The sequence below is a fragment of the Pristiophorus japonicus genome, chromosome 15, assembly GCF_044704955.1.
Source record: "Pristiophorus japonicus isolate sPriJap1 chromosome 15, sPriJap1.hap1, whole genome shotgun sequence".
In the NCBI taxonomy this organism is placed as follows: domain Eukaryota; kingdom Metazoa; phylum Chordata; class Chondrichthyes; family Pristiophoridae; genus Pristiophorus; species Pristiophorus japonicus.
Window position 1 is genome coordinate 76,199,328 of NC_091991.1, and position 144,179 is coordinate 76,343,506.

The window sequence follows — 144,179 nt, forward strand, 5'->3', positions numbered from 1 at the left end:
GATGGGTAGAAGCTGTCCCAACTAAAAGAGCCACAGCCAATCACACTCCAAAGGTCTTGTGTAAGGATTACATTCCCCGATGGAGAGTCCCGAGTAGCATTGACTCAGATCAGGGAACACACTTTACAGATGCTGTCTGCCAAGAAGTCTATAGGTTACTGAACATTACGTGGGATTTACACTGTCCTTATCATCCACAATCATCAGGACAAGTAGAGCGAATGAATCGAACTTTGAAACAAAGGCTTGCCAAATATCACCAAGAAGGAACACCATGGCCCCAGGCACTACCAATAGTGCTATGTAGCATTAGGGCAACCCCGAACAGAACTACAGGTCTAAGCCCATTTGAAATTATAACAGGAAGACCCATGTCGCTGCCAGGAACTATTGATTAATGGAAAGCTGATGTTCACTTAATGAGTGACACTTTGATACTGTCAGAACCTAACCAATGCTATTAGTTCTGTTTCCCGACAAGTATCGGCAGCTTGGGGTAATCCACTCGAAGGAGGACACAACATCATCCCGGGAGTCTGTGTCTATGTGAAAAAGTTGCATAAAGAACCTTTGGGTGCCAAGTGGGAGGGACCTTACCAAGTGTTATTGACCACCCAGGCAGCTGTTAAAGTCCAAGGAAAGAAAGCCTGGATCCACGCCTCACACGTTAAATGAGCATCCGTAACTGAAGCTGAAATCTGATCAGGACAATTACTTTTTGCCAAAATGTATAAATTTACTGTATTACTGACTGTAGGTATTCTGGGCATATACCTACTTCTTACCAGCCGACCCTCTGCACCAAAGGGAAATACAAGGGTAGCAAGGGAATTACATGTAAATACCTTTTTATATATGTCATACATTTATGCCAAACAAGGTAACATTTCAGTTGTTGGGTGGTGTGCGCATATTCCTATTCACACAAAGGGAGGGATTCACTTGAGGCCAGTTCCCTTAATATCTCGGAAATGGCTGAGTGGATAATTAATCAAAACAAAACAGGCAATGCGTTTCAGGATACGGAAAACTGGGCACGTAAATGGAAGTCAGCAGGTTACAATCTGACTACCTTTGAAGGGGGATACCAACCGTGCTACAATAATTCCAAACGGCCCCCATTTTTTGTTATCACTAATACAACGGGAATAGGAAGACCGGGGGAATCGGTCTGTCTGATTAGAAACATCAAAGGAGGCCAAAATATGGGGTATAGTAACTGGTTCCGGAATTATAATGTAATCAAGTCACGGAACCGTCCAAATTGGGAGGTCCAAGCTCCGATGTGGAAGTTTTTAACACAACGGGGATTCTGAATAAAACAGATGGCAAAGCCTGGACAGGCCCCGGAGTGTTGCTGACAAAGAAACAGTTAACATTCATTGCCTATAATGGCACCTATTGGGTGTATGGCCACAAGGCCTACCCTTGGCTGCCCCAGAATTGAACAGGATCCTGCTATTTAGCCTATATTGTGCCATATATGTATCATATAAAGTCACCGTCGGAACATTTACACCGTCCTAAGAGAGCTATCACAGAAACAGAGAGATTCTTTGCCATTCTGATCCCCAGGTATGGGACCGCCAGACTGGCAAGGGAATCCATTAACATGGCATCCGTTGTGGAACGGGTAGCCAATGATACCTCAGAGACCCTAGTTAAAATCAATGCAGAAATGGTAGCAATCCGCACAGTAGCCCTACAGAATAGACTGGCCCTTGACTACATCCTGGCTGAGAAGGGACGTACTTGCGCCCTACTCGGAACTAAGTGTTGCACGTGTATCCCAGATAGCTCCAAAGAAATTACCCACTTAGCGGAGCATATTCAAAAGGAGGTAGAAAAACTTAAGCAACCCCCATCATTCACTTTCTGGAGCGGAGCCACTGAATGGCTAGGTTCAATAGGAACTTCATTGGTGGAAGGTTTAATTCTATTCATTGTAATTATTTTATTTTTATATTGTTTGTTTATGTTGATTAAATGTGTTGCAACCAAGCGACTGTAGCTGCTGTCCTGCAGGTGAGACACCTTGCAGGTCCCAGCAGACCGTCTGTACGTGGCACAGGGGTATGTTATGCTTAAGGGAAGGTTGTTTACTGGTTGAATTAAGATATTGATTTGGATTAAATTGGAATAAGGTTAATTAACCTACTAAAACCAGACTTCCATTGTGGCCATGATGGAATTCGGGTTGGTGTAAATTTATGTGGAAGCTACTAGTCCGGACATGTGGCGAAACACATCAACAAATTTTAGAAGGAAACTCTATTAACATGTATGAAATTATTTTGTAGATAGCTGATGTTTTATGATTCAGTTTGTGAAAGAATCAAAGGGGGGATTGATAGAGAATTCAAACAGGCTGCATTCAGACAGGCTGTGAGAATTCACAGACTCCAAGTCAAAGCTGCTACGTGAGTGGGAGCATGGTGCATTAAATCATCAATCAACTTGACATTTTAGAACCTTTGGTAGCGAGCCAATTAAAGGTTAACAGAATATCAATTGAGCCAATAAGGTCAAAGAAGGCGCGTTCTTTTCTGTAAACTGATCAGGTATAAGAACAGCCATTTTGGCCATGCACTCTCAGAAGGACAAAGACCTGGCTTAAAGCCAAGAGTTTGTTGCAGCTGCCAGAATAAAAGTACAACCGGAGTTCGCATTTCATTGAAAATTAAGAGATCTAACAAGTTGATTTTGTCTCCAAGCATGGCCCAGACAAATTCAGAGCCCTGATGTAGTTTGACAGAATATGGGATGTTTGGTATGCCAAACACATGTCAAGCTCAGCAAACTTAGAATGCTAATCCAGTCAGCTAGGAACACTAAACTAGATATTAGCTATCACTGTTGATGCTGTAAAAGCTCCTTGTGGCTTTACATTTCCTGCAAACACAAATTGTTGCCCATAAACTTCTGCTATCTCATTTTCGGCCTACCTCAATTAACCTTGTGGCCTTCTCTCCCTGATTATCATTCTCTGACTCCCTTGGCAAGCCTTTCATCACTCACTCGTTCAACAGGCTCTGCCAACTTCTGCATTTGTGCTTCATTTTCTGTCACTGCTGGTTCTTGTATCCTTTCTATACACTGCTGCATTCCGTACAATCCCTCTCAGTTTGGACACCCACGTTTAAAGAAAGTACAGGGTGTGAAATTCCTCAGCGCCCCGATTGAGGGCAGTAACCTGCTTAGGGCGGGATTTCCAGCGTCCGATGTGGAGGTCTTACCCCGGCTGCGAAATTGTCCTTACCTCCCCTTAGAGGAAGTGGAGTGCAATCTCGTGTGCTCCACTTCCTGACGGGGTGGGTCCAACGGCACAACTGGGGCGTGATCAGCAGCACTACGCGGATGCTCCATGTAGTGCTGACGCGTTTCAATGTCCCTCCCCTTTGCTTAAAGGGGAAGACTGCTGTGCACTCAGCATAGTCTTTGATGGCCTCCACTGGGCCACCAGGGCAGCGTGGGACCGGGCCTGCGGCCTGGCACCCAAAATGGAGTGCACCATGGCGGCCCGGACCACACAACAGAGGAAGTCATTGGGCCGACCTGTGAGCCGGCCAAAAATGTAAGATTGTGGCGCGGGGCGCTCGCGATCTCCCCTTTAACTTCCGCACCGGGAGCGGATGTCGGCCCGATTTGCGATCCACGAGGCTGGAGCCCACACTGCTCTTGCCAGCCTCACATGGCGCAGGGCAATATCCACCGTGGGGCGTAAAGTGGTCTCCACGCGGCGATGTCATCGCTGGTAGCCCGGGGTGCGGTACCCCCACTAACTCCCGCACAATAGGAGGTACTGACCACCTCCCTGGGCAAAAATTCTCCCGGAGGCGCTAATGGGGGTTGCAAAAGGGTCAAATTCGACCCCATTTCTAGCTGTTATGTGTTTGATTTTGCAGCACTGTAGTGTACTACACCCTTGTCAACACTGTAAAATATTGCACCCTTAGCAACTTCTGCTCTGTCGAGTATTACACCCAGAGTAACTCCAAGTGGAGCTGATTTTGGATTTGCTATGAAATTGAACAACACTTCACTCAATAGCACGCTTACATTTAGGTCATTTAAAAAAAAATCAAGCCTTAAGAAGCCAGAGTTCAAGGCACAGAGTCTCTTTATTTAGATGGTTAACTTCCAATGGCGGCTTGACTTCAGTCACCTGTATAAACAGATAAGCTGAAGAAAAGAGTTTTTATCTGTTAAACTGTCAGCGTGGTGTCATATAATGTGAGACAAGAGAACTCGATTGCATCATCTGGGATAAGAATGATTAAAATTATGTTTGCTTCCTTGTGTGGACAAGGCTTAAGAGCCTCTTTTAATAAGGGAGCAGTATTCCACAATTGCTGATCGTACAGCTGTGGTCGTACACGTCTGAAGTATTGGGGCCCACCCTTGTAGCTGTGGGACCATTATTTTTTTTTAAACTGAATTCAATAGTATCTTTCCACCTGCTGCGAGATCCTCACCCAGAAGCATCGCTTTTGTTTGTTCTCACACTATAACTTACACAACAAACACAGATCCTCAAACAGCCCAAAATTAGCCTGCTTGTACAGGATCTGCATTTGTTTGGGCTATGGAGCTGGCACGCAACTGGTCGTTAGTGACTTTCCCTCAGGACCCTTTTTGATGCTGCTCCAGTTCGAGAACTGAGAAGAGATTTGCCAACTTCAAAGGATAAGTGCATCTGTAATACTTTTAAGTCTGCGTTTATCCAAAAGCAGAAGTGTCATCCTTGGCAGGAAGCGTTGAGGCAGGTCAAGCATGCTCTGCGTCGAGGCACCTTGCGGGAAAGGTTTCACAAACGTGCTCTGTAACTGTGAATTTAATCACAGGCTTTCTGTCTGGCACGGTGCTTTAAATTTCATTAAGTACACATCTGTTCAAATGAATTTCAGTGTATCTATTACACGCTTTACTCAATCGACATTGCTTATGTTGAAGTCTCTCAAGCAACTGAAATGATCTTAAGATTTTTGATTTGTTTTATTAATACAAATTAATATAATCCTTTTGTTAGTAAAAACAAATAGGATATAAATTTGAATTAAGCACAAAATAAAAACAAGTGGAGGAAGAGCATCTGGGAGGACACTGAGCACCTCGAGTCTCATCGCCGAGAGCATGCAGAAAACAAGCGCAGGCTGCAGAAGGAGCGTGCGGCAAACCAGACTCCCCACCCACCCTTTCCTTCAACCACTTTCTGTCCCACCTGTGACAGAGACTGTAATTCCCATATTGGACTGTTCAATCACCTGAGAACTCACTTTTCAAGTGGAAGCAAGTCTTCCTCGATTTCGAGGGACTGCCGATGAAGATTAGCCTTGAAGGGTGTGCAGCGCAGATCCAGCAGGATGATAACCAAGGCTAAAGAGTTAAATTATGAGCATAGATGGCATAGACTAGGCTTGTATTCTCTCAATATTAAGGGGTGATCTAATTGAGGTGTTCAAAATAATGAAAGGATTTGATAGGGTAGATAGAGAAACTATTTCCTCTGGTGGGGGAGTAAGAGGGCATAACCTTAAAATTAAAGTTAGGCTGTTGAGAGGTGATATCAGAAAGTATTTCTTCACATAAAGGGTAGTGGAAATCTGGAACTCTCGCCCTCAAAACGATGTTGAGGCTAGATCAGTTGAAAATGTCAAAACTGAGATAGATTGTTGTTAGGCAAGGGTATTAAAGGAATTGGAGCAAAGGGGTAAATGGAGTTGAGGTACCGATGAGGCATGATCTCATTGAATGGTGGAACTGGCTCGAAGGGCTGAATGGTCTACTCCAGTTCTTATTCCTCTGTGTAGAGCTGGAAAATTCCCGAAGGTTAGCGCCCCGGTCCCACCCCTGAGGGGAAGTAGAGCGCGAGACTTTGCACCCCACTTCCTCTCGGGGGACGGTATGCCCAATTTAGCTGCCGGGGCGGGACTTTTGCGCCTGGCACAGGAAGTCCCGCCTCGCAGCTGTTACCGCGGTACGCAATTTCACTCCCAATAGTTTGACTGTGAAAGTAACATTAGAGATAAAACCAATAAGTCATCAACTTTCAATGGCCTTGTTATAACAGTATGTGTTTATCAAGCTACCTTGCAATATTCACACTCTGTAATGCCTCCAAACCCCTTCCTCAATGATATCATCAATATAGTTTAAAATGAAATATAATTCAAAACTGTACAGAATGCAGAACAAAATATGAATTATAATTCTCTTTTTATTAAATTATATCCTTAGTAACCCAACTTTTTAGTTTAAACATTTTCAGTCAAACTACATATAAATTGTACGATGTTTCAAACATTTTTCTTTTGTAGCATATTAAACATTTTTGTTGGTTAAGATTTCCTACCACAGGAATGAGATTAACATTACATGAAGCTATAAAATTGCTCAAACCGGCAAAACTAAAAACCTAAACAGCTTAAATATTAATTGTCCAGGAATGTTAATTTTTTTGTGATCCCGTTATTTTTCTCATGAATGCATGTTTCACTTAAAGAATGGTACACAATTTAAGATTTGTACAGCAAGTACCTTGCACTCATTTGCTTTTCCTAAGTAAATTGTTTAAGTAAAACAAAAATGAAAGATAAATTGTGACAGGAAAATATTTAGTATTACTTTATAATGTTGAAAATCACATCGCTTTTATCCATACATTTATTGGTGTCCTGGCCAATATTTATCCCGCAATCAATATCACTAAAACAGATTATCTGGTCATTAACACGTTGCTGTCTGTGGGAGCTTGCTGTGCACAAATTCGCTGCCACGTTTCCTACATTACAACAGTGACTATACTTCAAAGGTACTTAATTGTCTGTAAAGTGCTTTGGGAAGTGCTGAGGTTGTAAAAGGCATTTATTTCTTTATGTGTCAAAGGACAGTTTTCACTGTCTGAGTTAAACTATGGGATAGAAGTAATTTTAGATCTTAAGGGCTACATAGTTCATTCCGATGGGAACTTCCGCTCTAGCGCTCCAAGAGAGAGGCGGTGCGCTAAATCAAGTGCTACCACTTTCCTTCGAGCGCTAAAGGGAAGAAGAGGAGCGGCAGTGGCAGAGCACAGCACTGTGTTCCATACGGCGCTGCCAGTTGTACAGGCTCCTTCCCTCGCTTAAAGGGAAGGGCAAATGCTTCATTCGTTGAAGCCTAAGGCTGTGTCTGTTGGGGAATAGCACCTGCGATACGTGCATTAGCAGCCTCAAGCACTCTAACAGAGTGCACGACTGAGTCATTGCGTAAGGCACAAAAAGAGCAAAATCCAACATACTGAGGGCAGAATTAAATGTTGGCCTACCTGACCGCTACTGCCTTTAATTAGCGCTCTCCGAGTGGCTGGCTGATGTGACAACTCCTCCTGCAGCTGCCAATGAAACTGCAGGGGGCGGAAGCGAATTTTACGTCTGGGGTGGTAACAGGGCGCTGTGCACCGGATGATGTCACGATCTCCGGCTCGCGGGAGATCGAAGCGGCAAGTTTTAGCACCAGTGCTAACCCGCCATGGAAGTTCGCGGGCGTTGGTGGTTTCGCCACGCCCGGTTGGTAAGCCCTTAGCGTCCTGATATCCCCCCCGCTGGCGGCGCTAACGGGAGGCGCAAAGGAAGCCAATTTCTCCCCTAAGATTTTTTTTTTCACTTGCAACTTGTAGTCAGTTTTTGTTAGTTTGTTGAAGTCAGTGATTGTTGCTGGGGTAGCCTCCGTAGATGGCAGCAGCATTCTGGGACCTTGGCCAAGAGGCCATGTTTTCATGTCCAAGTCTATGTGGTCAGTGTTGACTGTCTATTTGACAATGGAGAGCTAAGCCCAATTTTTTCCTTGCCCAGCATCCACACGCAAACACTTTTCACCAATGGCCACCCAGTAGCACTAAGGTGTAGGGATTCTGGCTGAGGCGAACAGTAAGGTGAGGTGAGGTGGCCGACAATCACAAACTCAGGATTCAAACTCCAAACTTTTTGGTCTGGAAAATTTACTTGTGCACCTATGTGATGTGTTTCAAGGTTTTTTTTAATTACAAAAAGGGCATTCAAGTTGTGCTCAAGTGCAGCTTGCAAACTGAGTTTCATTGGATGAATAAATAAAGAATTACAATACTTAACATAAAAATTACAGTTATAAAGACAGCCAAGGTTAATTCACAATGGCTAAAGGTATACAAAATATAGATTATCTCTCTACCTGTGTACAGGAATTAAAAGTTGAATTTCTCATACTTGTGTTTAAAACCCCTCCCTATCTCGGTATCCTCCTTTAGCCCGACAACCCCTCCGAGCTCTCTGTTTCTCTGACTCCAACCTCTTATGCACTCCACCCTGCTTCTCCCCACCCTTGGCAGCTGTGCGTTCAGGAATTTGGGCCTCACACTTTCGAATTCCCTCCCTCATTGAGGGAGGCAGCCATGCTAGTTATACATGCTCGTCCGGAAGAGGAGATCATAAGCTGAATGGCCTTCATTTCCTACTTGTGTATCCCAGAAGGCTGCGAGAGTTGCGTCGGGCGATGGGCAGCAAGCCCCTCTTGTCCACAGCACAGTTATTTGGGTATGTCTGAGGAGCTCAGTCTTCGACACATAGATTTCACCAGGAAGGCAGTCTTGGTACTGTGCCATCTCTTACAAATAGACCTCCAAACCTCAGCTGTGACTGGGGAGACTCTGCCCAAGGTAATGAAAGTCACCACTGCCTTACACTTCTCTGCCTTGTGCTCCTTCCAAACTGCCTCTGGTGACATCTGACCAGTGTACAATTAACTGCTGCATATTTCCGGTCACTGATGTACTGTTTGCCGAGGCAAAGGACTATGTCACTTTTCCTATGACTAACAGCAAGAGCAGGCTCTTCATTATTTTTTGTCTGGCTGTCTTGACAAGATCTTAGGGGCTCTTTGGTGCCCATGTGGCCAGAGGGCCTCCTATTAAGCAATGCACTGGTATTTATGAATAGGAAAGGCTTCCATTCAATCAATGTTGAGGTTTTATGTGACTACATCATACATGTGCATGCCAGGTATCCTGTCATGTTGCATTTATTCTACACCAGTCAACGGTCCCATCATTATTTCAATGCAATTCACCACTAGATGGATGTCCAGGGATAACTTCTCAATCCAATGACATTAGCGCAGAACATAAGAGATGCAGCAAAATGAAGATATAATCAGGTACTTTTCTCCAGAATGATAAAAATAGAGAATACAATAGGCATGCTGAAACTAAGATTCTGATGTCTGACTAGGTCCGAGGGATGTTTTCCTGTACAGCCCCAAAAAGGACACCAAAATGGTGGTGGTGTTCTATATGCTGCACATTACCACCATTTTGGAGTCATTTTCAGGACTGTATCAAGAGAGGAGTCACCATGCAGCAGATAAGAGGTTATGAAGAGAAAGATCAGGAAGGCTCAGAAGAAGACAGAGAAAATGAGGTTGAATGTAAAGAGTTGCTGGGGCAAAAATTCACCCCCACCAGAAACGGATCGCATCTACTGTTTTTCCTGTGTTTTCACCGCTGCGATGGATGCAGTGGCGAAATTCAGCTCTTTATCTTCTTTTTTCGAGCGGGCGAAAGTTAGTCATAATGGGGGCAGAAGTGGGGGTGGGCAGAGCCGCTGTTACTCATCAGTGTAGCGCTGATGACATCATAATGCTGGTGCGTCACCATGTCTTGCCCCTTTACTGAAAGGGGAGAGCTGCTGCGAGCTCTGCGATTATTTTAGTTCGGTCCACTGGGCCATCAGGGAGGATGTTGGCTGGGCCAGCGGCCTTGCACCTAAGAGGGGGTGCCAGGCTGCCTGTTGGCGGCCCGGCCGAACCCGGGGGCATAATTGTCAGGCCGGCTTGGCAGTCGCCGACAAAAAAAATAAGATGGCGGCCGCGGCAATGCACCGTCCCCTTGAAGGGCTGCCGTACCGCCATTTTGCACACAGAAAAAACTGTCGGGGGCACAGCATGGTGACCACAAGATTTCCTTTGGTGAATTCTGCTTGCGGGCGGGAGATTGGCGGCGCGCGCTTTGACGACGCACTTAGGAGGGTACGGTAGCAATGGGGCCGGAAGTGGGGACCGCCAGAAAAACCACCGAGGAGAATTTTGCGAGCGGCGGCCATTCGACAAAAAAAAGCCGGCCATTCGACACTACCGTGTGGTCACCACTTTCCGGTGGTAAGAGGCCTTAGCGGGAGGCTGAATTTTGGTCCCACTAGCTCCAATACAGCAGCATCACAGATGATAAATCCAACATTTTATTGGAGATCCAGTTCAATTATACCTGGAAGACCTCCTCGCACAAGCATTCCAGTATCATGTGCTCATTGAACTGCCGTACCAAACCCAAAATACATCCTGACCCTCTACTACTCCTCATCACTATGCAGACACATCCATTCATGATGTAAAAATGTGGCCCAGGATAAATTAACAGTACACAAGTCAAAATCCAAGATGTTGTCCTTATGACAGAAGGAAATGGGACGGCTGGCCACGAGATGTCCCCAAGAAAAGTCTGGGATGTTGGTGTCTATGTTGTACAAGCTCGATGAAGCTGATGGTATTTACATGTCCGTCATTGTTCGTATGTTCGTATATGTATCCCCTTTTGAAGGGTCATAAGATGGCCTGAAGCTGCAAGTGTCATACCTGCTGCTGTGGTGGCTACCTTGGTATTTCTGCTTTCTGACTCTGCGTGGGCTATTTGGGTCAGGTGACTGGATGGGATGGATGAAGAGTTGCTCTTGGAGACAGATACCGCAGCTGTGCCTATTCCTGCCATGTCTCTGCTGATGGGCACTCCTTCAGCATGTCCTCTGAAAAGTGTGGGAGCAGACCACTGCTGTAGTGAGGTTCTTGAATCCCCACCTCAGGGACCTGCTCAGCTAATTCCTCCACATGGTGAATTCAGACAGAATAATCAAGGACAGCGGGAGCCAAGGTCTCTAGCATCAGCTGTGATGTTCCTGAGACAACCCACAGATGTACTTGGGGGCCTCCAGTAAAACAGTCACAGGTGGGGGTAGTGGACCCTTTCATACTATCCATCACACCTTGCAGAATGCTTGCACGCTGTTACACAACTCAATGGATAGATGGTGTCCAGAAAACAGCATCCTTTTGTATGCAAATCCTGGATTGCACCAATCTCAGAATCTGTCGACAGAGAGCCAACTCTTTCCTGCTTCTCTGCTGCCATCAGCTACTTGCTGCTCCTCACACGTGCTGTCTGCTTCTCTCTTCCCGCTCTACCACCTGATTTTGTTACTTTCCTGTTCAAACAATTTCATGATTTTGCTTGCTTCAGCTGTTTGTGCAGTAAATAATTGAAGTGACCATTGTGGTCTCCCATAGTTCGGGAACGTCATCACCATTGTTAGAGGAATAATATATAAACTTTCCAGAAAATCGTTAATAAATGACTGAAGATGCTAATCAAATATTTTAAAAGTTATACATCAGCGCAGGTTTTAATATACCTTTTACACTGTGATATTATTTGTTTTTTCTGAAAATACATTCCACTTCAGGTCTCCAACGCTTGAACTACACTCACTGGAAACGCATGTCGGAAAACTATGCACTCCACGTCCTTTATTTTCCTTCCAGTAATTTTAGTAGAATTAAAATCATGGTCTGGAGCACGCAATTGCCCGATATGCACTCGCAGCGAGTGCAACAGTGCTATTTTTTAAATTGTTTGTTAATGTTGGCAGCAGTTCACACTGAACTCTATTGGATCTTTTTCAATTAACAAGTGTTTCTCAATTAACAATTGGCTTTCATTCTAACTGAGATGAAAGATTGAAAAGGGTGGCTTTAGTACATTGCATGACAACAGCATCAAGGAGAAGGTGAGCTGGAAGCTTCAAAGCTATCATGAATTGTAGATGGGGTTGAACAAAGAAGACAGCTAAAAGCAGTTATGTTGAAGTAATAAGTTGCTGTGAACAACTGAAAATTACTTCTCTTGACTGTAGTGAAGGATTGCAAGTGTTGTAATTGGGGGGGGAAATTACATAAATGAGTAAAAGAATGAATAACTGATCCATAGAATTTTAGAACGAATTGAGTTTGATTCGAGACCAATACTAACTGCAATCCAAGTGATGAAAAGGAATCGTCTTGCATTATTTTAATACTTTCACTCTTGAGGTGTGTTTTATCCCTGAGATAATTGAACAACATTGAGAACTAAAGAATGTACGCAAGATAAAGCATGCTGGAGATTGTAGCGTTGAATTTATTACTGGTTAATTTGTCACCTATTCACAGGATGACTAATGTTTCAAGGCTCTGTGTAATTTAATACTTAGGGCTGCACTGGTCATTTATCCATGCTAATGTCTTGCCAATTAAATTTGTGTACTCTCATAAAACAAGAGCCTTTGTGGCTTGATACTTCAATGGTGTAGACATCAAATCAAATGATGTCTCCAGCAACAAAAATGTTCACTTCTAGCTCAAGAAAGGTCAAGGGAGGACTGAATTAATTTTTTTCCCACACTAAGGGCTCAATTTTCCCGAAGCCCGTTTTCTGGCGTATTGCCAGAGTTACACCAGTTTTTCTCGGCCAGAAATGCGCCCGAAATAATTTGGCAAAGTTTCCCCGATGTATCATTTGAATTTGGCGCCACGCAGTGTGTCCAATCACCTTGGGAGGTGGAGCCTGCTGTCTGCGCCGAAAAACGATGCCGTACCTTCTGCGCATGCGCGGGGGGGAAAAAGTTACATTTCTTACGTCGCTGCAATGGACGCGCATGCGCGGTACAGCTCCAAGTTGGCAATCGGCCATTTTTAAAGAGCCAGTTGTGTGTATGAGAAAATTGAGTGCTGTGTGAGAGCATTGGAAAAATTGCAGCTGCAGCAGTATAAGATGCAATGAGGTGCAAGGACCAAGAATTTCTTACAGGATGAAGTGGAGGCACTAATTAGTGTGATTGAGAACGGGTGGCAGGAACTGGACACCAGCAGAGGTCACATAAAAGTTCCACCCAAAGAAATGAAGAAACGCTGGAACCAAGTTGCAGAAGATTACTGCGCAGTGGTGACCACCATGAGATCTGGAGGCCAGTGTAAAAAGAAATGGCAGGACCTTGGTCAAGTAGTTAGTGTAAGGAATATTTTAATTTATTCAATGGAATTGCAATTGTAAATGTGACCAGCTGTATATGTCCCATCCTGCAGAAAGACACCTTGTTTAAAAAGTTCGGTTTTCATCTTTGCAGAGGAAGGTGGCACATAATAAAAAGGGAAAGAGCTAGAACAGGAGGAGGCCCAGCAAATCTGCACCCACTGACACTCTTGGAAGAGAGAGTCGCTGCCTTGATGGGTCCTGCCTGGAAAAAAGCCATCAGTATTGCACAAGCTGGGCCCACGCTCGAGGGAGAGGGTAAGTCCTGCAAATTCATCGTGGTTCTTCAAATCAGTCTGCTGCCTGGCCTGTTATGTGTGAGCCTACTCATGCCATCCATACTGCTCCCTCCTCTGCTGCTAACCATTTGACTGTTCTGTTATATTTTGCAGAACTTGAGGCTAACCCTGACAATGCAGAAGAAGATTCAGACATGGACGAGCCTGAAGAGGAGAATATCTTCCAATCCAATCCTCCAGACCAAGAACATGGGGGTGAGGGGGAGGGGGAGGGGGAGGGGATGGAGCTGGATAAAGCTCCCACTGTTCTACTGACTTTGGAGGGGATGCCGCTCATTGAGGTGACAGCCCCTTCCGTGACTAGTGGTTTGAGTGCAGGAGGGACAGTCCATGGTTTCACACCTTCCGAGGTTGCAGGTCCCAGTGGTGGGGTGCAACAAGGCACACCCAGGGCCCCACCTTCCAAGGTTGCGGGTCCCAGTGGTGAGGCCCAGTGGGGAGGAGGGGAAGGAGAGCTCGATCGCACTTTCCTGAGGTGCAGGATGTAACAGATGTGGTTCGGATTATGTAATTGAGTGCGGAGAGCATTGGCCTCTCCTGGACGCCATCTGTGGGGTGAGTGATGAGGTAGCGGGACTGTTGGGAGAAGTAACAGCAATGACATGAGAAATGGGAACGATATCTGGGACCATCAGTGAGGGAATAGTGGCCATGAGGGAGGGAATGTCAGAGGTAGTGGAAACCACGTCACTGACCATGAGGGAGGGAATGTTGCAGGTAGTGCAGACAGTTTTGGTCAACATGAGGGAGGGAATGTTGCAGGTCATTGAGACACTGTCAGGGCGCCTGAGGGACGGCATGTTGGAGTTAGCTGCTGCAATAAGGGAACATGCCCAGACCCCGCGCCCATTGACAGAATCGAGACAGCTATGAACACCTGCCTTGCTATACCCGAGGTGGGTAACGCTTCCTGCCCAGCACCCTACGGGCTCTGATGTTCCTGATGCGATGATGTCGAATCAGTTGTCTCCTATGTAGCACCATGATGCAGAAGGCTTGTACAAGGTATGGCATTGTCAGTATTGCCCCCATACTTAAATTTAACCTCTGAAAGAAGCTCAAAACGACAGGAAAGCAGGCAGGACAGGTTTGCAATTCTCTCTCTCCCCAGAGTCTGTATGGATGGACTACACCCAGGTCTTGTGACTTCTCCTCTCTTCCCCGCCTGCCCCCCCTTAAATAATTGTAGTCTTGTGACTTCTCCCCTTCTCTCTCCCCCCCCCCCGCCCCCCTCCCCCCCGCCCCCCGCCCCCCTCACCCCCAACACACAAACACTCATTGCAGATTTCAGAAGGCTTCCAATCAGCACCTCACTCCCCGGGCTCGAAGCCTTCTGATCGGCACCTATGTTGACAGGTAAAAAAAGGTGAACTTTATTATTAAGTTTGACAGTGTTCTTTACTCCCTCCAAAATCTTCGATTTAAAAACAATGGCATCTTTCAGCGCCGATTTCCCAAAGTGCGCTGGTTTTCTGAAGTGCCCAGAAGGTTTTTCGGGAGTGGTCAGATACACCGACCTAAGAGGTAAAAATGTTGGCCAAACTGCGGAAAGTTATAAAAACCGGCACAGACATGAGGGAACCAATGACGTTAAAAAAAACTGGCCTAGAAAAATCGTAACTAAGTCAATTACACCAGCACAGATTGCAGGGGGAAACTTGGAAAAAATAAATAGTCCCAAAAAATGGTGCAGATGACCCAGGAAAATTGAACCCTAAGGGTTATTTCTTCTTCTGAGGCAGTCCCCCGGAGTCAAGGATGACTTGCTTCCATGCTAAAATGAGTTCTCAGGTGACTGATGAGACCAATGCGGGATCTACTGTCTCTGTCACAGGTGGGGCAGGTGGTGGTTGAAGGGACGGGTGAATATTAGAATCTGGAATGCAAGTGTATGCTGAAACCAAGGCATTCCAATATTTGAGAAATTTTGATAAACATCGGTGGAATAAAAGTATTAAAGGGTGCAGGGAAATGGGATTATAGCAGATAGCTCCAATGTGGAGCTAATATCAGCACAGGCACAATTGGTCTAATAGCTTCCTACTGTGTTGAAGTTTCTCTGATTCTACAGAACAGATGTTAAAAATATCAAATTTAAAACAAAATAATATTTGTGATGACTGCTGTGTATTTTAGACCTGCAATTAAAGGCTGAATAACTTTTCCCATATTTGCATTTATTTTGTACAATAGAATAGATTAAAATCAAATGTTTGAACCATGATGTTAGCTTTTTTAAACTAAACTTTCCTTAGACTCGGTGAACAAAGTCAGTGATACCACATCAGAGGCAAAGCTATTTTCTATCCATTATACTGCAGTACTACAATCTAGCTAACCATGAAAAAATGCTTCCAAAGTAATTTTCTCTTTCTTTGGTTAATATTTTAAAACAATGTATAGCAGGGGTCCTACCATCACACAGTCAGATCATGTGGCATGGGGCTGATTGAAAGTTCCAGTTTCACACTCTGATCTGTACTGAATTTGGCTTCTACAGATACCCTGGCCAAGGGTAAAGAAAACTTGAAACTTGGCAGGAATTACTTCTGTTCATGATCTAGCTACCCCTGGTAGAACAATGCATGAGATAACAGGGTCACCCTCACTATAATGGTCCCCGTGTTTGAATGACTAGCTGAACCATGCAGTAGCCACTTCAGCAAGGAGCAGCAGAGCTGTTGTTGCCCACAGAACTGTAACTTGGTATGAATGACTACATTCAGGGGACGAGGAGTATGGGAGGAGGAAAACAGGATCAGACAGCTTTTAGGTTCAAGATGGAGTTCACTGTTCTGGACAGCAAAATAAAAACAAGTTAAATTGGACTTACATGAATGTAACCGTATTGTGCTACCTTATTTGGTTACTTCTTAATTTATATTGTGTATTGGTAGTGAAACAATGGGCAATTTATTTCAGTGGACGAATCTGAGGTTAGGATGCACATACTGTACTTAAAATAATGGCTGAAGTCTATCCTTGCCTAATGGGAGGACTTTCTTCTTTCATCTATAAACGGCTCCTAATAAGTGCAGGCCTTCAACACAAAATCTTCTCTAATTCGGCAGTCTAATACAACAATCCCATCAACATACTGGTGTGAGAAATGGGGGGGAAATTGACATGGCTACAGGAGTGCTCTTGGAGTTTGGGCTTAAGGGAAATTGTTGCAGTGAATTATAATTTATTTATGCTTTGCTTTATGTAGTTGAAAACAACTTATTTTCAGGGTAATGGGGAAAAAGCCAGGGTGTGGGACTAAATTGAACAGCTCTTGCAAAGAGCTGGCACAGGCACAATGGCCAAAATGGCCTCCCCCTGTGCCATGAGATTCTATGGGGCCGAAATTGCCCCTTTTTTGCACCCCATTAGCGCCCTGAGATTTTGGGGGTGATATGCCAGTAGCGCCGTGCCCCGCAGGTGGTGCCCAGGGCCGGCGCGCAACAGGCGGTGACATCATCACCGTGTGCGCCGACCCCTTTGCGCCCCACGCAGACCCCTTTGCGGCCCGTGGGAGAAATTGCCCCACAGGCCACGAGGCCGGCTTGGGCTGATGTCACCGCCACCTTCGCGGGGCGCTGAATTCTGCCCGAGGCCTCCCTAAAGTCACTGCAACTTATAATTGCAGCAACATAACAAATCTCTATACAATAAAAATGAATATTGATACATTGGATACTGACAGGCAACAATGTCGTTTTCTGAGCGATGTTTCCCAGAGAAAAATTACGACATTTGTAGCTGCTGAATCCCTGATTGACTGCGCTGGGAATGCCGGGGCCAATGCGGCAAACTATCGGCCTGCTTTTCTCCCAACTAGCTGAAAGTGACATTTCGCAGAGAGGACTGTTGCACCTTTTGTGTAAATCCCTCATTTGAGGCAGAAAAATTATCAATGCAAAGTACCTGGTGGAGCCACTTTGCCCATTTTCTGCCCCAGGGATACTCTAATGAGCGTTCATTTTATTACATGTGACACAAAGAAAGACTGGTCAGCCATTTTGTTAAATACAGTCTTGGTGCCTTGAATATCTTCGTCAGTTAGTTTTTGTGCAGTAATCAATTCCTAACCATTTTTTTTTCATATTTATCATTCCATTGGTTTGTGGTTTGGGCCTTGTTTTAGCATTGAAAACAAAGTTTAAGAGATTGCAAGATCTGTAGCTTGTTGGCAGCTGCATGTAAATTACTGCAACCACAATTCAGAAGATTGCTAATTTCACTGTTATTTTCTTCTTGATTTGAAGAAGGGAGGGAAGGATTTTGAGAGAGAAGAGAGGGAGGTCTACTTAAGCCTAATACAGACGTCCTTAGCCAACCACCCATGACTACAGACTAGGTGCAGCTAATTAGAAGGGGATCATTTTAACCTAACTCCCCACCACCCCCTCCCCCTCCCCGAACCCCCGGGTGCCTTGAGTTTGAAGTCAGTGGAAAGTAAAATCATATGTGGTGCAAAACAGGCAGTCGATCCGATCCCATCAGTTTCCCACCCGTTGGGTTAGGTTAAAATGATCCCTGATCATAGAATCATAGAATGGTTGCAGCACAGAAGGAGGTCATTCGGCCCGTCGAGCCCGTACCGGCTCCTTGGAAGAGCACTTCAGCTAGTCCCACTCCCCCACCCTTTCCCCGTAGCCCTGCAATTTTTGTTCCTTCAGGTACTTATCCAATTTCTTTTTGAAAGCCATGAATAAGTCTGCCTCCACCACCCTCTCAGGCAGTGCATTCCAGATTCTAACCACTTGTGTAAAAAATGTTTTTTCTTATGGGGCCTTTGGTTTTTTTGCCAATCACCTTGAATCTGTGTCCTCTGGTTACCGACCTTTCTGCCAATGGGAACAGTTTCTCTCTATCTACTCTGTCGAGACCCTCTCATGATTTTCAATACCTTTATCAAACCTCCTCTCAATCTGCTCTGCTTTAAGGAGAACAACCCCAGCTTCTCTAGTCTATCCATGTGACTGCCCTGGAATCATCCTCGGAAATCTTTGCTGCACCCTCTCTCAGGCCTTTATATCTTTCCTAAAGGGCATTGCCCAGAACTGGACAAAAAACTCCAGCTGAGGCTGAACCAGTGTTTTATAAAGGATCATCTTAACTTCCTTGCTTTGGTACTCTATGCCTCTATTTATGAAGCCCAGGATCCCATATGTTTTTATTAACCGCTTTCTCAACCTGCCCTGCCACCTTCAAAGATTTTTGCTCATATACCCTCAGGTCTCTCTGGTCCTTATACCCCTTTAGTTTATATTGCCTCTCCTCATTCTTCCTACTAAAATGTATCACTTGGTACTTTTCTGCATTAAATTTCATCTGCCAAGTGTCCGTCCATTCCACCAGCCTGTCTATGTCTTCTTGAAGTCTATCACTATCCTCCTCACTGTTCACTATACTTCCAAGTTTTGTGTCATCTGCAAATTTTGAAACTGTGCCCTGTACACCTAAGTCCATTAATATATATCAAGAAAAGCAGTGGTCCTAGTACCGACTCCTGGGGAACACCTTCCTCCAGTCCGAAAAACAACCGTTCACCACTACTCTCTGTTTCCTGTCACTGAGCCAATTTCGGATCCATGCTGCCACTGTCCCTTTTATTCCATGGGCTTCAACTTTGGCAAGCCTATTATGTGGTATTTTATCAAACGCATTTTGGAAGTCCATGTACACCACATCAACCACATTGCTCTCACCAACCCTCTCTGTTACCTCATCAAAAAACTTGACCCAATCCTGCCCTTTTTTGAGCCACATCTCCGTTATCGCCACAACATCCTTTTCCCATGCTGCCATGCCTAAGGGGCCCATCCCTCCCTTAAAGGGAAGGACTCACGCTGCAGGCTCTGCAAATTAAAAAGGGGTCTACCTGGGCCACCATGGAGCGGGGGAACTGCGCGATCAGCCCAGCTGAGCGATCGCAGCCAGGACCCCGCAAAGAAAACGGAGCAGCACCGCGAACAACAAGTTTATTTTTTTCATATCCGTCGGCCACCTCGCCTTTAACTAGCACACTGGTAACAGCCTGGTCCATGCCTCTTGCAGCTGTCGGTGTTTTTGGCCGCGCTGTTGCAGGGGGCCAGGGTGCTAATGGGGCGATGCGCGTTACGATGATGTCACGATCTCGGGGCGCAGGAAATCAGGGTGCAAAGCCATAGCGCCACCAGTAAACTCCTGCCCAATATGGCGGGGGTCGTTGCCAGTGTCGCGCTCGGTTGGTAATTCATTTGCGCACGTTAGCACCAATGGGAGATGCAAATGTATTGAATCGCTAGCCCTCGGCATCTTAAAAGTCGGACCTACCTTTATCTCCAGCCGCTTCTCTTGTTCTCTTCAAGTCTTTTTTCACACGCTTATTTATAGTTATATTAATTAGTTTATCCAGTTAAGTTAGAGAGAATAAAACGTTAACACTCACCCACCAATCACCTACCTGCAGTCCTGTGATGTCACTCCTTGATTTGTATCTGCCTCCTCAGATGCTGCCTCCTTCCAGGTTTGATGAAATCAAAGCCAGGGAGGCAGTCATGGAATCATATCGTTTACTCAAGCCAGAGCTCCAGACACATTCCACAAGAGGGGCAGCTCTGCCTCTTAGAACCTTCAAGAAGTAGGTGACAAATGTATTTTTTGCCAGGGAAAACTCCCACATTCCCATGGCAAGCAGCCCGCCAACAGCACCGAGAGCATTGTATTTTTTCTAAGTATTAGGTATCACCAAAGTGCAGGGCATTAATGATGGCACATGTGTGACCATATGGGCCTCTTACTATCCTCAAATCTATACTCTTCATGAACAAGAAGAGGTTCATTAATGTGCAGCTGGTCTATAACAATATGTGTAAAATTCTATATGTGAATGCCTGCTACCCCCGTAGTAGCCATGGCACCTTTGTTTTGGTCCAATCTACTGTGGCACCATTATATGAATAGGAGACTGGAAAGGTGCCCCCAGGGACCAAGGATGTCCTCTTCAGTTCTAACTTTGACCAACTGGCAATAACCATGAACAATATCTGAACAACGTTATAACAAGGCATACATGGCTACTAAACCCATGCTGGAACAGGACATGTTAAAACCAAGGATCAGATACTTAGATGGGGATGTGTTTTCCATGGCCCTGTAGTCTGGTGCATATTGCACAACTTCACCTTACAGAGAGACATTACCATAGAGGAGGCCACTCACAACTGTAATATAGAGCTTCCCCTAGTGGACTACTGCGCCATCTAGTGGACTACTGTTGTAATGCAACTACTCATGTAAATACAATAAAAGGATCATGTGGCAAGGTCACATGACACGTTCCTGTAGAGCCATCTTGTGTATGCGTGTGTTTTTGATGTCATAAAGAACATATCACAGCAACCATCAGCAGAGCTGAACACTGAGACCAAAGCCAAAGACTTGCCTGCTGAACTCTATTTGCAGATGGAAATAGTCTTAAGGTACACTCTATCTAATCAAAGAGACCTTCATTTGAGTGTCTGTCCACCTAATACACAAACTGTCCTGGCACATACACAATAGAATGGACAATCGACCATCCCCCTTGATTGCTCCCTGCCCAACCAATCCATTCCTCTCTTGCTATCTTATTCTGTCCCATTCCAAGTGCACTTTCAGAAGAGAGTTAAAATAAAATAAACTCATTTTGTTAGCCCTATTATAATGCTCTTTGTGTAAGTTTGTGTGTTTTTCTGTTACCTAAGTTAGTGCTCCATCTAAGTGATTCCCTGGTGGGAGGAACGAATGTGGTGCTTGGTTGTTGGATGCCAGTGTAAGCGTCTCTGGCTGGAGATGATCTACTATCTCCTTCTGTTGGGTCATGAGATGGCCCTGGAACAGCTGTCACCAAATCTACTGCTGCAATGGCAGTCTGCTCACTGCACGTAACCTGGCACATTGAGAGTCGCATGAGTGGTGGGGCTGGGTGAAATGGATACCACTCTAAGAGGCAGCTCGATTGCCTGTGCCAGCTCCTGCCATTGCCCCTGATGATCTCTGATCTGTATGGGAGTAGACTGGTGGACATCAGTGAGGCTATTAAAGCATTGCTCTTTGATCCTTTAGCACAGTGGGTCTGGACAAGGAAGGCTGTTGTATTTGAGTCCAAGGTATTTACAGCCCAGTCAGATACATCAATAATACTGCCCCAAGTGTTAGGAGCTCTGTCAGTGGGAGGCCACCACAGATAGTCCTGGGATGGAGCGGCCGTGTTCTGCTGGTCTGCAGTTCAGTTAGACAATCGCGCATCAAATGTGGCCAGTGGATTTTTCCGCAGTTTCTAGTGTGCCTCATGTGTTCTCAAATGGCTGCATGAAATGCTGCTGCTTATGTATCAACTTTGTTTGTAGGCAGGCTCCATAAAGTCCTGATGCCTGGGCTCAGCAGTTGAAGAAAGACTCCAGTTGGCCCTCTAATCAACAAACTTCTGCTTTTCCACCTGATCCTTCTCAATTATGCTCTGTGATTTATTGCTCCGCCCTGCAACTCAATACTTAAACCTATTGGAGTGGAAATACCTGGGCTGATGCTTGCCACACTTGAGTGAGTGATGAAGGGAGATGAAATGTGCTTGGGCCATGTTGAATAGTGGCTTCTCTTTTGTCCTCCTCAGGTACAACCCTAGGAACAGAGACATATATGTTAGAATGCTGACACTAAGATGCCCCTGTCCAAAGGAGGTTATATGGCAAGATATCGTGAGTTGTGCTGCTGTGGGGCAGTGTATGCCTGTGTGGCAGTGGATGAGTAGGGAAGAATAAAAAGCATTGTATGATACTGGTATTGAGTGAATCCTCTGAGCTCATCCTCAACTATTCTGGCCCATAATTTGGGCAGCTAACTTCTTTCACTAAATCAACGCATGATAGTTGGAGAGTCTCCTTGGGTCTAGATTTTCTCCCATCTATTCTATCCAACCTTTTTTCCGTAAGCTGATACAAAAATGTACATTTTGTTTGAAATTTGGAACAGCATCACCCAAAGTGACGAACCTACATGCCACCTTATGTGAGCCCGTGAACATGCAAGTACTCTCTGTTGGCATCCTCCTTTGTGGTCTCAAATGGATGATTAATGTGTGACATTCGAAACATATTTAAGTGCTCGCAACAAAGTTTGTACTGTGACATTTTGGGCATGCATGTACATGTGTGAAAGGTTGGCTAAGAGCCTTGCATGCTGTTTCAGTGAAACTGCACCAAATTGATTTTAAACTCTTTGAGCTACGTATCCTACGGCTAAATACTTCGAGTAGATAGATTACAGGCATACTTTCCTAGGTCACCTTCCTCTTCTGATTCCCACCCCGCCCCCACCCTGCGCCCTCAGCTTCTTCCACAATCTGTGATAATGGGAGACTGCATTCATTCCCTTGGACACCTCTGCTCAGGCAGTACGGACATTGCTTCTGATGGGAGGATGGCTCTCTGCTCCAAAGAGGGAAATTCTCCTTTGCTGTACTTCTTGAAGTAACAATTTGAGGGCATCATCCTCAAATGTATCAGTCCTGCTCCTGTTCCTTCTGGCCTTCATTCTGTCACAACACCAAAACCTGGAATCAGATCTTGAGTGCAGCCAGCCTGTAAATGTGAGTAGCAGCCATTTGCTTTAAGGATTGCTGGCTGACTGGATATCCTGCCCATGCATGCAATGTGCTTCCTGCCCTTGGACCAATGTGTGTAGGGAGGATACCTCCATTATAATGAGCTGGACTCACTAAATATCAGGAGATCTGCTTCCCGGGTAAAATGTATAATGGCGCATGTGGTTCAATCCAGTCTTACTGTAGCTGGTCTCCAGTTGTCTTGGTTAATCCTTGCCACTGGACCAAGACCTAGCTCTATCAAGCCCGTGTGGTGGCTGGTGTGCAACGGCCACCACACGTTAAAAAGTCCACACACAGGCATCTTCCACCCTTCAATATGTAGTTCGGGGCCTGGGATTTTAGGTCCTTCATCGAAACACCTGTGAACTTTTTGACGTGGAAGCAAGTCATCCTCGACTCGAGAGACTGCCTATGAAGCATGACTGATGCTGCACCAGGACTAGATAATTGGCTCCTTTATTTTTTTCTTTGGCCCAATAGTGGTAGCCCCATTCAAAAGTATGTGTATGTGTAATGTAACCAACTTCATAGAAATGCTACTCCGTTCAAGAGCAAATTAGTTTTACCATTAAATTCCATGCAGATGTGAAGCTGGACTTTCCTTCTGTGGGAACGGTTAACATTTGTTTAAGATCGTTGACCATCTTGGGGATATAAACATTCCCTAGCTGTGGAACTCCTCAGCATCACAGTGTGTGATAAACAGCGTGTTGCTGCACAGAAATACTTTTCATTGAGATTATTGATACTATTCTTTCATTGCATTCCGTGCCAGAAGGAAATAAAAATACTTTGCGCGTGCAATTGTGTGTAGCGGTCCGAATGGAAACTATAGCCCTTCGTAGGGGGACGGGTGTGTCCCAACTTAACATAGGGTTTCACACATCATCTTTCAAAAATGCACTTAATGAGCAAATGGACTGATTTTGCTTCAGCGGTGAATAAGCAAAGATGGAGAGGTCACCATCTCAGACGTGCTCTCATTATTTCATCCCAGCAGTGGTCCTGGGATTAACAGTTTAAATAAAGGAGTGAGCTGTGTTCAATATAGCTCCTCTTTTCTGCCATTCACACGAAAACAAGATTAGTCGTCATGATGTCATTGGGAGAAAAGCAGCAGGGGGATAGTTCAAATCTCGCTATTCATGGCTGACTTCATTCTTTTTTAAAAAAAATAGTGCACCAGGAATCTAAAGCATTTTCCCTTGGCTAACATTTACTTGCATGGGAAGGCAGAATGCATATGATGGCTTGTTGTCTATGAAGAAATGAGGCTCATTCACATGATATCCTTAGAAAGAAAGCAGCAACCAATTAAGTCTTTAACAAAGTGCTGACTTTCCCAGGTAACAAGGCAACCTGTCTTTAACTACTTTGTAAAATTGCAAACTGCCTTTTAACTCTTTGAGTACTGAACGGCTTTTATACCACAGCTATCCTTTCTGTTGCCTCGTGTATTCAAAAATAATTTTTGTGTTTGCATTCCTCCTGTTGAATGTTCCAGTTACTTTACCAATAGTTTATTTCAATATGTGTTGATTTAAAAGAAGTCTCTATCGGGAAATGAGAAAACACAATGGCAAGCAAGTCCCACCTGAAGGTCTGCAGCACATGTGTATTTTATCTGTTCGTGATTACACTGTATTTCACTCCCACCAAAACCCAGGAGGGCACACTTTGCTGAAGTTGTGTCTGTGTTAGTGAGCATAAAGTCAGTGGACATAATATTTCTGTGGGATTTTAGTGTTTAGGCATCTCAGCAAATCTAACTGTAATCACCCAGTTTTGTAACTCTACAATTTATACCACATATCTCTTGTAGTGAGTCGCATCACTTACTTCTGACTGAGCTCTCCAATGCATTAATGTTGACCTCTGAGTAATTTGTTATTTTTTGCTATCAAGCTATTTTTTTTTCTTTGTCAATTTACTTCCATCCTCTCCTGAAGGCAGTGAACTAGCCTGAACTACAGCTCCACTGGTGTGTGCAACTCTCCCAAACTCTTTTACAGGTGACAGTTTTTCAGGTATGAATTTAAGGGCATTCCCAGCAGGAAGCTTCAACTCTGGCAGCACATATCAGCAAATCCGGGCATGCTTCCCTTGTTTCTCTGATGTGTGCCCCTGACAGATGAGTCCCTGGACGGGAAACATACATTCATGAAATAGTCCTTTAGCATGCAGTTATACTGGCGCTGTTGTGTCATTTGGAAGCGATTTCTGCCAGGGTTTTCAATCTCTTGCTTTGGCACTTGCCAAGTATAACTCCATTTGAGGGTCAAGCCAGGTTTAAAAAGTGCTTGGTGACACGTTGGACCTGCTGTGCACTTTATAAATTGATGCAGATGTTTTTCTTGATGTTTTGAGACTGAACTCTCTTGACTGCGCTCTCAAAACATTGCGTTACTATCTGGGAGTGGAGCACAGGGCACACCCATAACTTTGTATGTACAGCATCCTCATTTGGCGATGGGATTTGCACAATGGGCAGCCTGAAGTGAAGAGTGGCATTGCTAACTGCACATGCTCTCTACAGCGACTGGTTTCATATCGGTAATGTAGTACATTATAACACAAATTAACAACAAGTGCAGAGAGCATCAGAGCCAAGTACCATCTTTCCTTTTTCTGTCTGGCAATTCCTGTATTGTTAAATCCATAGGATTATTGTATTGGGAACAACTAACTTGTTTCTTTCCCTCATTCCCCTCTCCCCACCCTATTTGGAGGTGAATTTAAATTATCTCCACTGCAACTACAGCATGGACCAGGGATTGAACAAGGATCTTGCTGATCTGTGCGGGCCAATGCTGCAGCTGGTGATGGATTTACCCACTATGCCATTAGGGAGTCCAAGCTGTTCTTGGGTGCTGAGTGTACCAAAGTTGAGAGTTGGGGAGAAAAGGAAACCACTTTACAGTTCATCTTGTAAAGACGTATCTTATAGCACCACAGCCACTGATTGTTCCCAGACTAAGGGAGCTCAGATCACCTAGATAATACTAGATAATTAGCATTGGTGAAATAACATTCTTAAGATTTTAATCCTGATGCAGAGATGCAGCCCTCAAATAGTTCACATTGTCTGTTCATCTCTGCATTTTAAGCTAACTTCCAAAGAATCTGAACAAGAACTTCAACAGGCATAGCCATTTCTAAATTCCAATGTAAGTTACCTCTCAATAAGCATTTTGTCATGGGTACAGTGTACTGCTGTGCACCACTGCAGTCATTTTCCCCAGGCAGCAAGTTCCCACTGTCCAATGGGATGCTTTTGTGAGGTGCCAACCAGAAGTGAGGCACCTCACAAGAAAGGAGAAAAATAGCCAGCAATTCATCTCTACACATTTTCTCATGGCTGGTTCAAAGTCTCATTGGCAGGAGCTTGGGAAGTGATTGCCTGTTGATGCGGTTGGTTGGGAGGGGAGTGAGAACATAATAGTAAGGGAGCAAACGATCTTCAAAATGAGAAATTAAAAATGTTAAAAGAAACAAATTTGAATCCGAGGCAACAATTGGGGCAATACCCTTTGGCACCCTTGGACTCGAGAGTAGGCAAAGATTCAGCCAGTTACCACAAGAGGTGATAATGGGATTGGGTTGCTTCCCATGAAAAATAGTTTGTGGACACTCTGGGACATTCAGATCACCAATAAGGCCGGATTGCGGCCGCCATGTGGCGGAGTCAAGCGGCCGGCGACTTCCGGTCGAATGGCCACCAGCGGAATTTAGCTAGGCCTTTCTTCCAGTGGTGTAGACGTACGCCCCGATCGCCAGACTTCCGCTGCGGCACTGTGGTTGCGGCCGTGATGACGCAATCACAGTGTGTACTGCTGCCGCTTCGCCCCACCACCAAAATTCAGTATAAAAATACATACCTGCTTATTGACGGTGCCCCCGACAGCTTTTTGTGTCGGAGTACTTTGCTGGGCTGCTCGAGACCACCAGAGGAGGAGAAAGGAGTTTTGGAGGAATTGGGATTTTTGTGCTGGAAAAGTTCATGCCGTTCTAAAAACTTGTTGGGAGTTCCAAAAACTGTAGTGGACTTATGAGAAGTTTTGGCGACCTGTAAAGTTTTGTTTTTTACTCACCATGATTACTAGTGGCCTGGGGGCCTCATTCTGTAGTCCACAGAGGCCTCCTAGTGAAGGTTGAGCCTAAAGATGCAATGGGCTCAATGTGAGCAGGGGGTCGCTTTGTTCACATTGTGAGAGGCAGGGCGGCACATAGGAGAAGGCGGCGCCAACTTCAACGGGTCCAGAGGCAGCGGGCAAGGGAGGCAGCAGCCATGGCTGCCCAACATGGAGCAGGGCCTGCAGATGGCTGCAGACCTCAATGCAGAGAGGTTGGCCTGGAGGGAGCTGGCGTGAAGAGGGCTGATCCCCCGTACCAGATAGTGGGCGATGAGGTGGATGCTTGCCAGCTTCAGCCTGCAGAGACTGAGGAAGATCAAGAGCATGAAGAAGAAGGCAATCAGCCAGCTGCCATCGGAGGGGCCCAGCACAGACCTGGGAGAAGGGTGTACTGGCATCAGTTTCCATTCCTGGAGCTAAGCGATGAGCAATGTCTGCAAAGACTCCAATTTAGGAAGGACATCGTGAGGGAGCTGTGCAATCTCCTGTGGGCAGATCTGCAGCCTCAGACAAGGCAGAGCACAGCTCTCTGTGTGGAAACAAAAATCATCATAGCACTGCACTTCTACGCAACTGGCTCTTTCCAATCCGCAACTGCAGTCATTTTTAATATTTCACAGTTTGCTGTCCATTGCTCTACCTGGCAAGTGACCGTTGCTCTCTATAAGAGAAGAATCCAATACATATCGTTCCCGATGACCAGGGAGAAGCAGTTGGAGCGGCAGGCCGGATTTGTCCGCATTGCAGGGTTCCCCAGGGTGCAGGGGGCCATCGACTGCACACATGTTGGACACATGCAGAGATATTCATGAACAGAAAGGGATTCCACTCCCTGAATGTCCAGCTGCTGTGCAACCACCAGCGCAGGATCCTGGCAGTTGATGCCCGGTATCCAGGCAGCAGCCATGATTCCTTCATCATGCGCCAGAGCAGTGTGCCCGCGATCTTCTTGGGCCCAAATCAGGTTTGTGGGTAGCTGCTTGGGGACAAGGGATATCCCCTGTCCACTTGGCTGCTGACTCCCCTTCGCAACCTCAGGACTGCTGGCGAGCATTCCTACAACAAGGCTCATTCTGCCACCAGGTGCATCATTGCGCACTGCATTGGGATCCTCAAACAGAGGTTCCGTTGCCTGGACCGCTCTGGTGGAGCAGTGCAGTACTCGCCTGAACGGGTCTCCATCTTTGTAGTCGTCTGCTGCATGCTTCACAACCTGGCGATCATGAGGGGCCAGCCGCTGGAGGTTGATCCAGCAGTACCACCTCAGGAGGAGGAGGAGGCACAGCAGGAGGAGGAGGAAGAGGAGGAGGCACAGCAGGAGGAGGAGGAGGCACAGGAGAAGGAGGAGGAGGAGGCACAGGAGGCATCGTCGCCATCCCAACCCTGCAAGGGAACTGCAGCCCCGTCTAATTGCTGCTCGTTTCAGATAATTTAAAGCCCACATCACCATTCAGCTTCACATTTCCATGGCCATCCCAATGAGTCCCTTTATACATCATTGCCCACCGTCAAATGATATACCTGCCCAGATATAGGAACACAAAATAAAGATTTATTACATCATAAAAAACAGTCCAAAAAAACACACAAAACATCAATTCTCACCCTTGTGCCTTTCCTTATAACCCCTCTTTTGCGTGTCTATCCTACTACTACACTGCAGTGTCTCCCCTGTGGCTGCCTCATGAGTCTGGGAAGGCTGCTGTGTTTCCTGTGTGGAAGCTACAGATGTATTTCTAGGATGCCCTTGACCAGCTCTTGGCCTGGAAGGGCCGGCTGGAGACTGGTCAGCACCCTCCTGGGAGGGTTCAGTTGGCCTTGGAATGTCGTGATCTTGAGAGAGCACATCATCTGAGGAGCCTGCGTCACTCTCCGGGGGTGGCACATTACCACCACCACCAAGCTGAGGAAGGTCAGGTTGGTGCTGTGGTGCCACACCGGAAGGTTCCTCGTGGCCCGTGGTGGACCCAGCTGCGAAGGCAACACTGCAGTATCAGGTGGCATCCAGCTGAGACTGCATGAGAGCAGCCAGGGTCTCAAAGCCAACGGAGAAGACAGCAGTAAGACGCTCTGTGGCCTGTTGCTCAGAGTGCATAACAGCATTCTGAGCTTCCAGGTCCGCGGCCACCCTCCAAAGCAGCACTGATGCGCTCGTTCTTTTGCACCTGTGCTGCAATGGCAGCTGCCACATCACCTGCAGGTTGTGACATCACAGCTGGATCCGCACGGTCACTCTGGGAGGCCACCATCGTCTGCACACTGGCAATGATGGGCCCCATGGAGTGCGCAGAGCTGTCGACTTTGTGGGAGGCCGACTCTTCCACACTCCTCACCACTTCCGACAGCCTGTCCGGCACTCTTGCCACTGCTCCCAACATCTGGGAATGCCTGGCCTTCTTTCGTAAGCCCCAACATCGATGGACTCCTCTGGGTCCCCCTCAGCAGAACTCCGGTGCAGACTCGCCCCCCCAGAGAGATGGCACCGGAGGTTCCCTCTGCCCTTCACCATGCTGCAGCCTGCTGGGCCCCGGTGCAACATCCAGTGCAGACCCCTCTGCTGTATCGACTAAATCCAACCGCGTACTCCCAGTATCTGAGCTGGCGCGTGTGAGTGGAGGCAGTGACGTGGTGTTGCCAACAGTGACCCCCTTGTCTTCTGCCTCATCGGAGTTGTGACCCATGGGTGGAGGGGCTCCAGCATGTCATGTAGGCTCGAGGCCCCAATGTCCTGTAGGGTGTCAGGATCTCCATGGCTTTCTGGCCCCTCAAGGCAGCCAACCAGGCCCCGCCTCCCACTCGCCATCTCCTCCCTGATCTCGGCTTTCACTGCTGTCCAAGTTGTCGTCGGTCATTTCCCTCCCACTCACACCAGCGGCAGGACCCGCTCTCTGGCTGTCAATGAACCTCTCATCTGCAAGCATAAATGGCACAACGGATGTTGTGAGGGGGAGATAGGGGATTGACGCATGGAGGCTGCAACTAGCACACTTTCAGAAGGAAAGGCACAGTAAGGACTTTCAGGAAGAAATAGCATTAAAGGAGTTCTGATGAAGGGTCATCGACCTGGAATGTTAACTCTGTTTTTCGCTCCACAGATGCTGCCTGACCCGCTGAGATTTCCAGCATTTTCTGTTTTTATCATTAAAGGAGGGCCTCACTTACCCATGCTGCCCGCAGAGGGATCGGCATCGCCAGTACCGGTGACCACAGGGATTGCAGCATGTCTGCCCACTAGCGCCACTACCCTCTCCTCTAAGGGTGTGAGAAATTGACGCTGGGGCTCGTCACCACCAGTCCTCCTCTGTTCCAAGCGGTTGTGTGTAACCTTGGCCTGCAAAACAAAGAATGGTTGCTGAGTAGCAGTGTGATGAGGCCTCAGAAATGAGTACACAAGTGTGTGTCCCTGACATGCAGCCGTAATTGTGACATGAAAGGGACCCTCATGGTGACAACACACACATATCTAGACAGACCTCAACAGTCAAATGCTGCTTCAGTGGCTACATAGTGAAGGTGGGAAATAAGAGAAGGATGAAGGAGAGGCTCGCAGATGGAAGGTCAGCAGTTGATGGAACAAGTACTCACTTTCATCAGCTGGATGATGCCGTTCAGCCTTTTTCTGCATTGGGTGATGGTAAGGTCATGGATGGAGGTCCATGAGACCTCCACAGCTATCTCCCTCTAGGTATTAGTAAAAAACCTCCCGAGTAGGTCTGCCTGCATCGGGGTACAGCACTCACCTCCTTCCCTCCACAGCCTGTATGAGTGTCTCCAATTCTCTGTCAGAAAAACGGGTTGCTCTCCTTGCGACACCTCCAGCAGGTTGGGCAGCCATGTCCTCCAGTTAAACGCCTTCCCTCCTCAGGGCCTAGCTGCAAACCCTGGCCTTTAAGAAGGCCAGGGAGCAACTGACGTGTTAAGAGCTGATCAAGACAAGGTGAATTTCTCCGTGGAAACACTGCTCCAATCTACTCTGGTGCAAAGTCCCGATTCCCACCGGCCAATTCCGCTGACCGTCATTTTTTTTTAAAATCAGTAAATTCAGGTCGGATTCCCCACTCAAAGATTGCGGCAGTAATGGAGCCCAAAAGGCGATAGGTGCGCCCCGTTTCGGGCGGACCTGAATTTCGGCCACTCTGTATTTAGGCTTGCCTCATAAAATTGGGCCATTGGGGAGGTATTGGAGGTTTGCTGCTGCCTATGGAACTGCACCCCAGCAGATTCAGTCGGCATATTCAGGCGAGGAGGAAATTTGGAAGGGCGAAAAAAAATCGCAAAACAACTTGCATTTTTAAAGCATTCCTCGAAATATTTATAGCATGTTGGAAAATAATCGGTGTACAGGTGGGGAAAAGGGCTTTTGCATTAAATTTACACAACTTAAATTATTTTTTATAGTAATGTATAATGCAACATTTCCCTTCATCTCCCATGTTTGCTAATTTATGATATGGCGGAGGCAGAAGCTTGATTTATGGGTTGGAATGTGAGCATGTAGAGCAAGACACCATCAATGTGAATGTTACAAAAGAATAGGAAAACCCAGGCGCACCGAGTCAGATACGACTCGAAACCTATTTTGGCTTTGCCTCAAATTCTTCATTTTTGGAAGTATGAAATCAGGTGGCCAGGTTGCCATTTGCCTCTTTTCAGCAGAACCTCCCCTTATCAGTGGAATTCCGAAGGAAATCAGACTTCGATTATATGAGTGAAACCTGCTGGGAAATGAAAGAGTTGCCTTATATTGCAGCCGTTAAATAATAAATAAAATACACTTCCTGACAGCATTCACTTCATACTCTTTGATTTGACAATATGCAGAAAAACAAGTCTGTGATGAAACTTTACAAAAGGAAAAGACATTGACGGAGTTAAATGTTTTATTTAAACACTGAGCTCCGTTTATGGCACTTGTTCTCTCCTTTTTATATATTAGCTTGACAGATTAGTTAAACATTGCTTTATGTGGAATCTAAATTGAAGTTGTGTGATACCGATAGGTTGTTGTGTGGTACGGGTCAGATTATCACAGAGACTCGTTAGCTTCATTTCAACAGAGTAATCATAGTGTCAATCAAATGGAAAACCAAGGTCCTAATTTTATAGTACTAGCACAATTAAGGTTTTCACCTGCCAAAAATGAAAAAAGGTTTTAATGGTCTCCCACTTAAAGTGTGTATTAGGCCCATCTGATATCACAACAAAATCAATTTAGCAACATAGGAAAAGGCCAAGGACCATCTAGTTTTCCTTCTACCATCCTGGTAGTCACATGATACAACAACAACCAAGCTGTTGACTAATCCTGTCAATCAATCTCTATCAATTAGTCTACAGCAGACCCAGATATGAGACAAGGAAATCCCCAGTGATGGAGAGCTTTGGTCTTTAAGATATGATAGGGTGGATGTACAGAAGATGGTGTCACTTGTGGGTCATAAATAGAAGATAGTCACTAATAAATCCAATAGGGAATTCAGAAGAAACTTCTTTAGCCAAAGAGTGATAGGAATGTGGAACTTGCTACCACAAGGAATAGTTGAGGCAAAGAGAAGAGGTGCATTTAAGGGGAAGTGAGATAAGCACATGAGGGAGAAAGGAATAGAAGGGTCTGCTGATGGGGTGGGAGAATGCTCGCCATGGAGATTGGACCAATTGGATTGAATGACCTGTTACTGTACTGTACATTCTATGGTCTCAACTTTCCCCAGTGATTTGCGCCATTTTTTGGAGTAGGCTTCTTTTTTTGGCATATTAAGTCAAGTTTTTGGCGTATTTATTTTTTTCAAACTTTCCCCCTGCGATCTACACCGGCGTAACTGACTTAGTTACGATTTTTCTAGGCCAGTTTTTTTGGACGTCAGGTCTGCGCCGGTCTTTTCAATTGTTCACAGTTTGGCCAACATTTTTTTCTCTTAGGTCGGCGTATCTGGCCACTCCCGAAAAACCTTCTGGTGAGTTAAGAAACTAGCGCACATTCACAAATCTGTGCTGAAAAACACCATTGTTTTTAAATCGAAGGTTTTCGAGGGAGTCATGAACACTGTCAAAATCAATAATACAGATCAACTTTTTTTTTAACCTGTCAACATAGAAGTGTAAATTTGTTGGATTTCACAAGTTTTCTCATTTTTTTACTCACTCACATGCCACCAGCGAACATCTTGAAGAAGGTCTGGAGGGTTGTAGGTTTGGCCGGTAGAATCGGCCTTGTAAGTGGCTAAGGGTTCGGTTACAAAACAAGCCGTGAGGAGCGGGGAGGGGAAGAGAGGAGAGGAGGGAGAGATAGCCGATCTTATGGCTTGTAGCCCGGGGAGGGGGAGGGAGAGAGAGGGAGACGATCTTATGGCTTGTAGCCCAGAGAGGGGGAGGGAGAGAGGTGGGGAAGGCGGGTGGTATAGAAGAGACCCTGAGGGCTCAGCAACAACTATTCCACATGAACATGTTTACTGTTTGGAGCTGTTCCGTAATGTTGTGTTGTGTTAATGGAACATAGTTCAGTTTTAATGTAAAATATATTTTATTCCAAAGTTTACAATAACTTAACTTTAATAAAATTATTCTTGTATCAAACTTCACTTTAAGATCACTCTTTAAGATCACTTATAAACTTGTAAATTTACATAACTTACAAAAAACTTTTAATTTGAGAACAGTTACAACAGTAACAATAATAATAACAACAACAACAGCAGCAAAGAAAGGCTGCAAACACCTCTCCTCCCCCTTATTCTAAGACCGCCCACTGCGCTTAGTCTTGAACTCTCCATCACCCCTGCCCGCAGGCAGTGGCGCAATGTTTCTGGGCTTGGTACCAAGCTTATTCCTTCTACCATCTCAGGTACTGCGCACCTCTTGAGGGTGGGGGGCGTCAGTGTCAGGCAACAAGTTGGAGGGCCTGGCTTTGGGCTCTTCAGAGGCTGGTGTGGGGATTGGAGTGGGAGTGGCAGTTGATTCTGTCAATGGGCGCGGGGTCTGGGCGTGTTCCCTTATTGCAGCAGCTAACTCCAACATGCCATCCCTCATGCGCCCTGACAGTGTTTCAGCGGCCTGCAACATTCCCTCCCTCATGGTCACTATTCTCTCACTGATGGTCCCGGATATCGTTCCCATTTCTCGTGTCATTGCTGTTACTTCTCCGGACAGTCCTGCTACCTCATCACTCACCCCACTGAAGGTGTCCAGGAGTGATCGGGTAAGGTCAATGCTCTCCGCACTCAATGACATCATCTGAACCACATCTGTTAGATCCTGCATCTCAGGAGAGTGCGATGGAGCTCTCCTTCCCCTCCTCACCCTAGGTGTGGTTCGCACCCCAACATTGGGACCCGCAGTCTGGGACGGTGGGGCCCTGTGTGTTTCTTGCTACACCACACCACTGGGACCCGCAACCACAGAAGGTGGGAAACCATGGAATGTTCCACCAACACTCAAACTACTAGTCACAGAAGGGGCTGGCACCTCCATGAGCAGCACCTCCTCCATATTCAGTACAACAGTGGGAGCTTCATCCAGCTCCATCCCCTCCCCCTCCCCCCCTCCTCCCCATGTTCTTGATCTGGAGGGTGGGATTGGAAAATGTTCTCCTCTTCAGGTTCATCCTCATCTGAATCTTCCTCTGCATTGTCAGGGTTGTCCTCAAGTTCTGCAAAATATAACAGAACAGTCAAATGGATAGCAGCAGAGAAGGGGGCAGGATGGGTGGCATGAGTTGGCTCACACATCACAAGCAGCAGGCTGATTTGAAGGACCACGTTACCCTCTCCCTCGACTGTGGGCCTGGCTTGTGCAGTACTGATTGCCTTTTTCCAGGCAGGACCCATCAAAGCAGCGACGCTCTCTTCCAAGGGTGTCAGTGGGTGCCGATTTGCTGGCCTCCTCCTGTTCGAGTTCTTTTCCTTTTGTGTGTGTCATTTTCCTCTGCAAAGATGAAAATGCAACTTTTTAGAGAGCTCATCACATTTACAATTGCATTGAATAAATGAAAATATTACTTGCACTATCTACTTGACCAAGATCCTGCCATTTCTTTTTACACTGGCTTCCAGATCTCGTGGTGTTCACCAGTAATCTTCTGCAACTTGGTTCCAGCGTTTCTTCATTTCTTTGGGTGGAACTTTTATGTGACCTCTGCTGGTGTCCAGCTCCTGCCACCTGTTCTCAGTCACGGTAACTAGTGCCTCCACTTCTTCCTGTAAGAAATTCTTGGTCCTTGCTCCACGTTGTATCTTGTATTGTTCCAGCTGCGATTTTTCCAACGCGCTCACTCAGCACTCCTTCTCACACACACAACTGGCTCTTTAAAAATGGCCGATTGCCAAATCCGAGCTGTACTGAGCATGCGCGTGCGTCAATTGGAACGCAGTCAAAAAAGTAACTTTTTTTTCCGCGCATGTGCAGAAGGTACGGCATTGTTTTTAGTGCAGATAGCAGGCTCCACACACCCCCCCCGCCCCCCCCCCCCCCCCCGAGGTGACTGGACATGCTGCGCAGCGCCAAATTCGAATTATAGATCGGGGAAACTTTGGCAAAATATTTCTGCCGCATTTCTGACCTAGAAAACCTGCCGTAATTCTGGCAGTACGCCAGAAAACAGGCTTGGGGAAAATTGAGCCCAAGGTAACTATAGTTCCAAAGTCACCTGTTCCTTCCGAGCATTCCACACTTACCATATGTCATCTTTCAAATTACTCATATATTGTTTCCCAAAATATTTGTGCCATTGTTTAAATATAGTCAGGAAATTGTGAAATAGCTGTGGGACGATGCCAAAAACATAGTTCCTTTCGTTACATAAGAAAGAGCCTTTTCCCCTACAACTAACTGCAGGAGGTTTGGTGGCAGAGAAGCTTCTGCTTGGGAACTTAACAACAAGAGCGACAATTTGCATTTGTATAGCACCTTTAAAGTAGTTAAATGCCCCAAAGTGCTTCACGGGAGCATTATCAAACAAAATTTGACACCAAGCCATATGGCGAGATATTAGGATAGGTGTCCAACAGCTTGGTCAAAGATGTAGGTTTTAAGGCGTGTCATAAAGGAGGAGAAAGAGGTAGAGAGGCAGGGAGATTTAGGGAGGGAATTCCAGAGCTTAGGGCCCAAGCAGTTGAAGGCACGGCCAAAGGTGGAGCAATTACAATTGGGGATGCGCAAGAGGCCAGAATTGGAGTGCAGAGATGTCGGAGGATTGTCGGACTGGAGGAGGCTACAGGGATAGGGAGGGGTGAGACCATGGAGGGATTGGAAACCAGGATGAGAATTTTGAAATCTAGGCTTTGCCAGATGGAGAGGTAATGTAGGTCAGCGAGCACATAGGTGATGGGTGAACGGGACTTGGTGCAAGTTAGGACACAGGCAGCAGTGTTTTAGAAGAGCTCAAGTTTACAGAGGGTGGAAGGTGGGAGGCCAGCCTAGAAAATTAAGACTAAATACAAATGAGTAAGGACAGTTCAGTAAGATCTGAGTAGGCTGTAATATCCCGATATCAATTGTTGATTTGTTAAAGGAAATTTGTGTTTGACTAATTTAATAGAATTGTTTTAAAGACATTGAATGACTGGATAAAAGGGATTTCAATCAATGTAGTGTATATGAATTTTTAGAAGACATTTGATAAGATGTCTCAAGAGACTTAATAGAAATATTCAGGCATATAGTATAAGGAAATGTAGAACATTAGTTGACAAGACAGTAAACAAAGAGTTAGGGAAATGCTTGTTGTATTGTAGAAGGGCTGGAAGTGCTGTACCTCAGGGGTCAGTACTGGGAGCACATTTGTTCTTGGTTTCTTTAGATGTTTTGGACTTGGGCATAGGGAACATAATCTCAGTTTGTTGATGTCAAAAAACTAGGGGGTTTACCAAACAACGCAGAGGACTGTAAAAGATTTCCTGAACAGACAGAAAGATGACACATGCAATTTAATGTGGATGATGTTATGTATGCAACACCTTGTAACCAGCATTCTACCGCCACCAGAGGGCGCATCTGTTGGAGTCCCAAGGGATCCCAGCATCCCTTGGGAGCACTGCATTTAAGCAGGCCTCCCATGCTGTGCCAGCACTTTGGAGTTAGTATAAAGAGACTGTCACACTTACTCAAGTCTACAGCACTCAGTTACATTGCTTTATTTGAGACTTAACATAACTGTGAGGTGATGTGTTTAGGGAGGAAAAGCAAGGAATGGGGCTGTGCACTCAATGGAAAGATGCTGATGGGTGTAAATGCACAAAGAGATCTAGGGCCCATTAAAGAAAGGACTTTAAAGCTGTCGACAGCATACAGTGTAGATTGATCAGGATGCTCTGCAGAAACTATAGTTATTGAGCAGGGATTTGAGCTGCTGGGAATACATTTGTTGGAGCAGAGAAGGCTAAAGGGTGATTCAGTAGACGCTTCTAAAATTATGAGGGGTTTTATTGAATGAATGGGCCAAGACTATTTCCTCTGGTTGGGGTGTAAGTGATAAGGGGTCCTCAATTTAAAACTGTCACTGAGAGTGATGCAGAAGTCAGGAAAAATGTCATTGCACAGTTGATTGCCGGAACATGGATTGTTTTGCCACAGGGAGAGGTTCAAGCAGGGATCATTGCCAATTGTTCTGGCCAATATTTATCCCTCAATCAACATAACAAAAACAGATTATCTGGTCATTATCACATGTCTGTTTGTGGGAGCTTGCTGTGCGCAAATTGGCTGCCACGTTTCCTACATTACAACAGTGACTACTCTCCAAAAGTACTTCATTGGCTGTAAAGTGCTTTTAGATGCCAAGTGGTCGTGAAAGCCGCTATATGAATGCAAGTCTTTATTGCAAAGGAAAATTGGCTAAATATTTGCAGCAGAGGAAGATTTAGAGCTCTGGGAAAGGAGCGGAGCATTTTAGAATGCTCTAAGAAAGGTCCAGCGCAGACACGATGGGCCAATTGGCCTTTTTCTGTGCTGTTAACTTCTATTGTAACAGTGTACTACTTCAGAAAAGTCAATTATTTCAAAACGCCTGAATTTACCACTGGCCAGTACAGCTAAATACTGATTGTCCACTGAGTCACTTTTCCAGCCAGACTGCTTACAATGCTGCTCACCCACTCTTCCAACAATCCCAGCCATTTGTTTTGCTGGCAGTGAGAATTACATCCATTACTTTGATTCGCAATTGGTATTTTCAGATTTTAATCACGCCACCTTTGGCCGTGCCTTCAGTTGCCTATAAAAGAAATACTTGCATTTATATAGCGCCCTGCCCATTCAACCAAGATTTCATATAGTACCCTGTGCTGTTATATTTTATACTTTTCATAGACTGTTAGGATCATCACCCTATCCTCAAAAATAACACACCTCTGACCCCTCCTTACAAATCTCCACCTCATCTCTAATCTCCCTTTCCTCTCAAGTCCTCAAGAACCTGTTGTCGCCTCTCAAATCCATGCTCATCTTTCCTGCAACTCCATGTTTGAATCTCTCCAATCAGGTTTCCACCCTTGCCACAGCACTGAGACGGTGCTAATCATAAGTCACAAATGACACTGTCCACTGTGCATTATTCCTCCTCATCTTCCTCGACCTCACTGCAGCATTTGACATGGTTGACCATGTTATGTCTGTAATGCACTTATGAATGACTCCACGAGGCAATGTGTTGTAGTCAAACTGCAGTGACTTTGGTTCTTTATTCGTAACTCCAGAATGAGGCACAAGCATGGTGGGCAGCCTTTTATACTTGGCCCTGCACACCTATGCAGGTGACCCTCAGGTCTCCCACCGCAATGCTCTCTGGTGGACAGCCTCTGCCACAGGGGCAGGAAACTCCGGTCTCCACCAGTTGCACCCTCTAGTGGTGCCAGCATAGTATATACACAGTGCAAACCTTATTGATAGTATATCAGGTAACAATTCTCCATCTAATGCAACTATACAGTGACTACACAGAGAGTATAACTATAGGCTGCATATATAACAGACCACAAGAACTCACGGGGCACTCGGCTTTCTTTACGACAGTATGAAAAGTGAGGATTTCCTCTCTTTCTCTAATGTTTTTGCTTTGTACTCCCCTCCTAAAGACACAGGCCCTTGTTGGGTATGGTTCCTCAGCCCCGGCACTGTTCTGCTAATGCACTGAAATGGCCATTCTTCATGCGTGAACCTAAATGATGAATGTTAGCAGGCTAATTGATCATGGAGGAGGCAGTGTTGAACCGCACTGTTGATGTCTGCCCTTGCTGATAATAGGCTCCCGAGGTATAGAAAATGGTCCACGTTGTCCAGGGCCAGACCAGCTCCGTTGGGCTGGCCACATTGTTCGCATGACTGACACAAGACTCCCAAAGCAAGCGCTCTACTCGGAACTCCTACATGGCTAGCGAGCCCCAGGTGGGCAGAGGAAATGTTTCAAGGACACCCTCAAAGCCTCCTTGATAAAATGCAACATCCCCACCGACACCTGGGAGTCCCTGGCCAAAAACCGTCCTAAGTGCAGGAAGGGCATCCGGGAGGGCGCTGAGCACCTCGAGTCTCGTCGCCAAGAGCATGCTGAAAGCAAGTGCAGGCAACGGAAGGAGCATGCGGCAAACCAGTCTTCCCACCCACCCTTTCCTTCAACAACTGTCTGTCCCACCTGTGACAGAGACTGTAATTCCTGTAATGGACTGTTCAGTCACCTAAGAACTCACTTTTAGAGTGGAAGCAAGTCTTCCTTGATTTCGAGGGACTGCTTATGATATGATGATGATGATGGAGGGCGTCATGGGTAAGTCCAATCCTACCTTCACCTCATATCCAGGCACACAAATTACAAGGGGCATCATTAAACAATGATCAGTAGCAGGAACTCTGGCTAATTGTCCCCCTTCCTAACCTGGGGCATTGCGCCCTGTTATAATGCTGAGATCAGTTAACTCAGCACAGCTATTGAAGTTGGTCTGTGTGGTGTGGTGCTACACTGGATGGTTCCGACTTCACTAGGCTATCAGTTAGAGCTCCCGGGACTGTCTGTTAAATACACTAAACAAAAGGCTGAGAACTGAGGAGATATTTTCATCGTGATTGGCATATTTAAAATGAATGCGTAAGATAAATGTTCATCGCATGTAAACGTTACATTCGCACTTGTAGATGAAAGGTACATGGCGGCCGATTTAGCAGGTAAGTTCCCATTGCAGCCAATCACTGATTTTGCCTTAGACATGACGCCATAAAGTGTGACACTTTCATGTATGCGCTGGATACAAAACCAGAGGGTTTGCTTGTGCACTCCATCAATATCTGCAGTCCTTAGCTTGACCAGTCCATTCTTGTCTCTCAACTCCAAGCAATCGGTTTGTTATTTTGGTTTGGATTCAGCCAGATCTTATCTATTTGCAACGGCTGACATAAAGGCTTTCCACCTGGCAATTAGTTACCAACTGACTGCAGACTCTTCCCCTGGGTCAGGAGACAAGCCTCAATTATTATTACATTTAAATAAGTATCATCATCATCATCATAATCATAGGCAGTCCCTCAGAATCAAGGAAGACTTGCTTCCACTCTAAAAATGAGTGCTTAGGTGACTGAACAGTCCAAAATGAGAATTACAGTCCCTGTCACAGGTGGGACAGATAGTCGTTGAGGGAAGGGGTGGGTGGGACAGGTTTGCAGCATGCTCTTTCCGCTGCCTGTGCTTGATTTCTGCATGCTCTCGGCGATGAGACTCGAGGTGCTCAGCGTCCTCCCGGATACACTTCCTCCACTTAGGGCAGTCTTTGGCCAGGGACTCCCAGGTGTCGGTAGGGATTTTGCACTTTATCAGGGAGGCTTTGAGGATATCCTTGTAACGTTTACAGTGAAGGAGTTCCGAGTAGAGCGCTTGCTCTCCACAGTAGCATTAACGCTGACTGACCGAATTCATGTATTCAGTCGTTATTTATGTAAATTTTCCCTCCCACGCCTCCTTCCCCAGCTCATAATGCCAACACAGTGTTTTTGTGCAAAAATGTGAATCAATTTGGTTTTCTAAGGGTCATGCGTCTTCATATGCAAAACCAGTAATGTAGCTGAGCAACTTACTGTACATGTAACGTGTCCCTTTTTTATATTGTTGCTAACAGCAATTAGGGGACGAAATTCGAGGAGAGACAGGACTTGCTGCACCTGGCGCGGATGTCCCGCCCTGCCCGCGAAATTGCGGTTAACGCCTCTCACAGGAAGTGGAGTGCAATGTCGCGCGCTCCACTTCCCTTTGGGGCGGGTTCAGGAGGCCCATGCGCCTTCTCCGCATAACACTGATGCGTTTCAACGCCCCTCTCCTTCTGCAGGCCATTTGAAGGCCTCCTCTGGGCCACCAGGGCTAAGGGTTGCCGTGGCCACAGCCCGGCACTGAGACAGAGTGCCGGGCTGCACGATTGTGGGCCGGATCCCGCGAAACGAGCAGCGAACGGCCTGACTGGTAAGGGGGGAAAAAAGAGAAATGGTGGCACCCGGTGCACCTCCCATTGTAGGTTGGCCCGGCGATGGGTGACCAGCCAGCTCTATGACCTAACAGGGCCTCACAGGGCGCTGGACAATTGATGTCATCGCTGGAAGTGCAGTGGCCCAGGGAGCTACCAGAGGGTGCGCGGCACTACCGTGTTCGCACCTCCAGTAACTCCCATGCAGTTTCACGGATGCCAGTAGCGTGCCCCCCCTCCCCTCCCCCCAACCCTGGGCAAAAACAGTTTTGTGACCCATTAGCGCCCCCAGAGGTGCTAACGGGAGGTGCAGACCAGGGCATCCAGGTCAGCCCCTGGATGTTATGAAGAGAGCAGCCCAGATTGCACAGTTAGTAAAGACCTTGTAGTCCGGAGCTATACCTACCTCAGTCTACCCAGCTATCCTCTGTGCTGATTTACAGATCTCAGTCTGGGACGTGATGTTTATTAACTGGGCTCTGTGGGTCGCACTCTGTTGGTAGCACTCTTGGCTCTCAGTGAGAAGGTTGTGGGTTCAAGCCCCACACCAGGACTTACACACATATTCTAAGCTTGCCATTCAGGTGACATTAAGCTCACTGTCCCTTCTGCCTGTTCTGGTGGCAGATGTACAAGTGGATGTTAAAGAAGAGCAGGGAGCTGTTTCAGTCTCCTGTCCAACATTCCTCCAACACCACGGAAAGTAAATTAACTGATCATTCAGTTAATTTGCTGTTTGTGGGGCCTGTATGTGCTTGAATTGGCTGCTGTGTTTGCCTCCGTAATAACAGTGAGTGCAATTCAAAAGTAATGAATTGGCTGTGAAGCACTTTGTGATATCCTGAGGACATGATAAAACACTATATAAATAGCTGGGGAAGAGAAAAATAAACAAGCCAGGCTTCTGCTCCTAATTACTGTCCAGTAAATTTTGCTAAATAGCACACATGCTCGGGCATGAGGTAAGGACACCATCAGGCTTGGCAGTGTTGCCCATGTGTGAATAGCATGCTGCAATGTATGGCTAGTAATTCCACAAGGAGTTGTTTTTGCCACATGGGCGCAATGAAGGATAAAAGTGGAAACCCCCAGCAGTGCAGAACTATAATAATACACATACACAAACACGGGTATAGATACAGTGCCAAAACAGGTATGTGGACCACTCATGGGTACATCACAGTGAGGACCAAATGAGTTGTCAAGAATTGTTGTAGCTTGGTGCCTGCTGCTGTTGACCGAGATAGCACTCTGGAAAATGCTGAGGTTCAGTAAGGAGGGATAGGAGGACAGTGACATCCTGGGGACATCAGTGATAGAACCGCTAATGCCAGGAGGGGGAATAAGGGGCCGGCCACCAATTGCAAATGCCTTCATTTGAATACTAGAGTCAGAATGGTCAATATTCTTTACAAATTGCGTAAACCAAATCAAGATTCCTTGCAGTGCGCATTCCCGAGAACATTCCAGATTACACAAAACTTCAGTTATTCAAGCACTTTCGGGACATCCAAAAGCCAATTGAATGCTGTGATTGTGAGACAGTAGCTTTTCCTTCAGAATTGATGAACTAAGGTAGGCCAACTGGGCACTTGTCGATCCCCCTTTTTTGCACTGTACATGTATCTTTACCACTATCTTCCTTCATATGTCAGCTGTGGCTCAGTGGGCAGCACACTTGCCTCTCAGTCAGAAGGTTGTGGGTTCAAGTCCTGCTCCAGTGACTTGAGTACAAAAATCTAGGCTGACACTCCAATACAGTGCTGAGGGAGATGTTAAACCAAGGCCCTGTCTGCCCTCTCAGGTGGATGTAAAAGATCACTTGGCACTATTCAATGAAGAGAAGGGGAGTTATCCCTGATGCCCTGTCTGATATTTATCCCCCAATCAACATCAACACACAAACAGATTATCTGGTCATTATCACATTGCTGTTTGTGGGAGCTTTCTGTGTGCAAATTGGCTATTGCAACAGTGACTACACTCCAAAAAGTACTTCATTGGCTGCAAAATGTTTTGGGACATCCAGTGGTCGTAAAAGATGCTATATAAATGCAAGTCTTTTTCTTTCCTTCCTTGTGAGCACCATGAAAGGGCAGTCAAAGAAAAGGTGAGGTCGATTAAGGACCAAAAAAGAGATGATCGTGTGAGGGCAGAGGGCATGGATGAAGTACTACATGAGTACTATGCATCTGTTTTCACTAGAGAAAAAATTCTACCAATGCAGCAGTAGTGATATTGGACAGGATAAAAATAGATAATGATGGGGTACTTAAAAGGTTGGCAGCACTCAAAGTAGAAAAGTCACCCAGTCCGGATGGGAGGCATCTTCAGTTACTGAGTAAGATTGGAAATTGCAGAGGCTCTGGCCACAATCTTCCGATTCTCCTTGGATATGGGAGTTGTGGCAAGAGATTGAAAGATTGCAAATAAGAACATAAGTAATAGGAGCAGGAGTAGGCCATACGGCCCCTCGAGCCTGCTCCACCAGTGAATAAGGTCATGGCTGATCTGATCTTGGCCACTTTCCTGCCTGTTCCCCATAATCCATAAAATGTTACGCCCCTGTTCAAAAAGGCAACAGGGATAAGCCCGACGCTTGTAAGCCAGCCTAACGTCAGTGGTGAGGATACTATTAGAGATAATAATCTAGGACAAAATAAATTGGCACTTGGAAAAGTCAACACAGATTTGTTAAAGGCAAATGGTGTTTGATTAACTTGATTGTGTTTTTTGATGAAGTAACAAAGAGGGGTGATGCGGGTAGTGCGGTTGATGATGTGTATGTCGACTTTGAAAAGGCGTTTGATAAAGTACCACACAATAGACTTGTTAGAAAAATTAAAGCCCATGGGATTAAAGAGACAGTGGCAGCATGCATGCAAAATAGTCTAAGGGCAATCGAGCAGAGAGTGTTGGTGAACGATTGCTTTTCAGACTGGAGGGAAGTAGACAGTGCTGTTCCACTGGGGTTGGTATTAGGATCACTGCTCTTTTTGATATATATTAATGACCTGGACTTAGGTATACAGAGCATAATTTCAAAGTTTGCAGATGACACGAAACTCGGAAATGTAGTAAACAATGAGGAGACTTCAAGAGGGCATAAACTGGTGAAATGGGCAGACAAGTGGCAGTGAAATGTAATACAGAGAAGTGTAAAGTGATACATTTTGGTAGGAAGAATGAGGAGAGGCAATATAGACTAAATGGCACAATTTTAAAGGGGGTGCAGGAACAGGAGACCTGGGGGTGTATGTACACAAGTCTTTGAAGGTGGCGGGACAAGTTGAGAAGGCTGTTAAAAACGCACACGGGATCCTTGGTTTTATTAATAGAGGCATAGAGTACAAAAGCAAATGAGCTATCCGAAACCTTTATAAAACATTGGTTGGGCCTCAGCTAGAGTGCTGTGTTCAATTCTGGGCACCGCACTTTATGAAGGTTGCCAAGGCCTTGGAGAGGGTGCAGTAGAGATTTACTAGAATTGTACCAGGGATGAAGGACTTCAGTTATGTGGAGAGAATGGAGACACTGGGGTTGTTTTCCCTAAAGCAGGGAAGGTTAAGAGGAGATTTGATAGAGGCGTTCGAAATCATGAAGGATTTTGATCGAGTAAATAAGGAGTAACTGTTTCCAGTGGCAGAAGGGTCGGTAACCAGAGGACACAGATTTAAGGTGATTGGCAAAAGAACCAGAGACGACATGAGGAAACATTTATTTACACAGCGAGTTGTTGTAATTTGGAATGCGCTGCCTGAGGGGGTGGTGGAAGCAGATTCAATAGTAACTTTCAAAAGGGAGTTGGATAAATACTTGAAGGGGGAAAAAATTACAGGGCTATGTGGAAAGAGCAGTAAAGTGGGGCTAATTGGATAGCTCTACCAAAGAGCAGGCACAGGTACGATGTGCTGAATGAGCTCCTTCTGTGCTGCATCATCCTATGATTCTCCGAAATTAGCAGTGAAGTTGAATGTTTTTATTACTGTAATAGTACTTGCAGTCAATATGCTTCCAGTGAGCCATGCAATGCTGTCCCCTTGGGGCCTCATGAATTGGGATGGAATGACAAACCTTGTGAATTACTCCTTCGGTGAATGTCTGATGGAAGGATTAAGTATACTGGCTGGCTGCAAGCTTTCCAAATCAGTTTCTTAGAACTGTGGGAACCCATGACTCCATGTGCCACCGACCCAGAGGACCTATGTCTATGGCAGCAATACTATATGCACTTATCGTAGAATTGTAGAGTAATAGAATAGTGTAGCATGTCTGCTTGTGCCTAGATGAGTTCAAGGCAATCTACTGTCACTTCAGGAGAAGCATGTCCTGGTTTAAGCATAGCTTAGAATTAGCGCCCGCTGCCTACTCTTGGGATTTTCCACACTTGCCACTTTTGAAGGACAAATAACATTGGCCATTGACCAATACAGGTTGGACCTCTGTGGTCCGGCACCCTTGGAACCCGACCGGTGCCGGAAGAGAGAATTTTCCGAACCACAGGATGTCATGCTTTTCCTAGGCTTACCGGTACCTGTAGACAGCGCCCGGGTTCCAAAACGCCTCCGCCGCGCTCCGACTCAGGCTGCGAAACTCGGGCCTCGCTCTCTCGCTCTCTCTCTCTCTCTCTGTATAGAAATCTCCCAGCGACATTTATTAATTAACGCGCTGGTTTGGTGCTTTTTTTTTATAAACCCTCCTCTCTCTCAGGCCCAGCTTCAGCACCTCAGTTAGTTGCCTGCGTTCACTTTCCTTGCCTGGCCGGGTTACCTCACTGAACACTGAGAGCCAGGAAGTGCGGGAAACCGGGACTAATGCCGAACCACGGATGTTTCCAGACCAGAGAGTCCCGGCCCAGAGAGGTCCAACCTGTATAAGCATAGACTACTGATCTTTCATAAGAATCTGGGATCCTTCCCTTATGGTCATTTTAAATTCAATCTCTGATAAAAGAAAAGGCAACCGTGACTTGATTTTAGGCTCCACTATAGCAATCTGAGAATTCATGAAAGCCTCTCTTACATTTGCTTTGGCCTCCATTGCTGGGGTTTGTAATGCAGATCCTACCTGTGCCGTCTAGTGCTGCCTGCTCGGCTGCAGTGCAGTTCACTTGGGGTCAGGAAAAAAGCCACCCTGAATCAAAGGGCCTCAAATTGCTAATGTAATCATTTCAATGGCATCATTTAAAGTTGGCATCGCTTCAGTTATTGTGATGTCGTCTGGAGAGAGTGTTCAAATAGATGCAGCAAATACCGTAACGCAAAGCAAGAAGGATTATATTACAATCCCTCAACCTCAAAGGAAATTTATTTTGCCAAACTCGAGTGGCTTCCACTGTCCATCAGAGAAGACAGGAACATTGTCATTATAACATACAGATGTTCCTTAACTGAAATAAATATTGTGGTTAGTGAGATCAAATTGTGCTTATCACAGCAAAAGCACTGTAGCATTTCAGTCAGTTAAAACAAAAAATAAAGCTGTATATATCTTTAGGCTGTATTTACGCGCCAAGTATTGACTCGATGCAAAGCAGTTTCTGCTTTACTCTGGAGCTTGGTTGAGCCTGACTCCAGATTTACAGTCTAACTGTAGACTTGGGGCAAACTGAAGCTGACAATAAGTTGTAGCGTAAATGAAGCCTTATAGTAATTATTCAACTCAAAGATTGCCACACAATTGTCGCAGAATCATTGAATCATAGAATGGTTACAGTACGGAAGAAGGCCATTGGGCCCGTCGAGCCTGTGCCAACTCTCAGCTAGTCCCACTACCCGCCCTTTCCCCGTAGCCCTGCAAATTCTTTTCCTTCAGATACTGATCCAAATCCCTTTTGAAAGATAAAACTGAGCCTGCCTCCACCACCCTTTCACGCAGTGCATTCCAGATCCTAATCACTCGCTGCGTAAAAATGTTTTTCCTCATGTTGCCTTTGGTTCTTTTGCCAATCACCTTAAATCTGTGTCCTCTGGTTCTTGACACTTCCGCCAATGGGAACAGTTTCTCTCTATCTACTCTGTCTAGATCCCTCATGATTTTGAACACCTCTATCAAATTGCCTCTCGAACTTCTCTGCTCCAAGAAGAACAACCCCAGCTTCTCCAGTCTATCAATGTAACTGAAGTCCTTCATTCCTGGAATTATTCTCGTAAATCTTTTATGCATCTTCTCTAAGGCCTTCACATCCTTGCTAAAGTGTAGTGCCCAGAATTGGACACAGTACTCCAGTTGGGGCCGAACCACGTTCATCATAATTTCCACACTCTTATACTCTACACCTCTATTTATGAAGCCCAGGATCCCGTAAGCTTTTTTAACTACTTTCTCACTCTGCCCTGCTACCTTTAACGATTTATGCACACAAATCTCCAGGTCTCTCTGTTCATACATCCTCTTTCGGATTGTACCATTTAGTTTATATGTCCTCTCCTCATTCTTTCTACCAAAATGCATTACTTCACATTTTTCTGCGTTAAATTTCATTTGCCACGTATCCGCCCATTTCACCAGCCTGTCTATGTCTTCTTGAAGTCTCTCACTATCCTACTCACTGTTCACTATACTTCCAAGTTTTGTGTCATCTGCAAACTTTGGAATTGTGACCTGCACTCCCAAGTCCAAACCATTAATATATATCAAGAAAAGCAGTGGTCCTAGTACCGATCCCTGGGGAACACCACTGTAAACCATCCTCCAGTCCGAAAAATAACCATTCAGTCTACCCTCTGTTTTCTGTCACTTAGCCAATTTTGTATCCATGCTGCCACTGTCCCTTTTGTTCCATGGGCTTCAACTTTGCTGGCAAGCCTATTATGTGGCACTTTATCAAACGCCTTTTGTAAGTCCATATACACCATGTCAATGTCATTGTCCTCATTAACCCTCTCTATTACCTCATTAAAAAATTCAATCAGTTAGTTAGACATGATTTGCCTTTAACAAATCCGTGCTGGCTTTCCTTAATTAATCCACACTTGTCCAAGTGACTGTTAACTTTGTCCCTGATTATCTAAAACCTTTCCTGCTACTGAGGTTAAACTGACTGGCCTGTAGTTGCTGGGTTTATCCTTACACCCTTTATTGAACAAGGGTGTAACATTTGCCAATCTCCAGTCCTCTGACGCCACCCCCGTACTGAAGGAGGATTGGAAGATTATGGCCAGTACCTCCGCGATTTCCTCCATAACCTCCCTCAGCATCCTAGGATGCAACCCATCCGGTCCTGGTGACTTAGCTACTTTAAGAACAACCTGCCTTTCTACTACCTCCCCTTTATCAATTTTGATCTCATCCAGTATCTCCACGACCTTTTATTTCACCATGACTTTGGCAACATCTCCTTCCTTGGTAAGACAGATGCATAAAACTCATTTAGTGCCTCAGCCATGCCCTCTACCTCCATGAGTTGGTCTCCTTTTTGGTCCCTAATCAGCCCCATCTCTCTTAGAAACATAGAAACATAGAAAATAGGTGCAGGAGTAGGCCATTCGGCTCTTCGAGCCTGCACCGCCATTCAATGAGTTCATGGCTGAATATGCAACTTCAGTACCCCCTTCCTGCTTTCTCGCCATACCCCTTGATCCCCCTAGTAGTAAGGACTACATCTAACTCCTTTTTGAATATATTTAGTGAATTGGCCTCAACAACTTTCTGTGGTAGAGAATTCCACAGGTTCACCACTCTCTGGGTGAAGAAGTTTCTCCTCATCTCGGTCCTAAATGGCTTACCCCTTATACTTAGACTGTGACCCCTGGTTCTGGACTTCCCCAACATTGGGAACACTCTTCCTGCATCTAACCTGTCTAAACCCATCAGAATTTTAAAAGTTTCTATGAGATCCCCTCTCATTCTTCTGAACTCCAGTGAATACAAGCCCAGTTGATCCAGTCTTTCTTGATATGTCAGTTCCGCCAACCCGGGAATCAGTCTGGTGAACCTTCGCTGCACTCCCTCAATAGCAAGAATGTCCTTCTTCAAGTTAGGAGACCAAAACTGTACACAATACTCCAGGTGTGGCCTCACCAAGGCCCTGTACAACTGTAGTAACACCTCCCTGCCCCTGTACTCAAATCCCCTCACTATGAAGGCCAACATGCCATTTTCTTTCTTAACCGCCTGCTGTACCTGCATGCCAACCTTCAATGACTGGTGTACCATGACACCCAGGTCTCGTTGCACCTCCCCTTTTCCTAATCTGTCACCATTCAGATAATAGTCTGTCTCTCTGTTTTTACCACCAAAGTGGATAACCTCACATTTATCCACATTATACTTCATCTGTCATGCATTTGCCCACTCACCTAACCTATCCAAGTCACTCTGCAGCCTCATAGCATCCTCCTCACAGCTCACACTGCCACCCAACTTAGTGTCATCCGCAAATTTGGAGATACTACATTTAATCCCCTCGTCTAAATCATTAATGTACAATGTAAACAGCTGGGGCCCCAGCACAGAAACTTGCGGTACCCCACTAGTCACTGCCTGCCATTCTGAAAAGTACCCATTTACTCCTACTCTTTGCTTACTGTCTGACAACCAGTTCTCAATCCACGTCAGCACACTACCCTCAATCCCATGTGCTTTAACTTTGCACATTAATCTCTTGTGTGGGACCTTGTTGAAAGCCTTCTGAAAGTCCAAATACACCACATCCTCAAAAAATTCCAGAAGATTTGTCAAGCATGATTTCCCTTTCACAAATCCATGCTGACTTGGACCTATCATGTCACCTCTTTCCAAATGCGCTGCTATGATATCCTTAATAATTGAATCCATCATTTTACCCACTACTGATGTCAGGCTGACTGGTCTATAATTCCCTGTTTTCTCTCTCCCTCCTTTTTTAAAAAGTGGGGTTACATTGGCTCCCTCCACTCCATAGGAACTGATCCAGATTCTATGGAATGTTGGAAAATGCCTGTCAATGCATCCGCTATTTCCAAGGCCACCTCCTTAAGTACTCTGGGATCAGACCATCAGGCCCTGGGGATTTATCGGCCTCTTCTTACTACCTTTTTATTATTTATATGCCTATAGAAAACTTTTGAAATCTGTTTTATATTAGCTGCCAATCTATTTGCATACTCTCTCTTTGTCCCTCTTATTTTCTTTTTCACTTCCCCTCTGAACTTTCTATATTCAGCCTGCTTCCCATATGTATTCTCAACCTGAAATCTGTCATACGCGCTCTTTTTCTGCTTCATCTTACTCTGTATCTCGTTCGTCATCCAGGGAGCTCTGGCTTTAGTTGTCCTACCTATCCAAATCTTGGGAATATACCTCGACTGTACCCGAACTACTTCCTCTTTAAAGGCAGCCCGTTGTTGAATTACAGTTTTGCCTGCCAATCTTTGATTCCAATTTACCCGGGCTAGATCCCTTCTCAACCCACTGAAATTGGCCTTCTTCCAATTAAATATTTTTACTCTAGATTGCTGCCTGTCCTTTTCCGTAGTTAATCTAAACATTATGATCATTTTTTACTAAATGTTCCCCGACTGACACTTGCTCCACTTGACCCATCTCATTCCTCAGTAATACCTCCTTGTTGGGCCGGAAATGTAGTGATCAAGAAAGTTCTCCTGAATACACTTCAGAAATTCTTCCCCATTTCTGCCCTTTACATTATTACTATCCCAGTCTATATTCGGACCATTGAAATCCCCATTATTACTACTCTATAGTTCTTGCAGCTCTCTGTAATTTCCCATATCTTTCCCACTAGTTGGTGGCCTATAGAATACACCGAGTAGTGGAATGGTACTCTATTATTTCTTAACTCGAAACAAATAGATTCTGTCATTGACCCCTCCATGCTCTCTCTCCAGTGCTGTAACATTCTCCTTAACCAATACTGCGACACCACATCCTTTCTTTCATTCCCTATCTTTCCTGAATACTTTATATCCAGGAATATTTAAAACCCAATCTTGCCCTTTTTTGAGTCAGGCCTCTGTTACCACAACATCATATTCCCATGTGGCTATTTGCAACTACAGCTCCCCAAACTTATTCACCACACTTCGTGCATTTACACACATGCACTGTAAACCTGTCCTAGACCTTCTTGTATTCTCTTAATCTGATCCCACCTAATATCGTACTACTTCTTACTCTAGTGTTATTTGTCTCTCCTGATCCTTTGTGCACTTTGTTTCACCTTTCTACTGCTGCATCCTGGTGCCCATCCCCCTGCACCCAGCACCAGCGCAGATATGCACACCTCAGTGGGTCCTATGTGAAATAGAGTAGTGCTGTCGCCTGGTATCTCACAAGTCACAAGTGAGAAAGAGGAGATGGTGGAGACAGGGACAGCAGTGGCGACTCCTCTCCGGAAATTGCAGGATGCTCCCAGCTCTGCTCAGTTGCCTGCAGACACTGAGCCTCGGGGGCCATCCAGAAATAGGGCAATCCTGGAGGGGCAGCAAGAAGTGCAGGAGGCTCTGGCAGGTTTTGCACAGAGAATGGAGGAGTCCATCTCCAACATGAGCACCATCGTGTCGAAGGTGATGGCGACTGTAGGCTCTTCCATGGAAAGGATGGCCACCTGCATGGAACAGCTAATGCGCCACTCACATCAACACATGCTATCTATGGGGAATAGATGGCAAAGGCTCATAGACCTCTTGTCTATGAGGGATGCCAATGTAGACTTGGGTCCTCATGACCCCACTGCTGTGCAGCAAGGTGCTCTCCAGCTCCTTGCTAGCAGGGAAGTGCAGGTGGCCCATGAGAGGGATGATGCTGAGAGGGGACATGGAAGTGGGGGCTCCTCTCAAAGTGCTCCCACATCTCCCTCATTGCCTGCTCCTCAGTCAGAGCCCAAATGCCTCCTCGGATCGTGATGGCCGAGTCTGCCCGTGCACAGTCGCAGGAGGAGCAGACACTGGAGGTTCCATCAGAGGCTCCAAAACACAGAGGACAACAGCCAAAAGTGTCTACGCAGTCACAGCAGGAAGGTGAGCAGCCTGCAACTACCTCTGCTGAAGTCACAGGATTTGCACCTCGCAGAAGCATGCAAAAATGAAAACTGACACAGAAGTAGATGCACTGGGTATGCACATGGGTGTTTAAAGAACTGTTTCTGTTAAGGTTCCATTACTCTTATGTCACATATAAAACTATTTATTTTCACCACTTTCCGGTCATGCCCATTTTCGTCTGCTACTTTGGAAATGGCTTATTGAGTGAGAGTGAATGGTGAGATGCAACATTACCTCCAACAAAGGGGGTCCGTGTGAAAGGAATGGCTTGGTCATTGTAGGTGTTGTGTATCTGTAAAGCATGCACTCCCATGTTCCGTCATCAGGGAGCTCATCCCCTGAAGTCCCAAGAGATCCCAGCATCTCTTGGGAGCACTGTATATAAGCCAGCCCCTAAGACCTGTTACTCACTCTGGAGTGTCTTAATCAAGACTGAGGTCACTGTTACTTTAACCTCCCTGTGTGCAGCCTCATCTGTGTTAGGAACACAATAACTGGCGACGAGAATACGAATCCAACACAAAGATGCAGCAAACTGTGGGCATCCTGGAGAAGTTCTCAGAGGGTGAGGACTGGGAAGCCTATGTCGAATGGCTAGACCAGTACTTTGTAGTCAATGAGCTGGACGGAGAAGGAAGCGCTGCAAAAAGGAGAGCAGTCCTCCTCACAGTCTGCGGGGCACTGACCTACAGCCTCATGAAGAATCTTCTGGCTCCGGTGAAACCCACAGATAAGTCATATGAGGAACTGTGTACACTGGTTTGGGAGCATCTTAACCCGAGGGAGAGCGTGCTGATGGCGAGGTATCGGTTCTACACGTGCCAGCGATCTGAAGGTCAGGAAGTGGCGAGCTACGTCGCCGAGCAAAGGCGATTTGCAGAACAATGTGAGTTTGATGGCTACCTGGAGCAAATGCTCAGAGGCTTTTTTGTACTGGGCATTGGCCACGAAACCATCCTATGAAAACTTTTGACTGTAGAGACACTGACCCTCAGTAAGGCCATTGCGAAAGCACAGGCGTTTATGTCCACCAGTGATAACATCAAACAAATCTCTCAGCACACAAGTGCTAGCAATGTTCATAAATTAACTGGAACTGTGTTTGCGAACAGAAATGTACAGGGCAGAACCCACGAGTCTGCAACTGCCAGCAGGCCTCAGGTGACTCAGATGACTCAGAGTCCCTAACAAAGGATGAATGCAAGGCAATTCACACTTTATTGGCATTGTGGAGACTTCCATTCAGCTTATTCATGCCGCTACAAAGGATATGTTTGCAAGAGCTGTGGAACAATGGGGCACCTCCAACGAGCTTGCAAACGAGCTGCAAGCTCTGCAAAATCTGCTAATCACCATGTGGCAGAGGAAGATCAGTCCATGGTGGATCAAAGCAACTTCAAGCCTCAGAGAGAGGAGGCAGATGCTGAAGTACACGGGGTGCACACATTTTCGACGAAATGTCCACCGATAATGCTAAACGTAAAATTGAATGGCTTACCCTAGCCATGGAACTGGACACTGGCGCTAGCCAATCCATCATGAGTACAAATATTTTGAGAGACTGTGGTGCAACAAGGCATTCAGACCAGCCCTGAGCCACATCCACACGAAACTGAGAACGTACACCAAAGAGCTTATCACTGTCCTGGGCAACGCCATGGTCAAGGTGACCTATGAGGGCACGGTGCATGAACTGCCACTCTCTTGTCCCGGGCGATGGCCCCAAACTGCTTGGAAGGAGCTGGCTGGGCAAAATCCGCTGGAACTGGGATGACATCCGAGCACTATCACATGTGGATGAGGTCTCATGTACCCAGGTTCTTAACAAATTTCCTTCCCTTTTTGAGCCAGGCATTGGAAACTTTTCTGGGGCGAAGGTGCGGATTCATTTGGTCCCAGGGGCACGACCCATTCACCACAAGGCACGAGCGGGACCTCACATGATGAGGGAGAGAGTGGAAATCAAGCTGGACAGGCTGCAACATGAGGGCATCATCTCCCCAGTGGAATTTAGCAAGTGGGCTAGCCCAATTGTTCCAGTACTCAAAAGTGATGGCACGGTTAGAATTTGAAGCGATTATAAAGTAACTATTAATCGTTTCTCGCTTCAGGACCAATACCCGCTACCTAAGGCAGATAACCTATTTGCGACGCTGGCAGGCGGCAAGAATGTAAAGTCCTGTCCCCTCAGTACAGATTCACACGAGGCATATAGTGAAGTCAAGGTCACTCTGAACCTGCACCTTTATTTCACAGCTCTGGAATGCTGCACTTGCCTGAGACCTGTCGTTATATGCCTGTCTCTTGCAAGTGCACCCCTGGTGGTAAGGTATGCTGGTGGTTACAGGTCATATCTTATTACAGTCATGTATAGCATGTTAGGATACAGTTATATATAATAATGTAAGATACATGACATCACCCTCCCCCAAAGTCTTATTGTCTTTATAGGTTCAGTCTCTCAGGTGGTCTGCGCTCTCGCGTGGTGCGTCTGAGTTGTGGCTCAGTTGTTTGCCTTGGTGTCTGTTTTTCTTTGGGTGTGGTTGCTGGTATCTCACCTGTGCTGTCTGTTTCGATTGGTGTGATTGTTGTTGACTCGCCTGGGCTGTCTGTTGGGATTGCCCTTTCCTTAGGTTGTTCCCTCTGTCTGTCCACCAGGTGTGGTGCGAGTTCCACATTGTAGTCTGCCTCTGGTTCTGCAGTGTTGTTGGTAAATCTGCTTTTGACTTGGTCTACATGCCTCCGGCAGGTTTTGCCATTGTCCATTTGTACTACCAGTAGCCTGTTTCCTTCCTTGCCCGTTACTGTCCCTGCAAGCCATTTGGGACCCCTGCCATAGTTTAGTACAAACACTTTGTCCCCTATCTCATTCCATCTCCCCCTCGAATTTCTGTCATGGTACTCAGTCAGCTTACGGCGCTTTACCTCAACGATTTTGTGCATGTCTGGGAGGATTAATGAGAGCCTTGTTTTTAAAGTCCTTTTCATCAACAGTTGCGCGGGGGGATCCCAGTCAATGAGTGCGGACGAGATCTGTATGCCAGCAGCAGTCGCGACAGGCGACCCTGCAGCGTGGGACCTTGGATTTTAAGCATGCCTTGTTTAATGATTTGCACTGCTGTCTCCGCCTGAGCGTTGGAGGCCGGCTTGAAACGTGCCGTCTTGACGTGATTTATGCCTTGGTCAATTATAAAGTCTTGGAATTCTGCACTGGTGAAGCACGGACCATTGTCACTGACCCATATGTCAGGGATTCCGTGCATTGCAAACATGGTTGCGAGGCACTCCACAGTGGTGGAGGTTGTGCTCGAGTTTAAAATGGTGCATTCGATCCACTTTGAAAATGCATCTACAACTACGAGGAACATTTTGCCCATGAATGCACCCACTACCACGGTTTGGTAGGCCAGGGCCAGGGGCTCAGTGGAGCCTCCCTGGGGGCATTGCTGAGTTGGGCACAAATGGTGCACCTTCGGACGCAGAGCTCCAAGTCCGCGTCAATACCAGGCCACCAGACGTGGGATCTGGCTATGGCCTTCATGAGAACGATCCCCGGGTGCTCACGGTGGAGCTCCCGGACAAATGCCTCTCTGCCTCGCAGAGGCATGACTACTCGGCTGCCCCACATCAGGCAGTCTGCTTGTAGTGATAGCTCATGCATGCGCCTGTGAAAGGGTTTTAATTCCTCGGGGCAGGCATCGCGAGCCTCTGCCCAGTCACCGGTTAGGACACATCTTTTTACTAAGGATAACGTGGGGTCCAGGCTCTGATTTGGCGAGCCGACATGGGCGAACCTGTGGACTCAAAGGCATTGATTGCCATGACTATCTCACAGACCTGTTCGTCAGACCCTTCCGTGGTCGCCAGGGGTAACCTGCTGAGCGCGTCGGCACAGTTGTCTGTGCCTGGTCTGTGCCTTATGGTATAGTCGTAGGACACCAGCATGAGTGCCCACGTTGAATTTGCGCCGAGGCATTGGCGTTTATTGCCTTGCTCTCGGATTGGAGGGACGTGAGGGGCTTGTGGTCGGTTTCTAACACGAACTTGGCCCCGAAAAGGTATTGGTGCATCTTTTTGACACCGTACACGCACGCGAGCGCCTCCTTCTCTACCATTCCGTACCCGCGCTCCGCCCGCAAAAGTGACCTGGAGGCATAAGTTATGGGTTGTAATTTGCCCGCACTATTAACATGTTGCAAAACGCACCCGACCCCATACGCTGACGCATCGCATGTGAGAACTAGCTTTTTACCTGGATCAAAGAAAGTCAAAACACTGTTGGAACACAGAACGTTGCGTGACTTATTGAAGGCGCGTTCCTGGGCGTACCCCCAAAACCAATCGCACCCCTTCCTGAGTAGCACATGGAGAGGCTCCAGCAGCGTGCTTAAGTTCTGCATAAAGTTCCCAAAGTAATTGAGTAGCCCGAGAAAGGCGCGCAGTTCTGAGACATTCCGGGGCCTGGGTGACAGGCGAATTGCTTCTGTTTTGGACTCTATTGGGCGGATTCCATCAGCGGCAATCCTTCTGCCCAAAAATTCAACCTCGGGTGCGAGAAACAGGCACTTGGATTTCTTGACTCGTAGGCCTACCCTATCCAACCGCTTTAGTACTTCCTCCAAATTATGGAGATGGGAGTCAGTGACCCTGCCCGTGATGGGCATCGATTGTACATGAAAAGGCCTCAATGTGTGTTGATGGTGGTGAGTAGCTTGGATTCTTCAGTCAATTCTTGCGTCATATATGCAGATGTGAGGTCTAATTTTGAGAAAAGTTTACCTCCAGCCAATGTGGCAAATAAGTCCTCCGTTCTGGGCAGCGGGTACTGGTCCTGTAGGGAGACTCTGTTTATGGTAGATTTGTAGTCCCCACAGATTCGTACGAATCCATCAGGCTTCATGACTGGGACGATGGGACTTGCCCAGTCGCTAAATTCCACAGGTGATATAATGCCTTCCCGCAGAAGCCTGTCTAGTTCGTGTTCAATCTTTCCCCTCATCACATAGGGTATAGCTCTGGCCTTGTGATGGGCCAGTCTAGCATCCTGTGTGATGTAGATTTTGACTTTGGCCCCTTTGAAAGTGCCCACACCTGGCTGAAAGAGATGTTCAAATCGCTTTATAACTGTTGAGCAGGAGGTCCGTTCCTCTAATGACATGGCATGGACATCATCCCATTTCCAGTTTAGTTTTGCCAGCCAGCTTCTCTCCAGCAGTGCTGGGGGTTCTCCGGGGACAATCCACAGGGGAAGTCGGTTCACTGTCCCTTTGTGTGTGACAGAGAGCATGGCGCTGCCGAGGACTGGTATGATTTCTTTGGTATAGGTCCTTAGTTTGGTGTCGACCCTTGTGAGTTTTGGTCTGTCTCTTTTATGCGGCCACAGTTATTCAAATTGTTGAGCGTCCATGAGAGATTGACTTGCTCCCGTATCCAGCTCCATGTTGACAGATATCCCGTTGAGTAGGACCCTCATCATTATAGGAGGCATCCTGTTGAAGGGGCAGTGGCCATTGATCGTGTTGACCCGCTGTACATCGGTGTCCCGGATTCTGTCCCCACCATCTTCTGGTCTGCTTTCCGACCCATCCGATTCGTATACCAGCTGAGCTGCCGTTTTTTTGTACATGCGGGCCAAATGCCCTGTATTTTCACAAGTTCTGCAAACAGCCTGCTGAAATTGACATCCCCTTGACGAGTGCCCACCCCCACATCTCCAGCACAGACCTGTTCCATTGTTCAAAGTGTTCCCAAAGAATGAGCTGCGTCTGGCTGATCTCTCTTGAGCTTCTCTCAGTTTGTGTTGATTGCTTGCATTGTGGGTTGATGAGGTGTGAACGGCCGTTCCTGTGGCCCTTGATGGCTTCTGCCTGCTGTCGAGAGCCTGTTCTCCGGGTTTTGTCTGTGTGTGGGGGTAGCAGCTTGTTTAGTGCTGTGAACTTCTTGTTCCGATATTTCGTTAGTTGTTGTACCTGCATTGTAAATCAACTCGTTTCTTCTTCCCCGACCAAGAATGTCTGTGCAACCAGTGCTGTTGCCTCTAAGGTCAGGTTCTTGGTCTCTATGAGCTTTCGGAATATGCCTGCTTGGCCTATTCCTTCAATGAAAAAGTCTCTCAGCATTTCTCTCCTCAGTTCATCGGAGAACTCACATAAACTAGCCAACCTCCGAAGTTCCACCATGAAGTCGGGTGTGCTCTGGCCCACACAGCGTCTGTAGTTGTAGAACCTGTGTCTGGCCATGTGTAGGCTGCTCGTTGTCTTCAGGTGGTCTCTTACCAGTGTGCTCAATTCTTCAAATGACTTGCTTGCTGGTTTCTTGGGTGCCAACAGATCCTTCATTAAAGCGTATGTTTTCGAGCCACAGCTGGTCAAGAGATGGGCTCTTCTCTTGTCTGCCTTATCATCGCCTAACCAGTCTTTGGTTACAAAGCTTTGCTGGAGCCTTTTTATAAAGTCCTCCCAATTGTCTCCCGCATTGTACTTTTCATCTGATCCGTTGTTCGCCATTCTGTGGATTCTGTAATCCCGTAACCCGTCGCCACTGTAAAGTCCTGTCCCCTCAGTACAGATTCACACGAGGCATGTAGTGAAGTCAAGGTCATTCTGGACCTGCACCTTTATTTCACAGCTCTGGAATGCTGCACTTGCCTGAGACCTGTCCTTATATACCTGTCTCTTGCAAGTGCACCACTGGTGGTAAGGTATGCTGGTGGTTACAGGTCATATCTTATTACAGTCATGTATAGCATGTTAGGATACAGTTATATATAATAATGTAAGATACATGACAAAGACGTTCACCAAGCTCGACCTGACTTCGGCCTACATGACGCAGGAGTTGGAGGAGTCTTCGATGGGCCTCACCTGCATCAACATGCACAAGGGACTGTTCATCTACAACATATGCCCGTTTGGAATTCGGTCGGCTGCAGCGATCTTCCAGAGAAACATGGAGAGCCTGCTCAAGTTGGTACCAAGTTGGTTTTTCAGGACGACATATTGGTCATGGGTCGGGACACCATCGAGCACCTCCAGCGACAGCGACCTCCAGGACAGAGGTCGAAATGCGTCTTCATGGCAACAGAAGCGGAGTTTTTGGGGAGAAAGACCGCGGCGGACGTCATTCGGCCCACAGACGCCAAGACAGAGGCAATCAGTTCCTGGGACTCCTCAACTATTTTGGTAACTTCCTACCGGGGTTAAGCACCCTCTTAGAATCCCTACATGTGTTATTGCATGAGGGTGAGAACTGTGTATGGGGAAAAAAACAAGAAATTGCTTTTGAGAAAGCCAGAAACATTTTATGCTCCAACAGGCTGCTTGTATTGTATAACCCGTGTAAAAGACTTGTGCTAGCATGTGATGCGTCGTCATATGGAGTCGGGTGTGTATTCCAACAAGCTAATGTTGCAGGGAAGTTGCAACCTGTCGTCTATGCCTCCAGGAGCTTGTCTAAGGCTGAGAGGACCTACAGCATGATTGAGAAAGAGGCATTAGCGTGTGTGCTCGGGGTAAAGAAAATGCATCAGTACCTGTTTGGCCTCAAATTTGAGCTGGAAACCGATCACAAGCCCCTCACATCCCTGTTCGCTGAAAACAAGGGGATAAATACTAATGCCTCAGCCCGCATACAAAGGTGGACACTCGTGCTATCACCGTATAACTATACCATCCACCACAGGTCAGGCACCGAGAACTGTGCGGATGCTCTCAGTCGGCTACCATTGCCCACCACAGGGGTAGAAATGGCGCAGCCTGCAAACTTGTTGATGGTGACGCAGCCCGCAGACTTGTTGATGGTCATGGAAGCGTTTGAAAATAATAAATCACCTGTCACGTCCCGCCAAATTAGGACTTTGACCAGCCAAGATCTTCTGCTGTCCCTAGTAAAACACTGTGAACTGAATGGGAGCTAGGCCAGCATCCCCGTTGAAATGCAAGAGCCAATCAAGCCGTTCCAGCGGCAAAAGGACAAGCTGTCCATTCAGGCAGACTGTCTGTTGTGGGGTAACCGTGTAGTGCTACCCAAAAAAGGGCAGGGAGACGTTCATCTCGGATCTCCACAGCACACACCCGGGTATAGTAATGATGAAAGCGATAGCTAGATCCTACGTGTGGTAGCCTGGTATCGACTCTGACTTAGAGTCCTCTGTACGGCAATGCAGCGTATGTGCTCAGTTGAGCAACGCGCCCAGAGAGGCACCACTAAGTTTGTGGTCCTGGCTCTCCAGACCATGGTCGAGGATCCATGTCGACTATGCGGGTCCGTTTCTCGGTAAAATATTCCTGATGGTGGTGGATGCTTTTTCAAAATGGATTGAGTGTAAAATAATGTCGGGAAGCACCGCCACCGCGACCATTGAAAGCCTGAGGGCCATGTTTGCCACCCACAGCCTGCCTGACATACTGGTCAGTGACAACGGGCCATGTTTCACCAGTGCCGAATTTAAAGAATTCATGACCCGCAATGGAATCAAACATGTCACCTCAGCCCCGTTTAAACCAGCCTCCAATGGGCAGGCAGAGTGGGCAGTACAAACCATCAAACAGAGCCTTAAACGAGTCACAGAAGGCTCACTTCAAACCCGTCAGTCCCGAGTACTGCTCAGCTACCGCACGAGACCCCACTTGCTCACAGGGGTGTCCCCGGCTGAGCTACTCATGAAAAGGACACTTAAAACCAGACTCTCGCTGGTTCACCCCAACCTGCATGATCATGTAGAGAGCAGGCGGCAGCAACAAGATGTAAACGATGGTCGTGCCGCTGTGTCACGGGAAATTGATCTGAATGACCCTGTGTATGTGCTAAACTATGGACATGGTCCCAAGTGGATCGCGGGCACGGTGATAGCTAAAGAAGGGAGTAGGTGTTTGTAGTCAAATTAGACAATGAACACATTTGCAGAAAGCATCTGGACCAAACGAGGCTGCGGCTCACAGACTGCCCTGAACAGCCCACAGCAGACACCACCTTTTTCGAGCCCACAACACATATCCAAAGGATCAATGACACCACGCCGGACCAGGAAATCGAACCCATCATGCCCAACAGCCCAGCAAGACCAGGGTCACCTAGCAGCTCTGCAGGGCCAACAACATGCCAGCCCAGCGAGGGCACAGCCAACACACCAGAACAGACAGTTGTACCGAGACGGTCCACCAGGGAAAGAAAGGCTCCCGACCGCCTCACCTTGCAAATAGTTTTCACTTTGACTTTGGGGGGGAGTGATGTTGTGTATCTGTAAAGCATGCACTCCCATGTTCCACCATCAGGGAGCTCATTGCCTGAAGTCCCAAGGGATCCCAGCATCCTTTGGGAGCACTGTATGTAAGCCGGCCCCTCAGGCCTGTTCCTCACTCTGGAGTGTCTTATTAAAGACTGAGGTCACTGTTACTTTAACCTCCCTGTGTGCAGCCTCATCTGTGTTAGGAATACAATAGTAGGGATGCTTTATGGTGTTGTTGGGGTGAGGGCAGAACTTGGCACAGCATGTGGCAGCCATATGGGTGTAATGCAGGTAGTTAAGTAAATCTGGCTATGATGAGGCCATCCTTGGCCTCCCGGGCAGCAATGTGCTCGGGTGCTGCTGGCATCTGGATCTGAGGTTCCTCCTGCTCCTCTTTGTCTTCCAGCTAATGTTGCTCCTCCTCCCCCTCTGAAGATTCAGTGCGTTCTGCGCCTTGCTCCTCACACATCTCCAATCCTCGTTGCTGTGCTATGTTGTGGAGCACGCAGCAGATGATGATTCTGGAGACCCTGGCTCGTGTGTACTAAAGGGCTTCTTCAGATCTATCACGGCATCTGAACCGCATTTTCAGCATGCCTATTGTTTGCTCTATGACACATCTGGTGGACATTTGGCTTTCATTATATCTCTCCTCAACCTCGGTACGTGGCTTCCTCAAGCATGTTGTGAGCCACGTCTTCAGTAGATAGCCCTTGTCTCCAAACAGCCAGCCGGTAAGTGTGTTTGGTGGTGTGAAGAGCTGTGGGAGGGTGGACTGGTACAGGATGAGAGAGTCATGACAGCTGCCAAGCACATGTATAATCAACTTTTTATGGCTGCAGACAAGCTGCACATTGAAGGAGTGGAAGCCCTTGCAGTTCACAAACACTCCTGGGTGATGATGGGATGTCCTGAAGTCCACATGTGTGAGTTGATGACGCCCTGCATCCTTGGAAAGCCAGCCAGAGCACCTGCTCAGTAACACTGGCTTCATCAGTGGAAAAGTTGGCTTAACTTATCAAATATGGCATCAGCGACCTGTGTGATGCATCTGTGGGTGGCCAATTGCGAGATGTTGCAAATGTCTGCTGCAGATCCTGGAAGGAGCCTGAGGCAAAGAAGATCAGGGCGCTGGCACCTTGACAGCCACGGGTAAGGTGTATCCACCAGGTCCTCTGGGCAGCAGGTCTGGTTCCAAGAGCTTTTCCCTCAGGCAAGTAAGCAGCAAATATCTGCCTGGCGCAATAGCCTGAGCCTCTTTTGGCACTGCTGCTCCGTCATTTTGAGGAAGCTCATCCTCTGCCTGTATATCCTGCGCTGGGGGGTATCGCCCCAAGTATGGTGCACCCCTGTGCTGATGCCCTCTGTCCTGTGCAGCATCAGAAGGTTGTTGGTGCTGTTACTACTGCTGCTGCTGGTGTGCCTGGTGCTGCTGGTGATGGAACTCACCCTGGTCCAATTCTGAGGACCAAGGTGAGACAGTATAAGCGGCACCCATGCTGATGTAATTGATGGCAGGTCGAGTAGAGATCAGAGATCATGTGTCAGTGGTATGATAGATAGTACCAATGAGGTAAGTGTGGCTTCCGAATTTGCAAAAAAGACTTGCAAAGTATAGGCCCCTAAATCTCTGCTCAAAACGTACTAAGCAAGAGTCTTTCCCTTAGGCAAGTCAGCAGGTGTCACATGGGAGTGTTTATTGTGCTGTTCATGCTCTGCAGTAGTGACTTCGATCAATGGCCACTGAGCTTCTGCCTCAGCTTGACAGACGTGGTTCCGAGTTGTGTGATTCCCGTGGTCATGCAGTGAAATTCAAAAAGGTCTGGTTTAAAACAGAGTTAAGGGACTGACAACAAGCTGTTAATGAGGTAAATTAGGTTGCCCGCCTTTGCCGTTCGGGTCCGTGCCGCACTGACAAATGTGCCCGAGTTAAAGGCGCTAGGAGTTGGGATGACGGCGGGGTTCCGAACTGTTCCCATTTATTGCGACTTTTACTCCCGACCCACCTCCAATCCCGTACGCACGGCAGCATGAAAATTCCGGACCATCAGTTTGCACCATGTTATGGACATTTTGTATCTTTGGTTTTGCACCACCTAGAAAGTGTGTTGACATTGCCCAAACTCCCACATCAAAGAGCAGCTATACAGCCTGCAAAGAGACAACACTTCTGTTCTACCAGACTGGTGGATTCAAGCCAGGTCCAAGAGGTGAGGGGTCAGTATATAACAAGGACGAGAGTAGCTACAGTAAACATTGGTCCCTAGAGGATGAGACTGGGGAATTAAAAATGGGAAACAGGGAAATGGCAGAAACTTTGAAAAAATATTTTGTATCAGTCTTCATGGTACAAGGCATTCCAATAATTGATAATCAAGGGGCTATTGGGAATGGGGAACTTAAAACAATCACCATCACTAGGGAAAAAGTACTAGGCAAACTAATGGGACTAAAGGTAGATACGTCCCCTGGACCTGATGGCCTACATCCTATGGTCTTAAAAGAAGTGGCTGCAGAGATAGTGGATGCATTGGTCTACCAAAATTCCCTGGATTCTGGAGAGGTCCCAGCGGATTGGAAAATCGCAAATGTAACGCTCATATTTACATAAGAACATAAGAATATAAGAAATAGGAACAGGAGAAAGCCTTACAGCCCCATTTAATACGACTATGGCTGATCCGATCATGGACTCAGGTCCACTTCCTGGCCCGCTTCCCATAACCCTTTATTCCCCTATCGTTTAAGAAACTCTATTTTTGTCTTAAATTTATTCAATGTCCCAGCTTCCACAGCTCTCTGAGGCAGCGAATTCCACAGATTTACAACCCTCTGAGAGAAGAAATTTCTCCTCATCTCAGTTCTAAATGGGCGGCCCCTTATTCTAAGATTATGCCCTCTAGTTCTAGTCTCCCCCTATCAGTGGAAACATCCACTCTGCATCCACCTTGTCAAGCCCCCTCATAATCTTATACGTTTCGATAAGATCACCTCTCATTCTTCTGAATTCCATGAGTAAAGGCCTAACCTACTCAACCCTTCATCATAAGTCAACCCCCTCATCACCAGAATCAACCTAGTGAACCTTCTCTGAACTGCCTCCAAAGCAAGTATATCCTTTCGTAAATATGGAAACCAAAACTGCACGCAGTATTCCAGGTGTGGCCTCACTAATACCCTATATAACTGTAGCAAGACTTCCCTGCTTTTATACTCCATCCCCTTTGCAATAAAGGCCAAAATATCATTGGCCTTCCTGATCACTTGCTGTACCTGCATACTATCCTTTTGTGTTTCATGCACAAGTACCCCCAGGTCCGGCTGTACTGCAGCACTTTGCAATCTTTCTCCATTTAAACAATAACTTGCTCTTTGATTTTTTTTGCCAAAGTGCATGACCTCACATTTTCCAACATTATACTCCATCTGCCAAATTTTTGCTCACTCACTTAGCCTGTCTATGTCCTTTTGCAGACTTTTTGTGTCCTCCTCACACATTGCTTTTCCTCCCATCTTTGTATCGTCAGCAAACTTGGCTACGTTACACTCGATCCCTTCTTCCAAGTCATTAATATAGATTGTATATAGTTGGGGTCCCAGCACTGATGCCTGCGGCACCCCACTAGTTACTGGTTGCCAGCAGAGAATGAACCATTTATTCCGACTCTCTGTTTTTTTTTAGTTAGCCAATTCTATATTCATGCTAATATATTACCCCTAACCCCATGAACTTTTATCTTGTGTAGTAACCTTTTATGTGGCACCTTGTCAAATGCCCTCAGGAAGTCCAATTACACCACATCCACTGGTTCCTCTTTATCCACCCAGTTCATTACATCCTCAAAGAATTCTAGCAAATTTGTCAAACATGACTTCCCCTTCATAAATCCATGCTGACTCTGCCTGACCAAATTTTGCTTTTCCAAATGTCCTGCTACTGCTTCTTTAATAATGTACTCCAACATTTTCCCAACCACAGATGTTAGGCTAACTGGTATATAGTTTCCTGCTTTTTGTCTGCCTCCTTTTTTAAATAGGGGCACTCAATTTGCATTTTCCAATCTGCTGGGACCTCCCCAGAATCAAGAAATGAATGAGATAGAAAGCAGGAAGCAATAGACCAGTCAGCCTAACATCTGTCATTGGGAAAATGCTGGAGTCCATTATTAAGGAAGTAGAAGCAGAACATTTAGAAAATCATAATACAGTCAGGCAGAGTCAGCGTGGTTTTATGAAAGGGAAATCATGTTTGACGAATTTGCTGGAGTTCTTTGAGGATGTAACGAGCAGGGTGGATAAATGGATAGATGTCGTGTATTTGGATTTCCAGAAGGCATTTGATAAGGCGCCACATAAAAGGTTACTGCACAAGATAAAAGTTCACAGGTTTGGGGGTAATATATTACCGTGGATAGAGGATTGGCTAATTAACAGAAAACAGAAAGTCGGGTTAAATGGTTCAATTTCAGTTTGCCAAACTGTCACTAGTGGGGTGCCGCAGGGATCAGTGCTGCGGTTTCAACTATTTACAATCTATATTAATGACTTGGATGAAGAGACCAAGTGTAATGTAGCTAAATTTGCTGATGATACAAAGATGGGTGGGAAAGCAAGTTGTAAGGAGGACGCAAAGAATCTGCAAAGGGATATAGACAGGCTAAGTGAATGGGCAAAAAAATGGCAGATGGAGTGTAATGTGGGAAAATGTGAGGTTATCCACTTTGATAGGAAAAATAAAAAAGCAAATTATTAGTTAAATGGAGAGAGATTACAAAATGCTGTGGTATAGAGGGATCTGGGGGTCCTTGTACATGAAGCGCAAAAAGTTAGCATGCAGGTACAGCAAGTAATTAGGAAGGCAAATGGAATGTTGGCCTTTATTATAAGGGGGATGGAGTATAAAAGTAGGTAAGTCCTGCTGCAAATGTACAGGGTATTGGTAAGACCACACCTGGAGTACTGCGTACAGTTTTGATCTCCTTATTTAAGGAGGGATATATTTGCATTGGAGGCAGTTCAGAGAAGGTTCACGAGGTTGATTCCTGAGATGAAGGGGTTGCCTTATGAAGAAAGCTTGAGCAGGTCGGGCCTATACTCATTAGAGTTTAGAAGAATATGAGATGATCTTATTGAAATGTATAAGATCCTAAGGGGGCTTGACAGGGTAGGTGCAGAGTGGATGTTTCCCCTCGTGGGGGAATTTAGAACTAGGGGGCATAGTTTCAGAGTAAGGGGTCGCCCATTTAAAACGGAGATGAGGAGGAATTTCTTCTCTCAGATTGTCGTAAATTTGTGGAATTCTCTACCTCAGAGAGCAGTGAAGGATGGGTCATTGAATATATTTAAGGTGGAGATAGACAGATTTTTGAAAGATATGGGAGTGAAGGGTTATGGGGAACGGGCAGGGAAGTGGAGCTGAGTCCATGATCAGATCAGCCATGATCTTATTGAATGGCGGAGCAGGCTCGAGGGGCCAAATGGACTACTCCTGCTCCTATTTCTTATGATCTGCTCTGCTCAGTTCCCTTTGAACTCTTTCAGGGGGGAAAATATGTTGCAATAAGTGTTTATTGATATTATTACAGGTCACATTTCTCACAGCTGAACATAGTCTCATTATCAGGATTAAATAAAGTATCACTTCTCATCAGCTAATGGCGATTTATAACGGTGGCAAATTATTGTAATGATGCACAAAAATCCTCTACTTGTCAGGTAAAACTGAATCAAAAGAAATACGTTACTGATCACAATAGTGGGTGTTTAACGGAAGTAACTGAAGGTACTTAATAAAACTCTGAAGTAAACCTTTTTTTTAAAACAGGCCTATGCTCAAGGCTGTATTATATTGTTAGGGCTCAAATAACTGTAAACCAAATGAGGTTTGCTTTCACCATTTATAGCATCATCTGAACCCCCTTGTGTGTTTTACAGCCTTGTAACTCGTCTCAGGTAGTGTTTATATCCTACTTAAAGCACTCGCTTGCATCTGTTCGTTTTGTTTAATACAGTATTTACCATCGGTCATTTGGAAGGGTTCTTTGAGTGTGGCAGTGAATGTGTGACTACTCTTGTGTTTGTTATCACACTAACTGATGTGGGCCACGTCTCCTGCATTCTTAGTTCTCTGGTTTAGAATTTAAGGATTGGATTTGTCTAGTACATAGATACAACTGTATTTTTGTGGAGGTTAATTTTTTTAAGTTTATAAAAAAATGTCTTTAAAATTGTTTTTGTAATTCTTCAGAAATAATGTCCTTCTCTGCAGCCCCTTTTAAACTGCATCAGTAATTTTAGTTTTCAGCCCAGGAGGGTGGGGAGGCAGTCACATTTATTACCGATCATTTTGGAATTCCTAATTTGATGAACACTTCACCGATGGTTCAGCGGGTTTCTCCAGGAAGTTTCCAGGATTAATCCACGATCTCTGCTGAATCAGCTCATCCTGCATTGAGCTACAATTATCTTCAGTACCCCTGTGTTAGGGAGGAGGGTAAATTAGACAGGGTTCCCATTCGCAATCACCGTCTGACACCCCTGTTGGAAATGCGTCAGTGTGGATGTCCAGTGAGGACACAGCTTTTATGTCCCTGTAGTGGAATGGTGGCAGGGTATCTGGTACCCATGGAACTATGCTACAGCAAGGACCCAACATCTCCATGAGAGGAAGGAAGTCATTGACCAAAATGAGATTTAGTAAATATTTTCTGACTCTGAATTCTGCCTGAAGATATTATACCAATCGCTGTTGGTGTTAAAGATGAGTTTGTTCATAAGTAGGTAAATTATTTTGAGTAGCTTTGCCACTGTGCCATTTTACAAAGTTTTAAAAGTCGGTTTACATCATAATTCCTGAAGATTTCAGATCGTTGCATAAATTCAAGATTTTTGGGGCCCAATGAGAGAGGTTGGAATTGTAAGGTTTGTCCTTTTGTGTTGTGCACTTAACACTAGATGGCAGTGAGATTTATATTTACACAGTGTGTGGGTTGCTTCAGTATCTGATGCCCGTTGCAGTGTGTGAGGTTTTCTGTTCTATATCAAGTAGATAACAAAAGACTACTCGGAGGGATATGTTTCTGAAAAACTTGCAGTATCATTTATGGATGACAAAAAAATGATAAAATCCTGTTTACAGCAGCATTGAAGGGAATAATTTATTTAAGAACTTGCCATTCAACAGCAGGGTTATTGATAAGAAATAACTGCGACAATTAAACAGTTATATAAATTGGGTGGAATTATAAGATTCGTTTCAGCAAAGCTTTGACTTCACATGATTTTTCATGGGCTTCATCTGCTATAGCGCCCACATTTACAGAGTTTAATTCTGGCCCATTTAAATGTATGAAAAGGAGTCAATACATTTACTTAATACAATTTTTCTTTCATCTTGAGTATTTTTTCTAACTATTTAATTACTGGTCCACGTGTTAATTCTCCATTTAGCTTTGAGGACTTCATTTTGAATCAAGCCCAGAGAAAAACAATCTGTTTTTTTAAATGGGTTGCAAGTAACGCATTTCTGGCCGTCTTAGTTTAGTTCCCATTGCTTGGCATTTAAATTCCCAGTCTCACCTGTTAGAAATGGAGGACTGAGAGTATGGAGAATGGTAATGTCACACTCAAACAGCAGGACACACACTTCTGAAGTTGGGTTAAAAAAACATTCTCAGGGAAACAGGCAGAGGCCTGCACTGAAGCTGACCCATACTTGACCCAGCAATGCTTGGTACTGTCACTGTTTGCAAATGGAGCTGTTACATTCCACAGAATTGTCTTTCCAAATCTTGAAGATTGCAAAAACGCACTGCTAGCACCAAACCAGGAAAGTGCACGTGTGTGGATCTAGAGCATGAGAATGAGCAGGCTCTCTGAGGTGGAATAGCATGCCAGGATTCGCTCTCGAGCCTCCCACGTGAAGACTGGTCACAGGAGCAAATGCTGCTGCACAGTATTGCTTTATTTCGGGGGAGGAGGAGAGGAAAGTGGGGATGGGGCGAGTGGAACTGTTATTAATGCAGGTTTGATTTTTACTAGGAACCTCAAAATATGTTGTTTATACTTCTGGGAATATTAACAGTTTCTAGCTAAGTTTCATGATTTATGCAGGAAAGTTTCAAATCCCGAGCCCTGTTCCAAACCCCAGTAAGTGAGGAGGTATGTTGACACATGCTGTAAAGGTTTTAGTGGCTTAATAATACCTTGTAACGCTGCTCATTGTGCTGAAGGTTTGTATGTGTCTGTCAGACTATTGTACAAAATCTCCAAGTGAGCCAAATGCGAGGATTTCTGCTCTGATTACTTGTGTGTATTAAACTAAAATAATTCAAAATTATGTTTATACTTTTCATTCAAAAAAGATCAATTTTAGGATTTTGTCCAGGATAAGTTGAAACAGATACAAGTCCAGAAAAATAACATGAAAATCATTTTGTATCGAGTTGATGTCGACAATTTACTTCGTAACACACAATGCAAAATATCACCAAGGGTATGTCACATTATTTCCGTTATCTTACACGCTCCTAGCCCATGTACCTTCGATAACTATTGTCCGATTTTAATCGCTCCACCGTTGGCGGCCGTGCCTCCAGCTGCCGAGGTCCTAAGCTCTGGAATTCCCTCTATAAACCTCTCCGCTTCGCTACCTCTCTCTCCTCCTTTTGAGACATTCCTTAAGGCCTATCTCTATGACCAAGCATTTGGTCATTTGCCCTAATATCTCCTCATGTGGCTCGGTGTCAAATTTTGTTTTATAACGCACCTGTGAAGCACCTTGGGACGTTTTACTACTTTAAGGTGCTCTATAAATACAAGTTGTTGTTGTTGTAATTGTAATTCTCGGCTCATTTGCAGGGTGGGTTGCTGTGGTCACTACGTTGTTCATGCAAATGACTCAATCTACAGGACTACTGAACGCATTTACATGGATGCATTTACAATGTCATTATACGTCGCAACCAGGCAACGTTTCGTTCTCGGAAGTGTATGCAAAACACTGCTGGTTCAACGCACAACTGATGAAATAACTTGTATTTTAGCCATTCTAAATGCTATTTTTTAATCATTTACTTTCAGAATTTCTAACTCCTAATTACTTTCTCCTCCAGAATTTAATTAATTATAAATCGAGTGGCAGACAAAAGTAGTAATATCTGAGAGTTTGTATTAGTCGTCTAAACCACACAATACCAATAATCATGTCGCCTACTGAAATCGCTTTCGTTAAGGTGAAAAATTAGGTTAAAATTATTAGAGGAGATTATTGGGAGACTTTGATCTGCCTTTTCTCTTGCAGACCCCATTGTTGTAAAGGAGAGGTCGTCTTTTAAATAGTATGAATTCATTTGATGAATTGATTCTCTCTCTGCCAGCCACAAAAGGCCACAAGCTTCCAGCGAGCTACATATGTTAAAAAGACAAAGCATTCAATCCGTTTGATCGACAAAAGCATTTTCTGGACGGGTGAATGACATGATTAAGGAGATCAAATTGTGTTCAAGCATCCAGTTAGATAAAGACTTTCAGTCTCCTTCCACTTTGACTGTTTTGACTCAGTGTTCTGGTGCTTTCATCACTTGCATGCAGCTATGGATTGTGTATGAGCAGAGATCTAAGTTTGAGGGCAAAAATCAGCCAACACAACTGAAATTTATTACAACTATGCTTCTTTGTAAATTCTTTGAAAATGCTTCATATTTGCTAATTATATCAAGAGCAAGGCTACGATCTCAGGGCTTTCAGTTCCCAGGAGTTGCATATCTCCTGTTTTTCTAACTGGACAATGACTGCTTTACATAACTAACAACAGTCTCGTTAACCTGCAGGGTACACTCCTTGAAAAGGGCCAGCATTCCCTCGATTTTTCAGGTCATAAAAGGTGACCTAACCTGATGTGAATCACTGATTTTAGCACCAGGCCAAGCTGAAGTGATAAAGATGAATCCTCTCCCATTTACTTTTATCTCTGCCCACCCCGCCAACTGCCTGCATTACATTCCATTCAGTAGGCACCTTGGGAATTACCCCTGGATTGTCGCAGACCAAAGAAACTGACCACAGGTCTCAGCTCTCCAATCGCTGAATGTCCTCGGATCAACACTATCTCCTGTTTACCAACCAGATCTCTGTGCTTCAGATAAGCCAATTTTCTTCACCAGAAACTAGGCCCCAGTGACCGTAGATCATCAGAAAGGCCTATGACACCTTTGTCTCACCCTGCACTCCTGATTGTCATTTTCTAAGCCTCTACCTAAAGGACTTGCTGAGCCAGGTTTAGTTTGCCCTGTATCTTGTTCATGAGATCTGAAGCTATGCGTGGTGTGCCCCCACTGCCCAGCTTCCTCACCAGTATTCTTTAATTGCTGACGCTGTCTCCTCTGGCCATCACCTATCACAGCAACACAGCCACTATTGACCTGCTCAGTAGTTCCCTTATTTCTTCTTCCACTTCATCCTTTCCTCCAAATCATTCCTGTTTGCTCACTCCTGCCATTCCCTTGGTACAGTACTTACTCCACATTCCCAATACTTGGGAAACCTGCAGTAAAAGCGAGGCCGGGGCTGCTGGCTCAAGAAGGTTTACAGCAATCCTTGTGGGCCAGGAGGATCAGGAGTGCTGTCCCCGGCCCCTCAAGGAAGCCTTCGGCCTTCCCTTTCCGTTCATGGCCTCTCTCTTTCCCCGCCCGCAGTGATCGGCGACCTTCCCCACCCCCCCAAGCTCTGATCTCTCTTCTGTTAGTCGCTCTCCTTCCCCCCCCAAAGGCCCAATCTCTCGCTTGCTCCCTCCCAATTGCTGGAGACCATCCCCAAGGGTGGGAAGCAGAAGAGAAAAATGATAATGAGGTATTGTCTGCAGGACCTCTGCATCTCTGGTCTTGCTGGGTTATCCCCACGCTACCCTGATCCCCCGCCTCCCCGAAAATACTGGGGCCCTTGCTATCTACTCTCCTACTCAATTTTGGGCACATTATCATAATAAAGCTGTATCAAATCAAGTTGCTATCTTTTTCAAATACTGTAGTTTACATCCCTAGAGTTGTCTCGGAATTTAGACTGAGGGCTAGTACATTCACTTTTTTTGCATGCTTAACGCCCACTTAACGGCCATTTTACCGCTGAAATGACGTATAACGCCCATATATTGACCTTTTTGGCACAAAATGGAAACTGACGGGCATTTTTCGGAAACTTATCGCCGAGCGTTACTTTCCCCATGTGCTTAACGCCAGGAAAAAATGAACTCATTGAATGGCGGTGCAGGCTAGAAGGGCCGAATGGCCTACTCCTGCACCTATTTTCTATGTTTCTATGTTTCTATGTATCGCCCACAATATCGCTCGCCCAGAAAACCACCCAGAAAAAGTGGAACTGTTCTGAACTAACGGCAGCGGTGTGGTTGCCATTTTTTAAATCGCATGTCGCTTCATTCAAAAGGCTGCTTCAACTTCAGGGGAGTTTGCATTAACTCTGGAGTTCTTCTCAGGTGAAATGACCATCTTAAAAGACATATTTCCAGACTCTGGACTATTGGGGGTTTACTCTAGGTGTATTTTAGTGAGGAAATTGTTGCTTCTGATCAATCGCTATTATACTTTCAATGCAATGGGGCCAGTCATTTCTCAGCCTGCATCGATTAATACGCAGATGCTGCAGAGTGCAGATGGCTCAATGTGTGATGCATATCATTATGTCCCCAGTTAAGGATGTGTCAGAATGAGGAGGAGGGCCAAACCATACATACCCCACACGTACAAGGAAAAGAAGTCTTACCTCTCTGAACACACCTGCCTTCGGAGACTGCACTTCCACAAGGTGGTGATCAATGAAATATGTGAGCTCATCAGGCCACATATGTAGCCTGCCATCAGGATATCAGTGTCGGTCGAGGTCAAGATCATCACGGCATTGTCTTTCTACGCGTCCGGTTCCTTTCGGGCCTCCAAGGTCGAGATTTACCCTCTGTCTCAACATGCAACCTATCGCTGCATTAGACAGGTCAGGGAGGCCCTGTACGTGAGAAGGATGGACTTTATCAGCTTCCCCATAACCACGGTGGCTTAGACTGACAGGGCTGGAGCATTCTACCGCATTGCTAAGTTCCCCAGGGTGCAGGGAGCCATACAGTGCACTCACATCGCCATGCAGCCACCTTCTCAGGACCGAGAGCGTTTTCGTAACTGTAAAGGATTTCACTCCCTGAAGGTCCAACTCGTTGTCGACCACAACCAGATCATACTGGCAGTGAATGTCAAATGTCCGTGCACCTTCGCTGAGGCTCACATCATGCGTGAGAGCGCTGTCTCTGACATCTTTAAGAGTCAGCCACAAGGACAATGCTGGATGCTTGGTGATAACCGATATGGCCTAGCTACCTGGCTGATGACCCCGCTGCGTGACACCCACACCGAGGCCGAGATGCAATACAACCAGAGCCACAGAGACACATGCAATGTGGTCCAGAAAACAATAACTGTGCTTAAGCAGCGCTTCAAATGTCTGGACCACTCAGGAGGGGAGCTACAATACAACCCTGAGTAAGTAGGTAAATTTGTGGTCGTGTGCTCGATGCTGCACAATCTGGCTATCAGGAGGGGGCAAGAATTGCCAGAAGGCACTGATGCACCACCTCAGGAGAGCGAGGAAGAGGACGATGAGGGGCTGGATGCTGACCTCGGGCCAGACAATCAGGCTGGCTATGCAACCATGCCCATGACCCCCTCCAGACCGCAGGAAAGGGCCCATGGTGGCTACATAATTGCAAGACCCTTACGTGAGGAGCCGATATCTGAACGATTTGACTGAAAGAACATTGATGTGAGTGACAACGCTGACACACTGCTGTGTGTGTGCAGCTCAGACATCAATGTTGCCCATCACCTTGGTGCCAGTTAAAGTTTACATTGATTGAAGTTAAGTTGTATTTAACCCTTTCATGTTAAGGAATCACCAGTGTGTAATGGTCCAGCTATCTGAGATAATGCTCAACAAGGTTATGTTCAATAACAAAAATTTATACCAACATTGGTCTGAAATCATAAGTATCACAGGCAACAACACCCAACCCCTGCCCACACCCCACTTTTTCGACCATTAACATCAATCAAATGTTCAACATGTTCAGCAATACAGAATACAAAGGCAAAGCAGGAGGGTGGTCCCCTCCCCCCATACATCACAACAAATTGCATTCACCCAGATGGAGATATAACACAGCCATCACCTGCAGACATGCACCTCACTTTCCTTCCCCCCTCCCCTTCTTCTCCCCACCTCTACCCCTTCCCCTCCTCGCTCCATGGTGCCTGGCCGAAGAGCTCCTCAGGCGGTGCCTCATTGGGGGGGGGGGATGAAGGCAGAGGCAGTGGTTGCACAGGTACGGGAGTGGGGGGTGCCGAGGGGGCAACATTCTCTGATGCAGAAGCAGGATCTTGGTCCTTGCTCTCATCTGTCATTCGCAGTGGTGATGTGGAACCTAGGGGCAGAGTGCCGCGCTCGGGGACCACTGGGAGGCCTGTGGCAGCAATGTTCCTGGCTATCACATCCAGGGACTCCACCATGCGCGGAATGTACTCGGTCATATGCCCCCCCAAAAAATGCTTCGATGAGCTGGTCAGCAATCCTGCAGTCCTCCTGGATAACTGTACCATCTCTCCACTCTCACGTGGCGCACATGGAACAGACCTGCTGCGTCCATGTGGCCTCCACTGGGTCGGCCATCCTGGGGTGCCCTGTGGCGAGGTGCTTGGGGCTGGTACCTCCAGAGTGGAGGCGGGAATGACCGGAGGACCACTAGATGGCCTTGGGATGGAATGGCTTCTGGAGCGTGGCGATGCAGGTTTCTCGAAGTCTGCACTCTCATCCATGGAGAACAGACCCAGTGAATTGACAGGTGAGAATCAGAGCTCCTCAGTACCAGATATAGGATCGTCGGGAGAGTCAGGCTCCGCGCCCCCACCTTCTGGCCCCTGTGGTCTTGCCTTGGGACGCGCTGCTGGCTGAGCTGCAAAACACAAATGAGGTTATTAGAGAAGTGGGCGCTAGGTGACAAGGTGAGTCCAGCGCTACACACAGCATATGAACGACAAAAGCACCACCGCTCTCAAAATCATCACAGACATCACATTTCATGACCATCAACACATTTGCATTGCAATGATTTTCATTAGGGCAGCATTATTTCTATGACAATTTTAGAAATCATCTATCATATATGATTGTTCGGATATGAGTGGGTGTGGCATCTATTGTGCATCACGCAATGGTGTAAGCTTTACTCATGTGGCATCACTTCAGGGTCTGCAGATGCTTCCGTGGCTGTCCGGGTGTGCCTCCCCACGAGTGTGAGCACCCGCTCCTCCATCTCAGTGATGTCGCTGGGGACTGGTGGCCCCCCACTCGTTCGCCTCTGCTCGGTCTTCATCGTCGATAGCTTCTTCTGTAAAAGGTGACAGAACGACATGGCATGAGATCATTGTGTGATATCATTGCTAGGTACTGTCACAGAGACTGATACAACACATAACCGACAGATGTAATCATGATTATTGTGAAAATTATCTTCTTTACCTAAAGACGTACATCGTGACCGCAGGCTTTGAGTAAAACATTCCTGGTAAAAGTGCAAGACCTCACATCTGCTGATAGTCACTCATGACTGTTACAAATCAAATTATATAAATACATAAGTACATGTAAATCAATGTAATACTTACTCTTGCGGATCTCACAAGGTCGTTTCATCGTTTGCGGCATTGGTTGCCCTCACGCACCTCGTTGATCGCCGATGAGACCACCTCTGCTATCTCGGTCCATATCCTCTGGTAGGCCTTTGGGGTGGGCTTCCCACACCCTCCCTGTGTCAAATCACCCCAGCGTGACTCGACCTCCTGCAGGAGGGAGGCATTTGCCTCGTCCGAGAACCTCCTGGCTCTTTTGTGTCTTCCAATGTGCTCCTCTCCCACCTCACTGCGCTCTCCAGCGTCAGTCTCCACAGCGTGTTGTGATGCCTCTTCCTCTCCCTCCATTATAGGTCAAATTCGGGAAAATATGTGGCTGGTAACAGCTAATTTTTCTTTCCCTACTTGCTGTGAAGCTCTAAAGTCTCCCTCCTTTCTCCCAAAGCAGCCACACCACACCCAGGCACGCCTTCAGTCCCTCTGATCGCCCTCTCTCTCTGTCTTCTCTTCTGCGCATGTCATGATGACCCTTGACCTCCTGAATCATGGGAATCGAGCAGTGCCATGCCGTTGCTAAGGACAGCGACACTTTACGGCAGAAGGTCAGCGAGATTTAACGCTACCGCCCATTTCATATCGCTCGCGGTAACGCACATTTTTAAAAATGGAGACTAGATGCTTTGAGAATGGCCGAGAAGCCGGCGATCTGAAAATCCTTTTTTACCACCGACGCCAGAAATAATGCCCATTTTTGGGCGATAAGCACAAAAGTGGAAAATCTAGCCCTGAAAGTTTCATATGACAAGGTAAATGGCTAAAGATGAGGCTTAATCTCCTCCTCCAGGAGTATCCTCTGAGCTTCCCCCAACCAGCCCATGTAACTTTGGCAGAAGATCAGTGGTAGCCCTGAATACACAAGATTCCTCTGATCTTCCACATAAGTTACACCAGCCAATCGAGATAAAGCTCCAAGGAGGTTCCTGACACTTCACTTTCCCCATCATTGCGAGGTGCTTTATTTAGTGAATTTATGTTTTATTATTGGACACCCCTATTTTGCCAAATACCGTCCCTACTGCTTATACTGGGCATGTTTGGTACTAACGCAATCTGCCCCGCGATACGCAGCGGTTGGTTTATACTTCAATGTGTTGATTTAAAGCCCGTTAATCTCCCCTGTTGCTGACTATATCTGAACTGTTCAGTAATAATCAGGGACATGGGAGGTACTGCTGGTACTGGGCATTCTGTATCTCTGTCCCACTCCTGCTTTTCGCTGGTTGCGTAATGTTCTGCATGATTCTCACACTGACAGGACACGGCAATGAACCATGAACTCCTCACCTGCGCTTCCGTACTGAGACTGCCCACAGAGACCAGTCAACTTCACCCCACTTCTCTGCAGCTGGATTCCCCATGTTTCACTATGTTAAAGGCGCTATAGAAATGCAAGTTATTGTTGTTGTTGTGTGGCTCCATAACAGGAAGCATGATGGGTAACTGCACTTTAGCGAGGTGCTCACTGAACACCTGTGACTGCCTAAGTAGCCGTCGCCCATAACACACTGTACACAGCGACTGTGTCATTGAGAATATTGAGGTGATTGAAAGGCTGCATTAGAGGGAGCAGCAGGTGGCCGCCCGGTCCGGCCCGGAAGCCGGCCTGCAAGACCATCAACAGGCCAGGGCCATCAGAGGGAGCAGCATGCGGCAGCATACCACTGCAGGAGGGTGATGGCTGTGAAGTCAGGTCACTGATTGTAGTGCGGGCAGGCACAGCAGGAGGGGGAGAAGGAAAGGCAAGAGTTTCTAGAAGGAAGTGACCGGGGCCCAGGAGAGGCGTAAGTCTGACATCTAGAAGAGGTGAGGGCCCAGGGGCAGCACGGGCCAGCCCACACTGTTATATGTGTGCGCGCGCGCTCGGTCCGTGCAGCAGAGCTGGTCTCCGGTTCGTCTTGGGTAATCCTTGCCACTGGACCAAGACCGAGCTCTGTCAAGCCCGTGTGGTGGCTGGTGTGCAACGGCCACCACACGTTAAAAAAATCCAAGCACAGGCATCTTCCACCCTTCACGATGTAGTTCGGGATCTGGAATATTAGGTCCTTCATTGAAACACCTGTGAACCCATTCCTTTTTTGGTGTGGAAGCAAGTCATCCTCACTTCGAGGGACTGCCTATGATGATGATGATTTTTGCTTTTTGCCCAATTTAACTAATTGCCCCTTTTTAAACGTGGGTGGTTGAAGTGGTGGGGCCTGTATTTGAAAAGATATTGATATTCACAGGGCAGCAATGGATGCTGCTGGAGCAGGTCAGTATTTCTTAATGTCACATGTTTCCTTCTTCACCATTCTAGCTTTCCCAGGCTATGTATTCACTATCATTTGATTTTTATAGGAATTTTTGGCATAACTGTGAAACAAGAATCATTTTAGTTTGCAACCCTCACCAACAGCAGGTGAAAATGAGGCTCCAAAACTATCAGCAACAACATCTGCGGTGAGGTATTGTGTTTTACTTTTTTTAAATTGGAATAGTTGTGACTATAAATAATTCCATCTGTCGATACTATGATTTGGCCAATTTATATTCCAACAGGGAGAGCAGCAAAATTTAATGCTACACTATGTTGTCTGTGAGGTCCCTCTTGGGCAAATAGCATGCCAAATCAGTAGCACAATACTATTAGATCTACAGCTTAATCCCTCGCTGCTTTCCCTCCTAAAAGAGCACTATTGTTGGAGCAATCCCTGTGAAACAGCACGGGTCTTTTGTGAAATGGTAGACAGCTTCCTTTGGTGATCAGCTATCATTCAGCTTTGAAGATTTTCGTGCGGGAATACGGCATTAAGTTAGCCACTAATTTATCACAGTTAAGGGCCAGAGTCATTGCTCTGCCTCGTGAGTCAATAAAGATATACGCGTGTTCCTTTCAAAGAGATAAAACACAATAAATGACAGCAACATGTCGATGGCTGTACTTGGAAATAGGTCACACTGCTTGACTTGCATGGCTTTTGGGAAAAGTCCAAACAACAAAAAATGTGCTCTAAAGCGTAATGGATAATGCAGGTGAATGAACAAAATGTTTTCTTTCCGTGCAGCCACTGCTAAATGGTGTTAGTGCTGCAGCCAACGCTGAAATAATCTGTATTTTAATGCCCCTTTCCCCACTTTTTAACAGGTTGGAGGATTTTAATGACATTACTGGAAAGGAACTAGGAAAACCCCATACAGGCATCTCTCAACAATGTTGGTGCTCAGTGCCTACGCCAATTTGCCACTAGTTACAGGACAATTCTATGTCTTACCCTTGCCCCCGCATTGCTCTGTCTGTGCAGTAGCTGATGATTCTGTCATGATTTATTGCTGGTTAGCCAGGGGCACGTTCTTTCAGAACTTTTCTCTTATAATTTACAGAATGTAATGAAGCCATTCACCCCATCATGCTCGTATCAGTGCTGCCGCATTCGATGGAGCTTTCTACTCTATTGTGTTGAAAGTAAGACTTACTGGCAGTCTGCTTACACAGACCCATTTTTGTCGAGGGTCTCAATCTGTGGAACACATTACCTTCCTTGGTCTTGTCTTTTGCTTTTCTCACTTCGTCGTGCATGATGGCCATGCTTCCTATAGCAGGCAGTTAAGTGCAATGGTACGACCACAATCTTCTCTGCAGTCAATGCAACTTCATAACTACCTGGTAGAATTAAAACACTTTGACCATTTTTTTCCTCGCCTATAAAATACTGAACGCTTCAGTTACTGTAAAATACTTCACTTGACCAAATATTGCAAAACCTACTCTTTGAGGGTATCCATAGTGAAATGTTAGTTGAGGCTGGGTGTACATCCAAGCTTTCTGTTAGGAGCCCTGTACTTCTGAGTGAATATTCTATCGTACCCAGCTAGTAGTGTGTCTTTCTGGGATCAGGTGACTCTTGCTCAGCTTTCAGGTTTGTCCAAAGACATAACTCCCAGTATTTGTAATTAAGCCGCTCCAGAGTGCATGCTAGTGCTCCCAGTCAGTGATGTCACCAAGTCAATGTGGTGACAAGGGCACCCAGCTTGGCACGGCTATTTGGAGCCAAGTGTTTGATATTTTTTCATGAATCAGTGAAGCCTGTTCTGAAGCCATGTTAGTCGTAGTTCCCAAACACCTTGTTGTTGGGGCCTGAAGGAGTAGACCTGTTACTTGGGCTGGGATTTTTCCTGCACAGTTCCAGCAAACCTACATGTGATTGCCCTATCAGAAAGAAAAGAAAGAAAGACTTGTATTTATATAGCGCCTTTCATGACCACTGGACATCCCAAAAACATTGCAGCAAGGAAGATCGAGAAGAGCGTTGGTGCGATGACACAGCCTTGCTTGACCCCGATCCGGACGTGGATTGGGTCTGTGGTGGATCCGTTGGTCAGGATCACGGCTTGCATGTCATCATGAAGCAGGCGGAGGATGGTGACAAACTTTTGGGGGCAGCCAAAACAGGGAGGACGCTCCATAGTCCCATGTGGTTGACAGTGTCAAAGGCCTTTGTGAGGTCAAAGAAGGCCATGTACAAGGGTTGGTGCTGTTCCCTGCACTTTCCTTGTGGTTGTCACATCGGCATCACTTCCAGCGGAAATTGCAAGAAGGTGAAGGCGGTTGTCAGGAAGCTCTCTGAATAGCATCCTTGCCCATTTTCCACGCTAGATCATCATGAAATCAGGGAGGGGGCTGGGGGGGGGGCGGAATCCCAGCAGATAACCAGCTCATAAGTTTAACATCCGATTGTGTTGCACACCAATACTAAACTTAGTGTGAATGTAATGCAAAATGTTATCTGCTTTTGTTTCTTTAACTTCTAATTTAGTTTATAAATTTCCCTTTGCTTTGTTCAAAATCATTAAAGAAGGAGAAAAAAACAAAGTAACCATGAAACTTTGGCATGGGGACAGAGTGATGAACTTCAGGAAATTATTTAAGGCTAATTATGAAGTGATGTGATTACTCAGTGAGTTCTATTAAAGTTGTATATATTTTTTTAAAGCGATGTCCTAGACTGGGATACTGTTGAAAATATCAGGAGCAGAATACTTGGAGAGGACTCTTGGCTCAGTATGAAGTTCTCTTAATTATAGGTTCGAAGGTGCAGAGCCGTGTGTTGTTGGCCCTGCTTCTCCCCCCACATCCCCCCCCCCCCCCCCCACCACCTTTAACACAATGTTCTGAAGCACAACAAAGCTTATCAGCATAAATGTGGAGGCTGGAAACTGCACGTATTGGAGAGGAAGTGCCTCAGGACATTGAAAACAACAAGCTATGTTTTAAGGGTATAATCTGGGGATTGATTGCTCTCTTGCCTTGGGGAGGACTAACACTCGACGTAATCTGATCTCGGTCGCACTTGTATAGAAAGAAGTACAAAATAATTTCAATTCTTTCATTCACAAGAATGATAGATACCTGTAGTAGGAATTCAAGTGACATCCAACGATTGAAATGGTGTACAAGGATTTAAATGGTATATAGGAATTTAAATGGTGTACAGGAAGTCAAAATCTCACAGAGCTCCAAGGGTGATAAGTAATCCTTGGGGGGCGATTCAAATTCCAATGGTCGCTATTTCCTATATGGTTTTGTATCCATTAAAATTAATGGTCATTTATACCACCCACCCGTAATACTTGTTTAATAGAGCCTCTTTTAATCTGTTGTATAATACATGGAAGAAATTGTATTTCCTTGTATCAAAAGTTAAACAGATTAACACCATTTTTAAAGCCTCTTACATTAGTATTTGGGTTTTGTAAAAACACCCAGAGGAGTTAACAAAACTATAACAGATCTTGGGATTCTGAAGGTCATTGGTTTCATCCAAATTCTAGTTGCCCATCCTAGGCATTTGTTAAGCTATATTTCTGGGACATCTACTCCATGAATTCAAATAAATATGTACAACATGAATCTTGTTTGACAAATATGGGTGAACCCAAAATCCTTTTACTTTGCCTCTCTGGAGGACATGGTTTACACTTCAGCAGATCCCAGACCCATAGCTCCAGCCTCTATTGATTAACAAAATGAATTTATATTATGGTGCCATTACATTATCACTAGTATCCCATACTACCTATAAAATGCGTGGTCTATATGAAAGACTCCAGAGTGATACAGAGGTTGTGGTTACATGCTAACAGCAGCATCAAACAATCTCCTAAAATAACTTTGTTTCTTTTTCTTTCTGGTGTTAAGGTTATTCTGCAGACTTTTTGCTTCTCTGAGAACTTCAGCGACCAAAGATAACATATGATCTGGGCATTCAACCGGGCTAGGAGAGAATTCATATTAGCAATTGCACTTGTTGGTTATGAAGGGTAATAATTGCATTATCCACACATCCACAAGCAACCATGGGGTTCAGCAACTGCAGAGCATCCCCAGTTCAGCTCTCCATACTTTAAAAACATTTTTTAATAAAGAAAGATATGAGGGGCTAGATTTTCGGTCTTCTGCTGCCCCTGTTAGCACTCCGGAGATGCGGCAATGGCGGCGATAAACACTTCCAGGTGGGTGGCCAGTTTCCCGTGCCCCACTGGGACATTCGGTGCCGGTGTCGAGGGGGCGCGGAGCATTACCACCCGGAAGAGGTGAGCTGGTGTGCAACGCTTCTGGTTGCGACACCGGCTCGATTTTTGGCTGCCGTCCAACCCGTAGCATGGATAGAGGATTGGCTAACTAACAGAAAACAGAGAGTCGGGATAAATGGGTCATTTTCAGGTTGGCAAACAGTAACTAATGGGTGCCACAGGGATCAGTACTGGGGCCTCAACTATTTACAATTTATATTAATGACTTGGATGAAGGGACAGAGTGTAATGCATCCAAATTTGCTGATGATACAAAGACAGGTGGGAAAGCAAGTTGTGAGGAGGATGCAAAGAGTCTGCAAAAGCATATAGATACGCTAAGTGAGTGGGCAAAGATTTGGCAGATGGAGTATAATATGGGAAAGTGTGAGGTTATCCACTTTGGTAGGAAAAATTAAAAAGCAAATTATTATTTAAATGGAGAGAGATCACAAAATACTGCAGTACAGAGGGATCTGGGGGTCATTGTGCATGAAACACAAAAAGTGAGTATGCAGGTACAGCAAGTAATCAGGAAGACAAATGGAATGCTGGCCTTTATTGCAAGGGGGATGGAGTATAAAAGCAGAGAAGTCCTACTACAACTGTACAGGGAGTTGGTGAGACCACACCTAGAGTACTGCGTACAGTTTTGGTCTCCATATTTAAGGAAGGATATACTTGCATTGGAGGCAGTTCAGGGAAGGTTCACGATGTTGATTCCTGAGATGAAGGGGTTGTTTTATGAAGAAAGGTTGAGCAGGTTTGGTCTATACTCATTGGAGTTTAGAAGAATTTGAGGTGATCTTATTGAAACATATAAGAGTCTGTGGGGGCTTGACAGGGTAGATACAGAGAGGATGTTTCCCCTTGTTGGGGAATCTAGAACTAGGAGGCATCATTTCAGAATAAGGGGTCGCCCACTTAAAATGGAAATGAGGAGGAATTTCTTCTCTCAGAGGGTCGTGAGTCTTTGGAAGTCTCTGCCCCAGAGAACTGTGGAGGCTGGGTCATTGAATATATTTAAGGCGGATATAGACAGATTTTTGAACAATAAGAGAGTCAAGGGTTATGGGGAATGGGCATGGAAGTGGAGTTGAGGCCAAGATCAGGTCAGCCATGATCTTATTGAATGGCAGAGTAGGCGCGAGAGGCCAGATGGCCTACTCCTGCTCCTATTTATTATGTTCTTATGTTCATATGTAGCACTCTGTAGAGCGCCCTGCTGGAACCACATGTGGAAGTGGGTGTTCCGAGCTGTCCCGGCCACAGTGAAGTGTGATTGGTTTTTATTTATTTTTTTGCGATTTATGTTGTGGTGGCGTGAATTATTCATTGGGAATATTTTTGGTGTTTTTTTTCCAATTTCCCCCACCCCACCCCACACCGCCCCAGGCCTCCCTTAGAGCACTCTGAGGCTGGCTGTTTAGCCCTAAGGGAGGTGTGTAACACCCAGCCCACACTCAGGGCCCAGCTGCTGAATTTTACAAACTTCACTGCCCCGCCACCATTTCCGCTCCAAAATGAACAGAACCGAAAATCTAGCCCAAGATCTTTAAAATATGAATGAAAACATTTTTTTGAGAAGGTAATCGGTGACATGATCCATCACGTGTGTTAAACAGCATTTCGGTTGCAAATAACACCCACAGTATCGACACTTTGGGAACACACTGAAATGGGCCAGAATTCAGAAAACCACAAGAGACATTCTCGGTTGAATACAAGTTCCCTCTATCAAAATAATCATATCACTGAAAGACAATCGAGCCGTCAAACAGATGTTTAAAAAGAAAAAAAAAACTATATTTACAGTTGGGGTAGATAAGCTTGTGTGAAAGTTGGATATCCTTACCTTAGGATGCAGCAGACAGAGGGTCCTACATAAGAACATAAAAACATAAGAATTAGGAACAGGAGTAGGCCACCTAACTCCTCGAGCCTGCTCCGCCATTCAACAAGATCATGGCTGATCTGGCTGTGGACTCAGCTCCACTTACCCGCCCGCTCCCCATAACCCTTAATTCCCTTATTGGTTAAAAATCTATCTATCTGTGATTTGAATACATTCAATGAGCTAGCCTCAACTGCTTCCTTGGGCAGAGAATTCCACAGATTCACAACCCTCTGGGAGAAGAAATTCCTTCTCAACTCGGTTTTAAATTGGCTCCCCCGTATTTTGAGGCTGTGCTCCCTAGTTCTAGTCTCCCTGACCAGTGGAAACAACCTCTCTGCCTCTATCTTATCTATCCCTTTCATTATTTTAAATGTTTCTATAAGATCACCCCTCATCCTTCTGAACTCCAACGAGTAAAGACCTAGTCTACTCAATCTATCATCATAAGGTAACCCCCTCATCTCCGGAATCAGCCTAGTGAATCGTCTCTGTACCCCCTCCAAAGCTAGTATATCCTTCCTTAAGTAAGGTGACCAAAACTGCACACAGTACTCCAGGTGCGGCCTCACCAATACCCTGTACAGTTGTAGCAGGATCTCCCTGCTTTTGTATTCCATCCCTCTCGCAATGAAGGCCAACATTCCATTCGCCTTCCTGATTACCTGCTGCACCTGCAAACTAACTTTTTGGTATTCATGCACAAGGACCTCCAGGTCCCTCTGCACCGCAGCATGTTGTAATTTCTCCCCATTCAAATAATATTCCCTTTTACTGTTTTTTTTTCCCAAGGTGGATGACCTCACATTTTCCGACATTGTATTCCATCTGCCAAACCTTAGCCCATTCGCTTAACCTATCGAAATCTCTTTGCAGCCTCTCTGTGTCCTCTACACAACCCGCTTTCCCACTAATCTTTGTGTCATCTGCAAATTTTGTTACACTACACTCTGTCCCCTCTTCCAGGTCATCTATGTATATTGTAAACAGTTGTGGTCCCAGCACCGATCCCTGTGGCACACCACTAACCACCGATTTCCAACCCGAAAAGGACCAATTTATCCTGACTCTCTGCTTTCTGTTAGCCAGCCAATTCTCGATCCATGCTAATACATTTCCTCTGACTCCACATACCTTTATCTTCTGCAGTAACCTTTTGTGTGGCACCTTATCGAATGCCTTTTGGAAATCTAAAGACACCACATCCATCGGTACACCTCTAACCACCACGCTCGTTATATCCTCAAAGAATTCCAGTAAATTAGTTAAACATGATTTCCCCTTCATGAATCCATGTTGTGTCTGCTTGATTGCACTATTCCTATCTAGATGTCCCGCTATTTCTTCCTTAATGATAGCTTCATGCATTTTCCCCACTACAGATGTTAAACTAACCGGCCTATAGTTACCTGCCTTTTGTTTGCCCCCTTTTTTAAACAGAGGCGTTACATTAGCTGCTTTCCAATCCGATGGTACCTCCCCAGAGTCCAGAGAATTTTGGTAGATTATAACGAATGCATCTGCTATAACTTCTGCCATCTCTTTTAATACTCTGGGATGCATTTCATCAGGACCAGGTGACTTGTCTACCTTGAGTCCCATTAGGCTGTCCAGCACTACCCCCCTAGTGATAGTGATTATCTCAAGGTCCTCCCTTCCCACATTCCCGTGACCAGTAATTTTTGGCATGGTTTTTGTGTATTCCACTGTGAAGACCGAAGCAAAATAATTGTTTAAGGTCTCAGCCATTTCCACATTTCCCATTATTAAATCCCCCTTCTCATCTTCTAAGGGACCAACATTTACTTTAGTCACTCTTTTCCGTTTTATATGTCGGTAAAAGCTTTTACTATCCGTTTTTATGTTTTGCGCAAGTTTACTTTCGTAATCTATCTTTCCTTTCTTTATTGCTTTCTTAGTCATTCTTTGCTGTCGTTTAAAATTTTCCCAATCTTCTAGTTTCCCACTAACCTTGGCCACCTTATACGCATTGGTTTTTAATTTGATACTCTCCTTTATTTCCTTGGTTATCCACGGTTGGTTATCCCTTCTCTTACCGCCCTTCTTTTTCACTGGAATATATTTTTGTTGAGCACTGTGAAAGAGCTCCTTAAAAGTCCTCCACTGTTTCTCAATTGTGCCACCATTTAGTCTGTGTTCCCAGTCTACTTTAGCCAACTCTGCCCTCATCCCACTGTAGTCCCCTTTGTTTAAACATAGTACGCTCGTTTGAGACACTACTTCCTCACCCTCAATCTGTATTACAAATTCAACCATACTGTGATCACTCATTCCGAGAGGATCTTTTACTAGGAGATCCTTTATTATTCCTGTCTCATTACAGAGGACCAGATCTAAGATAGCTTGCTCCCTTGTAGGTTTTGTAACATACTGTTCTAAGAAACAATCTCGTATGCATTCTATGAATTCCTCCTCAAGGCTACCCCATGCGATTTGATTTGACCAATCGATATGTAGGTTAAAATCCCCCATGATTACTGCCATTCCTTTTTCACATGCCTCCATTATTCCCTTGATTATTGTCCGCCCCACCGTGAAGTTATTATTTGGGGGCCTATAAACTACGCCCACCAGTGACTTTTTCCCCTTACTATCTCTAATCTCCACCCACAATGATTCAACATTTTGTTAATTGGAGCCAATATCATCTCTCACAACTGCCCTGATATCATCCTTTATTAACAGAGTTACCCCACCTCCTTTCCCTTCTTGTCTATCTTTCCGAATTGTCAGATACCCCAGTATGTTTAATTCCCAGTCTTGATCACCCTGCAACCACGTTTCTGTAATGGCCACCAAATCATACCCATTTGTAATGATTTGTGCCGTCAACTCATTTATTTTATTTCGAATGCTGCGTGCATTTAGGTAGAGTGTTTTAATACTAGTTTTTAAACCATGATTTTTAGTTTTGACCCCTCCTGCAGCCCCTTTATATTCATACATATTGTCCCTTCCTATCACCTTGTGGTTTACACTTACCCCAGTGCTACTCTGCTCTGTTGCCTCCTGCCTTTTGCATTCTTTCTTGGGGTCCTGTTCATCTGAGCTCTCACCCACTTTAACTAGCTCAGAGCCCTCTCCTGGGTTCCGAATACTCCTCGCATTGAGGCACCGAACTTTCAGGCTTGCCTTTTTATCACACTTTAACCCTTTAGAATTTTGCTGTACAGTGGCCCTTTTTGTTTTTTGCCTTGGGTTTCTCTGCGCTCCACTTTTACTCATCTCCTTTCTGTCTTTTGCTTCTGACTCCATTTTGTCTCCCTCTAACTCCCTGCATTGGTTTCCATCCCCCTGCCATATTAGTTTAACTCCTCCCCAACAGCACAAGCAAACATTCCCCCTCGGACATTGGTTCCGGTCCTGACAGGTGCAGACCGTCCGGTTTGTACTGGTCCCACCTCCCCAGAACTGGTTCCAATGCCCCAGGAATTTGAATCCCTCCCTGCTGCACCACTGTTCAAGCCACGTATTCATCTGAGCTATCCTGCGATTCCTGCTCTGACTCGCACGTGATTATTACTTTTGAGGTCCTACTTTTTAATTTAGCTCCTAGCTCCTTAAATTCGTCTCGTAGGACCTCATCCTTTCTTTTACCTATATCGTTGGTACCAATGTGCACCACGACAACTGGTTGTTCACCCTCCCTTTTCAGAATGTCCTGCACCCGCTCCGAGACATCCTTGACCCTTGCACCAGGGAGGCAACATACCATCCTGGAGTCTCGGTTGAGGCCGCAGAAACGCCGATCTATTCCCTTTACAATTGAATCCCTGATCACTATCGCTCTCCCGCTCTTTTTCTTGCCCTCCTGTACAGCAGAGCCATCCACGGTGCCATGAACTTGGCTGCTGCTGCCCTCCCCTGATGAGTCATCCCCCTCAACAGTACTCAAAGCGGTGTATCTGTTTTGCAGGGGAATGACCGCAGGGGAACCCTGCACTACCTTCCTTGAACTGCTCTTCCTGCTGGTCTTCCATTCCCTACCTGGCTGTGGACCCTTCACCTGCAGTAAGTCCAACTCGCGACACGTGCCACTCACGTCATTCTCAGCATCGTGGATACTCCAAAGTGAATCCAACCTCAGGTCCAATTCCGCAACACGGTCCGTCAGGAGCTGGAGGCGGATACACTTCCCGCACACGTAGTCGTCAGGGACACCGGAAGTGTCCCTGAGTTCCCACATGGAGCAGGAGGAGCATATCACGTGACCGAGCTCTCCTGCCATGACTTAACCCTTAGATACACTTAATTTGGCGACAACACTGTTAACAGGTTACTTACTGATATAAAAAAGAAAAAGAAAAGCTATAAAAAAGAAAAAGAAAAGCTACTCACCAATCACCAGCCAATCACTTACCCCTTTGGCTGTGACGTCATCTTTTGATTTCTTTCTACTTCTTTTTTGCTTTTTCTCCCGGTTGGAGCTGTACAAGCTGGGCCTTTATAGGCCTCCCGACACCCCGCACTCTCGCCTCTCGGACTGCCGCCGCCTCTCGCTGCCGCTGGGCCTTTATAGGCCTCCCGACACCCCGCACTCCCGCCTCTCGGACTGCCGCCGCCTCTCGCTGCCGCTGGGCCTTTATAGGCCTCCCGACACCCCGCACTCCCGCCTCTCGGACTGCCTCGATCTGGTCCAGCAACTATTCTCCTCCATCAGCCAGAGGCCCTGGAGTGTGAGAAGAAAAATAGGTTCTGAATAGTACCCTCTGCTAAGATCAAGTTGAACAATTTAACATTATTATTGCATTTTCACCACGTAGTTAGGACCCTGATATTGGTTGGAATCTCAGGTTATGTTTCCAATCTCAGCTGGGCTGTTGGAGAAGTGGGTAGACTAAAGGGAGGGCCAACTGAGGGAAAAATAATCGATCCAAGTCACTCCTGTGGACCTACTAACATTGATTGCCAAGGGGAGAAGATTGATTTGATTCCTTTCTAGTTGGATGATTCAGTCGGCTACACACAATACTTCCATCTCTGGAAGTTGGGTTTGAATCTAGGCCAGACCAAAGAGATGAAAGTCTCTTGTCTCTGCAGATTGAAAGAGATCCCCATGTAATAATTTCAGGCATTCTATACCCAAATTATTTTGAGCAGCAGCCCACAGTGTTCCATTAGTTAGTGCAAACTGAAAGTAAAATGGATGTTTGCTGAGAGTGACCACGAGGATGGCTGCTATGTTTTCACATTGCTGTTCCTGTGAGGTTGAGGAATGAGACATATTTTGGGGTACAACAAAGGAAATGCTGCATTGCCCAGGTATTGATGTTCCTGGCCTTCATTCAGTAAAGCTGGTGCATTAGCAATATGGTAGGGAAGAACTAAATTGCAAGGAATTAAATGAAAAGCATAAGCAGTTTTCCTTACTGAAGATGATGTTTAGTATGTTGGAACTGAACTTATTGATTGGATGACCTTATTTGCCTTTAAAATAATCTGCATTTGCTCGTAAAGCAATTAGTGAGGAACTTACATAATAAAATGGTGAGAGAATATTGAATTTATTATTGCAGAGGGATTGATTTCATTCCACATGAAGACTACCTGAAACAAATACTAATCTATCAGTAACTTGAGCATGTTATTAAAGTGATTATAGCTGAAGAAAATAATCCTACAGTGTGAAAATCTGTGCTCTGCTTTCTTGTTCACTATGGCATTGAAGATTTATACTTTAACGAGCATGACATTAAAGTGACATTAAAGTAGATGAAGTCATGAACCAGTAATTTTTCAGTTGTAAATTATCACGCCACAGTGCAAATGTTACTTAGAAACCTTTGCATTCCTTACAAGAACTCTTTGGGGTTGAAATTGGTTATGGCCGTTTTTGAGGCGGTGTCACCGCCTGAGTCCTGATTTTAGTGCCGGACATTAGGCGCAGCCTCAAAGTCCTAAATTCAGTATTTACGCCCAAAGATGAGAGAGCAGCACCTAAACGTGGTGTTGCACACTCATCCTCGGGCGGGAGTTCAGGAGGCCGACTGGATTTCCCGACGGGAGGCTGCCACCATGCTGGAAACAAAACGGGGGGGTGGGGGGAAAAAAGAACTAAAACTTCTCTGATCCACACACACACTTCCCCACTCTTAAAACTAATGAAACCATGCAGAAATAAATAAAGAGAAAAACTTACCTTCCTTTCTGGGCGATTCTGCCTGAGATCCGCTCTTTAACGACAACCTCTTCCCGGCTGTACGACCGCCTGCCGGTACGGCTACCGCACAAAGCAAATATCGTGACAGAGGCGGCAAAGAGACGTTGTGCGCTGGATGACGTCACCACGCGGGTGGCGTTAGCCAGCGCAGCATGCCTCTTGGCGCCTCTGCCAAAGAGCGACTACATTTAGGTTGAGGTGCCGATGCTGTTTACCGACGATGGTAGGCCTTTGCCGCCCGTTTGCTGCCAACCGCCGACGGTAATGGGCAGCGTACAAAACCCAATTTCAACCCCTTTATAAAATCCAAACAAAAATACACTTGTTTTACTTTTTCTAATTTTCTCCGCTAAGGCCTTGCTTGGATACTATTCCAATGACGGCGCTTCACAAGATAATTACGGATGAGTAAAGCCATTCAGTCCATCTTAGTTCATCAATGCAGAAAGGCCTGACTCCAATTACTTCTTAAATGATTCTAGGGTTTTCACCTCGATCTGGGAATCTATTCCATGTATTGATCACTCTCTGAGTGAAGAAGGATCTCCTGACATCAGTCCTAAATTTACCTTTTACTACTTTGAACCTGTCGTACTCACAATTCAGTTGAAAATAATCTTCTGGATTTACCTTTTCCATACCATTTACTGTCTTTTATGCCTCTTTTTGATCATCTTTCAGGTGACTCTTTGCAAGATAGAACATTTTTCCTTGTAATCCAGATCGTGTAGCGCTTTTCTGCATCTCTTCCAGTGCTTGAATGTTTTCCTTGCGTCTTGCCTAGAACCTAACACCATACTCGAGGTATAGTTCGATCATGATTCTCTCTGTCTTGTACGCTACTGTTTTAGTTATATACTTGAACATTTTATTTGCTTTGTTGATTGGTGCTTTGCATTGGTTGGACATTTTGAGTGCCATGAAATAAGTGTGCCACCCATTTTTTCTTGCTATGTGCAATACTTCACACTTGTCTACATTAAATTTTTATCTGCCATTATTCTGCTCATTCACGTATTTTGTCCAGCTTTTTGGTACTTTAATCTTTTGGACACTCTTCATATACATTGCAGCAGGAGTCATTGAACAATGGGAACCCTGGTTAACTTTTCACCTCTATAGCCCGTGTATTGAGACCAAGAGATAGAAATGACCTTTCCTCTGGGGATTTCACCGATTTTCATCCAATGTTATGGTGGGACATCGGGAGAACTCCTGTGGAAATTCCGCCCCCAGTTATAGTGCCCCAACTGATACCAGCTGAGATCAGCTCGTTCAACATAGACTGCAAATTGACTATGGTCCCTTCTGACCAAGTGTGACTTTATGCACTCGGCCATAGGGGGAGCTATAGTTTTATTTTTCAAAGGAATACCCACGGGAAAGGTGAACTGTTTGTCAGTGAATTGTGGTGTGGTGCAGATGGTGAAAGATGGAAAATCAAGAGAACACACAATTGTCTGGAGCATTTCAGGAACTCATTATGAATTTTCAAGTGTCCAAGGAGCAGGCTGCAGTCAAGCGGAATTAGAAAGGTCAGAGTATGAAGCTATGAACTGCAGTCCTACAGTGTGAGAGAGTTGGTGAAAATGGTTGTGGGTTGTTGGAGTAAGGAACTAACTGGATGGGAATTTAAGAATGTGGTGTACTATGTTTTCTCTAACCATTTAGAATGGGAGAATGGACATGTCTTCCCCCTGCAAATGGAAGCCCAACTGCAGCACCAGTGCGAAATTTGTGACTAAACTGAGGCCTGTTCCATCTTTGTTCTATATATCCTTGAAAAAGTGCAACATCCCCACCGACACCTGGGAATCCCTGGCCCAAGACTGCTCAAAGTGGAGGAGAAGCATCCGGGAAAGCGCCGAACACTTCGAGTCTCTTTGCCGGGAGCACGCGGAAGCCAAGCGCAAACAACGGAAGGAGCGCACGACAACCCAGGCACCCCACCCACCCGTCCCTCCAACCACCGTGTGCCCCACCTGTGACAGAGACTGTAGGTCCCGCTTTGGTCTCATCAGTCACCTGAGAATTCATATTAGTGTGGAAGCAAGTCATCCTCCACTTCGAGGGGCTGCCGAAGAGAGAGCGATATGTCTCTACACAAGAACCAATTCCAGTATGGTAATCGAATGCCTCCACCCTCGGTGTCTGAATTGAAAAGGTTTATGTAATCGCTGCAGGTTTGAGGTTACTAGATCTGCATCGATCTGGATATAAGTTGTGAGCTCTCTGTATTGTTGTTATCATCGGGCTGTCACTTCATATAAGCAACACCTTCATGGTGTTGATAAGGCTATAAAGATTGAAAGCAGTAAATTCAGTTTCAGCTGCCTTTATAAACAGTACTCAATCTTCATTTAAGGAGAACCAGAGCTGTATTCAAATTTGAAACAAATGAGCTGAAAATTAATTCCAATTTTACTTCAATCAATCAGCCCCAATAGACTTTCTGATGAGTTAAAAATATTCAAACCAATATCTGTCCAAACGTGCTTTAGAAAAGCAAGGACGGGTTTATACAATCATTCGCTGTACAGTCATACGATACACATTTTACGCTTACAATGGGTGTTCTTGCCTAGTCAGTGCCTCAGACCGTGGTCAACTTGAAAACTCGGTATGACCTTTCATCATCAGCCGTGCAACACAGACCCCGCCCCACTCTCTCGCAGAGTCAACACGACTGAAGCTCAACAGGCCTCGGAACATTCCTCCAGGTGGCAATTGTTTGATAAGATCAGCACCTAGATATTCTTACACAAAAGACACCTGCACAGTGGGGACAAGTCACCTCATATTTACTGGGCATAATTAGACCAGTATCGTCTTTGCTGGCAGTTCAATGACCCTGTATCCTGCAGGCTTTCCTTGAAGCACTATCTATTAATTAGCTGCAGGAAAAGATATGGTTTGCGGTTAATTAAAGGCTCTAGGTATGGATGACACAAAAACTGTCTATTCAGATAGGTAATGCAACCTAATCCAGTGATGGCCATTTTAATGCCTGAAACTTGTTCTATCCTTTGAAGTAGTTCTTAGCTTATTAACATTTCTCTTATAGTCATGGGTGTAATTTTATCTCATGATGCAATGTATAAATATTTTCCACTTTGTGTACAGTCATCATTAGACATTGCAAAGCAAACACGTATGAAATGCACCAAATAAAGAAATGTGATTAAGATTTATAATTTTATATTATTCGCCAAAGGAAATGGCTTGGTCTTAACTGCAATATAATTTTATTCCACTCGATTATCTCAAAATGTCCTTCAGGAAAAAGGCCTTGAGATTATAATTGTTGGACATGTTTTCTGTCACTTGTCATCTGTATTTAAAGTTGAGCATTGCGAAGGAGTCAGGAATGTTGGAAAGATGTTCCCATTTAGCTCCCCAGCACTGTTGATGTTGCCGTTCTGGGTGATAAGAGCTAAATACCCGTCTCCGTACTGTGTTATCTGTAGGGGATCTAAATGGGATCTCTGCTAACCTCCAGAAACCAGTGATGCCTCAGACCTTGCCAGTTATTATCAAATTCGGCTTTCTGTCACAAAGCCACTTTCACGAGGATTTGCGGCGCAAACCACAAATTTCGGCAACTTCAGTCCGAGGCCAGTAGTGCTGCGAGAGAGACCTTGGGAGGGGAGAAAAAATTACAAAAAACATTCACAAAACATTCACAAAACCCTTACCTGCTAAATTGCTGAAAAAGAATTAAAAAATAAAACTTTAACTCATCTTTTTTGCAGTTCTTCATACTTACCGCTGCTGACAGGGCTGCACCTGTCGGTATTCTAGGCGTGGTAGAGAGTGACGAAATTACGACGGTAACGCAATCCGCGTCACTGCACGTCATTACACGTCGGCACTCCTCTCCCCGGCGGTACACGGAAGTGCCGCCACAAAAAGGTGCCCGAAGATCCCGCCGACCGAATTTTCGCCGTGGAGGGTCAAATCGCGGCGAAAACCTGGTCGCAAAGTTGACGAAATTCAAGCCCATACGTGCCTTTCTAAAATCCAACAAAGTTATTTGTCTTCATCCATTTACATAGTTAACACCTCAAAGAAGTCCAGTAGATTGATGAGGTTTGATCGATTGCTTCTAAAGTTTCCTAAAGCTCTGCTGGGTGCTCTTTTTATTCTCTATCTTTAGGAGAATACTGCTGTGTAAAATGCTCTTGTGCCTTTAACCCCTTCTATTGATAGATTGACAGGTCTATGATTTCCTAATACACATCTAATTCCTTGACTGACTTCAGTCCTCTGGTGCAAACATTCTCTATTTCTGGAGTTCTTAAAAATATTGACCAGAACTTTGTGGTTAGATCCTTGCTCACTTGTCTGTGTATTTTAGTTGTATCATGTCTGGTAAATGTAGACATGAAGGTCTGGATATTACCAGGGGCGGGTTATGTAGGCTGGCTGGGGGGTGGAGGATGCGGAGTCGGGCAGTCTAAATTTCCTCACACGCTGTGGAGTTTTAACTCCAAGCATTTGTCTTTTGAACCTGACTAGTTTCCCACCCGGAAGTCAGCCTGATTGACAGGCTAGGCTTCCAGTTGGGCAGGGAGCACTCCGGAGCAGCCACAGGACTGGATCGGTCCAATCCCTGACCCCAGGGGTGGGGATGTCTGATCCATGACCCATGACCCTGCAGGAGGTAAGTCTGATCGCTGGGGGGTACACTTGGGTTCGATCCCCAACACCGGGGAGGAGGGAGGTCTGATTCCCAAGCCCGGATTCTTTGTATTGGAGGATGGCTCCGATGTGGGGAGGCGGGGGAAGTATTCCTGCTCCTCCTGGCCCACAAGCAGGCCTCCTCCCCGAAGCTGTCCCCGCCTCACTTCAGCTCCCAGGTGTCCCGAGGCCTGGGAAACCCAGCCACCCACAGTAAAACCTGCAAATCAGGTTACATCAGAGTTTGCCAGTGTTACGTTTAGAATAACTCCACAAGACTGAGTACTGTAAGCTTAAACTGATGTGACCTTAGTCTCGTTAATAAAACTCCAGAGTGCCAAAGCAGCATGGCAGACAACCTTTTATACTCGCTTGCATAAGGTGTGCAGGTAACCCTTGGGCCTCCAACAAATGTGCCCTCTGGTGGCAAGTCTTACACAGTAACAATGTTTACATACATAACAGCCAGCCTCATTAAAATATTTAAATTGCCAACCTGCCTCCTGGAAGCAGGTTGGCTGCCCATCCTTGTCCCGTCATCCTAAAAGCTGGAAGTGGGCTGGTTGGGATTGAGGTTTAGATTTTTTTTAATTTTAACATCTGACACGAAACAAATTCACCTGTTTTTGTGTACTAAAATTCCCCCCGAAATTTCTTTGTGTTCCTTCATAATGCATACATTATTATCCTGCAAGCATGGTATATATTCCCAATTTAATGGATTTATAGTGTATCTTTTGTGAACATTAATATTGAGAATTCAGTTAATGCATCTGCTATTTCCTGGTTTTGCCCATAATGGCCTACATTTTCTGGGTATGAACCAGCAAGCCTTGCAAGCCTTTCCTACATTACAATAGTGACTACAATTCATTAGCTGACAAGCGCTTTGGAAGGTCCTGAGGTCATATATAAATGTAGGTCCCTCCATTTACCAGGTCCTTAATATTGAACCTACTTCAAATGGGGGAAGAAAAATCCTTGGGATCCATCTTGAAATCTCCTTTTCTTTTGGTTACTTATATGCTCCAGTGATTTAGTTATTCTAACTAACTTTTGAATGGCTCCTAATTTGCACTATGTTTAGCTGCTAGAATATCTCAGTGCCAATGGCTCCCAAAGTAAAGGTCTTGAGCAGTTGACTGCAATCCCAATGTAAAGGCCACAACCTTGTTCTTCTCGGCAACAAGACTTGTGATTTTTTTAAGCTATATAAAGCAACACCTGGTTTCTGCTGTTTTTAAGCAACTTATTATCCAACTTTAGTTTTTGCTTGTTGCTTTGAACCGAGGCTTCCAATATTGTAAAAACATTGTAAAACTGTAGAATTTTGTGTCGGTGAAGTTTCTTGAGATTTTGTTGCTGTGTAAATGTCAGTGCTGTAGCTAATGTGGAAGTAATGTGTTAATTAATAAACTAATGCAGAAAGTAAGCTGTGAGAAGGACACAAAGAGCCTGCAAAGCGATATAGGGCTAGAACCCCCACTTTTTTGCCTGTTTAACGCCCACTTAACGCCCTTTTTACTGCTGAAATGACATTTAATGCCCAAATATCGCCCATTTTGATACAAAACTGGAAACTGGCGGGCATTTTTAGGAAAATGATTGCCGAGCGTTACTTTCCCCATGTGCTTAACGCCGGGAAATTAAATTACCACCCGCCCACTTTTTTTGGGTGGAATCAGCAGAATGGGCAAAATCAACGGCCATAATATCGCCCAGCGTTACTTGCCGCACGGAATTAATGCTGAGATTCAATTTAACGGCCGCCCACTGTTTTTTGTCATAAAAAGCATAATTACCCAAACTAGCAGCCATGAAATCGCCCAGCGTCAATGTACCACCTCGAACGCATATCACCCACTATATCACTCGCCCAAAAAACCGCCCACAAAAAGTGTAACTAACTGGTGTGGCTGCCATTTATTAAATCCCACTCTTACGTGAGGAGCTGATATCTCAATGATTTGCCTGAAAGAGCGCTGATGTGAATGACAACGCTGACACACTGCTGTGTGTGTGCAGCTCAGACATCAATGGTGCGCATCACCTTGGTGCCAGTTAAAATTTACCTTGTTTGATGTTAAGTTGTATTTAACACTTTCATGTTAAGGAATCACCAGTGTGTCCAGCTATCTGAGACAAAGCGCAACAAGGTTATGTTCAATAACAAAAATTTTATACCAACATTGGTCTGAAATCATAAGTATCACAGCCAATAACACCCAACCCTACTTTTTCCACCATTGACATAAATCACATGTTCAACATGTCCACCAACACAGAATACAAAGGCAAAGCAGGAGTGGTCCCTTGCTCGCATACATTGCAACAAATTGCATAAACCAAGATGGAGATATAACACAGCCATCACCTGCGGACATGCCCCTCACTTTCCTTCCCCCCTCTCCTTCTTCTCCCTACCTCTACCACTTCCTCTCCTCGACCCATGGTGCCTGGTCGAGGAGCTCCTCAGGTGCTGCCTCATTGGGGGGGATGAAGGCAGATGCATTGGTTGCACGGGTACGGGAGCGGGGGCTGCTGAGGGGGTAACATTCTCTGATGCAGAAGCAGGATCTTGGTCTTTGCTATCATCTGTCGTTCACAGTGGTGGTGCGGAACCTGGGGGTAGAGTGCCGCGCTCGAGGACCACTGGGAGGCCTGTGCCAGCAGCGTTCCTGGCTATCACATCCAGGGACTCCGCCACGCGTGGAATGTACTCGGTCATGGTGCCAGCTGTCAGGATATGCCCCCCAATGCTTCAATGAGCTAGTCACCAAAGTCTACAGTCCTTCTGGACAATTGTACCATCTCTCCGCTCTCATGTCGTGCTCGTGGAACAGATCTGCCGTGTCCATGAGGCCTCCACGGGGTCGGTGCCGTCCTGCAGACAAATGTGGTGCCCTGTGGCGAAGTGCTTGGGGCCGGCACCTCCACAGTGGAGGTGGAAATTACAGGAGGACCACTAGATAGCCTTGGGGTGGAATGGCTTCTGGAGCGTGGCAATGCAGGTTCTTTGAAATCCGCACTCTCATCCGTGGAGAACAGACCCAGTGGATTGACGGGCGAGAAGCGGAGCTCCTCAGCACCAAATGTAGTAGGATCATCTACCGACTCCTGCCCCACACCCCCACCTTCTGGCCTCTGTGGTCTTGCCTGGGGCCACGCTGCTGGCTGAGCTGCAAAACACAAATGAGGTTATTAGAGGAAAAGTGGGTGCTAGGGTGACAAGGTGAGTCCAGCGCTACACACAGCATATGCACGACAAAAGCACGACCACTCTCAAAATCATCGCAGACTTACATTTCATGACCATAACACATTGTGCATTGCAATGATTTTCATTAGGCCAGCATTATTTCTATGACAATTTTAGAAATCATCTTTCAAGGAAAATCAGGGATAGTATTAAAGCCAAGGAAGTGGCATACAAATTGGCCAGAAATAGCAGTGAACCCGGGGACTGGGAGAAATTTAGAACTCAGCAGAGGAGGCAAAGGGTTTGATTAGGGCAGGGAAAATAGAGTACGAGAGGAAGCTTACAGGGAACATTAAGACCGACTGCAAAAGTTTCTATAGATATGTAAAGAGAAAAAGGTTAGTAAAGACAAACGTAGGTCCTCTGCAGTCAGAATCAGGGGAAGTCATAACGGGGAACAAAGAAATGGCAGAACAATTGAACAAGTACTTTGGTTCGGTATTCACTAAGGAGGACACAAACAACCTTCCGGATATAAAAGGGGTCGAGGGTCTAGTAAGAAGGAGGAACTGAGGGAAATCCTTATTAGTCGGGAAATTGTGTTGGGGAAATTGATGGGATTGAAGGCCGATAAATCCCCAGGGCCTGATGGACTGCATCCCAGAGTACTTAAGGAGGTGGCCTTGGAAATAGCGGATGCATTGACAGGCATTTTCCAACATTCCATAGACTCTGGATCAGTTCCTATGGAGTGGAGGGTAGCCAATGTAACCCCACTTTTTAAAAAAAGAGGGAGAGAGAAAACGGAATTATAGACCGGTCAGCCTGACATCAGTAGTGGGTAAAATGATGGAATCAATTATTAAGGATGTCATAGCAGCGCATTTGGAAAGAGATGACATGATAGGTCCAAGTCAGCATGGATTTGTGAAAGGAAAATCATGCTTGACAAATCTTCTGGAATTTTTTGAGGATGTTTCCAGTAGAGTGGACAAGGGAGAACCAGTTGATGTGGTGTATTTGGACTTTCAGAAGGCTTTCGACAAGGTCCCACACAAGAGATTAATGTGCAAAGTTAAAGCACATGGGATTGGGGGTAGTGTGCTGACATGGATTGATAACTGGTTGGCAGACAGGAAGCAAAGAGTAGGAGTAAATGGGTACTTTTCAGAATGGCAGGCAGTGACTAGTGGGGAACCACAAGGTTCTGTGCTGGGGCCCCAGCTGTTTACATTGTACATTAATGATTTAGACGAGGGGATTAAATGTAGTATCTCCAAATTTGCGGATGACACTAAGTTGGGTGGCAGTGTGAGCTGCGAGGAGGATGCTATGAGGCTGCAGAGTGACTTGGATAGGTTAGGTGAATGGGCAAATGCATGGCAGATGAAGTATAATGTGGATAAATGTGAGGTTATCCACTTTGGTGGTAAAAACAGAGAGACAGACTATTATCTGAATGGTGACAGATTAGCAAAAGGGGAGGTGCAACGAGACCTGGGTGTCATGGTACATCAGTCATTGAAGGTTGGCATGCAGGTACAGCAGGCGGTTAAGAAAGCAAATGGCATGTTGGCCTTCAAAGCGAGGAGATTTGAGTACAGGGGCAGGGAGGTGTTACTACAGTTGTACAAGGGCTTGGTGAGGCCACACCTGGAGTATTGTGTGCAGTTTTGACCTCCTAACTTGAGGAAGGACATTCTTGCTATTGAGGGAGTGCAGCGAAGGTTCACCAGACTGATTCCCGGGATGGCGGGACTGACATATCAAGAAAGACTGGATCAACTGGGCTTGTATTCACTGGAGTTCAGAAGAATGAGAGGGGATCTCATAGAAACGTTTAAAATTCTGATGGGTTTAGACAGATTAGATGCAGGAAGAATGTTCCCAATGTTGGGGAAGTCCAGAACCAGGGGTCACAGTCTTAGGATAAGGGGTAAGCCATTTAGGACCGAGATGAGGAGAAACTTCTTCACCCAGAGAGTGGTGAATCTGTGGAATTATCTACCACAGAAAGTTGTTGAGGCCAATTCACTAAATATATTCAAAAGGGAGTTAGATGAAGTCCTTACTACTTGGGGGATCAAGGGGTATGGCGAGAAAGCAGGAATGGGGTACTGAAGTTTCATGTTCAGCCATGAACTCATTGAATGACGGTGCAGGCTCGAAGGGCTGAATGGCCTATTCCTGCACCTATTTTCTATGTTTCTATGTTTCTATTTGATTGTTCGGATATGAGTGGGTGTGGCATCTATAGATGTTACATGACGCAATGGTGTAAGCTTTACTCACGTGGCATCACTTCAGGGTCTGCAGATGCGTTTGTGGCTGTCCGAGGGTGCTTCCCCATGAGTGCGAGCATAAGAACATAAGAACATAAGAAATAGGAGCAGGAGTAGGCCATACGGCCCCTCGAGCCTGCACCGCCATTCAATAAGATCATGGCTGATCTGATCATGGAATCAGCTCCACTTCCCCGCCTGTTCCCCATAACCCCTTATCCACTTATCGCTCAAGAAACTGTCTACTTCTGTCTTAAATTTATTCAATGTCCCAGCTTCCACAGCTCTCTGAGGCAACGAATTCCACAGATTTACAAAACTCTGTGAGAGAAGAAACTCCTCCTCATCTCTGTTTTAAATGGGCGGCCCCTTATTCTAAGATCATGCCCTCTAGCTCTAGTCTCCCCCATCAGTGGAAACATCTTCTCTGCATCCATCTTGTCAAGCCCCCTCATAACCTTATACGTTTTGATAAGATCACCTCTCATTCTTCTGAACTCCAATGAGTAGAGGCCCAACCTACTCAACCTTTCCTCATAAGTCAACCCCCTCATCCCTGGAATCAACCTGGTGAACCTTCTCTGAACTGCCTCCAAAGCAAGTATATCCTTTCGTAAATATGGAAACCAAAACTGCACGCAGTATTCCAGGTGTGGCCTCACCAATACCCTGTATAACTGTAGCAAGAATTCCCTGCTTTTATACTCCATCCCCTTTACAATAAAGGCCAAGATTCCATTGGCCTTCCTGATCACTTGCTGTACCTGCATGCTATCCTTTTGTGTTTCATGCACAAGTATCCCCAGGTCCCGCTGTACTGTGGCACTTTGCAATCTTTCTCCATTTAAATAATGACTTGCTCTTTGATGTTTTCTGCCAAAGTGCATGACCTCACACTTTCCAAAATTATACTCCATCTGCCAAATTTTTGCCCACTCACTTAGCCTGTCTATGTCCTTTTGCAGATTTTTTGTGTCCTCCTCACACATTGCTTTTCCTCCCATCTATGTATCATCAGCAAACCTGGCTATGTTACACTCAGTCCCTTCTTCCAAGTTATTAATATAGACATTGACATCATCGGCAATAGCTTCTTCTGTAAAAGGTGACAGGACGACATGGCATGAGATCATTGCGTGATATCATTGCTAGGTACTGTCACAGAGACTGATGCAGCACATAAGCGGCAGATGTAATCATGCTTATTATGATAGTTGTCATTCTTTACCTAAAGACGTACACCGTGACCGCAGGCTTTGAGTAAAACATTCCCGGTAAAAGTGCAAGACCTTACATCTGCTGATAGTCACTCATGACTGTTACAAATCAAATTATATAAATACATAAGTACATGTAAATCAATGTAATACTTACTCTTGCGGATCCCACAAGGTCGTTCCATTGTTTGTGGCATTGGTTGTCCTCACGCACCTCGTTGATCGCCGATGAGACCACCTCTGCTATCTCAGGCTATATCCTCTGATAGGCCTTTGGGGTGGGCTTTCCCGCCCTCCCTGTGTCAAATCACCTCAGCGTAACTCGACCTCCTGCAGGAGGGAGGCATTTGCCTTGTCCAAGAACCTCCTGGCTTTTTTGTGCCCTCCAATGTGCTCCTCTCCCATCTCACTGCTCTCTCCAGTGTCAGTCTCCACAGTGTGCTGTGATGCCTCCTCCTCTCTCTCTATTATAGGGTAAATTCGGTCAAATATGTGGCTGGTAACACCTACATTTTGTTTCCCTACTTGCTGTGAAGTTCTAAAGTCTCCCTCCTTTCTCCCAAAGCAGCCACACCACACCCAGATACGCCTTCAGTCTCTCTGAGCTCCCTCTCTCTCTGTCTTCTCTTCCGTGCATGTCATGGTGACCCTTGACCTCCAGAATCGCGGGAATCAAGCACTGTCATGCCGTTGCGAAGGACGGCCACACTTAACGGCAGAAGGTCAAAAAAATGTAGCACCATTTTATATCGCTCGCGGTAACACCCATTTTCAAAAATGGAAATTAGGTGTTTTGAGAATGGGCGAGAAGCCAGTGATCCGAAAACCCTTTTTTAATGCCCACACCGGAAATAACACCCATTGTTTGGTGATAACCACAAAAGTGGAGGCTCTAGACAGGTTAAGTGAGTGGGCAATAAGGTGGCAGATGGAGTATAATTTAGGGAAATGTGAAGTTATTCATTTTGGCAGGAAGAATAGAAAAACAGAATATTTTTTAAACTGTGAGAAACTTTTAAATGTTGGTGTTCAGAGAGATTTAGGTGTCCTCATACAGGAAACACAGAAAGTTAGCCTGCAGGTACTGCAAGCAATTAGGAAGGCAAATGGCATGTTGGCCTTTGTAACTAGGGGGTTGGAGTACAACAGTAACAAAGTCTTACTACCCAAAAACAAAATACTGCAGATGCTGGAATCTGGAATAAAATCAGAAAATGCTGGAAATCTCAGCAGGTCAGGCAGCATCTATCAAGAGGAAGCAGAGTTAACGTTTCGGTCGATGACAAAGTTTCATCGACCTGAAACGTTAACTCAGCTTCCTCTCCACAAAGTCTTACTACAATTTACAGGGCTTTGGTGATACCACACCTGGAGTACTGTGTGTAGTTTTGGTCTCCTTATCTGAGGAAGGACATACCTGCCTTGGAGGCAGTGCAACGAAGGTTCACTCGATTGATCCCTGGGATGTTAGATGCGGGAAGAATGTTCCCGATGTTGGGGACATAGTCTTAGGATAAGGGGTAGGCCATTTAGAACTGACATGAGGAGAAACTTCTTCACTCAGAGAGTTGTTAACCTGTGGAATCCCTGCCGCAGAGAGTTGTTAATGCCAGTTCATTGGATATAATCAAAAGGGAGTTAGATATGGCCTTTACGGCTAGGGGGATCAAGGGGTATGGAGAGAAAGCAGGAAAGGGGAATGATCAGCCATGATCTTATTGAATGGTGGTGCAGGCTCGAAGGGCCGAATGGCCTATTCCTGCACCTATTTTCTATGTTTCTATGAGAGGGTTGTCCTATGACGAGAGATTGAATATAAATTGGGCCTATACTCTCTGGAGTTTAGAAGAATGAGAGGTGACCTCATTGAAACATTCTGAAGGGGATTGAGAGGGTAGATGCTGAGATGTTCTTTCCCCTGGCAGGAGAACCTAGAACTAGGGGGCACAGTCTCAGGATAAGGGATCGTCCATTTAAGACTGAGATGAGGAGGAATTTCTTCACTCAGAGCATTGTGAATCTTTGGAATTCTCTTCTCCAAAGGGCTGTGGATGTTGAGTCATATAGTCAAGGCTGAAATAGATAGATTTTTGGATTCTAAGGGAATCATGTGATATTGAGATCGGGAGGGAAAGTGGAGTTGAGGTCGAAGATCAGCCATGATCTTATTGAATGGCGGAGCAGGCTCGAGGGGCCACGTGGCTTACTCCTGATCCTAATTTTTATGTTCTTACACTTTAATTCAATAGTCACGTTATGTTCAATTTAATGATATGCCCTTGCACAGATTTTTTCTAATGCATGCCTTTTCAGCGTTTCAGTATCTGCTCAAATTCCTTAAATTTCCATCAAAATGATGCAAAAGCCCAAAGAATCTCCATCATGAAGGAAATGCTGGTAGATGTGAGCTAAGAACATAAGGGTCCGGATTTTTGCCAAGTTTGTGACTGGGTTTTCGCTGCGATTTGACCCTCTGCGGCGAAAACCCGGTGGGCGGGATCTTCGGGTACCTTTTTGCAGCGGTGCTTCCAAGTGCCGCCAGGGAGAGGTGCGCCAACGTGCAACAACTCGTATTGTGTTTGCATCGTACTCTCGGCACTCTCCCATCCCGTACGCCGCGCACAGAATACTGACAGATCAAACCTGTCAGTGCAGCCCTGCCAGCAGCGGTAAGTATGAAGACATGCGAAAAAAGTTTTAATTTTTTTAATTTTTTGAACAGCGATTCGATAGATAAGAGTTTTGTGAATATTTTATGAATGTTTTTTAAATGTTTTTTGGAATTTTATTTCTTATTTTTTCTCCCTTCCCAAGGCCGCTCTCGCAGCACTCCCGGCCCCGGACTAAAGTTGCCGAAACTCACGGTTTGCGCCGCAAGTCACCGTGCAACGCCTCCTTTACTGATTCAACAAAACTGTAAAGGCTAAAAGTTCGGCCTAAAAACGATAGCGCAGCGAAAACGGTAATTTTGGCGTAAAACTACCATTTTCACTGAAAACCGAAAATCTAGCCCAAGATGAGAAAAAGCCATTGAAGTTCACTCCTTTTTAGTGTATTAACTCTCCCATCATGGGGCTCAATTTTGGCCAGGAGTTGCTCCATTTTTTTTGGAGTAACTTGATTTTTCTGCCATAACTTAAAAATCCCCATTTTCCCCAATCAATTTGCACCAGTGTTAGTTAGTTACGATTTTTTTAGTTTCATTTTTTTTCTCAAAGTAACTTTGGCCAGCTAATAGTTACTCCATTTATACTTCGGCCAGGTAGGTACATCGGAGACCATTCGGCCTGGGATAGGGGCGGGAAGCGGAGAGGACCTGCCTGCATCTAAACGACCAAGCCTTACAAACCACCAAATCTTGCAAACAAAAAGTTCTAAGAATTCAATAAGAAATAAAAAATTAAAGTGTCCTACCTGTAGAACAATGCACCGGGAGGCCACTTGGCCAGGGCTAGGGACGGACAGGAATTATCGGCAGGCAGGAGCACTATCAGTTCTCCTGCCCGCCCCCAGCCCTGGCCGAGTGGCCTCCCGGTGCGATCGATCTCTTAGAAATCACACCGGGAGGTCACTCGGCCTGGGCTAGGGGTGGGAGCGATTCAACTGGCCGGTATCGGGGCTCACAGAATGGCTGCAACAAGCAAATCAACGGACAGGCTGCGGGCGAGGAGCATGCGCGGACATTCCACTGCGCATGTGCAGACGCCCCGGCAGTTTTGGGCGCAGGATGCTGGCTCCAGCCCCGACTCGACTGGCCACGCTGCGCGACTACAGGGGAGGGGCTGCAACCTCGCACATTCGATAAAAACGTGGAACACCGTCTCTTCCAGACCGCAGAAATTGCAGACGGTCTGGGAGCCCGTGAACCAACTTATCAATTTATTGCACGGGACTGCTCCATGCAACACCCTCCGGCCAATTACTCAATAAATAGAGGGAGGACGACCACGTAGAGTACACTCCATTGGGGAACCCGCCTCCTCCAGACGGCAAGATGATGATCCATGGCGTGTCCGAACAGCAGACAAGGATGGCAACGTGGAGATTGTGCAAGAGTAGCCCATACAGGAATCTCCTCCACGCAGAACTGAAAGGCACGGAGGGGATTTCCCTGAGGAGGCTCAAGTTGTGAGGCGCCGGCTCCCAAGGGAGGTTTTGGGACTTGGCGCCTATGAGGAATTCCATCCGGACGGGGGTCAGTTCGGATGGGATCTCCCCGGGTGCTTGAGCCTCCTCAACACACCTAACTGTGCTGTTTTTAGCGACTCAATGGCATTGGCCGCACACCGGACGTCGGCCCAGGATAGGTGCCGTGTCAGCACGTCTGGTGCCATCCAGCCCAATCATCCACCATCGAGCAGGTCCCTGACCCTGGTCACCTCGCCAGCCAAAGCCCTCTCGTCTGCCTGCCACCTAAAATCGCGGTCGTGGAGGTACGGATTCCTGAGCAGCAGCTCTGCAGGACAGCCGTCACTCCAGACAGGGGAGAGTTGCGCTTGGTGGCAACTTTGTACCAGACCCTGATGAGTTCTTGGTAAAAGACAGGCAGCCCCAGCATGGTGTTCCTGATGCCCCCCAGGCTCACAAACAGGAGCTGTGTGTCATAATTGAGACTGTACAGCTGGCGGAAGAAATACGTCGTCAGTGCACATCATCTAGGAGGGGGCTCGACATAGAGGTATATCTGCAGGGTCTGAAGACGGAAAGTCGCATGCTGGGTGCTGACGCACACCAACGCCTGACCGCCCTCCCTAAGCGGGAGACTCAGAACTGCAGCAGAGACCCAGTGCTTCCTGTTGTTCCAGAAGAAGTCCACCAACTTCTTCTGTATCTTGGCGCCAAACACAGGGGGAGGGGTCAAAGTGACCAACCGGTACCACAGCATAGCGGCCACCAGCTGGTTTATGACTAGCGCTTGACCCCTGTAGGACAGCACTCGGAACAGCCCTGTCCAGTGCCCTAGGCGAGCAGCGACTTTGGCCTCCAGCTCCTGCCAGTTCGCCGGGGCTAAGGTAGACTCCCAGGTAGTGGAGATGGATCGTGCTCCAGGAAAAAAGGCCTGAGCTCCTCTGGCAGGGAGTCCACCCGCCACTGACCCACCAGGAGTCCGGAACATTTCTCCCAGTTGATCCTGGCGGAGGATGCGGCCGAATAAATTTCCTGGCACTCACGCATCCTCCACAGGTCAATGGGATACTCAACCATGAGGAGCACGTCATCGGCGTAAGCAGAGAAGACGACCTCCATGCCCAGTCCTTGCAGAGACAGTCCCGTCAACCTCTCCGCAAGATACGCAGGAAAGGCTCCAGACAGATGGCATATAACTGGCCGGACATGGGGCATCCCTGGTGCACCCCTCTCCCAAATCGAAGGGGCGCCGTCAAAGACCCGTTAACCTTAATCAGACATTCCGCGGCGGCGTACAAAAGTCAGATCCGGGCGACGAAATGCGTCCCGAACCTGAAAGCGCACAGAGATCCGAACAGATAGTCGTGATCCACCCTGTCGAACGCCTTCTCCTGGTCTAGGGAAAGGAAAGCGACCGACATACCAGCCTCCTTCTATAGCTCTAAAAGTCTTTTGTTGTGAACAAAATAAAACCTTATATCAAATGCCCCCCTGATTAAATGGGGGGGACACTCCAAACACTTTCAAACAAGTGCCCTCTTGTTTTTTGTTTTTTTGGGGGGTTTTTTGAGAACACTAAAAACACAAATTATACAAGTGCCCCCTGGCTACAAGGCGGGGGGGTGGAGCGACACTAAAAATCGGCACAATTAACAAATTAAACTTTAGACATTTAAAATCAAATTAAAATTTGGTTGCCAGGGGTGATGATGCACTCCAGTCCCTCCGGCGCCCACCTCTCGTGGAAGGCCACGAGCGTACCGATGGACACCGCGTGCTCCATCTCCAAGGACAACCTGGCTCATTGTAACAGCGGAAGAGAGGCAGGCAGTCAGGCTGAACGACCCACTCGACTGCCGGCTGCCTGGACCGGCTGATGGCCCCCTTGGCCGTGCCCAGGAGCAGTCCTACGAGGAGGCCCTCGGACCTACCAGCTCCCCTCCGCATAGGGTGCCCAAATATCAAGAGTGTGGGACTGAAGTGCAACCAGGATTTGAGGAGCAGCCCCTTCAAATAATGGAATAGGGGCTGCAACCTCGCTCATTCTATAAAAACATGGAACACGGACTTTCCCCTCGAGAGCTGGTCGAGGGCACTGGTCAGCTCCACCAGGCTTAGCGGAGCGTCCAGATTTTCGGTTCGACAGCTCTACAACTATTTTGTTGCAACCAAAACAAACATTAATCAAGTGCCCCCTGATTAAAGGTGGGGGGGGGGAGGTGTGGGGGGTGGGGGTCGGGGTCGGGGGGGACACTCCAAACAGTTTTCAAGTGCCCTTTTTTTGGGGGGGGGGTTTTTTGTGGGTTTTTTGGGGCACTAAACCAGAAATTATACAAGTGCCCGCTGACTAAAAGGGAGGGGGATACTAAAACCCAGCACAATAAAACGAATGAAACTTTAAAACATATAAAATCAAATTAAAATTTGGTTGCCGGGGGTGATGATGCACTCCAGTCCCTCCGGCGCCCACCTCTCGGAAGGCCGCGAGTGTACCGGTGGACACCGCGTGCTCCATCTCCAGGGACACCCTGGCTCGGATGTAAGTGCGGAAGAGAGGCAGGCAGTCGGGCTGAACGATCCCCTCGACCGCCCGCTGCCTGGACCGGTTGATGGCCCCCTTGGCCGTGCCCAGGAGCAGTCCTACGAGGAGGCCTTCCGACCTGCCCGCTCCCCTCCACACAGGGTGCCCAAAGATCAGGAGTGTGGGACTGAAGTGCAACCAGAATTTGAGGAGCAGCCCCTTTAAATAATGGAATAGGGGTTGCAACCTCGCACATTCCATAAAAACATGGAACACAGACTCCTCCAGACCACAGAAATTGCAGGCGGCCTGGGAGCCCGTGAACCGACTTAAAAATTTATTGCACGGGACTGCTCTGTGCACCACTTCCAGGCCAAGTCTCCAATAAATAGTGGGAGGGCTCCCGCATAGAGTGCACTCCATCCGGGACCCTCGCTTCCTCCGGATGGCAAGATGGTGCGTCATGGCGTGTCCGGACGGCAGATGAGGATGGCAATGTGGGGAGTGTGCAAGAGCAGCCCGTACAGGAAACCGCCCCACGCAGAACAGAAAGGCACGGAGGGCATTTCCCCGAGGGGGCTCAAATTGTGAGGCGCCGGCTCCTGAGGGAGGTTTCGGGGCTTGGTGCCGATGAGGAATTCTGTCCGGACGGAGGTCAGTTCGAACGGGATCTCCCCACGTGCTTGAGCCTCCTCGACACATCTAACGGAGTCAGGGCCCAGAGCTGTTTTTAGCGACTCGATGGCATTGGCCGTGCGCCGGACGTCGGCCCAGTTTAGGCGCCGTGCCAGCACGTCTGGCGCCATCCAGCCCGCTCCTCCACCATCGAGCAGGCCCCTGACCCTGGTCACCTCGCCAGCCACAGCCTCTCATCTGCCTGCCACCTAAAGCCGCGGTCGTGGAGGTACGGATTCCTGAGCAACGGCTCCTGCAGGACAGCTGCCACTCCAGACGGGCGAGAGCTGCACTTGGTGGCGACTCTGTTCCAGACCATGATGAGTTCCTGGTAAAAGACAGGCAGCCCCTGCATGACGGTCCTGATGCCCACCCACCAGGCTCACAAACAGGAGCTACGTGTCATAATTGAGGCAGTACTGTTGGCGGAAGAAATACATCGCCAGCGCACACCATCTGGGTGGGTGCTTGACGTACAGGTATCTCTGCAGGGTCTGAAGACGGAAAGCCGCAGCCTGGGTGCTGACGCACACCAACGCCTGACCGCCCTCCCTAAGCGGGAGACTGAAAACCGCAGCAGAGACCCAGTGCTTCCTGTTGTTCCAGAAGAAGTCCACCAGCTTCTTCTGTATCTTGGCGACAAAAGCAGGGGGAGGGGTCAAAGTGACCAGCCGGTACCACAACATAGCGGCCACCAGCTGGTTTATGACTAGCGCTTGACCCCTGTAGGACAGCACTCGGAGCAGTCCTTGGCCTCCAGCTCTTGCCAGTTCGCCGGCCAGGCTTCCTCGTTGGGGCTAAGATAGAGTCCCAGATAGAGGAGATGCGTCGTGCTCCAGGCAAAAGGCCTGAGCTCCTCCGGCAGGGACTCTATCCACCACTGACCCACCAGGAGTCCGGAACATTTCTCCCAGTTGATCCTGGCGGAGGATGCAGCCGAGTAAATCTCCTGGCACTCACGCATCCTCCGCAGGTCAACGGGATCCTTGACCATGAGGAGCACGTCATCGGCGTAAGCCGAGAGGACGACCTCCATACTCAGCCCTTGCAGAGACAGTCCCGTCAACCCCTTCCGCACGATACGCAGGAAAGGCTCCACACAGATGGCATATAACTGGCCGGATATGGGGCATCCCTGGCACACCCCTCTCCCAAAACGAAGGGCACCGTCAAAGACCCATTAACCTTAATCAGACACTCCATGGCAGCGTACAAAAGTTGGATCAGGGCGATGAAATGCATCCCGAACCCGAAAGTGCGCAGAGATCCGAACAGAGACTCGTGAACCACCCTGTCGAACGCCTTCTCCTGGTCTAGGGAAAGGAAGGCGACCGACAGACCAGCCTCCTTCAACAGCTCTCAAAGTCTTATGTTGTGAACAAAATAAAACCTTAAATCAAGTGCCCCCCTGATTAAAGGGCAGGGGGGAGGGGGCACTCCAAACACTTTCAATCAAATGTCCCCTTGTTTTTTTTTTTTGAAGGGGGGGTTTTGAGGGCACTAAAAACACAAATTATACAAGTGCCCCTTGGCTAAAAGGTGGGGGGGGCACACTAAAAACCAGCACAATTAACAAATTAAACTTTAGACATTTAAAATCAAATTGAAATTTGGTTGCCGGGGGTGATGATGCACAGTCCCTCCGACACCCACCTCTCGCAGAAGGCTGTGAGCGTACCAGTGGACACCGCGTGCTCCATCTCCAAGGACACCCTGGCTCGGATGTAAGCATGGAAGTGAGGTAGGCAGTCGGGCTGAACGACCCCCTCGACCGCCCGCTGCCTGGACCGGCTGACGGCCCCCTTGGCCGTGCCCAGGAGCAGTCCTACGAGGAGGCCCTCGGACCTACCCGCTCCCCTCCGCACAGGGTGCCCAAAGATCAGGAATGTGGGACTGACGTGCAGCCAGAAATTGAGGAGCAGCCCTTTTAAATAATGGAACAGGGGCTGCAACATCGCACATTCTATAAAAACATGGAACACGGACTCTCCCCTCGAGAGCTGGTCGAGGGCACCGGTCCACCAGATTTTCGGCTCGACAGATCTCCAAACCAGGTGCATACATTACACTCGGGGAGACCGAAGGCTATGTTGCGGGGTCTCGGGGTGGTGTGTGCGGGAACGGGTGTGCGGGAGCACTCCTGCTCCTAGCCTACAAGGAGCGCTGAAACAGCCATTTACCTTGGTGAGCTGGCAGCTCCCTCCTCCGTTTCGCTGCCGGGTTTCCAATTACATTATGGGTGCCCGATTTAAATATATTAATTAAATAGTGGGCAGGACACTCGGCCGCCCGATATCTGCCGCCATAACAATGGCAGCGGGTGCGTGCGCGGCAGGTTGGGGTTACGTTCTGCCGATTTCACTTTCGAACCACCACCACTCCCTTACCTTCTCCCACGCGTTGTGGGCGGCCGGGGGTACTCTGAAGGCCTTTGTCTTTGTTACCTTGCCTGGTTGGTTATCCTAAATATTTATTACTGCTGAGTAAAGAAACACATGTAGTTCAAGGGAGAAACCAAAAGAGTTTGACCCGAACTGAAGAAACATTTTAGTCAAGAACAAACAATCTTTTTGTGCCACAAATCTTCACTGATATTATCTGAGAGCTAACTATACTGTTGAAATGTATATTCCTGTACATGCAGCAGAACACTCCAGTCAAACTGCTGCCAGCATGTGTGTGTCTGCCTATCAGGATTAAATACATAGAGCTCGCTCTATCCTGGCTGAGCTGTCAATAAAGGAGAACAGTAAATTGCTTTAAGTAGTGTTTACATTGTGAAAGAGAATTCTGGTCATTAAAAGACCTAATAGGTTGCATTCCACAACCGTGACTGCAATTTCTTAAAAAGTAGTGCATCAGCTTTGTGCGACACAATGGGAAGAGCAACAGCCAATCATGTTTGAGTGAGTTCAAGTCAAGGATACTAATGATGCTGCATTTACAGAACATTTAAGGGGTGACTTGCTTTGATAAAATACCTTGTCGGCAGAGGATTAGTTGAGAATGGCAATTTAACAAACATAATTAATTTATTGCGTGATGATAGTGCAGCACGAACACTTTAAAGATTGTTCATCACGCACACAAGATGGGGTATGGCTGGCATGCCATGTGCATATATATGAACCATGGTGTTCCATGCAATCAGCATCTTTAGGACAATCTATCCACTGTCTGTGTTGGTGAACAACTCTCAGCATTTGATCTAGGCTCCATGACAGAGTGCCACTCCCAGCTCCTACCTCCTGTTGTTGCAGCTCCTCCAGGGGTTTGAACATGAGGTTAGGGGCCAGATTATGCAGTAGGAATAAGGCGAGGCTATCAGCACTCACTGTTATTATAGAAACATAGAAACGTAGAAAACAGGTGCAGGAGTAGGCCATTCGGCCCTTCAAGCCTGCACCACCATTCGATAAGATCATGGCTGATCATTCTCTCAGTACCCCTTTCCTGCTTTCTCTCCATGCCCTTGATCCCTTTAGCCGTAAGGGCCATATTTAACTCCCTCTTGAAAATATCCAATGAACTGGCATCAACAATTCTCTGCGGCAGGGAATTCCACAGGTTAACAACTCTCTGAGTGAAGAAGTTTCTCCTCATCTCAGTCCTAAGTGGCCTACCCCTTATCCTAAGACTGTGTCCCCTGGTTCTGGACTTCCTCAACATCGGGAACAATCTACCCACATCTAACCTGTCCCGTCCCGTCAGAATCTTGTATGTTTCTATGAGATCCCCTCTCATCTTTCTAAACGCCAATGTATAAAGGCCCAGTTGATCCGGTCTTTCCTCATATGACAGTCCAGCCATCCCGGGAATCAGTCTGGTGAACCTTCGCTGCACTCCCTCAATAGCAAGAACGTCCTTCCTCAGATTAGGAGACCAAAACTGAACACAATATTCCAAGTGAGGCCTCACCAAGGCCCTGTACAACTGCAGTAAGACCTCCCTGCTCCTATACTCAAATCCCCTAGCTATGAAGGCCAACATACCATTTGCCTTCTTTACCGCCTGCTGCACCTGTATGCCAACTTTCAATGACTGATGAACCATGACACCCAGGGCTCGTTGCACCTCCCCTTTTCCTAATCTGCCACCATTCAGATAATATTCTGCCTTTGCGCTTTTGCCCCCAAAGTGGGTAACCTCACATTTATCCACATTATACTGCATCTGCCATGCATTTGCCCACTCACCTAACCTGTCTAAGTCACCCTGCAGCCTCTTTGCATACCCCTCACAGCTCACACTGCCACCCAGTTTAGTGTCATCTGCAAACTTGGAGTAAATCAGACAGCAACTTCAGGAGTGCATACGAGCACAGTTAAATGTGGAAATCTGGACGTATCTGTCCGATTTGCCCTGCACCACCACAAGCTGTGCTACACCAGTACCTCACTGATAGACTCGGCATCGAAATCCATGTAAGGGCGAAAACTTACTCACTAGTTACCCACTAAACAGGCCAGAAAAAGTTAGGGCTGGTGCTTTCGGGTGCAACTGAATTTTTAACGGCGTGGTAAGTCTTAGTTGCTGTCAAACAACCTCTCTGGCGATGAAAACTTAATTTTACAAGTGTGGCGTCTCATTCCTTCAGAATTTATTTATTGGAGATTTAAAAAAAATTAAAAATGAAATTTGTTTTAACTTTTTCTTTCTTTTAGCTCTTGCTCTTGATCCCATCTTTCTTTACCTCTCTTTATTTTGCTTTCTGTGCATGATTTTACATTGAATTAAATATTCTAATTTATAATTCCTGGTTTAGATTCTGCATTCCTCAGTGAGGATTCTTCAGTGTGATTGGTTGAAGAGATGCACCGTTGCTTATGCCTGCTCACACAGATTCCCTGTTGAGGGTGCTGTGCTGAAAAGGATTTCCAGTAACTGCAAATTGCTGCTTAATCTATCAATTGTTATGTAAAGAGAGAGTACCATGCTGCTTCTATCTGGCTTACCCCATCCAGTGCCTCAACTCCCACAATTTGAAGGGCTGCCCCCGCATGGTGGTTCAAAGTTCAGAGACTGCTACGGCCTTCATGACCTTACTCCTCACTACCTCTGTAACCTCCTCTTCCAAAATTACAACCTGGCCACCCTGATCTCCGGCTTCTTGTGCATTCATTCTCCTTTTGTTCACCATTCGCGACTTTGCCATCAGCTGCCTAGGACCCATGCTCTCGAATTCCCTCCCCAAACACAGTCTGCCACTTCACCTCCCTCTCCTCCTTGAAGAACCTCCTTAAAACCCCACTTCTTTGACCAAGCTTTTGGTCGCCCTTCTTAATATTTCCTCTTTTGGCTCAGCATTGATTTCATTTTGTATTAGGCCTTCGTGAAGCACTTTGAGATGTTTTCTACGTAAAAGCTGCTATATAAATGGCTGTTGTTATGGATGTAGACTAATTTGAGTTGTCCTACTATGAGTAACCTTATATTAACCCTCTTCCTCAAGTCTGAGAATGTCTTCATCGCTCCCACAACCTATGAATGTGGGAGATACCATTCTGTCTATCTGCCAGCTCCCACCATGCATGTTGCAAAGTAATTCACACAGAAGGGTTTTTGTTTGCCCTAAATATCACTACAATCCTCTGTCACACCTCTTCCAGCAGAACATCCAATGTTTAATCATCAAAGCGGACAGTTCTGCCCTTGATGATTTGCATTCCTGCTGGCCCATACAGCCACAACGAGCTGTGTTGTTCTAATGAAGACAGCAGCCCTTTAGCAGTGGCTGCTCTCCTCATCCTCCCACTACCACCCCATTTCTATTAATAGCACTCCCTGTACTTCTGAGAAATGTGCAGACAGCACGTGCAATTAAGCTGACCTTGTGTCTCATATGTGAGACACATTGACCATGCAGTGATCCTGACTACCTTTTTTGCAGGGAATACAGAACTGGCCTTGTTATTCCAGGTTTACGTCACAGTAAAACGTCACAAGGAACAGCAAGGTTGGGGTAGGTGGCATTTAATGAGTAAAGATATGTCTACGCATAAAACCTACTCAGATTTGACACAAAACAAAAATTAACGACATTACTTTTCAAAGTTACTGAAATAAAATAAAAGGCATAGATTTAAAACATGACTCCTCAATCAAAGGAAGCTCAAGTCTGTTATGGAAGGGTTAAACCTCCACTGAAGGAGTGGGTTGGATCTATCTCAGCTCATTTCATTATACTTAAGCCCTGAACAAAGGAAAATACTACAAGCCTGTTTGCATTTTCAGAAATAGGCGTTGCGAATAACCACAGTATAAATTATAATTACTAGGGTTATGTATTGGATTGGGGGTGGAAATAGATCAAACAAACCCACTTCATCTGCAAAGTTAAATATAAATAAAAACCACTATACATCTGCCACCAGATTGCCCAGGGTTCAGACGTATCGTCAATCGGTATTTTAAATGGTGTACTTAGCTCACGGAAACTTATTGTGGCAACATGAGATCAATAGTATTTGGAAACAACACTGGGTTTCTCCATATGTTACCCAAAGAACATGGACTGAAGTACCTCCTTTGAATAGTTGCTCTGTCCCATATGAACACAGACACATGCACGCGCTTTGAAGAGAACATTTAATCATGATGATGCCACTTCTTGGCAAACTATTAGGCAGAGTTCTGAAGATGCAGCTGCATATCTATCATAATACGTTAAACATTAAGCTGTCATCCATTGTTTATTGTACCTTTTAGAAGTACATGTGCTGCATGGTTCACTGTTGGTTTAACTGTGGTCATCCTTTAGCACCCAATGGTACCCGCAAAATCTTGAACTGCTATTTGAGGCTTGTTTTACCGCTGAGCGTTTTCCCACTGCCAGGTCTAAGCACGTGCTCATTCAGACTTGGCTTTGGATTCTCCAGAATTTGCATCATTGCAATAACTGATGCCTTAGCCATACTACTAGTTACATAGAAATATATAGAATTTACAGTCCGGAACAGGCCATTTGGCCCAACAGGTCCATGCCAGTCTTTATGCTCCACATGAGCCTCCTTACTTCATCTAAACTTATCAGCATATACTTCACTCTTACACTTTTTTCTCCCTTATGCATTTATCTAACTTCCCCTTAAATGCATCTATGGTAGTCACCTTAACTACTCCCTGTGGTAGCAAGTTCCACATTTTAACCACTATTTGGGGTAAGAAGTTTCTCTGAAATTCCCCATTGCATTTATTATTGGCTATCTTATATTGATGGTCTCTAGTTTTGGATTCCCCCACAAGTGGAAATATCTTCTCTATGTCGATCTTATCAAACACCTTCATAATTTGAAATACATCTATTAGGTCACCCCTCAGCCTTCTGTTTTCTAGAGAGAAGAGCCCCAGCCTGTTCAGTCATTCCTGATAGTTAACGGGCTGGATTTTCGGTTTTGATGATTTCGGGGTGGTTATGGCAGCAGGGCGATAAAGTTTGCACCTCAGTCATCAAAATTGGGCAGCTGGGCCCTGAGTCTGGGACTCAGCAATAAGAGAGGCCTCTTTTAGGGTGTTAACTTGGAAAAATCCCGAGCTAAAGAGCCAGCCCGAGAACACTCCGAGAGTCGCCTGGGGAGAAAAATAATGTCCTGATAATTTCAATTTATTCTAACCTTGTTACGTCACCAGAACTGCTGAAAGAATACATGCCATCGATATTGTCAATGCCACATTCTACAAAAAGGGAGAGAAATCTAAATACTGACACAATATTAATAGTTTGTTATAGTCTACTCGGGTCCCCTCCCTCACCTCTTTTTCCGGTAATTGATGACTGTATCGGTGCCGTTTTCTGCTCTCACCCTGAACTTGAAAATTTCATTCACTTTGCATCCAGTTTCCACCCTTCCCTCACCTTCACATGGTCCATCTCCAACTCTTCCCTTCCCTTCCTCGACTTCTCTGTTTCCATTTCTAGAGATAGGCTTTCGACCAGTATCCACTACAAGCCCACTGACTCCCACAGCTACCTGGACCAGACTTCCTCCCACCCCGCATCCTGTAAGGACTCCATTTGATTCTTCTAGTTTCTCTGTCTCCATCGCATCTGCTCTGACGACGCCACCTTTCACACTAGTGCCTCTGACATGTCTTCCTTTTTCCTCAACAGAGGATTCCCCTCCGCCATGGTTAACGTGGCCCTCGACCGTGTCCATTCTATTTCCCGTACCTCTGCTCTCACCCCTTCCCCTCCCTCTCAGAACCATGACAGGGTTCTCCTTGTCCTCACCTTTCACCCCACCAGCCTCCACGTTCAATGGATCATCCTCCGCCATTTCCTCCACCTCCAGCGTGATCCCACCACCAATCACATCTTCCCCTCCCCTCCCCGCTCAGCATTCCGAAGGGACCACTCCCTCCACGACACCCTGGTCCACTCCGCAGTCACCCCCAGCACCGCCTCCCCTTCCCACGACTCCTACCCGTGCAAGCGCAGGAGATGCAACACCTGCCCTTTTACCTCCTCCCTTCCCACTATCCAGGGCCACAAATACTCCTTCTAGGTGAAACAACGATTTACTTGTACTTCTTTCAATTTAGTATACTGTATTCGCTGTTTATGACATGGTCCCCGCTACATTGGGAAGACCAAGCGTAGATTGGGTGACCGCTTTGCAGAGCACCTCCGTTCAGTCCACAAGTGTGACCCTGAGTTTCCAATCGCCTGTCACTTTAATTCTCCACTCCATTCCCACTCTAACCTCTCCGTTGTCGGCCTCCTACACTATTCTAACGAAGCTCAACGCAAGCTCGAGGAACAGCACCTCATCTTTCGTTTAGGCACTTTACAGCCTTCTGGACTCAACATCGAGTTCAACAATTTCAGATCATAACTGCTGTCAATCTTTGGCTCTCTCCCTCCCCCCCCCTCACCCCCACCCCTCCCCCCCACCCCAGAGCCTGTTTCTTTCTTTTTTTCTCCTTGTCTCTAATGGCAGCTGGTCATTATCCCACCATTCACACCCTAGCTTGACTAATGTTTTTCTAACTCCTGACATTACCATTTGAATTTGGGCCATCGTCCCTTATGTCTCTCTAATCTCTCCTGTCTTCCACCCTATCACAGACCTTCCATTTTGTTCTTTCTTCCCCTCCCCCTTTCAGTGTTTGTTAAGAATCTGTTCTTTATGAACACTCTCCAGTTCAGACGAAGGGTCATCGACCCGAAACATTAACTCTGTTTTTCTCTCCACAGATGCTGCCTGACCCACTGAGATTTCCAGCATTTTCTGTTTTTATTCCAGATTCCAGCTTCTGCAGTATTTTGCTTTTGCATTAATAGTTTGTTAGTAGTTAAGGAAACTTGGGGTCATCAGCTGAATAAAAGGTCAACAGGAAGCTACGTCTCATGGGAAGTCAGAGTTGCCCACCAATGCCCCACTCAGTAAATGAAACATAATGCAGCTTGCTCATAGAATAATGAATGCGCTGACTCCTTAGTAGTTCAATCATGCTTTAAACACCTACTCAAAATAGGCCTAGAAATTTGCAGTCTCACTGCTGGCCATTAGGCCCATTTTGGGGAAATAAAATGGCAGCTACTGCATCTCCACCCACTGCTGGCGGGTCCCGTGGTGGCCGCAGTTTTCGGCAGGTCGGCAGCACTGCCATTGCCAGCGCTCACCAAAAGTATTGTAATTAGTCGGAGCATGACGTCAATCAGCACACAATGGCAAGTTGACACCCGCTCATCCATTTTGGATATCGCTGCTCCTCTTGCTATCCCCTCCAAAGCATGCCCATGTGTGCAATGGCTAAACGTGCTCCCGCAGCCTAAACAGCCATGAGGATGCTTCAGGTGCCAAATGTAAGCCAGCCAGGACTATTATTTCCACAGAGCAGTGTTTATATTCATCGCAAGCCTAGGTCTTGAGAGCTAACCCTTGAGATTTGTCGGTAAAGTTTAATTTTTTGTTGGTGCGTTGCTTATTTGAAACAGCCCTGCCTGAGATTGTAATACTGAATGTAACAAATGGGAAGCTGCACAATATTCAAGTGATTACTTCTGAGAGACTGGAAGAGTAAACTTGAAGGTTGGATTAGGAATTGCCTATGGATGTGCAGTGTTTCAATCTCTGAAATCTGAAGTGTGAATTCAAAGGGACCGAAATTGCCCCTTCCAATAGGGCCTCTGGCCGCCTGAAAACAGTGGTCACAGGCGGGGCGGAATGGCCACCGAGTCTCTGCGGAGGGCCGCCATTTTAGAAATTGCCCTAACTCAGGAGGGGAGCGGTGCCCAGGACCGCTCTGCCTGGTTCCCGCCGCGGCGTACATGCACTGACCCCTTACCGACCGGCGGGAACTCCCTCACGAAATTGCCTCTCAGGAAATTGCCCTTTTCCTGGTATTGCCCCACGGGAGCGGCCCCACCGTCGATCGGTGCCCCCGACAGCTTTTGCTGTCAGTACACTCTCCATGGCATGGCGGCCCTTAAAGGGGACGGCGCACTGCCACGGCCGCCATTTCTTTTTTGTTGGCTGACTGCCAGGTCGGTCCGACAATTATGGTCGCTGGTTTGGCTGGGCCAACAACAGGCAGCCTGGCTACCCCCTCTTGGGTGCCAGGCTGCTGGCCCAGCCAAATCCCTCTCTGGTGACCCAGTGTTTGCCATTAACGTGGCTGCAGAGTTCGCAGCGGCCCTCCCATTTAACTCCCCAGCGCGATGACGTCATCAGCGTGGTGAATGATGACCGACAGTCTCGGCCACTCCGCCCCGCTCCCACTTCTGCCCCCATGATGAGGCCACTGCCACCCTGCTTAAAAAAAAAATCCCAAAGTGCTGAATTTCGATGGCTAGGCCATCCCAATGCATGGGGCAGCCAGAACATTTCGAAACCAGTAGGTGCGCCTCGTTTTGGGCAGTGGGCAATTTCGGCCCCAAATTCTTTAAGTTATCAGATATGAGTACTCTGTCCTCAGCATTGATAAGTAAAAGGCCCTCAGTTATCTGACCCTCCTAAGCCAGTGACTAAAGTGACCTCAGCATGCCAATGAAATGATGACTACAGAGTAACGGTTTCAGAAACTGCAAAGCACTGGATTTGATCATTCCTGTCCCACATCTTTATCTTCCTGCTTCATGAAAATGTAAACAAGCATTTAAAATAAAGAGCTTGTCTTGGTCTCTATTCCTTTAGATTGAGGGTAAACTGATAGGGGAGAGCCCTTGAAAGCATTAAATGGGCCATCTTGGCTCAATGTCAAAAAAATGTGGTCCCTTTCAACAACACTGCATGCCTTCTTCGGCGCAATGAGAGCTACAGACTTCCGATAATTAATTTTGCCCTGTTGTACACCGACACCCTTCCCCCATTCTCTGCCGATCCCATAAATCCCAAAGTCCGATCACACCACACACTTCCCCGGCGCAGTCGACAGACTCTCCACCAATGCATAAACAATTTGCCGAACCCTTTGTTCCTCTGTAGAAATTTTGTGAGACGGAGCCTGAAAGATGACTTCCATGGATAGGTTCCAGCGCTTTGCTTGTGTCACTTTCTCCACAAAAGCTGAATGCAAAGTTGTAACATTGATTGGTGAGCGGGTGGCATGTAAATTGTTATAAAAAATACGGCAACTGTTCCATTCATGGCCTGCAGGTTCACTCGTTTCTTCTGCGTTGAAACGAGTGTCAACTGTGGCTCAGTGGGTAGCACTCTCGCCTCTGAGTCAGAAGGTTGTGGGTTCAAGTCCCACTCTAGGGACTTGTGCATGTAAATCTAAGCTGACACTCCAGTGCAGTTCTGAAGGAATGCAGTGCTGTCTTTCGGATGAGACGTTAAACCAACTCTCAAGTGGATGTAAATGATCCTATGGCATGATTTTGAACAAGAGCAGATGAGTTAACCCCGGTGTCCTGGCCAATATTTATCCCCCAATCAACATCACAAAAACAGATTATCTGGTCATTATCACATTGCTGTTTGTGGGAGCTTGCTGTGCGCAAATTGGCTGCCGCGTTTCCCACATTACAACAGTGATTACACTCCAAAAGTACTTCATTGGCTGTAAAGCGCTTTGAGACGTCCGGTGCTAGTGAAAAGCTCGACCTTCGGCCTCCAGCTGAGCTTAGCACCGGAAAGAGTGCGTTGCACCACAAATTCTCCACACCACTGATGTCGATTAGCAGGCAGCACCAAAATACCATGCTGCCTGCGCTCGCTCTGTGGCCAGTTGTTAGTCTTGGCTGGCACTGTTACCACCAGGTTTCTGGCTTACTTGAATTTCTAGGCCAGAGGGGTCAAAATTTGGTACCGCCATTTTTGAGGCGGTACCACTGCCTGAGTGCTGATTTTACCGCCAGGCGTTAGGTACAGGCTCAAATTGTCAAATTCAGTATTTACGTTCAAAGATGAGAGAAAAGCGCTAAAAAGTGACGTTTCATACTCATCCTCGGGCGGGAGCTCAGGAGGCCGACTGAATTTTGCATCGGGAGGCTGCCGCCATGCCCGCTGGAAAACGGGAAAAAAAGGGAAGGAAGAAAAAAAAACCTCAAACTTCTCCGACCCACACACAAACTTCACCCCTGTTCCACCTCTTGAAAAAATGAAGAAATAAATAAAGGAAAAAACTTACCTTGCTCTCTGGCCGATTCCGCCCGAGTTCCGCTATTTAACCATCACTTTTTTCAGGTCAGGCGTGTATGGTCGCCAGCAGTACAAACTAAATATCGCCATAGAGGCGCCAAGGAGGCGTTGCACGCGCACCGACGTCATGATTTCCATGGCGTTAGCCGTGGGACGCAACATTTTAACGCCCTTTAAAAATGACCACCGAATTTCGCGTCAGGCGTGAACAGCACCCAGCTCCACTCCCAATCGCCGAATGCCCAGTTAGCACCTAACACCGGCATTATCAGCAGGCCTTACCAACCGAATTTCGTCCCCATAGCCTTTTACAGATGATTACATTCCTGACCCAGCTTTATATTTCTCATTGGTGAGACTGTAGCCATCGTAAGTTTCTACAGCAGCATCGTGACTGCCTGGGAATCGTTATGCTCTGATGTTATTCTTCACTGCTGCAGCAATGGCCCTAATAGCAGGGGATAAGGGGTGGTGGGTGAAGGGGACTGGGTGAGTATTATGATACAAGGTCTGTGGAGCAAAAAAAAAGGCATGCTCTAAACACATGTGTTTGTGTGGGACTATGATTGGTGATCTCAGCAAGCCCAATCCAACAATCAGGCTTGCGCTGAAATGCCTCATGGAGGTCAAGTCAATCCTTCAGGCGAGATCCGTCCTCAATGCTATAAATTCCTAGGAAAACTTTTGATATCCATAATAGGTCTTACTTTACCTCAGCTGCCGATTACAGCCAACATCATTACAGGGCATGAGGAAAAGGCTATTATTAACTGCAAATGATACAAGTATTCAAAAACTGGCCTTAAAACATTCTTAACAGATAATTTACAGCAAGGATTTTGTTTTGCAAAGTACAAAAACTCAAAATGCCAAATGAAAGCCCAGAAATGACCTGTGCAAGATTATCATTAAAATATTTAATGCCTCCGTATGAAGTTTTTTCAACATTTTCATTAAAATGGTGAAAAAGGTGATAGGAACATATTGGGGTTGAAGTTGGTCTTTGTTGCACCCATTTTACGGGTGCAAAATGTACACAAAGCAGACAGATTTCGAGGGGCAGTGTCCCACACCTGATCTGCACAAGGGGTACGGCACCACCATATGGCACAGGTGGCTGGGGAACTGCCTGTGGGGTCCTCCTGAAATGGGCGTTAGGCCTCCCTTGGATACGTTAATGAAGACCGAACGCCTGTTTTAGGCCTTCTGCAGGAGATGAGGTAGCGTTTGTTTAGCAGCTGCAGGCTGGGCCTGTTCCCCTCAGGTTTCTCAAGCGATTGCTGTGGCCTAGGCTGTGGCTGCACAAAAAAGGCAAATGTGGTTCTTTTAAAAAATTCCTGTGGATCCCTACACGTCGCTCGCAACCCCCCCCCCACCCCCGCCCCTATTTTGGACTTAACCGAGGACCACTACCGGCCAGGCAGGCGGCCCAAATGTGAGCCGGCCACATGGGCAAGCTACCTCTGGAGGTGCAACAGGAACCGGCAGCTTGCCTCTATTGCAATGAGGCCTGCCGAGCCTCGGGCCTCCCGCATTGGCCGCACGCTGGAAGAGGCTCTCAGTTTCACGCCCAGAAATGGGCCTTGGTGAATTCTGACTCCAATATGAAGTGCAACGTTTGGGTGTAAATCATCACTGAGATCATAAGAAATACGGAATGTCTCATCTGTTTATTAAAGACATGTCGGTCTTAATCCTCTCATGGCAGTGCACAGACATGCTGACTGATGAGTCACACTTTGAGCAGCAGGAAATGCCAATGAAAATCAAACTCATTGATCAGACATCCCATTTTAAAGCATAAAACTCCATTTTCACCGAATGCGCTTACTTTGGGAATCACAGCACTGCAGGTTGTAGCAAAAATAATTGTAGAGGGCCGTGGTTTTTAAAAACTTCAATGTTGTAATCAACTAGCCATATTTTGATCTATTTCTAGACAGGCAAGCTGGACATTTTGCCTTCCTATTAAGGGTCCTGGGAAAGACGCTGTAACCACATTCTGCAAAACCATCATGTCAGGAAACACCCCTTTAACTGTAGCGATTAGCTTGGAGCGGCAACGGGTTTAGTGCGGTTCGGTGTTGTACATTTTGTACATGGCAGCCCTATCCCTGACACTCAGCAGTAGCTTATGGGGGGATAAATCCCAGGCTAAATCGGTCTCCTCTTTATCCCTACTCACCCTGAGCCTGAGTGGCAGTGACTGAACTGACGTGTTGACGATATCTTGGTAAGCAGCTATGTGGATACTTGAGTAGCGCGTATGATACATCTACATATGGGGGAGAAGAATTGAATCCATGGACTAGTCGGTTGGGTTTAACCACAAAGAGCAACGGACGACGATTAATATGGGTGGATCGCTGCCATCGAAGCTGCTACAGATGTTTAGAATTCCACATTACTGGTTGCATATCACAAACTATTCACAGTGCACAATTCCCATTGTTCACAACTCCTCCACGAGAAAGAGTTAAAACTTGATTTTTCTGAAGTGGTCTTTCTTATCCTTGGCAAATCTTTTTTGACTTGAAACTCACTGTAAATCCTGCCTTGTTGGTGACCTTTGGTGACATTTTAAACTTACATCTCAGAACTGGCAGTCACATCCACCTCTCCTCTCATGTTTAAGATCTCCAGCTGGCTGCAATTAGATCAGTATCTTATCTGTAAAAATAGATCCCGAGGAAGAGGATACACATAAGTACAATTTGTGTGCTTGCCCCTCCCTCCCACAATGTTTAAATTAATGGACAGAATTCTGTGGGGGAGGGGTGCACAATTTCCTGGTGTGTCCTTCCAGTGAGTGGGGCTCCATTTAGGAGCTTGCACTCAAAACTTTACCCTGTTGTCCCGTGAAATACATTTCACAGCCAGCTTCATTTCTCTGCAATTACAATGACATGGATTTTTTAACGAAACTACATCAAATGTAATTTGACTGTGGACCTGACACTAGGCCGTGAGATCCTTAAACGTGTTCGTCTGAAATTCCTCTCAGTGCCATTTTCACGGAGGCAGTAATCCATTCATTAACCTGCTTAATGCAGGCGCTAAAGTAGCAGGGGGAAGGATTCCAGACAAAGGCATTTAGGATTTGTACAGTAATATCCCAGGGTGTAATTTCGGGGCCTAAGGGAGATTAAAAGGTAAAAAGAAAAACAGTGCGCACGGGATAAAGCTGCCAATTTACTTACATCTGGCACTGTCTCGCTTATGTTTATCCCTGCCAACTCTTGTAAAACCAGCCCTGTTTACAGCACATTTGAGATGGAAGGTGTTTTTGATGAACAAAGTAGTTGTGCATTTGCTTCGAAGTAACCTCTGAGATTATGAGTACAAGCCGTGTAAATGGTTGCCTCTGCTTATGCTGTTATGTTTCTTTTTATTCTTTCCAGTTTTTTCTGCCAGCAATGTACCAATGTCCCATGGCACTGTGTGCTGTTACCCCATGTTTACCAATGCTCCATGGCGCTGTGTGCTGACATCTCATGTTTACCAATGCTCCATGACGCTGTGTGCTGACATCTCATGTTTACCAATGCTCCGTGGCACTGTGTGCTGACATCTCATGTTTACCAATGCTCCATGACGCTGTTGTGCTGACATCTCATGTTTACCAATGCTCCGTGGCACTGTGTGCTGACATCTCATGTTTACCAATGCTCCATGACGCTGTGTGCTGACATCGCATGTTTACCAATGCTCCATGACGCTGTGTGCTGACATCGCATGTTTACCAATGCTCCATGACGCTGTGTGCTGACATCGCATGTTTACCAATGCTCCACGACGCTGTGTGCTGACATCGCATGTTTACTAATGCTCCATGACGCTGTGTGCTGACATCGCATGTTTACCAATGCTCCATGGCGCTGTGTGCTGACATCGCATGTTTACCAATGCTCCATGACGCTGTGTGCTGACATCGCATGTTTACCAATGCTCCATGATGCTGTGTGCTGACATCGCATGTTTACCAATGCTCCATGACGCTGTGTGCTGACATCGCATGTTTACCAATGCCCCATGGCACTGTGTGCTGACATCTCATGTTTACTAATGCTCCATGACGCTGTGTGCTGACATCGCATGTTTACCAATGCCCCATGGCACTGTGTGCTGACATCTCATGTTTACCAATGCTCCATGACGCTGTGTGCTGACATCGCATGTTTACCAATGCTCCATGATGCTGTGTGCTGACATCACATGTTTACCAATGCTCCATGACGCTGTGTGCTGACATCGCATGTTTACCAATGCTCCATGATGCTGTGTGCTGACATCTCATGTTTACCAATGCTCCGTGGCACTGTGTGCTGACATCTCATGTTTACCAATGCTCCATGACGCTGTGTGCTGACATCGCATGTTTACTAATGCTCCATGACGCTGTGTGCTGACATCGCATGTTTACCAATGCTCCATGACGCTGTGTACTGACATCGCATGTTTACCAATGCTCCATGACGCTGTGTGCTGACATCGCATGTTTACTAATGCTCCATGACGCTGTGTGCTGACATCGCATGTTTACCAATGCTCCATGGCGCTGTGTGCTGACATCGCATGTTTACCAATGCTCCATGACGCTGTGTGCTGACATCGCATGTTTACCAATGCTCCATGATGCTGTGTGCTGACATCGCATGTTTACCAATGCTCCATGACGCTGTGTGCTGACATTGCATGTTTACCAATGCTCCATGATGCAGTGTGCTGACATCTCATGTTTACCAATGCTCCATGACGCTGTGTGCTGACATCGCATGTTTACCAATGCTCCATGACGCTGTGTGCTGACATCTCATGTTTACTAATGCTCCATGACGCTGTGTGCTGACATCGCATGTTTACCAATGCTCCATGACGCTGTGTGCTGACATCTCATGTTTACCAATGCTCCATGATGCTGTGTGCTGACATCGCATGTTTACCAATGCTCCATGGCGCTGTGTGCTGACATCTCATGTTTACCAATGCTCCATGACGCTGTGTGCTGACATCTCATGTTTACCAATGCTCCATGACGCTGTGTGCTGTTGCCCCATGTTTACCAATGCTCCATGGCGCTGTGTGCTGACATCGCATGTTTACTAATGCTCCATGGCGCTGTGTGCTGACATCGCATGTTTACCAATGCTCCATGGCACTGTGTGCTGACATCTCATGTTTACCAATGCTCCATGACGCTGTGTGCTGACATCTCATGTTTACCAATGCTCCATGGCACTGTGTGCTGACATCTCATGTTTACTAATGCTCCATGGCGCTGTGTGCTGACATCGCATGTTTACTAATGCTCCATGGCACTGTGTGCTGACATCTCATGTTTACTAATGCTCCATGGCGCTGTGTGCTGACATCTCATGTTTACTAATGCTCCATGACGCTGTGTGCTGACATCTCATGTTTACTAATGCTCCATGGCACTGTGTGCTGACATCTCATGTTTACTAATGCTCCATGGCACTGTGTGCTGACATCGCATGTTTACTAATGCTCCATGGCACTGTGTGCTGACATCTCATGTTTACCAATGCTCCATGGCACTGTGTGCTGACATCTCATGTTTACTAATGCTCCATGGCACTGTGTGCTGACATCTCATGTTTACCAATGCTCCATGACGCTGTGTGCTGACATCGCATGTTTACCAATGCTCCGTGGCACTGTGTGCTGACATCTCATGTTTACTAATGCTCCATGGCACTGTGTGCTGACATCGCATGTTTACCAATGCTCCATGGCACTGTGTGCTGACATCTCATGTTTACTAATGCTCCATGGCACTGTGTGCTGACATCTCATGTTTACTAATGCTCCATGGCACTGTGTGCTGACATCTCATGTTTACTAATGCTCCATGACGCTGTGTGCTGACATCTCATGTTTACCAATGCTCCATGGCACTGTGTGCTGTTGCCCCATGTTTACTAATGCTCCATGGCACTGTGTGCTGACATCTCATGTTTACCAATGCTCCATGACGCTGTGTGCTGACATCGCATGTTTACCAATGCTCCGTGGCACTGTGTGCTGACATCTCATGTTTACTAATGCTCCATGGCACTGTGTGCTGACATCGCATGTTTACCAATGCTCCATGGCACTGTGTGCTGACATCTCATGTTTACTAATGCTCCATGGCACTGTGTGCTGACATCTCATGTTTACTAATGCTCCATGGCACTGTGTGCTGACATCTCATGTTTACTAATGCTCCATGACGCTGTGTGCTGACATCTCATGTTTACCAATGCTCCATGGCACTGTGTGCTGTTGCCCCATGTTTACTAATGCTCCATGGCACTGTGTGCTGACATCTCATGTTTACCAATGCTCCATGGCACTGTGTGCTGTTGCCCCATGTTTCCTAATGCTCCATGGCGCTGTGTGCTGACATCGCATGTTTACCAATGCTCCATGGCGCTGTGTGCTGATACCACATGTGTGCCAATGCCCCATGACATGCCTGGTGTGCCCACGCTCCATGGCAGAGTGGGCTGACACAACACATGGAGCACCTTTAACATTTTTGTTTGCTTTTGGATTGTAAGAACATTTTGGAGAAGAATATTACTTGACGTTGGGTGTGCTTGTGTTGTCTTGAAGTGCAAGTGTAACACTCTATTAACATTTCATTTGAACGTCAATTTTATTGCTTGCAGGCTACAAGTTACCAAGCACGCACATCTTAGGGGTCTTAGCAATGGGCTTCAAGAACATAAGAACATAAGAAATAGGAACAGGAACAAGAAATAAGAAATAGGAATAGGCAATACGGCCCCTCGAGCCTGCTCCGCCATTCAATAAGATCATGGCTGATCTGATCATGGATTCAGCTCTACCTCCCTGCCCGCTCCCTATAACTCTTTATTCCTTTATAGTTTAAGAAACTGTCTATTTCTGTCTTAAATTTATTTAATGTCCCAGCTTCCACAGCTCTCTGAGGCAGCGAATTCCACAAATTTACACTCCTCTGAGAGAAGAAATTTCTCCTCATCTCAGTTTTAAATGGGGGGCCCCTTATTCTAAGATCATGCCCTCTAGTTCTAGTCTCCTCCATCAGTGGAAACATCCTCTCTGTATCCACCTTTTCAAGCCCCCTCATAATCTTATATGTTTAGATTAGGTCACCTCTCATTCTTCTGAATTCCAATGAGTAGAGGCCCAACCTACTCAACCTTTCCTCATAAGTCAACCCCCTCATCTCCGGAATCAACCTAGTGAACCTTCTCTGAGCTTCCTCCAAAGCAAGTATATCCTTTCGTAAATATGGAAACCAAAACTTCATGCAGTATTCCAGGTGTGGCCTCCCCAATACCTTGTATAGCTGTAGCAAGAATTCCCTGCTTTTATACTCCATCCCCTTTGTGGTATATGCAAGCACTCTAATATTGAGGTAAGGGTATAGTACTTGAACTGTAGTGACCTTAGTCCTTTTTTGCAGCTCCTGGAGTGAGGACGCCAAGAGGTGAGCTCCCTTTAATACTTGGTTACCTGCAGTGTACAGGTGACCCTTAGGTCTCTAGCAGCTGCACCCTCTGGTGGTACAGGTATAGTGTATACAGGGTGAAGGTACATTCAGTGGTCTAGTGTTACAGCACACACATTAACATGCATACATAACAACACACCCCCCTAAGCCTTTCCCAAGTCCTTATTGCCATGACATGGGGAGGTGATCAGTAGTGGATGGTGGGAGGTTGTGGTGAGGGTTGTGTGGGTGCCGGGTGTGATCCATGGCTGCACTCATCCATTTCAGCCGCCCCCCCCGCCCCCCCATACATAGACCATGTGGGTGTCACTGTTGGAGGATTCCGCAGTTGTGGAGCAAGTACATGTTGTTATGTGTAAGGTACATACATTGTAGAATGGCAACGAGGTTACGAATTTCCATGCACAACATGTCTAACCTAAGCAACTTCCAACAATTCGCTGATGGGGAAGATTGGGATGCCTTTGTGGAAAGGCTAGAGCACTTTTTCATTGCGAACAACCTGGCTGGGGACTCACCGATATCGCTGACGAACAAGCGCAGAGACATCCTGCTCAGCAGTTGTGGTATATGCAAGCACTCTAATAACGACTCCACGAGGTAAGGATATAGTACTTGAACTGTAGTGACCTTAATCCTTTATTGCAGCTCCTGGAGTGAGGACACCAAGAGTTGAGCTCCCTTTTATACTGGTTTACCTGCAGTGTACAGGTGACCCTTGGGTCTCCAGCAGCAGCACCCTCTGGTGGTACAGGCATAATATATACAGGGTGAAGGTACATTCAGTGGTCTAGTGTTACAGTACATACATTAACATGCATACATAACACCCTTTGCAATAAAGGCCAAGATTCCATTGGCCTTCCTGATCACTTGCTGTACCTGCATACTATCCTTTTGTGTTTCATGCACAAGTACCCCCGGGTCCCGTTGTACTACAGCACTTTGCAATCTTTCTCCATTTAAATAATAACTTGCTCTTTGATTTTTTTTTCTGCCAAAGTGCATGACCTCGCACTTTCCAACATTATACTCCATCTGCCAATTTTTTGCTCACTCACTCAGCCTGTCTATGTCTTTTTGCAGATTTTTTGTGTCCACCTCACACATTGCTTTTCCTCCCACCTTTGTATCATCAGCAAACTTGGCTACGTTACACTCAGTCCCTTCTTCCAACTCCATTAATATAGATTGTAAATAGTTGGGGTTCCAGCACTGATCCCTGCGGCACCCCACTAGTTACTGGTTGTCAACCCGAGAATGAACCATTTATCCCGACTCTCTGTTCTCTGTTAGTTAGCCAATCCTCTATCCATGCTAATATATTACCCACAACCCCGTGACCTTTTATCTTGCGCCGTTCTTTTATCTTTGTGGCACTTTTAGTGCCTTTGTTCAGAACAGAGGGGGATTGGAACCAAAAAGATGACTGAGCAGTGCAGTGAGCCAAGTGTGAAGTAAGGCACGACTTCTTTTTTTCCTGGAGTATTTCTGAAGACAGCCAACAGAATACTAATGAACAGCATAATGAAAGTATACAGTTCTTAATTTTTTTCGTAGCTTTACGAGGAAATCTGGACTTACTGCTTAGTCGGTGTGGGTGGCAGAACTTTGCCTTTTCAGAGCCATTCATAAGGAAAATGTTGCCTTAAAGCAGCAGTTTATCAATAGCACATATGCTCAAACCACCATCGACTGCACACATCGAGTTTGTTCAATGCGTACTTCTTTTCATTATGTATATCTTTGTGAAATGTCGATGTTGATTCAGCTCACTGTTGAAAAGCTGTCATTGTCAGAAACAACACCACCTCAGACTTACACACTGGTTACGTTCTGACGTAGATTTGTTTTTTTAAACTTAAACATGAAAGATTAATAAGGGTCCCTAATTGAAACAATTGCGTTTATGGGAAGGATGATTCCCCTCACTTTTAACACCAGCACATCCCATCACAGAATACTAGGATGTGGGTTTGTTAATGTATTTCCCCTTAAGGCAGTTCATAAGACCTCAACTGGAGGCCAGCCAATTCCCAACAACAACTTGCATTTATATAGCACCTTTAATGTAGAAAAACATCCCAAGGTGCTTCACAGAGGCCAAGATAGACAAAATGGACGCCAAGCAGAAGGAGGTATTGAGAGGTGCCCAGAAGCTTGGTCAAAGTGTTGGGTTATAAGGAGAGTATTATGGAGGGGAGAGGCGGAGGGATGTCGGGAGTGTAATCCAGAGCTTGGTGCCGAGGCAGTTAAAGGCATGGCTGCCATGGTGAGGTGAAGGCAGGGGAGATGTATAAGAGGCCAGAGTTGGAGTAACAAAAAGTTTTAGCAGTCTGTAGGGCGAAAGAAAGTTGCAGAGATGGGGAGGGACGAGGCCATGAAAGGATTTAAACATGAGGATGAGCATTTTAAATTAGAGGCGCTGAGGGAACCAGAAGATATTTAAATGGGAATTAACAGCTGCACATCAACCATAGGTGCCGTGCCGTTGACTTGCTTGGGTGTGGTATTGTCAGGTGACTGGCACTCAGATTGACAGTCCACCCTCTCAGCATGGGAATGGTGTGTGACAGGGTGAACTGAGTGAAGAGACAAAGAAGAAAGGAATTTAATTAGGAAAATAAATACAATTAATTTATAGCCAACATCACTAAAACAGATTATCTGGTGGTCATTATCTCATTGCTGTTTGTGGGAGCTTGCTGTGCGCAGATTGACTGCCACACTTCCTACATTACAACACGTACACTTCAAAAAGTATTTCATTAGCTGTAAAGCACTTTGGGATGTCCTGAGGTTGTGAAAGGCGTTATATAAATGTAAGTTCTTTCTTTTGACTATTTAAATCAGCATTGATACAATTCTCGCAATGCATCACATATCTCCTTTCTTGTCAGTGAATGGTGTGGAGCAGCTGAAGAGAAGTATTTTGTTTCATGGTGTATTGTAGCTGGCTGTATTATCTTTAAGAGATCTGGATTGTGAGGGATGTAAGTTGATGCCCAGTACAACACACCAATCGTTTGAAGTTGGATTTGAAGCTGTATTGTTAAAGAAGTGTTTAATGTTGTTGCTAATCTGCACTCCACTTGACCTGGAGTGGGGGCTGTTACAAAATGTGATCCCAAAATTTTCGATATATTATCAAGTCAGCTCAGCTCAGCTCAGCTCATCTTGGAAATAATCATAAATGACAACTCATTTTAAAATTGCCGAGCAAGAAATTCCTTATCCGAACTCTGGAACTGTGATGGTGTTAATGTGATGGGCAGTGATGGCAATGTATCGCTTTACATAATGTTCACGCCATCCTGTACATTAGAGAAAGCCATCCGTACTAATCCTTTCAAGTTGCAGGCAGCAGAACTCTTTTGTCTTACATTTTACTGCAAAATGGGGGGTCTTGGAATGAAAGTGAACACACAAGCTGAGCAGTGAGCAAGCACATAGTTGCAAGGTCATGACATGGGCTTAAAAAGAGTCGCCCTCAAAATGTTTGTTTTCGGATGCTCCCTAAACGGTGGAAATTTCCCTGATCCTGCCGTGTTTGTGAAATGCTGATTGAATCGGATTTTCCTTGGGCAGCGTATTTCATGTATTATAATTTACCCAGGTGGAAAATCATGCGTCAGCAGTGCTTAAAGGAAGGCTGGGAGAATGTAAAGGAATGTGGTGGCTGAAAGGTAAATGACTTCATATGGGAGCACAAGTTTTGCTGGCCTTTAGAAATTCTGTATATATCTTCAATGGGTGTTACACCATTTCCAAAGGTTGTGGCGGCCAGGGACAGAGTCCGTGGGCAACAATCAATCCCTCCATTTCATGGCTGGTGAAGTGTAGGTGCTGCAGCATGAGATGGTGTGACGACGATTACACTGTTTGCCTCTCCAGAGGCCAGCAGGCCTGGGAGGAGGTAGCAATGAGGCTCAGTGAGTCTCACTCCAGGGCTTTGAGCACAAAAAAAATCTCGGCTGACACTCCAGTGCAGTGCTATGGAAGCGCTGCACTGTCAGAGGTGCCGTCTTTCGGATGAGACATTAAACCGAGCCCCGTCTGCTCTCTCAGGTGGACGTAAGATCCCATGGCACTATTTCGAAGAAGAGCAGGGGAGTTATCTCTGGTGTCCTGGCCAATATCTATCCTTCAATCAACATTACAAAAAAAACAGATTATCAGGTCAGTATCACGTTGCTGTTTGTGGGAGCTTGCTGTGCGCAAATTGGCTGCTGCGTTTCCTACATTCCAACAGTTACTACACTCCAAAAGTACTTAATTGGCTGTAAAGCGCTTTGAGACGTCCGGTGGTCATGAAAGGCGCTATATAAATCCAAGTCTTTCTTTTTTCAATGCCGTGTACAGTACCCACAAGACCTGGAGACAAACATGAAATAGAATGGCATATATTATGGGTACAGTCACGATATACCTACCCAATGGCCCATACATGTATGCCAGGCAATCTGTTCCACATTTCCTGCTGGCTTATGCCAAGCCCTCACACTGTTCTTTAATTGCTAAGCAAACATACCTATCGGGCGCACATTACAGCAGTGACTACAATTAAAAACCATGGCATATTGAAAGGCATTAACATACCGTGGCTGCATGATCATCTACTGACATACAACGGGCTGCAGCTCTGGCACATGCTTGTCATTGTGCATGTATTCTATCAACGTGCAGCGTATCAAGACGACTTACCTGTTTGCACAGGGAGTTGCGACTGAACACAAGGAAACAGGAAGAAACTGTCATGTATTCAACCAGCATTGTAACCCATGTATAATCTGACCTAAGTTGTACACTGTGCGAACACTGACCACTAGGTGGTGAACTTGTGGGAGACACTCCTAACCTGGACCTTCAGATATAAAAGGGGAAGCTCCACCCACTTCCATCACTTGAGTGCTATGAAATAAAGGACAGGTCACAGATTGACCTTCTCTCAAGCATGGGCCTCGTGTGCATTTATACTGTATAGTAAGGACGTATCAATGGCGACAAGAAACTGGGATTTAAACCACACGAGCATGGCCACTAGCAGAACAGACAAGAGGTACTGTGTTAAGGAATGGTTGGGAGAGAGATTCAACATTGTTAAAGCAGCACACAGTTCTCCAGGCAGACAAGGGCAGTCGGGCATGACCCAACATGTAGTCGAACCCAGAGGGGGAGTTCGACAGAGACAATGGCAAGTTGAACGGTGATTCATGCCATTGCAAGGGACAATGCGGCCACTAATGGGGCCATCAACACCTGTTAATGGCGCACTCAAGGGCAATAACAGGGGCAGTCAGGGACGATCGACTGGCAAGGGACCTTTTGTTTCAAACAGCAGCTCATGTTGGAGGCGTGGAGGCACACACTCAGCCGGAGTTTGCAGAAGTGAGCAAAATAACTGCAGAAATTGCAGAAACGAACGCTGGGGGAAATCGCTGGAAGCTGAAGTTCAGTGAGTTCATGTGGAGCACGTATACAGTTCATACACCAGAACGCCACCGATAACGATGAAAGTACTCCTCAATAGCATCCCAGTATCAATGGAGCTAGACACGGGGGCCAGCCAGTCCCTGATGGGTATCAAACAGTTCGAAAAGTTGTGGGCGTCCAAGGCCAGGAGGCCAAAATTATCGCCGATTGACGCACAGCTACGGACTTACACAAAGCAGATCATTCCGGTGCTAGGCAGCGCCATGGTAGTCGTGACCCACAAAGATGCGGAGAACAGACTGTGACTCTGGATTGTCCCAGGGGACGGTCCCGCACTACTGAGGAGGAGCTGGCTTGCTGTCATGAACTGGAAATGGGGCGATGTCAATGCAATTTCCTCTGTGGAGCGGGTATCATGCTCACAGATCCTGGACAAATTTGACTCATTATTTCAACCCGGCATTGGCACTTTCATGGGGACCAAGGTAGTGATTCACATAAACCTGGACACCAGGCCAGTACACCACAAGGCCAGAGCGGTGCCGTACGTGATGCGGGAAAAGATAGAAGGCGAATTGGACCGCCTGCTGAGGGAAGGCATCATCTCGCCAGTCTAATTCAGTGACTGGGCGAGCCCGATTGTGCCGGTGCTCAAGGTGGATGGGTCGGTCAGGATATGTAGTGATTACAAGGCCACCATCAATCGGGTGTCACTCCAAGACCAGTACCCGCTACCGAGAGCGGAGGACCTCTTTGCGACGCTATCCGGTGGCAAACTTTTTTCAAAATTGGACCTGACCTCAGCTTACATGACCCAGGAGCTGGCAAGTGAGTCAAAGAAGCTGACCACCATCACGACACACAAGGGGTTGTTTGAGTACAACAGATGTCCGTTCGGGATTCGCTTGGCCGCCGCGATCTTCCAATGAAATCTGGAAAGCTCCTCAAGTCGATTTCAGGGACGGTGGTTTTTCAGGACGACATCCTCATTACGGGTTACAATACTGAAGAACACCTCCACAACCTGGAGGAGGTGCTATGCAGACTGGACCGGATAGGGCTGCGACTGAAAAAGGCGAAGTGCATATTCCTAGCTCCAGAGGTAGAATTCTTGGGGATGAGGGTAGCAACAGACGGGATCAGCCCTACTGCATCCAAGATGGAAGCGATCCAGAGAGCACCCAGACCCTGTAACACGACAGAGCTGCGTTCATTCCTGGGGCTCCTGAACTATTTTGGTAACTTTCTTCCCAAATTGAGCATGCTGCTAGAGCCACCACACGTGCTCCTACGCAAAGGTCACGAATGGATCTGGGGGGACAGCCAGGAAAGGGCTTTTAATAGAGCACGCAATTTGTTATGTTCCAACAATCTGTTAACGCTATATGATCCATGTAAGAAACTTGTGTTAACGTGCGATGCGTCGTCCTATGGTGTCGGGTGTGTGTTGCAGAATGTCAATGCCAAGGGTCAGTTACAGCCGGTAACTTATGCCTCCAGAAGTCTGTCCCAGGCAGAAAGGGGTTACGGGATAGTAGAAAAGGAGGCGCTCGCATGTGTATATGTGTTAAAGAAAATGCACCAGTACCGGTTTGGCAGGAAATTTGAGCTGGAGACAGATCACAAACCCCGAACGTCCCTTTTGGCCGACAACAAGGCCATAAATGCAAACGCATCCCGCATACAGAGGTGGGCACTCACGTTAGCCGCCTATGACTACACAATTCGGCACAGACCGGGCACCGAAAACTGCGCCGATGCACTCAGCAGGCTCCCACTAGCCACCACTGAGGGGACTACCAAGCATGCTGCTGAGATGGTCATGGCTGTTGAAGCTTTCAGAAGCGAAGGCTCACATGTGATAGCCCGTCAGATTAAAGCCTGGACAAATAGAGACCCGCTATTGTCTCTAGTTAAGAAACGTGTCCTGAATGGGGACTGGGCAGCCATGTACAGGGCATGCCTTGAGAAAGTTAAATCATTTCACACGCACAAGGATGAACTCTCGATTCAGGCCGATTGCCTACTGTGGGGAAACCGTGTAGTCATGCCCCAGATGGGCAGAGAGGTGTTCATCAGAGAACTCCACAATGAGCACCCGGGCATTGTCACGATGAAGGCAATTGCCAGGTCACACGTTTGGTGGCCAGGGGTAGACGCAGATCTGGAACTTTGTGTTCGCAGGTGCAACACGTGTGCCCAGCTGGGAAATTCGCCCAGGGAAGCCTCCCTTAGCCCATGGCCATGGCCCGCCAAGCCTTGGTCATACATCCATGTGGACTACGCAGGTCCTTTCATGGGGAAAATGTTTTTGGTTGTAGTCAACGCCTACTCCAAATGGATCGAGTGTGACATTTTAAATTCAAGCACATCCTCTGCCACGGTAGAAAGCCTACGGGCAATGTTCGCCGCACACGGTCTACCGGACATCTTGGTCAGCGACAATGGCCCGTGCTTCACAAGCACTGAATTCCAGGACTTCATGGCAGGGAATGGAATTAACCGTGTTAGAACGGCACTATTCAAGCCGGCCTCAAACGGCCAGGCAGAACGAGCAGTGCAGATAATCAAACAGGGGAGGCTCAGAATCCAAGGGGGTTTGCTACAATGCAGCTTATCACGCCTCCTGTTGGCCTACAGATCCCAACCACACTCGCTCACAGGGGTTCCACCCGCAGAGCTGCTAATGAAAAGGACGCTCAAAACCCGGTTATCCCACCATGAAAGAAATTGTCGAGAGCCGGGGTGCCAATCACAATATGACTACCATGACAGGAATGCGAGGGCGCGATGTATTGATGTAAATGACCCTGTTTTTGTCCTCAACTACGCTGCAGGGCCCAAATGGCTCGCAGGCACTGTGGTTGCCAAAGAGGGAAATAGGATTCTGGTAGTTAAACTTACAATGGACAAATCTGCCGCAAACATGTGGATCAAACAAAAAGGAGGTTCAGCAACCCCATAGAAGAAGCAGAGGAAGAACACGATGTAGAGTTCACTCCACCATAGGTGACCGAACACAGGAACCAAAGGGAGGAGAGCCCAGTCACTGTGGGCAGTCCAGACAGGCCTGAGGCACCGCAAACAGCAGACACTCAGGCCAGCCCCCAACAACCGGAGCCCCAACTCAGGCACTCTACAAGGGAGCGTAAACCACCAGAGAGACTCAACCTGTGATCCCAATAAGACTTTGGCGGGGGGAGGTGATGTCATGTATTCAACCAGCATTGTAACCCATGTATAATCTGACCTAAGTTGTACACTGTGAGAACATTGACCACAAGGTGGTGAACTTGTGGGAGACACTCCTAACCTAGACCTTCAGATATAAAAGGGGAAGCTCCACCCACTTCCATCACTTGAGTGCTATGAAATAAAGGACAGGTCACAGACTGACCTTCTCTCAAGCATGAGCCTCGTGCATTTATACTGTATAGTAAGGACGTATCAGAAACCACTTTGTGCAACCTTGCTTATAAGAGTATCAAAGGAGTGGGAGCGGGAATGTTCTTGCCAGTAGGATCAGTTGCCATCATGACAAGGGCCTGCCACCATATAACAGAGGAAATGTTTCTGCGGCCGCAACCGAGACTGCAGGATGGTATGTTGCCTCCCTGGTGCAAGGGTCAAGGATGTCTTGGAGCGGGTGCAGGACATTCTAAAAAGGGAGGGAGAACAGCCAGTTGTCGTGGTGCACATTGGTACCAACGACATCGGTAAAAAAAGGGATGAGGTCCTATGAAACGAATTTAAGGAGCTAGCAGCTAAATTAAAAAGTATGACCTCAAAAGTAGTAATCTCAGGATTGCTACCAGTGCCACGTGCTAGTTAGAGTAGGAATCGCAGGATAGTGCAGATGAATACGTGGCTTGAGCAGTGGTGCAGCAGGGAGGGATTCAAATTCCTGGGGCATTGGAACTGGTTCTGGGGGAGGTGGGACCAGTACAAACCGGACGGTCTGCACCTGGGCAGGACTGGAACCAATGTCCTTGGGGGAGTGTTTGCTAGTGCTGTTGGGGAGGAGTTAAACTAATATGGCAGGGGGATGGGAACCAATGCAGGGAGACAGAGGGAAACAAAAAGGAGACAAAAGCAAAAGACAGAAAGGAGATGAGGAAAAGTGGAGGGCAGAGAAACCCAAGGCAAAGAACAAAAAGGGCCACTGTACAGCAAAATTCTAAAAGGACAAAGGGTGTTAAAAAAACAAGCCTGAAGGCTTTGTGTCTTAATGCAAGGAGTATCCGTAATAAGGTGGATGAATTAACTGTGCAAATAGATGTTAACAAATATGATGTGATTGGGATTACGGAGACGTGGCTCCAGGATGATCAGAGCTGGGAACTCAACATCCAGGGGTATTCAACATTCAGGAAGGATAGAATAAAAGGAAAAGGAGATGGGGTAGCATTGCTGGTTAAGGAGGAGATTAATGCAATAGTTAGGAAGAACATTAGCTTGGATGATGTGTAATCTATATGGGTAGAGCTGCAGAACACCAAAGGGCAAAAATCGTTAGTGGGAGTTGTGTACAGACCTTCAAACAGTAGTAGTGATGTTGGGGAGGGCATCAAACAGGAAATTAGGGGTGCATGCAATAAAGGTGCAGCAGTTATAATGGGTGACTTTAATATGCACATGGAGGAGGATTTCCTGGAGTGCATAAGGGATGGTTTTCTAGACCAATATGTCGAGGAACCAACTAGGGGGGAGGCCATCTTAGACTGGGTGTTGTGTAATTAGAGAGGATTAATTAGCAATCTCGTTGTGCGAGGCCCCTTGGGGAAGAGTGACCATAATATGGTGGAATTCTGCATTAGGATGAAGAATGAAAGTTAATTCAGAGACCACGGTCCAGAACTTAAAGAAGGGTAACTTTGAAGGTATGAGGCGTGAATTGGCTAGGATAGATTGGCGAATGATACATAAGGGGTTGACTGTGGATGGGCAATGGCAGACATTTAGAGACCGCATGGATGAATTACAACAATTGTACATTCCTGTTTGGCGTAAAAAATAAAAAAGGGAAGATGGCTCAACCGTGTCTATTAAGGGAAATCAGGGATAGTATTAAAGCCAAGGAAGTGGCATACAAATTGGCCAGAAATAGCAGTGAACCCGGAGACTGGGAGAAATTTAGAACTCAGCAGAGGAGGACAAAGGGTTTGATTGGGGCAGGGAAAATGGAGTACGAGAAGCTTGCAGGGAACATTAAGACGGATTGCAAAAGTTTATTTCGATATGTAAAGAGAAAAAGGTTAGTAAAGACAAACGTAGGTCCCCTGCAGTCAGAATCAGGGGAAGTCATAACGGGGAACAAAGAAATGGCGGACCAATTGAACAAGTACTTTGGTTCGGTATTCACTAAGGAGGACACAAACAACCTTCCGGATATAAAAGGGGTCAGAGGGTCTAGTAAGGGGGAGGAACTGAGGGAAATCCTTATTAGTCGCGAAATTATGTTGGGGAAATTGATGGGATTGAAGGCCGATAAATCCCCAGGGCCTGATGGACTGCATCCCAGAGTACTTAAGGAGGTGGCCTTAGAAATAGCGGATGCATTGACAATCATTTTCCAACATTCCATTGACTCTGGATCAGTTCCTATCGAGTGGAGGGTAGTCAATGTAACCCCACTTTTTAAAAAAGGAGGGAGAGAGAAAACACGGAATTATAGACTGGTCAGCCTGACATCGGTAGTGGGTAAAATGATGGAATCAATTATTAAGGATGTCATAGCAGCACATTTGGAAAGAGGTGACATGATAGGTCCAAGTCAGCATGGATTTGTGAAAGGGAAATCATGCTTGACAAATCTTCTGGAATTTTTTGAGGATGTCTCCAGGAGAGTGGACAAGGGAGAACCAGTTGATGTGGTATATTTGGACTTTCAGAAGGCTTTCAACAAGGTCCCACACAAGAGATTAATGTGCAAAGTTAAAGCACATGGGATTGGGGGTAGTGTGCTGACATGGATTGAGAACTGGTTGTCAGACAGGAAGCAAAGAGTAGGAGTAAATGGGTACTTTTCAGAATGGCAGGCAGTGACTAGTGGGGTACCGCAAGGTTCTGTGCTGGGGCCCCAGCTGTTTACATTGTACATTAATGATTTGGACGAGGGGATTAAATGTAGTATCTCCAAATTTGCGGATGACACTAAGTTGGGTGGCAGTGTGAGCTGTGAGGAGGATGCTATGAGGCTGCAGAGCGACTTGGACAGGTTAGGTGAGTGGGCAAATGCAAGGCAGATGAAGTATAATGTGGATAAATGTGAGGTTATTCACTTTGGTGGTAAAAACAGAGAGACAGACTATTATCTGAATGGTGACAGATTAGGAAAAGGGGAGGTGCAACGAGACCTGGGTGTCATGGTACATCAGTCATTGAAGTTTGGCATGCAGGTACAGCAGGCGGTTAAGAAAGCAAATGGCATGTTGGCCTTTATAGCGAGGGGATTTGAGTACAGGGGCAGGGAGGTGTTGCTACAGTTGTACAAGGCCTTGGTGAGGCCACACCTGGAGTATTGTGTACAGTTTTGGTCTCCTAACCTGAGGAAGGACATTCTTGCTATTGAGGGAGTGCAACGAAGGTTCACCAGACTGATTCCCAGGATGGCGGGACTGACCTATCAAGAAAGACTGGATCAACTGGGCTTGTATTCACTGGAGTTCAGAAGAATGAGAGGGGACCTCATAGAAACGTTTAAAATTCTGATGGGTTTAGACAGGTTAGATGCAGGAAGAATGTTCCCAATGTTGGGGAAGTCCAGAACCAGGGGTCACAGTCTAAGGATAAGGGGTAAGCCATTTAGGACCGAGATGAGGAGAAACTTCTTCACCTAGAGTGTGGTGAACCTGTGGAATTCTCTACCACAGAAAGTTGTTGAGGCCAATTCACTAAATATATTCAAAAAGGAGTTAGATGTAGTCCTTACTACTAGCGGGATCAAGGGGTATGGTGAGAAAGCAGGAATGGGGTACTGAAGTTGCATGTTCAGCCATGAACTCATTGAATGGCGGTGCAGGCTAGAAGGGCCGAATGGCCTACATCTGCACCTATTTTCTATGTTTCTATGTTTACCTCTGGCTATGTTTCCTCTTCAGCTGAGCAGCCTCTTGTTCCCCTTCTTGTGGGTTCAAGTCCTACTCTGGGGCCTTGAGGACATAAATCTAGGCTGACACTCCAGTGGAGTTCTGAGGTCGTGCTGCACTGTCAAAGGTACTGCCTTTTGGATGAGACGTTAAACCGAGGCCTCGTCTGCTTTCTCAGATGGACGTAAAAGATCCCATCGCAGTATTTTGAAGAAGAACAGGGGAGTTCTCCCTGGTGCCCTGGCCAATATTTATCCCTCAATCAACATAACAAAACCAGATTATCTGGTCATTATCGCATTGCTATTTGTGGGGGTTTGCTGTGCGCAAAGTGGCTGCCGCGTTTCCCACATTACAACAGTGTCTACAAAAAGTACTTCATTGTTGTAAAGTGCTTTGCGACATCCGAAGATCATGAAAGGCGCTTTATCAATGTAAGTCTTTATTTATTTTCTTTCTCAGGGAGCTGTAAGGTGCTGCTTTGAATTCCCATTGCCAGGCAGGGTGGATACCACTTTCGGCTCTGGCACCCATGCCATATTGTTTAAATGACCTCATACTCAGGATTTAGGACGAGTTCCAAATGGCGACGCAACATAAGAACATGAGAACATAAGAAATAGGAGCAGGAGTAGGCCATACGCTCCCTCGAGCCTGCTCCGCCATTTAATACGAGCATGGCTGATCCGATCATGGACTCAGGTCCACTTCCTGGCCCGCTCTCCAAAACCCCTTATTCCCTTATCGTTTAAGAAACTGTCTATTTCTGTCTTAAATTTATTCAATGTCCCAGCTTCCACAGCTCTCTGAGGCAGCGAATTCCACAGATCCACAACCCTCTGAGAGAAGAAATTTCTTCTCATCTTAGTTTTAAATGGGCGGCCCCTTATTCTAAGATTATGCCCCCTAGTTCTAGTCTCCCCCATCAGTGGCAACATCCTCTCTGCATCCACCTTGTCATAATCTTATACGTTTCGATAAGATCAGCTCTCATTCTTCTGAATTCCAATGAGTAGAGGCCCAACCAACTCAACCTTTCCTCATAAGTCAACTCCCTCATCTCTGGAATCAACCTTCTCTGAACTGCCTCCAAAGCAAGTATATCCTTTCGTAAATATGGAAACCAAAACTGCACGCAATATTCCAGGTGTGGCCTCACCAATACCCTGTATAACTGTAGCAAGACTTCCCTGCTTTTATACTTCATCCCCTTTGTAATAAAGGCCAAGATTCTATTGGCCTTCCTGATCACTTGCTGTACCTACATACTAAACTTTTACGTTTCTTGCATAAGTACCCCCAGGTCCCGCTGTACTGCAGCACTTTGCAATCTTTTTCCATTTAAATAATAACTTGTTCTTTGATTTTTTTCTGCCAAAGTGCATGACCTCACACTTTCCAACATTATACTCCATCTGCCAAATTTTTGCCCACTCACTTAATCTGTCTCTGTCCTTTTGCAGATTTTTTGTTTTCCTCACACATTGCTTTTCCTCCCATCTTTGTATCGTTGGCACAATTGGCTACGTTACACTCAGTCCCTTCTTACAAGTCGTTAATATAGATTGTAAATAGTTGGAGCCCCAGCATGGATCCCTGTGGCACTCCACTAGTTACTGATTGCCAACCCGAGAATGAATCTTTATCTACTCTCTGTTTTCTGTTAGTTAGCCAATCCTCTATCCA